The sequence below is a fragment of the Sesamum indicum genome, linkage group LG8 (genome assembly GCF_026168435.1).
Source record: "Sesamum indicum cultivar Baizhima isolate 11 linkage group LG8, ASM2616843v1, whole genome shotgun sequence".
NCBI classification, from domain to species: domain Eukaryota; kingdom Viridiplantae; phylum Streptophyta; class Magnoliopsida; order Lamiales; family Pedaliaceae; genus Sesamum; species Sesamum indicum.
Window position 1 is genome coordinate 7459748 of NC_142664.1, and position 144179 is coordinate 7603926.

The window sequence follows — 144179 nt, forward strand, 5'->3', positions numbered from 1 at the left end:
AGTGTAATAATAACTACAAGTCTGTATAAAAGGGAAACAAACTTTCTTTAATAAAATCTTGCAAAACAGTTAAATTTTGAACTTTCTCAGAATTCGACGAAACTTGATCCAAACGTTGTTCTAGACCCAAGAATTTGAGTGGTAAATTTACTAACCGTAATCATAATTACAAGTTTGTATAAAAGGGAAACGGACTTGCTTCAATAAAACCATGCAAAAGAGTTAAATTTTGAAAGTTCATAGAATTCGACGAAACTTGACGCAAATGTTGGTCTAGGCCCAAGAAATTGTGTTGTAAATTTGCTAAGTGTATAATAACTACAAGTTTGTATAAAAGGGAAACAAACATTACTTTTATAAACCGTGCAAAACAGCTAAATTTTGAACGTTCTCAGAATTCGACGAAACTTGACACAAACCTTGGTTTTGACCCAAGAATTAGTGTGGCAAATTTGCAAAGCGTAATAATAACTACAAGTTTGTATAAAAGGGAAACAAACTTGCTTTAATAAAACCGTGCAAAACTGCTAAATTTTGAACGTTCTCAGAATTCGACGAAATTTAACCCTAAAGTTAGTCTAGACACAAGAATTTGTGTGATAAATTTGCTAAGCATAATATTAACTAAAAGTTTGTATTAAAGGAAAATAAACATGCTTTAATAAAACAGTGCAAAACAGCTAAATTTTGAACGTAGTCAGAATTCGATTAAACATGACCCAAACTTTGGTCTAGACAACAGAATTTGTGTGGTAAATTTGCTAAGCATAATAATAACTACTAGTTTGTATTAAAGGAAAACAAACATGCTTTAATAAAACCGTGCAAAACAGCTAAATTTTGAACATTATCAGAATTCGACGAAACCTGACCCTAACGTTGGTCTAGACACAAGAATTTTGTTGTTAATTTTCTAAGCATAATAATAACTACAAGTCTATCTAAAAGGGAAACAAACTTGCTTTAATAAAACAGTGCAAAACAGCTAGATTTTGAACGTTGTCAGAATTCGATTAAACTTGACCCAAACGTTGGTCTTGACCATAGAATTTGTGTTGCAAATTTGCTAAGCGTAATAATATCTACAAGTTTGTATTAAAGGGAAACAAACTTGGTTTAATAAAACCGTGCAGAACAACTAAATTTTGAACGTTCTCAGAAATCGACGAGACTTGCCCCAAACGTTGGTCTAGACACAAGAATTTGTGTGGTTAATTTTCTAAGCGTAATAATAACTACAAGTCTGTATAAAAGGGAAACAAACTTTCTTTAATAAAATCTTGCAAAACAGTTAAATTTTGAACTTTCTCAGAATTCGACGAAAGTTGATCCAAACGTTGGTCTAGACCCAAGAATTTGAGTGGTAAATTTACTAACCGTAATCATAATTACAAGTTTGTATAAAAGGGAAACGGACTTGCTTCAATAAAACCATGCAAAAAAGTTAAATTTTGAAAGTTCATAGAATTCGACGAAACTTGACGCAAATGTTGGTCTAGGCCCAAGAAATTGTGTTGTAAATTTGCTAAGTGTATAATAACTACAAGTTTGTATAAAAGGGAAACAAACATTGCTTTTATAAACCGTGCAAAACAGCTAAATTTTGAACGTTCTCAGAATACGACGAAACTTGACCCAAACGTTGGTTTTGACCCAAGAATTAGTGTGGCAAATTTGCAAAGCGTAATAGCAACTACAAGTTTGTATAAAAGGGAAACAAACTTGCTTTAATAAAACCGTGCAAAACTGCTAAATTTTGAACGTTCTCAGAATTCGACGAAATTTAACCCCAAAGTTAGTCTAGACACAAGAATTTGTGTGATAAATTTGCTAAGCATAATATTAACTACAAGTTTGTATTAAAGGAAAATAAACTTGCTTTAATAAAACAGTGCAAAACAGCTAAATTTTGAACGTAGTCAGAATTCGATTAAAGATGACCCAAACTTTGGTCTAGACAACAGAATTTGTGTGGTAAATTTGCTAAGCATAATAATAACTACTAGTTTGTATTAAAGGAAAACAAACATGCTTTAATAAAACCGTGCAAAACAGCTAAATTTTGAACATTATCAGAATTCGACGAAACCTGACCCTAACGTTGGTCTAGACACAAGAATTTGTGTTGTTAATTTTCTAAGCGTAATAATAACTACAAGTCTATATAAAAGGGAAACAAACTTGCTTTAATAAAACAGTGCAAAACAGCTAGATTTTGAACGTTGTCTGAATTCGATTAAACTTGACCCAAACGTTGGTCTTGACCATAGAATTTGTGTTGCAAATTTGCTAAGCGTAATAATATCTACAAGTTTGTATTAAAGGGAAACAAACTTGGTTTAATAAAACCGTGCAGAACAGCTAAATTTTGAACGTTCTCAGAAATCGACGAGACTTGCCCCAAACGTTGGTCTAGACACAAGAATTTGTATGGTTAATTTTCTAAGTGTAATAATAACTACAAGTCTGTATAAAAGGGAAACAAACTTTCTTTAATAAAATCTTGCAAAACAGTTAAATTTTGAACTTTCTCAGAATTCGACGAAACTTGATCCAAACGTTGGTCTAGACCCAAGAATTTGAGTGGTAAATTTACTAACCGTAATCATAATTACAAGTTTGTATAAAAGGGAAACGGACTTGCTTCAATAAAACCATGCAAAAGAGTTAAATTTTGAAAGTTCATAGAATTCGACGAAACTTGACGCAAATGTTGGTCTAGGCCCAAGAAATTGTGTTGTAAATTTGCTAAGTGTATAATAACTACAAGTTTGTATAAAAGGGAAACAAACATTACTTTTATAAACCGTGCAAAACAGCTAAATTTTGAACGTTCTCAGAATTCGACGAAACTTGACACAAACCTTGGTTTTGACCCAAGAATTAGTGTGGCAAATTTGCAAAGCGTAATAATAACTACAAGTTTGTATAAAAGGGAAACAAACTTGCTTTAATAAAACCGTGCAAAACTGCTAAATTTTGAACGTTCTCAGAATTCGACGAAATTTAACCCTAAAGTTAGTCTAGACACAAGAATTTGTGTGATAAATTTGCTAAGCATAATATTAACTAAAAGTTTGTATTAAAGGAAAATAAACATGCTTTAATAAAACAGTGCAAAACAGCTAAATTTTGAACGTAGTCAGAATTCGATTAAACATGACCCAAACTTTGGTCTAGACAACAGAATTTGTGTGGTAAATTTGCTAAGCATAATAATAACTACTAGTTTGTATTAAAGGAAAACAAACATGCTTTAATAAAACCGTGCAAAACAGCTAAATTTTGAACATTATCAGAATTCGACGAAACCTGACCCTAACGTTGGTCTAGACACAAGAATTTTGTTGTTAATTTTCTAAGCATAATAATAACTACAAGTCTATCTAAAAGGGAAACAAACTTGCTTTAATAAAACAGTGCAAAACAGCTAGATTTTGAACGTTGTCAGAATTCGATTAAACTTGACCCAAACGTTGGTCTTGACCATAGAATTTGTGTTGCAAATTTGCTAAGCGTAATAATATCTACAAGTTTGTATTAAAGGGAAACAAACTTGGTTTAATAAAACCGTGCAGAACAACTAAATTTTGAACGTTCTCAGAAATCGACGAGACTTGCCCCAAACGTTGGTCTAGACACAAGAATTTGTGTGGTTAATTTTCTAAGCGTAATAATAACTACAAGTCTGTATAAAAGGGAAACAAACTTTCTTTAATAAAATCTTGCAAAACAGCTAAATTTTGAACTTTCTCAGAATTCGACGAAAGTTGATCCAAACGTTGGTCTAGACCCAAGAATTTGAGTGGTAAATTTACTAACCGTAATCATAATTACAAGTTTGTATAAAAGGGAAATGGACTTGCTTCAATAAAACCATGCAAAAAAGTTAAATTTTGAAAGTTCTTAGAATTCGACGAAACTTGACGCAAATGTTGGTCTAGGCCCAAGAATTTGTGTTGTAAATTTGCTAAGTGTATAATAACTACAAGTTTGTATAAAAGGGAAACAAACATTGCTTTTATAAACCGTGCAAAACAGCTAAATTTTGAACGTTCTCAGAATACGACGAAACTTGACCCAAACGTTGGTTTTGACCCAAGAATTAGTGTGGCAAATTTGCAAAGCGTAATAGCAACTACAAGTTTGTATAAAAGGGAAACAAACTTGCTTTAATAAAACCGTGCAAAACTGCTAAATTTTGAACGTTCTCAGAATTCGACGAAATTTAACCCCAAAGTTAGTCTAGACACAAGAATTTGTGTGATAAATTTGCTAAGCATAATATTAACTACAAGTTTGTATTAAAGGAAAATAAACTTGCTTTAATAAAACAGTGCAAAACAGCTAAATTTTGAACGTAGTCAGAATTCGATTAAAGATGACCCAAACTTTGGTCTAGACAACAGAATTTGTGTGGTAAATTTGCTAAGCATAATAATAACTACTAGTTTGTATTAAAGGAAAACAAACATGCTTTAATAAAACCGTGCAAAACAGCTAAATTTTAAACATTATCAGAATTCGACGAAACCTGACCCTAACGTTGGTCTAGACACAAGAATTTGTGTTGTTAATTTTCTAAGCGTAATAATAACTACAAGTCTATATAAAAGGGAAACAAACTTGCTTTAATAAAACAGTGCAAAACAGCTAGATTTTGAACGTTGTCTGAATTCGATTAAACTTGACCCAAACGTTGGTCTTGACCATAGAATAGGTGTTGCAAATTTGCTAAGCGTAATAATATCTACAAGTTTGTATTAAAGGGAAACAAACTTGGTTTAATAAAACCGTGCAGAACAGCTAAATTTTGAACGTTCTCAGAAATCGACGAGACTTGCCCCAAACGTTGGTCTAGACACAAGAATTTGTATGGTTAATTTTCTAAGCGTAATAATAACTACAAGTCTGTATAAAAGGGAAACAAACTTTCTTTAATAAAATCTTGCAAAACAGTTAAATTTTGAACTTTCTCAGAATTCGACGAAACTTGATCCAAACGTTGGTCTAGACCCAAGAATTTGAGTGGTAAATTTACTAACCGTAATCATAATTACAAGTTTGTATAAAAGGGAAACGGACTTGCTTCAATAAAACCATGCAAAAGAGTTAAATTTTGAAAGTTCATAGAATTCGACGAAACTTGACGCAAATGTTGGTCTAGGCCCAAGAATTTGTGTTGTAAATTTGCTAAGTGTATAATAACTACAAGTTTGTATAAAAGGGAAACAAACATTACTTTTATAAACCGTGCAAAACAGCTAAATTTTGAACGTTCTCAGAATTCGACGAAACTTGACACAAACCTTGGTTTTGATCCAAGAATTAGTGTGGCAAATTTGCAAAGCGTAATAATAACTACAAGTTTGTATAAAAGGGAAACAAACTTGCTTTAATAAAACCGTGCAAAACTGCTAAATTTTGAACGTTCTCAGAATTCGACGAAATTTAACCCTAAAGTTAGTCTAGACACAAGAATTTGTGTGATAAATTTGCTAAGCATAATATTAACTACAAGTTTGTATTAAAGGAAAATAAACATGCTTTAATAAAACAGTGCAAAACAGCTAAATTTTGAACGTAGTCAGAATTCGATTAAACATGACCCAAACTTTGGTCTAGACAACAGAATTTGTGTGGTAAATTTGCTAAGCATAATAATAACTACTAGTTTGTATTAAAGGAAAACAAACATGCTTTAATAAAACCGTGCAAAACAGCTAAATTTTGAACATTATCAGAATTCGACGAAACCTGACCCTAACGTTGGTCTAGACACAAGAATTTTGTTGTTAATTTTCTAAGCATAATAATAACTACAAGTCTATATAAAAGGGAAACAAACTTGCTTTAATAAAACAGTGCAAAACAGTTAGATTTTGAACGTTGTCAGAATTCGATTAAACTTGACCCAAACGTTGGTCTTGACCATAGAATTTGTGTTGCAAATTTGCTAAGCGTAATAATATCTACAAGTTTGTATTAAAGGGAAACAAACTTGGTTTAATAAAACCGTGCAGAACAACTAAATTTTGAACGTTCTCAGAAATCGACGAGACTTGCCCCAAACGTTGGTCTAGACACAAGAATTTGTGTGGTTAATTTTCTAAGCGTAATAATAACTACAAGTCTGTATAAAAGGGAAACAAACTTTCTTTAATAAAATCTTGCAAAACAGTTAAATTTTGAACTTTCTCAGAATTCGACGAAAGTTGATCCAAACGTTGGTCTAGACCCAAGAATTTGAGTGGTAAATTTACTAACCGTAATCATAATTACAAGTTTGTATAAAAGGGAAATGGACTTGCTTCAATAAAACCATGCAAAAAAGTTAAATTTTGAAAGTTCTTAGAATTCGACGAAACTTGACGCAAATGTTGGTCTAGGCCCAAGAATTTGTGTTGTAAATTTGCTAAGTGTATAATAACTACAAGTTTGTATAAAAGGGAAACAAACATTGCTTTTATAAACCGTGCAAAACAGCTAAATTTTGAACGTTCTCAGAATACGACGAAACTTGACCCAAACGTTGGTTTTGACCCAAGAATTAGTGTGGCAAATTTGCAAAGCGTAATAGCAACTACAAGTTTGTATAAAAGGGAAACAAACTTGCTTTAATAAAACCGTGCAAAACTGCTAAATTTTGAACGTTCTCAGAATTCGACGAAATTTAACCCCAAAGTTAGTCTAGACACAAGAATTTGTGTGATAAATTTGCTAAGCATAATATTAACTACAAGTTTGTATTAAAGGAAAATAAACTTGCTTTAATAAAACAGTGCAAAACAGCTAAATTTTGAACGTAGTCAGAATTCGATTAAAGATGACCCAAACTTTGGTCTAGACAACAGAATTTGTGTGGTAAATTTGCTAAGCATAATAATAACTACTAGTTTGTATTAAAGGAAAACAAACATGCTTTAATAAAACCGTGCAAAACAGCTAAATTTTGAACTTTATCAGAATTCGACGAAACCTGACCCTAACGTTGGTCTAGACACAAGAATTTGTGTTGTTAATTTTCTAAGCGTAATAATAACTACAAGTCTATATAAAAGGGAAACAAACTTGCTTTAATAAAACAGTGCAAAACAGCTAGATTTTGAACGTTGTCTGAATTCGATTAAACTTGACCCAAACGTTGGTCTTGACCATAGAATTTGTGTTGCAAATTTGCTAAGCGTAATAATATCTACAAGTTTGTATTAAAGGGAAACAAACTTGGTTTAATAAAACCGTGCAGAACAGCTAAATTTTGAACGTTCTCAGAAATCGACGAGACTTGCCCCAAACGTTGGTCTAGACACAAGAATTTGTATGGTTAATTTTCTAAGCGTAATAATAACTACAAGTCTGTATAAAAGGGAAACAAACTTTCTTTAATAAAATCTTGCAAAACAGTTAAATTTTGAACTTTCTCAGAATTCGACGAAACTTGATCCAAACGTTGGTCTAGACCCAAGAATTTGAGTGGTAAATTTACTAACCGTAATCATAATTACAAGTTTGTATAAAAGGAAAACGGACTTGCTTCAATAAAACCATGCAAAAGAGTTAAATTTTGAAAGTTCATAGAATTCGACGAAACTTGACGCAAATGTTGGTCTAGGCCCAAGAATTTGTGTTGTAAATTTGCTAAGTGTATAATAACTACAAGTTTGTATAAAAGGGAAACAAACATTGCTTTTATAAACCGTGCAAAACAGCTAAATTTTGAACGTTCTCAGAATTTGACGAAACTTGACACAAACCTTGGTTTTGACCCAAGAATTAGTGTGGCAAATTTGCAAAGCGTAATAATAACTACAAGTTTGTATAAAAGGGAAACAAACTTGCTTTAATAAAACCGTGCAAAACTGCTAAATTTTGAACGTTCTCAGAATTCGACGAAATTTAACCCTAAAGTTAGTCTAGACACAAGAATTTGTGTGATAAATTTGCTAAGCATAATATTAACTACAAGTTTGTATTAAAGGAAAATAAACATGCTTTAATAAAACAGTGCAAAACAGCTAAATTTTGAACGTAGTCAGAATTCGATTAAACATGACCCAAACTTTGGTCTAGACAACAGAATTTGTGTGGTAAATTTGCTAAGCATAATAATAACTACTAGTTTGTATTAAAGGAAAACAAACATGCTTTAATAAAACCGTGCAAAACAGCTAAATTTTGAACATTATCAGAATTCGACGAAACCTGACCCTAACGTTGGTCTAGACACAAGAATTTTGTTGTTAATTTTCTAAGCATAATAATAACTACAAGTCTATATAAAAGGGAAACAAACTTGCTTTAATAAAACAGTGCAAAACAGTTAGATTTTGAACGTTGTCAGAATTCGATTAAACTTGACCCAAACGTTGGTCTTGACCATAGAATTTGTGTTGCAAATTTGCTAAGCGTAATAATATCTACAAGTTTGTATTAAAGGGAAACAAACTTGGTTTAATAAAACCGTGCAGAACAACTAAATTTTGAACGTTCTCAGAAATCGACGAGACTTGCCCCAAACGTTGGTCTAGACACAAGAATTTGTGTGGTTAATTTTCTAAGCGTAATAATAACTACAAGTCTGTATAAAAGGGAAACAAACTTTCTTTAATAAAATCTTGCAAAACAGCTAAATTTTGAACTTTCTCAGAATTCGACGAAAGTTGATCCAAACGTTGGTCTAGACCCAAGAATTTGAGTGGTAAATTTACTAACCGTAATCATAATTACAAGTTTGTATAAAAGGGAAATGGACTTGCTTCAATAAAACCATGCAAAAAAGTTAAATTTTGAAAGTTCTTAGAATTCGACGAAACTTGACGCAAATGTTGGTCTAGGCCCAAGAATTTGTGTTGTAAATTTGCTAAGTGTATAATAACTACAAGTTTGTATAAAAGGGAAACAAACATTGCTTTTATAAACCGTGCAAAACAGCTAAATTTTGAACGTTCTCAGAATACGACGAAACTTGACCCAAACGTTGGTTTTGACCCAAGAATTAGTGTGGCAAATTTGCAAAGCGTAATAGCAACTACAAGTTTGTATAAAAGGGAAACAAACTTGCTTTAATAAAACCGTGCAAAACTGCTAAATTTTGAACGTTCTCAGAATTCGACGAAATTTAACCCCAAAGTTAGTCTAGACACAAGAATTTGTGTGATAAATTTGCTAAGCATAATATTAACTACAAGTTTGTATTAAAGGAAAATAAACTTGCTTTAATAAAACAGTGCAAAACAGCTAAATTTTGAACGTAGTCAGAATTCGATTAAAGATGACCCAAACTTTGGTCTAGACAACAGAATTTGTGTGGTAAATTTGCTAAGCATAATAATAACTACTAGTTTGTATTAAAGGAAAACAAACATGCTTTAATAAAACCGTGCAAAACAGCTAAATTTTGAACATTATCAGAATTCGACGAAACCTGACCCTAACGTTGGTCTAGACACAAGAATTTGTGTTGTTAATTTTCTAAGCGTAATAATAACTACAAGTCTATATAAAAGGGAAACAAACTTGCTTTAATAAAACAGTACAAAACAGCTAGATTTTGAACGTTGTCTGAATTCGATTAAACTTGACCCAAACGTTGGTCTTGACCATAAAATTTGTGTTGCAAATTTGTTAAGCGTAATAATATCTACAAGTTTGTATTAAAGGGAAACAAACTTGGTTTAATAAAACCGGGCAGAACAGCTAAATTTTGAACGTTGTCAGAAATCGACGAGACTTGCCCCAAACGTTGGTCTAGACACAAGAATTTGTATGGTTAATTTTCTAAGCATAATAATAACTACAAGTCTGTATAAAAGGGAAACAAACTTTCTTTAATAAAATCTTGCAAAACAGCTAAATTTTTAACTTTCTCAGAATTCGACGAAACTTGATCCAAACGTTGGTCTAGACCCAAGAATTTGAGTGGTAAATTTACTAACCGTAATCATAATTACAAGTTTGTATAAAAGGGAAACGGACTTGCTTCAATAAAACCATGCAAAAGAGTTAAATTTTGAAAGTTCATAGAATTCGACGAAACTTGACGCAAATGTTGGTCTAGGCCCAAGAATTTGTGTTGTAAATTTGCTAAGTGTATAATAACTACAAGTTTGTATAAAAGGGAAACAAACATTACTTTTATAAACCGTGCAAAACAGCTAAATTTTGAACGTTCTCAGAATTCGACGAAACTTGACACAAACCTTGGTTTTGACCCAAGAATTAGTGTGGCAAATTTGCAAAGCGTAATAATAACTACAAGTTTGTATAAAAGGGAAACAAACTTGCTTTAATAAAACCGTGCAAAACTGCTAAATTTTGAACGTTCTCAGAATTCGACGAAATTTAACCCTAAAGTTAGTCTAGACACAAGAATTTGTGTGATAAATTTGCTAAGCATAATATTAACTAAAAGTTTGTATTAAAGGAAAATAAACATGCTTTAATAAAACAGTGCAAAACAGCTAAATTTTGAACGTAGTCAGAATTCGATTAAACATGACCCAAACTTTGGTCTAGACAACAGAATTTGTGTGGTAAATTTGCTAAGCATAATAATAACTACTAGTTTGTATTAAAGGAAAACAAACATGCTTTAATAAAACCGTGCAAAACAGCTAAATTTTGAACATTATCAGAATTCGACGAAACCTGACCCTAACGTTGGTCTAGACACAAGAATTTTGTTGTTAATTTTCTAAGCATAATAATAACTACAAGTCTATCTAAAAGGGAAACAAACTTGCTTTAATAAAACAGTGCAAAACAGCTAGATTTTGAACGTTGTCAGAATTCGATTAAACTTGACCCAAACGTTGGTCTTGACCATAGAATTTGTGTTGCAAATTTGCTAAGCGTAATAATATCTACAAGTTTGTATTAAAGGGAAACAAACTTGGTTTAATAAAACCGTGCAGAACAACTAAATTTTGAACGTTCTCAGAAATCGACGAGACTTGCCCCAAACGTTGGTCTAGACACAAGAATTTGTGTGGTTAATTTTCTAAGCGTAATAATAACTACAAGTCTGTATAAAAGGTAAACAAACTTTCTTTAATAAAATCTTGCAAAACAGCTAAATTTTGAACTTTTCTCAGGATTCGACGAAAGTTGATCCAAACGTTGGTCTAGACCCAAGAATTTGAGTGGTAAATTTACTAACCGTAATCATAATTACAAGTTTGTATAAAAGGGAAATGGACTTGCTTCAATAAAACCATGCAAAAAAGTTAAATTTTGAAAGTTCTTAGAATTCGACGAAACTTGACGCAAATGTTGGTGTAGGCTCAAGAATTTGTGTTGTAAATTTGCTAAGTGTATAATAACTACAAGTTTGTATAAAAGGGAAATAAACATTGCTTTTATAAACCGTGCAAAACAGCTAAATTTTGAACGTTCTCAGAATACGACGAAACTTGACCCAAACGTTGGTTTTGACCCAAGAATTAGTGTGGCAAATTTGCAAAGCGTAATAGCAACTACAAGTTTGTATAAAAGGGAAACAAACTTGCTTTAATAAAACCGTGCAAAACTGCTAAATTTTGAACGTTCTCAGAATTCGACGAAATTTAACCCCAAAGTTAGTCTAGACACAAGAATTTGTGTGATAAATTTGCTAAGCATAATATTAACTACAAGTTTGTATTAAAGGAAAATAAACTTGCTTTAATAAAACAGTGCAAAACAGCTAAATTTTGAACGTAGTCAGAATTCGATTAAAGATGACCCAAACTTTGGTCTAGACAACAGAATTTGTGTGGTAAATTTGCTAAGCATAATAATAACTACTAGTTTGTATTAAAGGAAAACAAACATGCTTTAATAAAACCGTGCAAAACAGCTAAATTTTGAACATTATCAGAATTCGACGAAACCTGACCCTAACGTTGGTCTAGACACAAGAATTTGTGTTGTTAATTTTCTAAGCGTAATAATAACTACAAGTTTATATAAAAGGGAAACAAACTTGCTTTAATAAAACAGTGCAAAACAGCTAGATTTTGAACGTTGTCTGAATTCGATTAAACTTGACCCAAAAGTTGGTCTTGACCATAGAATTTGTGTTGCAAATTTGCTAAGCGTAATAATATCTACAAGTTTGTATTAAAGGGAAACAAACTTGGTTTAATAAAACCGTGCAGAACAGCTAAATTTTGAACGTTGTCAGAAATCGACGAGACTTGCCCCAAACGTTGGTCTAGACACAAGAATTTGTATGGTTAATTTTCTAAGCGTAATAATAACTACAAGTCTGTATAAAAGGGAAACAAACTTTCTTTAATAAAATCATGCAAAACAGCTAAATTTTGAACTTTCTCAGAATTCGACGAAAGTTGATCCAAACGTTGGTCTAGACCCAAGAATTTGAGTGGTAAATTTACTAACCGTAATCATAATTACAAGTTTGTATAAAAGGGAAATGGACTTGCTTCAATAAAACCATGCAAAAAAGTTAAATTTTGAAAGTTCTTAGAATTCGACGAAACTTGACGCAAATGTTGGTCTAGGCCCAAGAATTTGTGTTGTAAATTTGCTAAGTGTATAATAACTACAAGTTTGTATAAAAGGGAAACAAACATTGCTTTTATAAACCGTGCAAAACAGCTAAATTTTGAACGTTCTCAGAATACGACGAAACTTGACCCAAACGTTGGTTTTGACCCAAGAATTAGTGTGGCAAATTTGCAAAGCGTAATAGCAACTACAAGTTTGTATAAAAGGGAAACAAACTTGCTTTAATAAAACCGTGCAAAACTGCTAAATTTTGAACGTTCTCAGAATTCGACGAAATTTAACCCCAAAGTTAGTCTAGACACAAGAATTTGTGTGATAAATTTGCTAAGCATAATATTAACTACAAGTTTGTATTAAAGGAAAATAAACTTGCTTTAATAAAACAGTGCAAAACAGCTAAATTTTGAACGTAGTCAGAATTCGATTAAAGATGACCCAAACTTTGGTCTAGACAACAGAATTTGTGTGGTAAATTTGCTAAGCATAATAATAACTACTAGTTTGTATTAAAGGAAAACAAACATGCTTTAATAAAACCGTGCAAAACAGCTAAATTTTGAACATTATCAGAATTCGACGAAACCTGACCCTAACGTTGGTCTAGACACAAGAATTTGTGTTGTTAATTTTCTAAGCGTAATAATAACTACAAGTTTATATAAAAGGGAAACAAACTTGCTTTAATAAAACAGTGCAAAACAGCTAGATTTTGAACGTTGTCTGAATTCGATTAAACTTGACCCAAAAGTTGGTCTTGACCATAGAATTTGTGTTGCAAATTTGCTAAGCGTAATAATATCTACAAGTTTGTATTAAAGGGAAACAAACTTGGTTTAATAAAACCGTGCAGAACAGCTAAATTTTGAACGTTGTCAGAAATCGACGAGACTTGCCCCAAACGTTGGTCTAGACACAAGAATTTGTATGGTTAATTTTCTAAGCGTAATAATAACTACAAGTCTGTATAAAAGGGAAACAAACTTTCTTTAATAAAATCATGCAAAACAGCTAAATTTTGAACTTTCTCAGAATTCGACGAAAGTTGATCCAAACGTTGGTCTAGACCCAAGAATTTGAGTGGTAAATTTACTAACCGTAATCATAATTACAAGTTTGTATAAAAGGGAAATGGACTTGCTTCAATAAAACCATGCAAAAAAGTTAAATTTTGAAAGTTCTTAGAATTCGACGAAACTTGACGCAAATGTTGGTCTAGGCCCAAGAATTTGTGTTGTAAATTTGCTAAGTGTATAATAACTACAAGTTTGTATAAAAGGGAAACAAACATTGCTTTTATAAACCGTGCAAAACAGCTAAATTTTGAACGTTCTCAGAATACGACGAAACTTGACCCAAACGTTGGTTTTGACCCAAGAATTAGTGTGGCAAATTTGCAAAGCGTAATAGCAACTACAAGTTTGTATAAAAGGGAAACAAACTTGCTTTAATAAAACCGTGCAAAACTGCTAAATTTTGAACGTTCTCAGAATTCGACGAAATTTAACCCCAAAGTTAGTCTAGACACAAGAATTTGTGTGATAAATTTGCTAAGCATAATATTAACTACAAGTTTGTATTAAAGGAAAATAAACTTGCTTTAATAAAACAGTGCAAAACAGCTAAATTTTGAACGTAGTCAGAATTCGATTAAAGATGACCCAAACTTTGGTCTAGACAACAGAATTTGTGTGGTAAATTTGCTAAGCATAATAATAACTACTAGTTTGTATTAAAGGAAAACAAACATGCTTTAATAAAACCGTGCAAAACAGCTAAATTTTGAACATTATCAGAATTCGACGAAACCTGACCCTAACGTTGGTCTAGACACAAGAATTTGTGTTGTTAATTTTCTAAGCGTAATAATAACTACAAGTCTATATAAAAGGGAAACAAACTTGCTTTAATAAAACAGTGCAAAACAGCTAGATTTTGAACGTTGTCTGAATTCGATTAAACTTGACCCAAACGTTGGTCTTGACCATAGAATTTGTGTTGCAAATTTGCTAAGCGTAATAATATCTACAAGTTTGTATTAAAGGGAAACAAACTTGGTTTAATAAAACCGTGCAGAACAGCTAAATTTTGAACGTTGTCAGAAATCGACGAGACTTGCCCCAAACGTTGGTCTAGACACAAGAATTTGTATGGTTAATTTTCTAAGCGTAATAATAACTACAAGTCTGTATAAAAGGGAAACAAACTTTCTTTAATAAAATAATGCAAAACAGCTAAATTTTGAACTTTCTCAGAATTCGACGAAAGTTGATCCAAACGTTGGTCTAGACCCAAGAATTTGAGTGGTAAATTTACTAACCGTAATCATAATTACAAGTTTGTATAAAAGGGAAATGGACTTGCTTCAATAAAACCATGCAAAAAAGTTAAATTTTGAAAGTTCTTAGAATTCGACGAAACTTGACGCAAATGTTGGTCTAGGCCCAAGAATTTGTGTTGTAAATTTGCTAAGTGTATAATAACTACAAGTTTGTATAAAAGGGAAACAAACATTGCTTTTATAAACCGTGCAAAACAGCTAAATTTTGAACGTTCTCAGAATACGACGAAACTTGACCCAAACGTTGGTTTTGACCCAAGAATTAGTGTGGCAAATTTGCAAAGCGTAATAGCAACTACAAGTTTGTATAAAAGGGAAACAAACTTGCTTTAATAAAACCGTGCAAAACTGCTAAATTTTGAACGTTCTCAGAATTCGACGAAATTTAACCCCAAAGTTAGTCTAGACACAAGAATTTGTGTGATAAATTTGCTAAGCATAATATTAACTACAAGTTTGTATTAAAGGAAAATAAACTTGCTTTAATAAAACAGTGCAAAACAGCTAAATTTTGAACGTAGTCAGAATTCGATTAAAGATGACCCAAACTTTGGTCTAGACAACAGAATTTGTGTGGTAAATTTGCTAAGCATAATAATAACTACTAGTTTGTATTAAAGGAAAACAAACATGCTTTAATAAAACCGTGCAAAACAGCTAAATTTTGAACATTATCAGAATTCGACGAAACCTGACCCTAACGTTGGTCTAGACACAAGAATTTGTGTTGTTAATTTTCTAAGCGTAATAATAACTACAAGTCTATATAAAAGGGAAACAAACTTGCTTTAATAAAACAGTGCAAAACAGCTAGATTTTGAACGTTGTCTGAATTCGATTAAACTTGACCCAAACGTTGGTCTTGACCATAGAATTTGTGTGGCAAATTTGCTAAGCGTAATAATATCTACAAGTTTGTATTAAAGGGAAACAAACTTGGTTTAATAAAACCGTGCAGAACAGCTAAATTTTGAACGTTGTCAGAAATCGACGAGACTTGCCCCAAACGTTGGTCTAGACACAAGAATTTGTATGGTTAATTTTCTAAGCGTAATAATAACTACAAGTCTGTATAAAAGGGAAACAAACTTTCTTTAATAAAATCTTGCAAAACAGCTAAATTTTGAACTTTCTCAGAATTCGACGAAACTTGATCCAAACGTTGGTCTAGACCCAAGAATTTGAGTGGTAAATTTACTAACCGTAATCATAATTACAAGTTTGTATAAAAGGGAAACGGACTTGCTTCAATAAAACCATGCAAAAGAATTAAATTTTGAAAGTTCATAGAATTCGACGAAACTTGACGCAAATGTTGGTCTAGGCCCAAGAATTTGTGTTGTAAATTTGCTAAGTGTATAATAACTACAAGTTTGTATAAAAGGGAAACAAACATTGCTTTTATAAACCGTGCAAAACAGCTAAATTTTGAACGTTCTCAGAATTCGACGAAACTTGACACAAACCTTGGTTTTGACCCATGAATTAGTGTGGCAAATTTGCAAAGCGTAATAATAACTACAAGTTTGTATAAAAGGGAAACAAACTTGCTTTAATAAAACCGTGCAAAACTGCTAAATTTTGAACGTTCTCAGAATTCGACGAAATTTAACCCTAAAGTTAGTCTAGACACAAGAATTTGTGTGATAAATTTGCTAAGCATAATATTAACTACAAGTTTGTATTAAAGGAAAATAAACATGCTTTAATAAAACAGTGCAAAACAGCTAAATTTTGAACGTAGTCAGAATTCGATTAAACATGACCCAAACTTTGGTCTAGACAACAGAATTTGTGTGGTAAATTTGCTAAGCATAATAATAACTACTAGTTTGTATTAAAGGAAAACAAACATGCTTTAATAAAACCGTGCAAAACAGCTAAATTTTGAACATTATCAGAATTCGACGAAACCTGACCCTAACGTTGGTCTAGACACAAGAATTTTGTTGTTAATTTTCTAAGCATAATAATAACTACAAGTCTATATAAAAGGGAAACAAACTTGCTTTAATAAAACAGTGCAAAACAGCTAGATTTTGAACGTTGTCAGAATTCGATTAAACTTGACCCAAACGTTGGTCTTGACCATAGAATTTGTGTTGCAAATTTGCTAAGCGTAATAATATCTACAAGTTTGTATTAAAGGGAAACAAACTTGGTTTAATAAAACCGTGCAGAACAACTAAATTTTGAACGTTCTCAGAAATCGACGAGACTTGCCCCAAACGTTGGTCTAGACACAAGAATTTGTGTGGTTAATTTTCTAAGCGTAATAATAACTACAAGTCTGTATAAAAGGGAAACAAACTTTCTTTAATAAAATCATGCAAAACAGCTAAATTTTGAACTTTCTCAGAATTCGACGAAAGTTGATCCAAACGTTGGTCTAGACCCAAGAATTTGAGTGGTAAATTTACTAACCGTAATCATAATTACAAGTTTGTATAAAAGGGAAATGGACTTGCTTCAATAAAACCATGCAAAAAAGTTAAATTTTGAAAGTTCTTAGAATTCGACGAAACTTGACGCAAATGTTGGTCTAGGCCCAAGAATTTGTGTTGTAAATTTGCTAAGTGTATAATAACTACAAGTTTGTATAAAAGGGAAACAAACATTGCTTTTATAAACCGTGCAAAACAGCTAAATTTTGAACGTTCTCAGAATACGACGAAACTTGACCCAAACGTTGGTTTTGACCCAAGAATTAGTGTGGCAAATTTGCAAAGCGTAATAGCAACTACAAGTTTGTATAAAAGGAAAACAAACTTGCTTTAATAAAACCGTGCAAAACTGCTAAATTTTGAACGTTCTCAGAATTCGACGAAATTTAAACCCAAAGTTAGTCTAGACACAAGAATTTGTGTGATAAATTTGCTAAGCATAATATTAACTACAAGTTTGTATTAAAGGAAAATAAACTTGCTTTAATAAAACAGTGCAAAACAGCTAAATTTTGAACGTAGTCAGAATTCGATTAAAGATGACCCAAACTTTGGTCTAGACAACAGAATTTGTGTGGTAAATTTGCTAAGCATAATAATAACTACTAGTTTGTATTAAAGGAAAACAAACATGCTTTAATAAAACCGTGCAAAACAGCTAAATTTTGAACATTATCAGAATTCGACGAAACCTGACCCTAACGTTGGTCTAGACACAAGAATTTGTGTTGTTAATTTTCTAAGCGTAATAATAACTACAAGTCTATATAAAAGGGAAACAAACTTGCTTTAATAAAACAGTGCAAAACAGCTAGATTTTGAACGTTGTCTGAATTCGATTAAACTTGACCCAAACGTTGGTCTTGACCATAGAATTTGTGTTGCAAATTTGCTAAGCGTAATAATATCTACAAGTTTGTATTAAAGGGAAACAAACTTGGTTTAATAAAACCGTGCAGAACAGCTAAATTTTGAACGTTGTCAGAAATCGACGAGACTTGCCCCAAACGTTGGTCTAGACACAAGAATTTGTATGGTTAATTTTCTAAGCGTAATAATAACTACAAGTCTGTATAAAAGGGAAACAAACTTTCTTTAATAAAATCATGCAAAACAGCTAAATTTTGAACTTTCTCAGAATTCGACGAAAGTTGATCCAAACGTTGGTCTAGACCCAAGAATTTGAGTGGTAAATTTACTAACCGTAATCATAATTACAAGTTTGTATAAAAGGGAAATGGACTTGCTTCAATAAAACCATGCAAAAAAGTTAAATTTTGAAAGTTCTTAGAATTCGACGAAACTTGACGCAAATGTTGGTCTAGGCCCAAGAATTTGTGTTGTAAATTTGCTAAGTGTATAATAACTACAAGTTTGTATAAAAGGGAAATAAACATTGCTTTTATAAACCGTGCAAAACAGCTAAATTTTGAACGTTCTCAGAATACGACGAAACTTGACCCAAACGTTGGTTTTGACCCAAGAATTAGTGTGGCAAATTTGCAAAGCGTAATAGCAACTACAAGTTTGTATAAAAGGGAAACAAACTTGCTTTAATAAAACCGTGCAAAACTGCTAAATTTTGAACGTTCTCAGAATTCGACGAAATTTAACCCCAAAGTTAGTCTAGACACAAGAATTTGTGTGATAAATTTTCTAAGCATAATATTAACTACAAGTTTGTATTAAAGGAAAATAAACTTGCTTTAATAAAACAGTGCAAAACAGCTAAATTTTGAACGTAGTCAGAATTCGATTAAAGATGACCCAAACTTTGGTCTAGACAACAGAATTTGTGTGGTAAATTTGCTAAGCATAATAATAACTACTAGTTTGTATTAAAGGAAAACAAACATGCTTTAATAAAACCGTGCAAAACAGCTAAATTTTGAACATTATCAGAATTCGACGAAACCTGACCCTAACGTTGGTCTAGACACAAGAATTTGTGTTGTTAATTTTCTAAGCGTAATAATAACTACAAGTCTATATAAAAGGGAAACAAACTTGCTTTAATAAAACAGTGCAAAACAGCTAGATTTTGAACGTTGTCTGAATTCGATTAAACTTGACCCAAACGTTGGTCTTGACCATAGAATTTTTGTTGCAAATTTGCTAAGCGTAATAATATCTACAAGTTTGTATTAAAGGGAAACAAACTTGGTTTAATAAAACCGTGCAGAACAGCTAAATTTTGAACGTTGTCAGAAATCGACGAGACTTGCCCCAAACGTTGGTCTAGACACAAGAATTTGTATGGTTAATTTTCTAAGCGTAATAATAACTACAAGTCTGTATAAAAGGGAAACAAACTTTCTTTAATAAAATCTTGCAAAACAGCTAAATTTTGAACTTTCTCAGAATTCGACGAAACTTGATCCAAACGTTGGTCTAGACCCAAGAATTTGAGTGGTAAATTTACTAACCGTAATCATAATTACAAGTTTGTATAAAAGGGAAACGGACTTGCTTCAATAAAACCATGCAAAAGAATTAAATTTTGAAAGTTCATAGAATTCGACGAAACTTGACGCAAATGTTGGTCTAGGCCCAAGAATTTGTGTTGTAAATTTGCTAAGTGTATAATAACTACAAGTTTGTATAAAAGGGAAACAAACATTGCTTTTATAAACCGTGCAAAACAGCTAAATTTTGAACGTTCTCAGAATTCGACGAAACTTGACACAAACCTTGGTTTTGACCCATGAATTAGTGTGGCAAATTTGCAAAGCGTAATAATAACTACAAGTTTGTATAAAAGGGAAACAAACTTGCTTTAATAAAACCGTGCAAAACTGCTAAATTTTGAACGTTCTCAGAATTCGACGAAATTTAACCCTAAAGTTAGTCTAGACACAAGAATTTGTGTGATAAATTTGCTAAGCATAATATTAACTACAAGTTTGTATTAAAGGAAAATAAACATGCTTTAATAAAACAGTGCAAAACAGCTAAATTTTGAACGTAGTCAGAATTCGATTAAACATGACCCAAACTTTGGTCTAGACAACAGAATTTGTGTGGTAAATTTGCTAAGCATAATAATAACTACTAGTTTGTATTAAAGGAAAACAAACATGCTTTAATAAAACCGTGCAAAACAGCTAAATTTTGAACATTATCAGAATTCGACGAAACCTGACCCTAACGTTGGTCTAGACACAAGAATTTTGTTGTTAATTTTCTAAGCATAATAATAACTACAAGTCTATATAAAAGGGAAACAAACTTGCTTTAATAAAACAGTGCAAAACAGCTAGATTTTGAACGTTGTCAGAATTCGATTAAACTTGACCCAAACGTTGGTCTTGACCATAGAATTTGTGTTGCAAATTTGCTAAGCGTAATAATATCTACAAGTTTGTATTAAAGGGAAACAAACTTGGTTTAATAAAACCGTGCAGAACAACTAAATTTTGAACGTTCTCAGAAATCGACGAGACTTGCCCCAAACGTTGGTCTAGACACAAGAATTTGTGTGGTTAATTTTCTAAGCGTAATAATAACTACAAGTCTGTATAAAAGGGAAACAAACTTTCTTTAATAAAATCATGCAAAACAGCTAAATTTTGAACTTTCTCAGAATTCGACGAAAGTTGATCCAAACGTTGGTCTAGACCCAAGAATTTGAGTGGTAAATTTACTAACCGTAATCATAATTACAAGTTTGTATAAAAGGGAAATGGACTTGCTTCAATAAAACCATGCAAAAAAGTTAAATTTTGAAAGTTCTTAGAATTCGACGAAACTTGACGCAAATGTTGGTCTAGGCCCAAGAATTTGTGTTGTAAATTTGCTAAGTGTATAATAACTACAAGTTTGTATAAAAGGGAAACAAACATTGCTTTTATAAACCGTGCAAAACAGCTAAATTTTGAACGTTCTCAGAATACGACGAAACTTGACCCAAACGTTGGTTTTGACCCAAGAATTAGTGTGGCAAATTTGCAAAGCGTAATAGCAACTACAAGTTTGTATAAAAGGAAAACAAACTTGCTTTAATAAAACCGTGCAAAACTGCTAAATTTTGAACGTTCTCAGAATTCGACGAAATTTAAACCCAAAGTTAGTCTAGACACAAGAATTTGTGTGATAAATTTGCTAAGCATAATATTAACTACAAGTTTGTATTAAAGGAAAATAAACTTGCTTTAATAAAACAGTGCAAAACAGCTAAATTTTGAACGTAGTCAGAATTCGATTAAAGATGACCCAAACTTTGGTCTAGACAACAGAATTTGTGTGGTAAATTTGCTAAGCATAATAATAACTACTAGTTTGTATTAAAGGAAAACAAACATGCTTTAATAAAACCGTGCAAAACAGCTAAATTTTGAACATTATCAGAATTCGACGAAACCTGACCCTAACGTTGGTCTAGACACAAGAATTTGTGTTGTTAATTTTCTAAGCGTAATAATAACTACAAGTCTATATAAAAGGGAAACAAACTTGCTTTAATAAAACAGTGCAAAACAGCTAGATTTTGAACGTTGTCTGAATTCGATTAAACTTGACCCAAACGTTGGTCTTGACCATAGAATTTGTGTTGCAAATTTGCTAAGCGTAATAATATCTACAAGTTTGTATTAAAGGGAAACAAACTTGGTTTAATAAAACCGTGCAGAACAGCTAAATTTTGAACGTTGTCAGAAATCGACGAGACTTGCCCCAAACGTTGGTCTAGACACAAGAATTTGTATGGTTAATTTTCTAAGCGTAATAATAACTACAAGTCTGTATAAAAGGGAAACAAACTTTCTTTAATAAAATCATGCAAAACAGCTAAATTTTGAACTTTCTCAGAATTCGACGAAAGTTGATCCAAACGTTGGTCTAGACCCAAGAATTTGAGTGGTAAATTTACTAACCGTAATCATAATTACAAGTTTGTATAAAAGGGAAATGGACTTGCTTCAATAAAACCATGCAAAAAAGTTAAATTTTGAAAGTTCTTAGAATTCGACGAAACTTGACGCAAATGTTGGTCTAGGCCCAAGAATTTGTGTTGTAAATTTGCTAAGTGTATAATAACTACAAGTTTGTATAAAAGGGAAATAAACATTGCTTTTATAAACCGTGCAAAACAGCTAAATTTTGAACGTTCTCAGAATACGACGAAACTTGACCCAAACGTTGGTTTTGACCCAAGAATTAGTGTGGCAAATTTGCAAAGCGTAATAGCAACTACAAGTTTGTATAAAAGGGAAACAAACTTGCTTTAATAAAACCGTGCAACACTGCTAAATTTTGAACGTTCTCAGAATTCGACGAAATTTAACCCCAAAGTTAGTCTAGACACAAGAATTTGTGTGATAAATTTTCTAAGCATAATATTAACTACAAGTTTGTATTAAAGGAAAATAAACTTGCTTTAATAAAACAGTGCAAAACAGCTAAATTTTGAACGTAGTCAGAATTCGATTAAAGATGACCCAAACTTTGGTCTAGACAACAGAATTTGTGTGGTAAATTTGCTAAGCATAATAATAACTACTAGTTTGTATTAAAGGAAAACAAACATGCTTTAATAAAACCGTGCAAAACAGCTAAATTTTGAACATTATCAGAATTCGACGAAACCTGACCCTAACGTTGGTCTAGACACAAGAATTTGTGTTGTTAATTTTCTAAGCGTAATAATAACTACAAGTCTATATAAAAGGGAAACAAACTTGCTTTAATAAAACAGTGCAAAACAGCTAGATTTTGAACGTTGTCTGAATTCGATTAAACTTGACCCAAACGTTGGTCTTGACCATAGAATTTTTGTTGCAAATTTGCTAAGCGTAATAATATCTACAAGTTTGTATTAAAGGGAAACAAACTTGGTTTAATAAAACCGTGCAGAACAGCTAAATTTTGAACGTTGTCAGAAATCGACGAGACTTGCCCCAAACGTTGGTCTAGACACAAGAATTTGTATGGTTAATTTTCTAAGCGTAATAATAACTACAAGTCTGTATAAAAGGGAAACAAACTTTCTTTAATAAAATCATGCAAAACAGCTAAATTTTGAACTTTCTCAGAATTCGACGAAAGTTGATCCAAACGTTGGTCTAGACCCAAGAATTTGAGTGGTAAATTTACTAACCGTAATCATAATTACAAGTTTGTATAAAAGGGAAATGGACTTGCTTCAATAAAACCATGCAAAAAAGTTAAATTTTGAAAGTTCTTAGAATTCGACGAAACTTGACGCAAATGTTGGTCTAGGCCCAAGAATTTGTGTTGTAAATTTGCTAAGTGTATAATAACTACAAGTTTGTATAAAAGGGAAACAAACATTGCTTTTATAAACCGTGCAAAACAGCTAAATTTTGAACGTTCTCAGAATACGACGAAACTTGACCCAAACGTTGGTTTTGACCCAAGAATTAGTGTGGCAAATTTGCAAAGCGTAATAGCAACTACAAGTTTGTATAAAAGGGAAACAAACTTGCTTTAATAAAACCGTGCAAAACTGCTAAATTTTGAACGTTCTCAGAATTCGACGAAATTTAACCCCAAAGTTAGTCTAGACACAAGAATTTGTGTGATAAATTTGCTAAGCATAATATTAACTACAAGTTTGTATTAAAGGAAAATAAACTTGCTTTAATAAAACAGTGCAAAACAGCTAAATTTTGAACGTAGTCAGAATTCGATTAAAGATGACCCAAACTTTGGTCTAGACAACAGAATTTGTGTGGTAAATTTGCTAAGCATAATAATAACTACTAGTTTGTATTAAAGGAAAACAAACATGCTTTAATAAAACCGTGCAAAACAGCTAAATTTTGAACATTATCAGAATTCGACGAAACCTGACCCTAACGTTGGTCTAGACACAAGAATTTGTGTTGTTAATTTTTTAAGCGTAATAATAACTACAAGTCTATATAAAAGGGAAACAAACTTGCTTTAATAAAATAGTGCAAAACAGCTAGATTTTGAACGTTGTCTGAATTCGATTAAACTTGACCCAAACGTTGGTCTTGACCATAGAATTTGTGTTGCAAATTTGCTAAGCGTAATAATATCTACAAGTTTGTATTAAAGGGAAACAAACTTGGTTTAATAAAACCGTGCAGAACAGCTAAATTTTGAACGTTGTCAGAAATCGACGAGACTTGCCCCAAACGTTGGTCTAGACACAAGAATTTGTATGGTTAATTTTCTAAGCGTAATAATAACTACAAGTCTGTATAAAAGGGAAACAAACTTTCTTTAATAAAATCTTGCAAAACAGCTAAATTTTGAACTTTCTCAGAATTCGACGAAACTTGATCCAAACGTTGGTCTAGACCCAAGAATTTGAGTGGTAAATTTACTAACCGTAATCATAATTACAAGTTTGTATAAAAGGGAAACGGACTTGCTTCAATAAAACCATGCAAAAGAGTTAAATTTTGAAAGTTCATAGAATTCGACGAAACTTGACGCAAATGTTGGTCTAGGCCCAAGAATTTGTGTTGTAAATTTGCTAAGTGTATAATAACTACAAGTTTGTATAAAAGGGAAACAAACATTGCTTTTATAAACCGTGCAAAACAGCTAAATTTTGAACGTTCTCAGAATTCGACGAAACTTGACACAAACCTTGGTTTTGACCCATGAATTAGTGTGGCAAATTTGCAAAGCGTAATAATAACTACAAGTTTGTATAAAAGGGAAACAAACTTGCTTTAATAAAACCGTGCAAAACTGCTAAATTTTGAACGTTCTCAGAATTCGACGAAATTTAACCCTAAAGTTAGTCTAGACACAAGAATTTGTGTGATAAATTTGCTAAGCATAATATTAACTACAAGTTTGTATTAAAGGAAAATAAACATGCTTTCATAAAACAGTGCAAAACAGCTAAATTTTGAACGTAGTCAGAATTCGATTAAACATGACCCAAACTTTGGTCTAGACAACAGAATTTGTGTGGTAAATTTGCTAAGCATAATAATAACTACTAGTTTGTATTAAAGGAAAACAAACATGCTTTAATAAAACCGTGCAAAACAGCTAAATTTTGAACATTATCAGAATTCGACGAAACCTGACCCTAACGTTGGTCTTGACACAAGAATTTTGTTGTTAATTTTCTAAGCATAATAATAACTACAAGTCTATATAAAAGGGAAACAAACTTGCTTTAATAAAACAGTGCAAAACAGCTAGATTTTGAACGTTGTCAGAATTCGATTAAACTTGACCCAAACGTTGGTCTTGACCATAGAATTTGTGTTGCAAATTTGCTAAGCGTAATAATATCTACAAGTTTGTATTAAAGGGAAACAAACTTGGTTTAATAAAACCGTGCAGAACAACTAAATTTTGAACGTTCTCAGAAATCGACGAGACTTGCCCCAAACGTTGGTCTAGACACAAGAATTTGTGTGGTTAATTTTCTAAGCGTAATAATAACTACAAGTCTGTATAAAAGGTAAACAAACTTTCTTTAATAAAATCTTGCAAAACAGCTAAATTTTGAACTTTCTCAGGATTCGACGAAAGTTGATCCAAACGTTGGTCTAGACCCAAGAATTTGAGTGGTAAATTTACTAACCGTAATCATAATTACAAGTTTGTATAAAAGGGAAATGGACTTGCTTCAATAAAACCATGCAAAAAAGTTAAATTTTGAAAGTTCTTAGAATTCGACGAAACTTGACGCAAATGTTGGTCTAGGCCCAAGAATTTGTGTTGTAAATTTGCTAAGTGTATAATAACTACAAGTTTGTATAAAAGGGAAATAAACATTGCTTTTATAAACCGTGCAAAACAGCTAAATTTTGAACGTTCTCAGAATACGACGAAACTTGACCCAAACGTTGGTTTTGACCCAAGAATTAGTGTGGCAAATTTGCAAAGCGTAATAGCAACTACAAGTTTGTATAAAAGGGAAACAAACTTGCTTTAATAAAACCGTGCAAAACTGCTAAATTTTGAACGTTCTCAGAATTCGACGAAATTTAACCCCAAAGTTAGTCTAGACACAAGAATTTGTGTGATAAATTTGCTAAGCATAATATTAACTAAAAGTTTGTATTAAAGGAAAATAAACTTGCTTTAATAAAACAGTGCAAAACAGCTAAATTTTGAACGTAGTCAGAATTCGATTAAAGATGACCCAAACTTTGGTCTAGACAACAGAATTTGTGTGGTAAATTTGCTAAGCATAATAATAACTACTAGTTTGTATTAAAGGAAAACAAACATGCTTTAATAAAACCGTGCAAAACAGCTAAATTTTGAACATTATCAGAATTCGACGAAACCTGACCCTAACGTTGGTCTAGACACAAGAATTTGTGTTGTTAATTTTCTAAGCGTAATAATAACTACAAGTCTATATAAAAGGGAAACAAACTTGCTTTAATAAAACAGTGCAAAACAGCTAGATTTTGAACGTTGTCTGAATTCGATTAAACTTGACCCAAACGTTGGTCTTGACCATAGAATTTTTGTTGCAAATTTGCTAAGCGTAATAATATCTACAAGTTTGTATTAAAGGGAAACAAACTTGGTTTAATAAAACCGTGCAGAACAGCTAAATTTTGAACGTTGTCAGAAATCGACGAGACTTGCCCCAAACGTTGGTCTAGACACAAGAATTTGTATGGTTAATTTTCTAAGCGTAATAATAACTACAAGTCTGTATAAAAGGGAAACAAACTTTCTTTAATAAAATCATGCAAAACAGCTAAATTTTGAACTTTCTCAGAATTCGACGAAAGTTGATCCAAACGTTGGTCTAGACCCAAGAATTTGAGTGGTAAATTTACTAACCGTAATCATAATTACAAGTTTGTATAAAAGGGAAATGGACTTGCTTCAATAAAACCATGCAAAAAAGTTAAATTTTGAAAGTTCTTAGAATTCGACGAAACTTGACGCAAATGTTGGTCTAGGCCCAAGAATTTGTGTTGTAAATTTGCTAAGTGTATAATAACTACAAGTTTGTATAAAAGGGAAACAAACATTGCTTTTATAAACCGTGCAAAACAGCTAAATTTTGAACGTTCTCAGAATACGACGAAACTTGACCCAAACGTTGGTTTTGACCCAAGAATTAGTGTGGCAAATTTGCAAAGCGTAATAGCAACTACAAGTTTGTATAAAAGGGAAACAAACTTGCTTTAATAAAACCGTGCAAAACTGCTAAATTTTGAACGTTCTCAGAATTCGACGAAATTTAACCCCAAAGTTAGTCTAGACACAAGAATTTGTGTGATAAATTTGCTAAGCATAATATTAACTACAAGTTTGTATTAAAGGAAAATAAACTTGCTTTAATAAAACAGTGCAAAACAGCTAAATTTTGAACGTAGTCAGAATTCGATTAAAGATGACCCAAACTTTGGTCTAGACAACAGAATTTGTGTGGTAAATTTGCTAAGCATAATAATAACTACTAGTTTGTATTAAAGGAAAACAAACATGCTTTAATAAAACCGTGCAAAACAGCTAAATTTTGAACATTATCAGAATTCGACGAAACCTGACCCTAACGTTGGTCTAGACACAAGAATTTGTGTTGTTAATTTTCTAAGCGTAATAATAACTACAAGTCTATATAAAAGGGAAACAAACTTGCTTTAATAAAACAGTGCAAAACAGCTAGATTTTGAACGTTGTCTGAATTCGATTAAACTTGACCCAAACGTTGGTCTTGACCATAGAATTTGTGTTGCAAATTTTCTAAGCGTAATAATATCTACAAGTTTGTATTAAAGGGAAACAAACTTGGTTTAATAAAACCGTGCAGAACAGCTAAATTTTGAACGTTGTCAGAAATCGACGAGACTTGCCCCAAACGTTGGTCTAGACACAAGAATTTGTATGGTTAATTTTCTAAGCGTAATAATAACTACAAGTCTGTATAAAAGGGAAACAAACTTTCTTTAATAAAATCTTGCAAAACAGCTAAATTTTGAACTTTCTCAGAATTCGACGAAACTTGATCCAAACGTTGGTCTAGACCCAAGAATTTGAGTGGTAAATTTACTAACCGTAATCATAATTACAAGTTTGTATAAAAGGGAAACGGACTTGCTTCAATAAAACCATGCAAAAGAGTTAAATTTTGAAAGTTCATAGAATTCGACGAAACTTGACGCAAATGTTGGTCTAGGCCCAAGAATTTGTGTTGTAAATTTGCTAAGTGTATAATAACTACAAGTTTGTATAAAAGGGAAACAAACATTGCTTTTATAAACCGTGCAAAACAGCTAAATTTTGAACGTTCTCAGAATTCGACGAAACTTGACACAAACCTTGGTTTTGACCCATGAATTAGTGTGGCAAATTTGCAAAGCGTAATAATAACTACAAGTTTGTATAAAAGGGAAACAAACTTGCTTTAATAAAACCGTGCAAAACTGCTAAATTTTGAACGTTCTCAGAATTCGACGAAATTTAACCCTAAAGTTAGTCTAGACACAAGAATTTGTGTGATAAATTTGCTAAGCATAATATTAACTACAAGTTTGTATTAAAGGAAAATAAACATGCTTTCATAAAATAGTGCAAAACAGCTAAATTTTGAACGTAGTCAGAATTCGATTAAACATGACCCAAACTTTGGTCTAGACAACAGAATTTGTGTGGTAAATTTGCTAAGCATAATAATAACTACTAGTTTGTATTAAAGGAAAACAAACATGCTTTAATAAAACCGTGCAAAACAGCTAAATTTTGAACATTATCAGAATTCGACGAAACCTGACCCTAACGTTGGTCTAGACACAAGAATTTTGTTGTTAATTTTCTAAGCATAATAATAACTACAAGTCTATATAAAAGGGAAACAAACTTGCTTTAATAAAACAGTGCAAAACAGCTAGATTTTGAACGTTGTCAGAATTCGATTAAACTTGACCCAAACGTTGGTCTTGACCATAGAATTTGTGTTGCAAATTTGCTAAGCGTAATAATATCTACAAGTTTGTATTAAAGGGAAACAAACTTGGTTTAATAAAACCGTGCAGAACAACTAAATTTTGAACGTTCTCAGAAATCGACGAGACTTGCCCCAAACGTTGGTCTAGACACAAGAATTTGTGTGGTTAATTTTCTAAGCGTAATAATAACTACAAGTCTGTATAAAAGGTAAACAAACTTTCTTTAATAAAATCTTTCAAAACAGCTAAATTTTGAACTTTCTCAGGATTCGACGAAAGTTGATCCAAACGTTGGTCTAGACCCAAGAATTTGAGTGGTAAATTTACTAACCGTAATCATAATTACAAGTTTGTATAAAAGGGAAATGGACTTGCTTCAATAAAACCATGCAAAAAAGTTAAATTTTGAAAGTTCTTAGAATTCGACGAAACTTGACGCAAATGTTGGTCTAGGCCCAAGAATTTGTGTTGTAAATTTGCTAAGTGTATAATAACTACAAGTTTGTATAAAAGGGAAATAAACATTGCTTTTATAAACCGTGCAAAACAGCTAAATTTTGAACGTTCTCAGAATACGACGAAACTTGACCCAAACGTTGGTTTTGACCCAAGAATTAGTGTGGCAAATTTGCAAAGCGTAATAGCAACTACAAGTTTGTATAAAAGGGAAACAAACTTGCTTTAATAAAACCGTGCAAAACTGCTAAATTTTGAACGTTCTCAGAATTCGACGAAATTTAACCCCAAAGTTAGTCTAGACACAAGAATTTGTGTGATAAATTTGCTAAGCATAATATTAACTACAAGTTTGTATTAAAGGAAAATAAACTTGCTTTAATAAAACAGTGCAAAAACAGCTAAATTTTGAACGTAGTCAGAATTCGATTAAAGATGACCCAAACTTTGGTCTAGACAACAGAATTTGTGTGGTAAATTTGCTAAGCATAATAATAACTACTAGTTTGTATTAAAGGAAAACAAACATGCTTTAATAAAACCGTGCAAAACAGCTAAATTTTGAACATTATCAGAATTCGACGAAACCTGACCCTAACGTTGGTCTAGACACAAGAATTTGTGTTGTTAATTTTCTAAGCGTAATAATAACTACAAGTCTATATAAAAGGGAAACAAACTTGCTTTAATAAAACAGTGCAAAACAGCTAGATTTTGAACGTTGTCTGAATTCGATTAAACTTGACCCAAACGTTGGTCTTGACCATAGAATTTGTGTTGCAAATTTGCTAAGCGTAATAATATCTACAAGTTTGTATTAAAGCGAAACAAACTTGGTTTAATAAAACCGTGCAGAACAGCTAAATTTTGAACGTTGTCAGAAATCGACGAGACTTGCCCCAAACGTTGGTCTAGACACAAGAATTTGTATGGTTAATTTTCTAAGCGTAATAATAACTACAAGTCTGTATAAAAGGGAAACAAACTTTCTTTAATAAAATCATGCAAAACAGCTAAATTTTGAACTTTCTCAGAATTCGACGAAAGTTGATCCAAACGTTGGTCTAGACCCAAGAATTTGAGTGGTAAATTTACTAACCGTAATCATAATTACAAGTTTGTATAAAAGGGAAATGGACTTGCTTCAATAAAACCATGCAAAAAAGTTAAATTTTGAAAGTTCTTAGAATTCGACGAAACTTGACGCAAATGTTGGTCTAGGCCCAAGAATTTGTGTTGTAAATTTGCTAAGTGTATAATAACTACAAGTTTGTATAAAAGGGAAACAAACATTGCTTTTATAAACCGTGCAAAACAGCTAAATTTTGAACGTTCTCAGAATACGACGAAACTTGACCCAAACGTTGGTTTTGACCCAAGAATTAGTGTGGCAAATTTGCAAAGCATAATAGCAACTACAAGTTTGTATAAAAGGGAAACAAACTTGCTTTAATAAAACCGTGCAAAACTGCTAAATTTTGAACGTTCTCAGAATTCGACGAAATTTAACCCTAAAGTTAGTCTAGACACAAGAATTTGTGTGATAAATTTGCTAAGCATAATATTAACTACAAGTTTGTATTAAAGAAAAATAAACATGCTTTAATAAAACAGTGCAAAACAGCTAAATTTTGAACGTAGTCAGAATTCGATTAAACATGACCCAAACTTTGGTCTAGACAACAGAATTTGTGTGGTAAATTTGCTAAGCATAATAATAACTACTAGTTTGTATTAAAGGAAAACAAACTTGCTTTAATAAAACCGTGCAAAACAGCTAAATTTTGAACATTATCAGAATTCGACGAAACTTGACCCTAACGTTGGTCTAGACACAAGAATTTGTGTGGTTAATTTTCTAATCGAAATAATAACTACAAGTTTGTATAAAAGGGAAACAAACTTGCTTTAGAAAAACAGTGCAAAACAGCTAAATTTTGAACGTTGTCAGAATTCAATTAAACTTGACCCAAACGTTGGTCTAGACCATTGAATATGTGTGGTAAATTTGCTAAGCATAATAGTATCTACAAGTTTGTATTAAAGGGAAACAAACTTGGTTTAATAAAACTGTGCAGAACATGACCCAAACGTTGGTCTAGACACGTTAGTAAATTTCAACGTTCTCAAATTCGACGAACCCAAACGTTGGTCTAGACACAAGAATTTGTGTTGTTAATTTTCTAAGCGTAATAATAACTACAAGTTTGTATAAAAGGGAAACGAATTTGCTTCAACAAAACCATGCAAAACCGCTAAATTTTGAACTTTCTCAGAATTCGACGAAACTTGATGCAAACGTTGGTCTAGAAACAAGAATTTGCGTGATAAATTTGCTAAGCATAATAATAACTATAAGTTTTTATTAAAGAAAAACAAACTTTAATAAAACCGTGCAAACCAGCTAAATTTTGAACGTAGTCAGAATTCGATTAAACTTGACCCAAACGTTGGTCTAGACAACAGAATTTGTGTGGTGAATTTGCTAAGCATGATAATAACTACAAGTTTATATTAAAGGGAAACAAACTTGCTTTAATAAAACCGTGCAAAACAGCTAAATTTTGAACGTTCTCAAAATTCGACGAAACCTGACCCTAACGTTGGTCTAGACTCAAGAATTTGTGTTGTTAATTTTCTAAGCGTAATAATAACTACAAGTCTATATAAAAGGGAAACAAAGTTGCTTTAATAAAACAGTGCAAAACAACTAGATTTTGAACGTTGTCAAAATTCGATTAAACTTGACACAAACGTTGGTCTTAACCACAGAATTTGTGTGGCAAATTTGCTAAGCGTAATAATATCTACAAGTTTGTATTAAAGGGAAACAAACTTGGTTTAATAAAACCGTGAAGAATAGATAAATTTTGAACGTTCTCAGAAATCGACGAAACTTGCCCCAAACGTTGGTCTAGACACAAGAATTTGTGTGCATAATTTTCTAACCGTAATAATAACTACAAGTCTGTATAAAAGGGAAACAAACTTTCTTTAATAAAATCTTGTAAAACAGCTAAATTTCGAACGTTCTCAAAATTCGACGAAACTTAATCCAAACGTTGGTCTAGACCCAAGAATTTGAGTGGCAAATTTACTAACCGTAATCATAACTACAAGTTTGTATAAAAGGGAAACGGAGTTGCTTCTATAAAACCATGCAAAAAAGCTAAATTTTTTAAAGTTCTTAGAATTCGACGAAACTTGACGCAAATGTTGGTCTAGGCCCAAGAATTTGTGTTGTAAATTTGCTAAGTGTATAATAACTACATGTTTGTATAAAAGGGAAACAAACATTGCTTTTATAAACCGTGCAAAACAGCTAAATATCGAACGTTCTCAGAATTCGACGAAACTTGACCCAAACGTTGGTTTTGACCCAAGAATTAGTGTGGCAAATTTGCAAAACGTAATAATAACTACAAGTTTGTATAAATGGAAAACAAACTTGTTTTAATAAAACCGTGCAAAACAACTAAATTATGAACGTAGTCAGAATTCGATTAAACATGACCCAAACGTTGGTCTAGACAATAGAATTTGTGTGGTAAATTTGCTAAGCATGATAATAACTACAAGTTTATATTAAAGGGAAACAAACTTGTTTTAATAAAACTGTGCAAAACAGCTAAATTTCGAACGTTCTCAAAATTCGACGAAACTTGACCCTAACGTTGGTCTAGACACAAGAATTTGTGTTGTTAATTTTCTAAGCGTAATAATAACAACAAGTATATATTAAAGAGAAACAAACTTGCTTTAATAAAACAGCGCAAAACAGCTAGATTTTGAACGTTGTCAGAATTCGATTAAACTTGACTCAAACGTTGGTCTTGACCACAGAATTTGTGTGGCAAATTTGCTAAGCGTAATAATATCTTCAAGTTTGTATTAAAGGGAAACAAACTTGGTTTAATAAAACCGTGCAGAACAGCTAAGTTTTGAACGTTCTCAGAAATCGACGAGACTTGCCCCTAACGTTGGTCTAGACACAAGAATTTGTGTGCTTAATTTTCTAAGCGTAATAATAACTACAAGTCTGTATAAAAGGGAAACAAACTTTCTTTAATAAAATCTTGTAAAACAGCTAAATTTCGAACGTTCTCAAAATTCGACGAAACTTAATCCAAACGTTGGTCTAGACCCAAGAATTTGAGTGGCAAATTTACTAACCGTAATCATAACTACAAGTTTGTATAAAAGGGAAACGGAGTTGCTTCTATAAAACCATGCAAAAAAGCTAAATTTTTTAAAGTTCTTAGAATTCGACGAAACTTGACGCAAATGTTGGTCTAGGCCCAAGAATTTGTGTTGTAAATTTGCTAAGTGTATAATAACTACATGTTTGTATAAAAGGGAAACAAACATTGCTTTTATAAACCGTGCAAAACAGCTAAATATCGAACGTTCTCAGAATTCGACGAAACTTGACCCAAACGTTGGTTTTGACCCAAGAATTAGTGTGGCAAATTTGCAAAACGTAATAATAACTACAAGTTTGTATAAATGGAAAACAAACTTGTTTTAATAAAACCGTGCAAAACAACTAAATTATGAACGTAGTCAAAATTCGATTAAACATGACCCAAACGTTGGTCTAGACAACAGAATTTGTGTGGTAAATTTGCTAAGCATGATAATAACTACAAGTTTATATTAAAGGGAAACAAACTTGCTTTAATAAAACTGTGCAAAACAGCTAAATTTTGAACGTTCTCAAAATTCGACGAAACTTGACCCTAACGTTGGTCTAGACACAAGAATTTGTGTTGTTAATTTTCTAAGCGTAATAATAACTACAAGTATATATTAAAGAGAAACAAACTTGCTTTAATAAAACAGCGCAAAACAGCTAGATTTTGAACGTTGTCAGAATTCGATTAAACTTGACTCAAACGTTGGTCTTAACCACAGAATTTGTGTGGCAAATTTGCTAAGCGTAATAATATCTTCAAGTTTGTATTAAAGGGAAACAAACTTGGTTTAATAAAACCGTGCAGAACAGCTAAGTTTTGAACGTTCTCAGAAATCGACGAGACTTGCCCCTAACGTTGGTCTAGACACAAGAATTTGTGTGCTTAATTTTCTAAGCGTAATAATAACTACAAGTCTGTATAAAAGGGAAACAAACTTTCTTTAATAAAATCTTGCAAAATCGCTAAATTTTGAACGTTCTCAGAATTCGACGAAACTTGATCCAAACGTTGGTATAGACCCAAGAATTTGAGTGGTAAATTTACTAACCGTAATCATAATTACAAGTTTGTATAAAAGGGAAACGGACTTGCTTGAATAAAACCATGCAAAAAAGCTAAATTTTGAAAGTTCTTAGAATTCGACGAAACTTGACGCAAATGTTGGTCTAGGCCCAAGAATTTGTGTTGTAAATTTGCTATGTGTATAATAACTACAAGTTTGTATAAAAGGGAAACAAACATTGCTTTTATAAACCGTGCAAAACAGCTTAATTTTGAACGTTCTCAGAATTCGACGAAACTTGACCCAAACGTTGGTTTTAACCCAAGAATTAGTGTGGCAAATATGCAAAGCGTAATAATAACTACAAGTTTGTATAAAAGGGAAACAAACTTGCTTTAATAAAACCGTGCAAAACTGCTAAATTTTGAACGTTCTCAGAATTCGACGAAATTTAACCCCAAAGTTAGTCTAGACACAAGAATTTGTGTGATAAATTTGCTAAGCATAATATTAACTACAAGTTTGTATTAAAGGTAAATAAACTTGCTTTAATAAAACAGTGCAAAACAACTAAATTTTGAACGTAGTCAGAGTTCGATTAAACATGACCAAACTTTGGTCTAGACAACTAAATTTGTGTGGTAAATTTGCTATGCATAATAATAACAACTAGTTTATATTAAAGGGAAACAAACTTGCTTTAATAAAACTGTGCAAAACAGCTAAATTTTGAACGTTCTCAAAATTCGACGAAACTTGACCCTAACGTTGGTCTAGACACAAGAATTTGTGTTGTTAATTTTCTAAGCGTAATAATAACTACAAGTCTATATAAAAGGGAAACAAACTTGTTTTAATAAAATACTGCAAAACAGCTAGATTTTGAACGTTGTCAGAATTCGATTAAACCTGACCCAAACGTTGGTCTTGACCATAGAATTTGTGTTGCAAATTTGCTAAGCGTAATAATATCTACAAGTTTGTATAGAAGGGAAACAAACTTGGTTTAATAAAACCGTGCAGAACAGCTAAATTTTGAACGTTCTCAGAAATCGACGAGACTTGCCCCAAACGTTGGTCTAGACACAAGAATTTGTGTGGTTAATTTTCTAAGTGTAATAATAACTACAAGTCTGTATAAAAGGGAAACAAACTTTCTTTAATAAAATCTTGTAAAACAGCTAAATTTCGAACGTTCTCAAAATTCGACGAAACTTAATCGAAACGTTGGTCTAGACCCAAGAATTTGAGTGGCAAATTTACTAACCGTAATCATAACTACAAGTTTGTATAAAAGGGAAACGGAGTTGCTTCTATAAAACCATGCAAAAAAGCTAAATTTTTTAAAGTTCTTAGAATTCGACGAAACTTGACGCAAATGTTGGTCTAGGCCCAAGAATTTGTGTTGTAAATTTGCTAAGTGTATAATAACTACATGTTTGTATAAAAGGGAAACAAACATTGCTTTTATAAACCGTGCAAAACAGCTAAATATCGAACGTTCTCAGAATTCGACGAAACTTGACCCAAACGTTGGTTTTGACCCAAGAATTAGTGTGGCAAATTTGCAAAACGTAATAATAACTACAAGTTTGTATAAATGGGAAACAAACTTGTTTTAATAAAACCGTGCAAAACAACTAAATTATGAACGTAGTCAGAATTCGATTAAACATGACCCAAACGTTGGTCTAGACAACAGAATTTGTGTGGTAAATTTGCTAAGCATGATAATAACTACAAGTTTATATTAAAGGGAAACAAACTTGCTTTAATAAAACTGTGCAAAACAGCTAAATTTTGAACGTTCTCAAAATTCGACGAAACTTGACCCTAACGTTGGTCTAGACACAAGAATTTGTGTTGTTAATTTTCTAAGCGTAATAATAACTACAAGTATATATTAAAGAGAAACAAACTTGCTTTAATAAAACAGCGCAAAACAGCTAGATTTTGAACGTTGTCAGAATTCGATTAAACTTGACTCAAACGTTGGTCTTGACCACAGAATTTGTGTGGCAAATTTGCTAAGCATAATAATATCTTCAAGTTTGTATTAAAGGGAAACAAACTTGGTTTAATAAAACCGTGCAGAACAGCTAAGTTTTGAACGTTCTCAGAAATCGACGAGACTTGCCCCTAACGTTGGTCTAGACACAAGAATTTGTGTGCTTAATTTTCTAAGCGTAATAATAACTACAAGTCTGTATAAAAGGGAAACAAACTTTCTTTAATAAAATCTTGCAAAATCGCTAAATTTTGAACGTTCTCAGAATTCGACGAAACTTGATCCAAACGTTGGTATAGACCCAAGAATTTGAGTGGTAAATTTACTAACCGTAATCATAATTACAAGTTTGTATAAAAGGGAAACGGACTTGCTTCAATAAAACCATGCAAAAAAGCTAAATTTTGAAAGTTCTTAGAATTCGACGAAACTTGACGCAAATGTTGGTCTAGGCCCAAGAATTTGTGTTGTAAATTTGCTATGTGTATAATAACTACAAGTTTGTATAAAAGGGAAACAAACATTGCTTTTATAAACCGTGCAAAACAGCTTAATTTTGAACGTTCTCAGAATTCGACGAAACTTGACCCAAACGTTGGTTTTAACCCAAGAATTAGTGTGGCAAATATGCAAAGCGTAATAATAACTACAAGTTTGTATAAAAGGGAAACAAACTTGCTTTAATAAAACCGTGCAAAACTGCTAAATTTTGAACGTTCTCAGAATTCGACGAAATTTAACCCCAAAGTTAGTCTAGACACAAGAATTTGTGTGATAAATTTGCTAAGCATAATATTAACTACAAGTTTGTATTAAAGGTAAATAAACTTGCTTTAATAAAACAGTGCAAAACAACTAAATTTTGAACGTAGTCAGAGTTCGATTAAACATGACCAAACTTTGGTCTAGACAACTAAATTTGTGTGGTAAATTTGCTATGCATAATAATAACAACTAGTTTGTATTAAAGGAAAACAAACATGCTTTAATAAAACCGTGCAAAACAGCTAAATTTTGAACATTATCAGAATTCGACGAAACCTGACCCTAACGTTGGTCTAGACACAAGAATTTGTGTTGTTAATTTTCTAAGCGTAATAATAACTACAAGTCTATATAAAAGGGAAACAAACTTGTTTTAATAAAATACTGCAAAACAGCTTGATTTTGAACGTTGTCAGAATTCGATTAAACCTGACCCAAACGTTGGTCTTGACCATAGAATTTGTGTTGCAAATTTGCTAAGCGTAATAATATCTACAAGTTTGTATAGAAGGGAAACAAACTTGGTTTAATAAAACCGTGCAGAACAGCTAAATTTTGAACGTTCTCAGAAATCGACGAGACTTGCCCCAAACGTTGGTCTAGACACAAGAATTTGTGTGGTTAATTTTCTAAGTGTAATAATAACTACAAGTCTGTATAAAAGGGAAACAAACTTTCTTTAATAAAATCTTGTAAAACAGCTAAATTTCGAACGTTCTCAAAATTCGACGAAACTTAATCCAAACGTTGGTCTAGACCCAAGAATTTGAGTGGCAAATTTACTAACCGTAATCATAACTACAAGTTTGTATAAAAGGGAAACGGAGTTGCTTCTATAAAACCATGCAAAAAAGCTAAATTTTTTAAAGTTCTTAGAATTCGACGAAACTTGACGCAAATGTTGGTCTAGGCCCAAGAATTTGTGTTTTAAATTTGCTAAGTGTATAATAACTACATGTTTGTATAAAAGGGAAACAAACATTGCTTTTATAAACCGTGCAAAACAGCTAAATTTCGAACGTTCTCAGAATTCGACGAAACTTGACCCAAACGTTGGTTTTGACCCAAGAATTAGTGTGGCAAATTTGCAAAACGTAATAATAACTACAAGTTTGTATAAATGGGAAACAAACTTGTTTTAATAAAACCGTGCAAAACAACTAAATTATGAACGTAGTCAGAATTCGATTAAACATGACCCAAACGTTGGTCTAGACAACAGAATTTGTGTGGTAAATTTGCTAAGCATGATAATAACTACAAGTTTATATTAAAGGGAAACAAACTTGCTTTAATAAAACTGTGCAAAACAGCTAAATTTTGAACGTTCTCAAAATTCGACGAAACTTGACCCTAACGTTGGTCTAGACACAAGAATTTGTGTTGTTAATTTTCTAAGCGTAATAATAACTACAAGTATATATTAAAGAGAAACAAACTTGCTTTAATAAAACAGCGCAAAACAGCTAGATTTTGAACGTTGTCAGAATTCGATTAAACTTGACTCAAACGTTGGTCTTGACCACAGAATTTGTGTGGCAAATTTGCTAAGCGTAATAATATCTTCAAGTTTGTATTAAAGGGAAACAAACTTGGTTTAATAAAACCGTGCAGAACAGCTAAGTTTTGAACGTTCTCAGAAATCGACGAGACTTGCCCCTAACGTTGGTCTAGACACAAGAATTTGTGTGCTTAATTTTCTAAGCGTAATAATAACTACAAGTCTGTATAAAAGGGAAACGAACTTTCTTTAATAAAATCTTGCAAAATCGCTAAATTTTGAACGTTCTCAGAATTCGACGAAACTTGATCCAAACGTTGGTATAGACCCAAGAATTTGAGTGGTAAATTTACTAACCGTAATCATAATTACAAGTTTGTATAAAAGGGAAACGGACTTGCTTCAATAAAACCATGCAAAAAAGCTAAATTTTGAAAGTTCTTAGAATTCGACGAAACTTGACGCAAATGTTGGTCTAGGCCCAAGAATTTGTGTTGTAAATTTGCTATGTGTATAATAACTACAAGTTTGTATAAAAGGGAAACAAACATTGCTTTTATAAACCGTGCAAAACAGCTTAATTTTGAACGTTCTCAGAATTCGACGAAACTTGACCCAAATGTTGGTTTTAACCCAAGAATTAGTGTGGCAAATATGCAAAGCGTAATAATAACTACAAGTTTGTATAAAAGGGAAACAAACTTGCTTTAATAAAACCGTGCAAAACTGCTAAATTTTGAACGTTCTCAGAATTCGACGAAATTTAACCCCAAAGTTAGTCTAGACACAAGAATTTGTGTGATAAATTTGCTAAGCATAATATTAACTACAAGTTTGTATTAAAGGTAAATAAACTTGCTTTAATAAAACAGTGCAAAACAACTAAATTTTGAACGTAGTCAGAGTTCGATTAAACATGACCAAACTTTGGTCTAGACAACAGAATTTGTGTGGTAAATTTGCTATGCATAATAATAACAACTAGTTTGTATTAAAGGAAAACAAACATGCTTTAATAAAACCGTGCAAAACAGCTAAATTTTGAACATTATCAGAATTCGACGAAACCTGACCCTAACGTTGGTCTAGACACAAGAATTTGTGTTGTTAATTTTCTAAGCGTAATAATAACTACAAGTCTATATAAAAGGGAAACAAACTTGTTTTAATAAAATACTGCAAAACAGCTAGATTTTGAACGTTGTCAGAATTCGATTAAACCTGACCCAAACGTTGGTCTTGACCATAGAATTTGTGTTGCAAATTTGCTAAGCGTAATAATATCTACAAGTTTGTATAGAAGGGAAACAAACTTGGTTTAATAAAACCGTGCAGAACAGCTAAATTTTGAACGTTCTCAGAAATCGACGAGACTTGCCCCAAACGTTGGTCTAGACACAAGAATTTGTGTGGTTAATTTTCTAAGTGTAATAATAACTACAAGTCTGTATAAAAGGGAAACAAACTTTCTTTAATAAAATCTTGTAAAACAGCTAAATTTCGAACGTTCTCAAAATTCGACGAAACTTAATCCAAACGTTGGTCTAGACCCAAGAATTTGAGTGGCAAATTTACTAACCGTAATCATAACTACAAGTTTGTATAAAAGGGAAACGGAGTTGCTTCTATAAAACCATGCAAAAAAGCTAAATTTTTTAAAGTTCTTAGAATTCGACGAAACTTGACGCAAATGTTGGTCTAGGCCCAAGAATTTGTGTTGTAAATTTGCTAAGTGTATAATAACTACATGTTTGTATAAAAGGGAAACAAACATTGCTTTTATAAACCGTGCAAAACAGCTAAATTTCGAACGTTCTCAGAATTCGACGAAACTTGACCCAAACGTTGGTTTTGACCCAAGAATTAGTGTGGCAAATTTGCAAAACGTAATAATAACTACAAGTTTGTATAAATGGGAAACAAACTTGTTTTAATAAAACCGTGCAAAACAACTAAATTATGAACGTAGTCAGAATTCGATTAAACATGACCCAAACGTTGGTCTAGACAACAGAATTTGTGTGGTAAATTTGCTAAGCATGATAATAACTACAAGTTTATATTAAAGGGAAACAAACTTGCTTTAATAAAACTGTGCAAAACAGCTAAATTTTGAACGTTCTCAAAATTCGACGAAACTTGACCCTAACGTTGGTCTAGACACAAGAATTTGTGTTGTTAATTTTCTAAGCGTAATAATAACTACAAGTATATATTAAAGAGAAACAAACTTGCTTTAATAAAACAGCGCAAAACAGCTAGATTTTGAACGTTGTCAGAATTCGATTAAACTTGACTCAAACGTTGGTCTTGACCACAGAATTTGTGTGGCAAATTTGCTAAGCGTAATAATATCTTCAAGTTTGTATTAAAGGGAAACAAACTTGGTTTAATAAAACCGTGCAGAACAGCTAAGTTTTGAACGTTCTCAGAAATCGACGAGACTTGCCCCTAACGTTGGTCTAGACACAAGAATTTGTGTGCTTAATTTTCTAAGTGTAATAATAACTACAAGTCTGTATAAAAGGGAAACAAACTTTCTTTAATAAAATCTTGCAAAATCGCTAAATTTTGAACGTTCTCAGAATTCGACGAAACTTGATCCAAACGTTGGTATAGACCCAAGAATTTGAGTGGTAAATTTACTAACCGTAATCATAATTACAAGTTTGTATAAAAGGGAAACGGACTTGCTTCAATAAAACCATGCAAAAAAGCTAAATTTTGAAAGTTCTTAGAATTCGACGAAACTTGACGCAAATCTTGGTCTAGGCCCAAGAATTTGTGTTGTAAATTTGCTATGTGTATAATAACTACAAGTTTGTATAAAAGGGAAACAAACATTGCTTTTATAAACCGTGCAAAACAGCTTAATTTTGAACGTTCTCAGAATTCGACGAAACTTGACCCAAACGTTGGTTTTAACCCAAGAATTAGTGTGGCAAATATGCAAAGCGTAATAATAACTACAAGTTTGTATAAAAGGGAAACAAACTTGCTTTAATAAAACCGTGCAAAACTGCTAAATTTTGAACGTTCTCAGAATTCGACGAAATTTAACCCCAAAGTTAGTCTAGACACAAGAATTTGTGTGATAAATTTGCTAAGCATAATATTAACTACAAGTTTGTATTAAAGGTAAATAAACTTGCTTTAATAAAACAGTGCAAAACAACTAAATTTTGAACGTAGTCAGAGTTCGATTAAACATGACCAAACTTTGGTCTAGACAACAGAATTTGTGTGGTAAATTTGCTATGCATAATAATAACAACTAGTTTGTATTAAAGGAAAACAAACATGCTTTAATAAAACCGTGCAAAACAGCTAAATTTTGAACATTATCAGAATTCGACGAAACCTGACCCTAACGTTGGTCTAGACACAAGAATTTGTGTTGTTAATTTTCTAAGCGTAATAATAACTACAAGTCTATATAAAAGGGAAACAAACTTGTTTTAATAAAATACTGCAAAACAGCTAGATTTTGAACGTTGTCAGAATTCGATTAAACCTGACCCAAACGTTGGTCTTGACCATAGAATTTGTGTTGCAAATTTGCTAAGCGTAATAATATCTACAAGTTTGTATAGAAGGGAAACAAACTTGGTTTAATAAAACCGTGCAGAACAGCTAAATTTTGAACGTTCTCAGAAATCGACGAGACTTGCCCCAAACGTTGGTCTAGACACAAGAATTTGTGTGGTTAATTTTCTAAGTGTAATAATAACTACAAGTCTGTATAAAAGGGAAACAAACTTTCTTTAATAAAATCTTGCAAAACAGCTAAATTTTGAACTTTCTCAGAATTCGACGAAACTTGATTCAAACGTTGGTCTAGACCCAAGAATTTGAGTGGTAAATTTACTAACTGTAATCATAATTACAAGTTTGTATAAAAGAGAAACGGACTTGCTTCAATAAAACCATGCAAAAAAGTTAAATTTTGAAAGTTCTTAGAATTCGACGAAACTTGACGCAAATGTTGGTCTAGGCCCAAGAATTTGTGTTGTAAATTTGCTAAGTGTATAATAACTACAAGTTTGTATAAAAGGGAAACAAACATTGCTTTTATAAACCGTGCAAAACAGCTAAATTTTGAACGTTCTCAGAATTCGACGAAACTTGACCCAAACGTTGGTTTTGACCCGAGAATTAGTGTGGCAAATTTGCAAAGCGTAATAATAACTACAAGTTTGTATAAAATGGAAACAAACTTGCTTTAATAAAACCGTGCAAAACTGCTAAATTTTGAACGTTTTCAGAATTCGACGAAATTTAACCCTAAAGTTAGTCTAGACACAAGAATTTGTGTGATAAATTTGCTAAGCATAATATTAACTACAAGTTTGTATTAAAGGAAAATAAACTTGCTTTAATAAAACAGTGCAAAACAGCTAAATTTTGAACGTAGTCAGAATTCGATTAAACATGACCCAAACTTTGGTCTAGACAACAGAATTTGTGTGGTAAATTTGCTAAGCATAATAATAACTACTAGTTTGTATTAACGGAAAACAAACTTGTTTTAATAAAACCGTGCAAAACATGACCCTAACGTTGGTCTAGACACGTTAGTAAATTTTAACGTTCTCAAATTCGACGAACCCAAACGTTGGTCTAGACACAAGAATTTGTGTGGTTAATTTTCTAAGCGTAATAATAACTACAAGTTTGTATAAAAGGGAAACGAACTTGCTTCAACAAAACCATGCAAAACCGCTAAATTTTGAACTTTCTTAGAATTCGACGAAAGTTGATGCAAACGTTGGTCTAGAAACAAGAATTTGCGTGATAAATTTGCTAAGCATAATAATAACTATAAGTTTTTATTAAAGAAAAACAAACTTACTTTAATAAAACCGTGCAAACCAGCTAAATTTTGAACGTAGTCAGAATTCGATTAAACTTGACTCAAACGTTGGTCTAGACAACAGAATTTGTGTGGTGAATTTGCTAAGCATGATAATAACTACAAGTTTATATTAAAGGGAAACAAACTTGCTTTAATAAAACCGTGCAAAACAGCTAAATTTTGAACGTTCTCAAAATTCGACGAAACCTGACCCTAACGTTGGTCTAGACACAAGAATTTGTGTTGTTAATTTTCTAAGCGTAATAATAACTACAAGTCTATATAAAAGGGAAACAAAGTTGCTTTAATAAAACAGTGCAAAACAGCTAGATTTTGAACGTTGTCAGAATTCGATAAAACTTGACACACACGTTGGTCTTGACCACAGAATTTGTGTGGCAAATTTGCTAAGCGTAATAATATCTACAAGTTTGTATTAAAGGGAAACAAACTTGGTTTAATAAAACCGTGCAGAACAGATAAATTTTGAACGTTCTCAGAAATCGACGAGACTTGCCCCAAACGTTGGTCTAGACACAAGAATTTGTGTGCTTAATTTTCTAAGCGTAATAACAACTACAAGTCTATATAAAAGGGAAACAAACTTTGTTTAATAAAATCTTGTAAAACAGCTAAATTTCGAACGTTCTCAGAATTCGACGAAACTTGATCCAAACGTTGGTCTAGACCCAAGAAATTTACTAACCGTAATCATAACTACAAGTTTGTATAAAAGGGAAACGGAGTTGCTTCTATAAAACCATGCAAAAAAGCTAAATTTTTTAAAGTTCTTAGAATTCGACGAAACTTGACGCAAATGTTGGTCTAGGCCCAAGAATTTGTGTTGTAAATTTGCTAAGTGTATAATAACTACATGTTTGTATAAAAGGGAAACAAACATTGCTTTTATAAACCGTGCAAAACAGCTAAATATCGAACGTTCTCAGAATTCGACGAAACTTGACCCAAACGTTGGTTTTGACCCAAGAATTAGTGTGGCAAATTTGCAAAACGTAATAATAACTACAAGTTTGTATAAATGGGAAACAAACTTGTTTTAATAAAACCGTGAAAAACAACTAAATTATGAACGTAGTCAGAATTCGATTAAACATGACCCAAACGTTGGTCTAGACAACAGAATTTGTGTGGTAAATTTGCTAAGCATGATAATAACTACAAGTTTATATTAAAGGGAAACAAACTTGCTTTAATAAAACTGTGCAAAACAGCTAAATTTTGAACGTTCTCAAAATTCGACGAAACTTGACCCTAACGTTGGTCTAGACACAAGAATTTGTGTTGTTAATTTTCTAAGCGTAATAATAACTACAAGTATATATTAAAGAGAAACAAACTTGCTTTAATAAAACAGCGCAAAACAGCTAGATTTTGAACGTTGTCAGAATTCGATTAAACTTGACTCAAACGTTGGTCTTGACCACAGAATTTGTGTGGCAAATTTGCTAAGCGTAATAATATCTTCAAGTTTGTATTAAAGGGAAACAAACTTGGTTTAATAAAACCGTGCAGAACAGCTAAGTTTTGAACGTTCTCAGAAATCGACGAGACTTGCCCCTAACGTTGGTCTAGACACAAGAATTTGTGTGCTTAATTTTCTAAGCGTAATAATAACTACAAGTCTGTATAAAAGGGAAACAAACTTTCTTTAATAAAATCTTGTAAAACAGCTAAATTTCGAACGTTCTCAAAATTCGACGAAACTTAATCCAAACGTTGGTCTAGACCCAAGAATTTGAGTGGCAAATTTACTAACCGTAATCATAACTACAAGTTTGTATAAAAGGGAAACGGAGTTGCTTCTATAAAACCATGCAAAAAAGCTAAATTTTTTAAAGTTCTTAGAATTCGACGAAACTTGACGCAAATGTTGGTCTAGGCCCAAGAATTTGTGTAAAAGGGAAACAAACATTGCTTTTATAAACCGTGCAAAACAGCTTAGTTTTGAATGTTCTCAGAATTCGACGAAACTTGACCCAAACGTTGGTTTTGACCCAAGAATTAGTGTGGCAAATTTGCAAAGCGTAATAATAACTACAAGTTTGTATAAAAGGGAAACAAACTTGCTTTAATAAAACCGTGCAAAACTGCTAAATTTTGAACGTTCTCAGAATTCGACGAAATTTAACCCTAAAGTTAGTCTAGACACAAGAATTTGTGTGATAAATTTGCTAAGCATAATATTAACTACAAGTTTGTATTAAAGGAAAATAAACTTGCTTTAATAAAACAGTGCAAAACAGCTAAATTTTGAACGTAGTCAGAATTCGATTAAACATGACCCAAACTTTGGTCTAGACAACAGAATTTGTGTGGTAAATTTGCTAAACATAATACTAAGTACTAGTTTGTATTAAAGGAAAACAAACATGCTTTAATAAAACCGTGCAAAACAGCTAAATTTTGAACATTATCAGAATTCGACGAAACCTGACCCTAACGTTGGTCTAGACACAAGAATTTGTGTTGTTAATTTTCTAAGTGTAATAATAACTACAAGTCTATATAAAAGGGAAACAAACTTGCTTTAATAAAACAGTGCAAAACAGCTAGATTTTGAACGTTGTCAGAATTCGATTAAACTTGACCCAAACGTTGGTCTTGACCATAGAATTTGTGTTGCAAATTTGCTAAGCGTAATAATATCTACAAGTTTGTATTAAAGGGAAACAAACTTGGTTTAAAAAAACCGTGCAGAACAGCTAAATTTTGAACGTTCTCAGAAATCGACGAGACTTGCCCCAAACGTTGGTCTAGACACAAGAATTTGTGTGGTTAATTTTCTAAGCGTAATAATAACTACAAGTCTGTATAAAAGGGAAACAAACATTCTTTAATAAAATCTTGCAAAACAGCTAAATTTTGAACTTTCTCAGAATTCGACGAAACTTGATCCAAACGTTGTTCTAGACCCAAGAATTTGAGTGGTAAATTTACTAACCGTAATCATAATTACAAGTTTGTATAAAAGGGAAACGACCTTCTTCAATAAAACCATGCAGAAAAGTTAAATTTTGAAAGTTCTTAGAATTCGACGAAACTTGACGCAAATGTTGGTCTAGGCCCAAGAATTTGTGTTGTAAATTTGCTAAGTGTATAATAACTACAAGTTTGTATAAAAGGGAAACAAACATTGCTTTTATAAACCGTGCAAAACAGCTAAATTTTGAACTTTCTCAGAATTCGACGAATCCTGACCCAAACGTTGGTTTTGACCCAAGAATTAGTGTGGCAAATTTGCAAAGCGTAATAATAACTACAAGTTTGTATAAAAGGGAAACAAACTTGCTTTAATAAAACCGTGCAAAAATGCTAAATTTTGAACGTTCTCAGAATTCGACGAAATTTAACCCCAAAGTTAGTCTAGACACAAGAATTTGTGTGGTAAATTTGCTAAGCATAATAATAACTACTAGTTTGTATTAAAGGAAAACAAACATGCTTTAATAAAACCGTGCAAAACAGCTAAATTTTGAACATTATCAGAATTCGACGAAACCTGACCCTAACGTTGGTCTAGACACAAGAATTTGTGTTGTTAATTTTCTAAGTGTAATAATAACTACAAGTCTATATAAAAGGGAAACAAACTTGCTTTAATAAAACAGTGCAAAACAGCTAGATTTTGAACGTTGTCAGAATTCGATTAAACTTGACCCAAACGTTGGTCTTGACCATAGAATTTGTGTTGCAAATTTGCTAAGCGTAATAATATCTACAAGTTTGTATTAAAGGGAAACAAACTTGGTTTAAAAAAACCGTGCAGAACAGCTAAATTTTGAACGTTCTCAGAAATCGACGAGACTTGCCCCAAACGTTGGTCTAGACACAAGAATTTGTGTGGTTAATTTTCTAAGCGTAATAATAACTACAAGTCTGTATAAAAGGGAAACAAACATTCTTTAATAAAATCTTGCAAAACAGCTAAATTTTGAACTTTCTCAGAATTCGACGAAACTTGATCCAAACGTTGTTCTAGACCCAAGAATTTGAGTGGTAAATTTACTAACCGTAATCATAATTACAAGTTTGTATAAAAGGGAAACGACTTGCTTCAATAAAACCATGCAGAAAAGTTAAATTTTGAAAGTTCTTAGAATTCGACGAAACTTGACGCAAATGTTGGTCTAGGCCCAAGAATTTGTGTTGTAAATTTTCTAAGTGTATAATAACTACAAGTTTGTATAAAAGGGAAACAAACATTGCTTTTATAAACCGTGCAAAACAGCTAAATTTTGAACTTTCTCAGAATTCGACGAATCCTGACCCAAACGTTGGTTTTGACCCAAGAATTAGTGTGGCAAATTTGCAAAGCGTAATAATAACTACAAGTTTGTATAAAAGGGAAACAAACTTGCTTTAATAAAACCGTGCAAAACTGGTAAATTTTGAACGTTCTCAGAATTCGACGAAATTTAACCCCAAAGTTAGTCTAGACACAAGAATTTGTGTGATAAATTTGCTAAGCATAATATTTACTACAAGTTTGTATTAAAGGAAAATAAACTTGCTTTAATAATACAGTGCAAAACAGCTAAATTTTGAACGTAGTCAGAATTCGATTAAACATGACCCAAACTTTGGTCTAGACAACAGAATTTGTGTGGTAAATTTGCTAAGCATAATAATAACTACTAGTTTGTATTAAAGGAAAACAAACATGCTTTAATAAAACCGTGCAAAACAGCTAAATTTTGAACATTATCAGAATTCGACGAAACCTGACCCTAACGTTGGTCTAGAGACAAGAATTTGTGTTGTTAATTTTCTAAGTGTAATAATAACTACAAGTCTATATAAAAGGGAAACAAACTTGCTTTAATAAAACAGTGCAAAACAGCTAGATTTTGAACGTTGTCAGAATTCGATTAAACTTGACCCAAACGTTGGTCTTGACCATAGAATTTGTGTTGCAAATTTGCTAAGCGTAATAATATCTACAAGTTTGTATTAAAGGGAACAAACTTGGTTTAAAAAAACCGTGCAGAACAGCTAAATTTTGAACGTTCTCAGAAATCGACGAGACTTGCCCCAAACGTTGGTCTAGACACAAGAATTTGTGTGGTTAATTTTCTAAGCGTAATAATAACTACAAGTCTGTATAAAAGGGAAACAAACATTCTTTAATAAAATCTTGCAAAACAGCTAAATTTTGAACTTTCTCAGAATTCGACGAAACTTGATCCAAACGTTGTTCTAGACCCAAGAATTTGAGTGGTAAATTTACTAACCGTAATCATAATTACAAGTTTGTATAAAAGGGAAACGACTTGCTTCAATAAAACCATGCAGAAAAGTTAAATTTTGAAAGTTCTTAGAATTCGACGAAACTTGACGCAAATGTTGGTCTAGGCCCAAGAATTTGTGTTGTAAATTTGCTAAGTGTATAATAACTACAAGTTTGTATAAAAGGGAAACAAACATTGCTTTTATAAACCGTGCAAAACAGCTAAATTTTGAACTTTTTCAGAATTCGACGAATCCTGACCCAAACGTTGGTTTTGACCCAAGAATTAGTGTGGCAAATTTGCAAAGCGTAATAATAACTACAAGTTTGTATAAAAGGGAAACAAACTTGCTTTAATAAAACCGTGCAAAACTGGTAAATTTTGAACGTTCTCAGAATTCGACGAAATTTAACCCCAAAGTTAGTCTAGACACAAGAATTTGTGTGATAAATTTGCTAAGCATAATATTTACTACAAGTTTGTATTAAAGGAAAATAAACTTGCTTTAATAATACAGTGCAAAACAGCTAAATTTTGAACGTAGTCAGAATTCGATAAACATGACCCAAACTTTGGTCTAGACAACAGAATTTGTGTGGTAAATTTGCTAAGCATAATAATAACTACTAGTTTGTATTAAAGGAAAACAAACATGCTTTAATAAAACCGTGCAAAACAGCTAAATTTTGAACATTATCAGAATTCGACGAAACCTGACCCTAACGTTGGTCTAGAGACAAGAATTTGTGTTGTTAATTTTCTAAGTGTAATAATAACTACAAGTCTATATAAAAGGGAAACAAACTTGCTTTAATAAAACAGTGCAAAACAGCTAGATTTTGAACGTTGTCAGAATTCGATTAAACTTGACCCAAACGTTGGTCTTGACCATAGAATTTGTGTTGCAAATTTGCTAAGCGTAATAATATCTACAAGTTTGTATTAAAGGGAAACAAACTTGGTTTAAAAAAACCGTGCAGAACAGCTAAATTTTGAACGTTCTCAGAAATCGACGACACTTGCCCCAAACGTTGGTCTAGACACAAGAATTTGTGTGGTTAATTTTCTAAGCGTAATAATAACTACAAGTCTGTATAAAAGGGAAACAAACATTCTTTAATAAAATCTTGCAAAACAGCTAAATTTTGAACTTTCTCAGAATTCGACGAAACTTGATCCAAACGTTGTTCTAGACCCAAGAATTTGAGTGGTAAATTTACTAACCGTAATCATAATTACAAGTTTGTATAAAAGGGAAACGACTTGCTTCAATAAAACCATGCAGAAAAGTTAAATTTTGAAAGTTCTTAGAATTCGATGAAACTTGACGCAAATGTTGGTCTAGGCCCAAGAATTTGTGTTGTAAATTTGCTAAGTGTATAATAACTACAAGTTTGTATAAAAGGGAAACAAACATTGCTTTTATAAACCGTGCAAAACAGCTAAATTTTGAACTTTCTCAGAATTCGACGAATCCTGACCCAAACGTTGGTTTTGACCCAAGAATTAGTGTGGCAAATTTGCAAAGCGTAATAATAACTACAAGTTTGTATAAAAGGGAAACAAACTTGCTTTAATAAAACCGTGCAAAACTGGTAAATTTTGAACGTTCTCAGAATTCGACGAAATTTAACCCCAAAGTTAGTCTAGACACAAGAATTTGTGTGATAAATTTGCTAAGCATAATATTTACTACAAGTTTGTATTAAAGGAAAATAAACTTGCTTTAATAATACAGTGCAAAACAGCTAAATTTTGAACGTAGTCAGAATTCGATTAAACATGACCCAAACTTTGGTCTAGACAACAGAATTTGTGTGGTAAATTTGCTAAGCATAATAATAACTACTAGTTTGTATTAAAGGAAAACAAACATGCTTTAATAAACCGTGCAAAACAGCTAAATTTTGAACATTATCAGAATTCGACGAAACCTGACCCTAACGTTGGTCTAGACACAAGAATTTGTGTTGTTAATATTCTAAGCGTAATAATAACTACAAGTCTATATAAAAGGGAAACAAACTTGCTTTAATAAAACAGTGCAAAACAACTAGATTTTGAACGTTGTCAGAATTCGATTAAACTTGACACAAACGTTGGTCTTAACCACAGAATTGGTGTGGCAAATTTGCTAAGCGTAATAATATCTACAAGTTTGTATTAAAGGGAAACAAACTTGGTTTAATAAAACCGTGAAGAACAGATAAATTTTGAACGTTCTCAGAAATTCGACGAAACTTGACGCAAATGTTGGTCTAGGCCCAAGAATTTGTGTTGTAAATTTGCTAAGTGTATAATAACTACATGTTTGTATAAAAGGGAAACAAACATTGCTTTTATAAACCGTGCAAAACAGCTAAATTTCGAACGTTCTCAAAATTCGACGAAACTTGACCCAAACGTTGGTTTTGACCCAAGAATTAGTGTGGCAAATTTGCAAAACGTAATAATAACTACAAGTTTGTATAAATGGGAAACAAACTTGTTTTAATAAAACCGTGCAAAACAACTAAATTATGAACGTAGTCAGAATTCGATTAAACATGACCCAAACGTTGGTCTAGACAACAGAATTTGTGTGGTAAATTTGCTAAGCATGATAATAACTACAAGTTTATATTAAAGGGAAACAAACTTGCTTTAATAAAACTGTGCAAAACAGCTAAATTTTGAACGTTTTCTCAAAATTCGACGAAACTTGACCCTAACGTTGGTCTAGACACAAGAATTTGTGTTGTTAATTTTCTAAGCGTAATAATAACTACAAGTATATATAAAAGAGAAACAAACTTGCTTTAATAAAACAGCGCAAAACAGCTAGATTTTGAACGTTGTCAGAGTTCGATTAAACTTGACTCAAACGTTGGTCTTGACCACAGAATTTGTGTTGCAAATTTGCTAAGCGTAATAATATCTTCAAGTTTGTATTAAAGGGAAACAAACTTGGTTTAATAAACCGTGCAGAACAGCTAAGTTTTGAACGTTCTCAGAAATCGACGAGACTTGCCCCTAACGTTGGTCTAGACACAAGAATTTGAGTGGTAAATTTACTAACCGTAATCATAATTACAAGTTTGTATAAAAGGGAAACGGACTTGCTTCAATAAAACCATGCAAAAAAGCTAAATTTTGAAAGTTCTTAGAATTCGACGAAACTTGACGCAAATGTTGGTCTAGGCCCAAGAATTTGTGTTGTAAATTTGCTATGTGTATAATAACTACAAGTTTGTATAAAAGGGAAACAAACATTGCTTTTATAAACCGTGCAAAACAGCTTAATTTTGAACGTTGTCAGAATTCGACGAAACTTGACCCAAACGTTGGTTTTAACCCAAGAATTAGTGTGGCAAATATGCAAAGCGTAATAATAACTACAAGTTTGTATAAAAGGGAAACAAACTTGCTTTAATAAAACCGTGCAAAACTGCTAAATTTTGAACGTTCTCAGAATTCGACGAAATTTAACCCCAAAGTTAGTCTAGACACAAGAATTTGTGTGATAAATTTGCTAAGCATAATATTAACTACAAGTTTGTATTAAAGGTAAATAAACTTGCTTTAATAAAACAGTGCAAAACAACTAAATTTTGAACGTAGTCAGAGTTCGATTAAACATGACCAAACTTTGGTCTAGACAACAGAATTTGTGTGGTAAATTTGCTATGCATAATAATAACAACTAGTTTGTATTAAAGGAAAACAAACATGCTTTAATAAAACCGTGCAAAACAGCTAAATTTTGAACATTATCAGAATTCGACGAAACCTGACCCTAACGTTGGTCTAGACACAAGAATTTGTGTTGTTAATTTTCTAAGCGTAATAATAACTACAAGTCTATATAAAAGGGAAACAAACTTATTTTAATAAAATAGTGCAAAACAGCTAGATTTTGAACGTTGTCAGAATTCGATTAAACCTGACCCAAACGTTGGTCTTGACCATAGAATTTGTGTTGCAAATTTGCTAAGCGTAATAATATCTACAAGTTTGTATAGAAGGGAAACAAACTTGGTTTAATAAAACCGTGCAGAACAGCTAAATTTTGAACATTCTCAGAAATCGACGAGACTTGCCCCAAACGTTGGTCTAGACACAAGAATTTGTGTGGTTAATTTTCTAAGTGTAATAATAACTACAAGTCTGTATAAAAGGGAAACAAACTTTCTTTAATAAAATCTTGCAAAACAGCTAAATTTTGAACTTTCTCAGAATTCGACGAAACTTGATCCAAACGTTGGTCTAGACCCAAGAATTTGAGTGGTAAATTTACTAACTGTAATCATAATTACAAGTTTGTATAAAAGAGAAACGGACTTGCTTCAATAAAACCATGCAAAAAAGTTAAATTTTGAATGTTCTTAGAATTCGACGAAACTTGACGCAAATGTTGGTCTAGGCCCAAGAATTTGTGTTGTAAATTTGCTAAGTGTATAATAACTACAAGTTTGAATAAAAGGGAAACAAACATTGCTTTTATAAACCGTGCAAAACAGCTAAATTTTGAACGTTCTCAGAATTCGACGAAACTTGACCCAAACGTTGGTTTTGACCCAAGAATTAGTGTGGCAAATTTGCAAAGCGTAATAATAACTACAAGTTTGTATTAAAGCGAAACAAACTTGCTTTAATAAAACCGTGCAAAATTGGTAAATTTTGAACGTTTTCAGAATTCGACGAAATTTAACCCTAAAGTTAGTCTAGACACAAGAATTTGTGTGATAAATTTGCTAAGCATAATATTAACTACAAGTTTGTATTAAAGGAAAATAAACTTGCTTTAATAAAACAGTGCAAAACAGCTAAATTTTGAACGTAGTCAGAATTCGATTAAACATGACCCAAACTTTGGTCTAGACAACAGAATTTGTGTGGTAAATTTGCTAAGCATAATAATAACTACTAGTTTGTATTAACGGAAAACAAACTTGTTCTAATAAAACCGTGCAAAACATGACCCTAACGTTGGTCTAGACACGTTAGTAAATTTTAACGTTCTCAAATTCGACGAACCCAAACGTTGGTCTAGACACAAGAATTTGTGTGGTTAATTTTCTAAGCGTAATAATAACTACAAGTTTATATAAAAGGGAAACGAACTTGCTTCAACAAAACCATGCAAAACCGCTAAATTTTGAACTTTATCAGAATTCGACGAAAGTTGATGCAAACGTTGGTCTAGAAACAAGAATTTACGTGATAAATTTGCTAAGCATAATAATAACTATAAGTTTTTATTAAAGAAAAATAAACTTACTTTAATAAAACCGTGCAAACCAGCTAAATTTTGAACGTAGTCAGAATTCGATTAAACTTGACCCAAACGTTGGTCTAGACAACAGAATTTGTGTGGTGAATTTGCTAAGCATGATAATAACTACAAGTTTATATTAAAGGGAAACAAACTTGCTTTAATAAAACCGTGCAAAACAGCTAAATTTTGAACGTTCTCAAAATTCGACGAAACCTGACCCTAACGTTTGTCTAGACACAAGAATTTGTGTTGTTAATTTTCTAAGCGTAAAAATAACTACAAGTCTATATAAAAGGGAAACAAAGTTGCTTTAATAAAACAGTGCAAAACAGCTAGATTTTGAACGTTGTCAGAATTCGATAAAACTTGACACAAACGTTGGTCTTGACCACAGAATTTGTGTGGCAAATTTGCTAAACGTAATAATATCTACAAGTTTGTATTAAAGGGAAACAAACTTGGTTTAATAAAACCGTGCAGAACAGATAAATTTTGAACGTTCTCAGAAATCGACGAGACTTGCCCCAAACGTTGGTCTAGACACAAGAATTTGTGTGCTTAATTTTCTAAGCGTAATAACAACTACAAGTCTATATAAAAGGGAAACAAACTTTCTTTAATAAAATCTTGTAAAACAGCTAAATTTCGAACGTTCTCAGAATTCGACGAAACTTGATCCAAACGTTGGTCTAGACCCAAGAAATTTACTAACCGTAATCATAACTACAAGTTTGTATAAAAGGGAAACGGAGTTGCTTCTATAAAACCATGCAAAAAAGCTAAATTTTGAAAGTTCTTAGAATTCGACGAAACTTGACGCAAATGTTGGTCTAGGCCCAAGAATTTGTGTTGTAAATTTGCTAAGTTAATAATAATTACATGTTTGTATAAAAGGGAAACAAACATTGCTTTTATAAACCGTGCAAAACAGCTAAATTTCGAATGTTCTCAGAATTCGACGAAACTTGACCCAAATGTTGGTTTTGACCCAAGAATTAGTGTGGCAAATTTGCAAAGCGTAATAATAACTACAAGTTTGTATAAAAGGGAAACAAACTTGTTTTAATAAAACCGTGCAAAACAACTAAATTATGAACGTAGTCAGAATTCGATTAAACTTGACCCAAACGTTGGTCTAGACAACAGAATTTGTGTGGTAAATTTGCTAAGCATGATAATAACTACAAGTTTATATTAAAGGGAAACAAACTTGCTTTAATAAAACTGTGCAAAACAGCTAAATTTTGAACGTTCTCAAAATTCGACGAAACTTGACCCTAACGTTGGTCTAGACACAAGAATTTGTGTTGTTAATTTTCTAAGCGTAATAATAACTACAAGTCTATATAAAAGAGAAACAAACTTGTTCTAATAAAATAACGCAAAACAACTAGATTTTGAACGTTGTCAGAATTCGATTAAACTTGACTCAAACGTTGGTCTTGACCACAGAATTTGTGTGGCAAATTTGCTAAGCGTAATAATATCTACAAGTTTGTATTAAAGGGAAACAAACTTGGTTTAATAAAACCGTGCAGAACAGCTAAGTTTTGAACGTTCTCAGAAATCGACGAGACTTGCCCCTAACGTTGGTCTAGACACAAGAATTTGCTTTCTTAATTTTCTAAGCGTAATAATAACTACAAGTCTGTATAAAAGGTAAACAAACTTTCTTTAATAAAATCTTCCAAAACCGCTAAATTTTGAACGTTCTCAGAATTCAATGAAACTTGATCCAAACGTTGGTATAGACCCAAGAATTTGAGTGGTAAATTTACTAACCATAATCATAATTACAAGTTTGTATAAAAGGGAAACGGACTTGCTTCAATAAAACAATGCAAAAAAGCTAAATTTTGAAAGTTCTTAGAATTCGACGAAACTTGACGCAAATGTTGGTCTAGGCCCAAGAATTTGTGTAAAAGGGAAACAAACATTGCTTTTATAAACCGTGCAAAACAGCTTAGTTTTGAACGTTCTCAGAATTCGACGAAACTTGACCCAAACGTTGGTTTTGACCCAAGAATTAGTGTGGCAAATTTGCAAAGCGTAATAATAACTACATGTTTGTATAAAAGGGAAACAAACTTGCTTTAATAAAACCGTGCAAAACTGCTAAATTTTGAACGTTCTCAGAATTCGACGAAATTTAACCCTAAAGTTAGTCTAGACACAAGAATTTGTGTGATAAATTTGCTAAGCATAATATTAACTACAAGTTTGTATTAAAGGAAAATAAACTTGCTTTAATAAAACAGTGCAAAACAGCTAAATTTTGAACGTAGTCAGAATTCGATTAAACATGACCCAAACTTTGGTCTAGACAACAGAATTTGTGTGGTAAATTTGCTAAACATAATAATAAGTACTAGTTTGTATTAAAGGAAAACAAACATGCTTTAATAAAACCGTGCAAAACAGCTAAATTTTGAACATTATCAGAATTCGACGAAACCTGACCCTAACGTTGGTCTACACACAAGAATTTGTGTTGTTAATTTTCTAAGTCTAATAATAACTACAAGTCTATATAAAAGGGAAACAAACTTGCTTTAATAAAACAGTGCAAAACAGCTAGATTTTGAACGTTGTCAGAATTCGATTAAACTTGACCCAAACGTTGGTCTTGACCATAGAGTTTGTGTTGCAAATTTGCTAAGCGTAATAATATCTACAAGTTTGTATTAAAGGGAAACAAACTTGGTTTAAAAAAACCGTGCAGAACAGCTAAATTTTGAACGTTTTCAGAAATCGACGAGACTTGCCCCAAACGTTGGTCTAGACACAAGAATTTGTGTGGTTAATTTTCTAAGCGTAATAATAACTACAAGTCTGTATAAAAGGGAAACAAACTTTCTTTAATAAAATCTTGCAAAACAGCTAAATTTTGAACTTTCTCAGAATTCGACGAAACTTGACCAAACGTTGTTCTAGACCCAAGAATTTGAGTGGTAAATTTACTAACCGTAATCATAATTACAAGTTTGTATAAAAGGGAAACGACTTGCTTCAATAAAACCATGCAGAAAAGTTAAATTTTGAAAGTTCTTAGAATTCGACGAAACTTGACGCAAATTTTGGTCTAGGCCCAAGAATTTGTGTTGTAAATTTGCTAAGTGTATAATAACTACAAGTTTGTATAAAAGGGAAACAAACATTGCTTGTATAAACCGTGCAAAACAGCTAAATTTTGAACTTTCTCAGAATTCGACGAAACCTGACCCAAACGTTGGTTTTGACCCAAGAATTAGTGTGGCAAATTTGCAAAGCGTAATAATAACTACAAGTTTGTATAAAAGGGAAACAAACTTGCTTTAATAAAACCGTGCAAAACTGGTAAATTTTGAACGTTCTCAGAATTCGACGAAATTTAACCCCAAAGTTAGTCTAGACACAAGAATTTGTGTGATAAATTTGCTAAGCATAATATTTACTACAAGTTTGTATTAAAGGAAAATAAACTTGCTTTAATAATACAGTGCAAAACAGCTAAATTTTGAACGTAGTCAGAATTCGATTAAACATGACCCAAACTTTGGTCTAGACAGCAGAATTTGTGTGGTAAATTTGCTAAGCATAATAATAACTACTAGTTTGTATTAAAGGAAAACAAACATGCTTTAATAAAACCGTGCAAAACAGCTAAATTTTGAACATTATCAGAATTCGACGAAACCTGACCCTAACGTTGGTCTAGACACAAGAATTTGTGTTGTTAATATTCTAAGCGTAATAATAACTACAAGTCTATATAAAAGGGAAACAAACTTGCTTTAATAAAACAGTGCAAAACAACTAGATTTTGAACGTTGTCAGAATTAGATTAAACTAGACCCAAACGTTGGTCTTGACCATAGAATTTGTGTTGCAAATTTGCTAAGCGTAATAATATCTACAAGTTTGTATTAAAGGGAAACAAACTTGGTTTAATAAAACCGTGCAGAACAGCTAAATTTTGAACGTTCTCAGAAATCGACGAGACTTGCCCCAAACGTTGGTCTAGACACAAGAATTTGTGTGGTTAATTTTCAAAACGTAATAATAACTACAAGTCTGTATAAAAGGGAAACAAACTTTCTTTAATAAAATCTTGCAAAACAGCTAAATTTTGAACTTTCTCAGAATTCGACGAAACTTGATCCAAACGTTGGTCTAGACCCAAGAATTTGAATGGCAAATTTACTAACCGTAATCATAATTACAAGTTTGTATAAAAGGGAAACGGACTTGCTTCAATAAAACCATGCAAAAAAGTTAAATTTTGAAAGTTCTTAGAATTCGACGAAACTTGACGCAAATGTTGGTCTAGGCCCAAGAATTTGTGTTGTAAATTTGCTAAGTGTATAATAACTACAAGTTTGTATAAAAGGGAAACAAACATTGCTTTTATAAACCGTGCAAAACAGCTAAATTTTGAACGTTCTCAGAATTCGACGAAACTTGACCCAAACGTTGGTTTTGACCCAAGAATTAGTGTGGCAAATTTGCAAAGCGTAATAATAACTACAAGTTTGTATAAAAGGGAAACAAACTTGCTTTAATAAAACCGTGCAAAACTGCTAAATTTTGAACGTTCTCAGAATTCGACGAAATTTAACCCTAAAGTTAGTCTAGACACAAGAATTTGTGATAAATTTGCTAAGCATAATAATAACTACAAGTTTGTATTAAAGGAAAATAAACTTGCTTTAATAAAACAGTGCAAAACAGCTAAATTTTGAACGTAGTCAGAATTCGATTAAACATGACCCAAACTTTGGTCTAGACAGCAGAATTTGTGTGGTATATTTGCTAAGCATAATAATAACTACTAGTTTGTATTAAAGGAAAACAAACTTGCTTTAATAAAATCGTGCAAAACAGCTAAATTTTGAACATTATCAAAATTCGACGAAATTTGACCCTAACGTTGGTCTAGACACAAGAATTTGTGTGGTTAATTTTCTAATCGAAATAATAACTACAAGTTTGTATAAAAGGGAAACAAACTTGCTTTAAAAAAACAGTGCAAAACAGCTAAATTTTGAACGTTGTCAGAATTCAATTAAACTTGACCCAAACGATGGTCTAGACCATTGAATTTGTGTGGTAAATTTGCTAAGCATAATAGTATCTACAAGTTTGTATTAAAGGGAAACAAACTTGGTTTAATAAAACCGTGCAGAACATGACCCAAACGTTGGTCTAGACACGTTAGTAAATTTTAACGTTCTCAAATTCGACGAACCCAAACGTTGGTCTAGACACAAGAATTTGTGTGGACAATTTTCTAAGCGTAATAATAACTACAAGTTTTTATAAAAGGGAAACGAACTTGCATCAACAAAACCATGCAAAACCGCTAAATTTTGAACTTTCTCAGAATTCGACGAAAGTTGATGCAAACGTTGGTCTAGAAACAAGAATTTGCGTGACAAATTTGCTAAGCATAATAATAACTATAAGTTTTTATTAAAGAAAAACAAACTTACTTTAATAAAACCGTGCAATCCAGCTAAATTTTGAACGTAGTCAGAATTCGATTAAACTTGACCCAAACGTTGGTCTAGACAATAGAATTTGTGTGGTGAATTTGCTAAGCATGATAATAACTATAAGTTTATATTAAAGGGAAACAAACTTGCTTTAATAAAACCGTGCAAAACAGCTAAATTTTGAACCTTCTCAAAATTCGACGAAACCTGACCCTAACGTTGGTCTAGACACAAGAATTTGTGTTGTTAATTTTCTAAGCGTAATAATAACTACAAGTCTATATAAAAGGGAAACAAAGTTGCTTTAATAAAACAGTGCAAAACAACTAGATTTTGAACGTTGTCAGAATTCGATTAAACTTGACACAAACGTTGGTCTTGACCACAGAATTTGTGTGGCAAATTTGCTAAGCGTAAAAATATCTACAAGTTTGTATTAAAGGGAAACAAACTTGGTTTAATAAAACCGTGCAGAACAGTTAAATTTTGAACGTTCTTAGAAATCGACGAGACTTGCCCCAAACGTTGGTCTAGACACAAGAATTTGTGTGGTTAATTTTCTAAGCGTAATAATAACTACAAGTCTGTATAAAAGGGAAACAAACTTTCTTTAATAAAATCTTGTAAAACAGCTAAATTTCGAACGTTCTCAGAATTCGACGAAACTTGATCCAAACGTTGGTCTAGACCCAAGAATTTGAGTGGCAAATTTACTAACCGTAATCATAACTACAAGTTTGTATAAGAGGGAAACGGAGTTGCTTCTATAAAACCATGCAAAAAAGCTAAATTCTTAGAATTCGACAAAACTTGACGCAAATGTTGGTCTAGGCCCAAGAATTTGTGTTGTAAATTTGCTAAGTGTATAATAACTACATGTTTGTATAAAAGGGAAACAAACATTGCTTTTATAAACCATGCAAAATAGCTAAATTTCGAACGTTCTCAGAATTCGACGAAACTTGACCCAAATGTTGGTTTTGAACCAAGAATTAGTGTGGCAAATTTGCAAAGCGTAATAATAACTACAAGTTTGTATAAAAGGGAAACAAACTTGTTTTAATAAAACCCTGCAAAACAACTAAATTATGAACGTAGTCAGAATTCGATTAAACTTGACCCAAACGTTGGTCTAGACAACAGAATTTGTGTGGTAAATTTGCTAAGCATGATAATAACTACAAGTTTATATTAAAGGGAAACAAACTTGATTTAATAAAACAGTGCAAAACAGCTAAATTTTGAACGTTCTCAAAATTTGACGAAACTTGACCCTAACGTTGGTCTAGACACAAGAATTTGTGTTGTTAATTTTCTAAGCGTAATAATAACTACAAATCTATATAAAAGAGAAACAAACTTGCTTTAATAAAACAGCGCAAAACAGCTAGATTTTGAACGTTGTCAGAATTCGATTAAACTTGACTCAAACGTTGGTCTTGACCACAGAATTTGTGTGGCAAATTTGCTAGGCGTAATAATATGTACAAGTTTGTATTAAAGGGAAACAAACTTGGTTTAAGAAAACCGTGCAGAACAGCTAAGTTTTGAACGTTCTCAGAAATCGACGAGACTTGCCCCAAACGTTGGTCTAGACACAAGAATTTGTGTGCTTAATTTTCTAAGCGTAATAATAACTACAAGTCTGTATAAAAGGGAAACAAACTTTCTTTAATAAAATCTTGCTAAACCGCTAAATTTTGAACGTTCTCAGAATTCGACAAAACTTGATCCAAACGTTGGTATAGACCCAAGAATTTGAGTGGTAAATTTACTAACCGTAATCATAATTACAAGTTTGTATAAAAGGGAAACGGACTTGCTTCAATAAAACCATGCAAAAAAGCTAAATTTTGAAAGTTCTTAGAATTCGACGAAACTTGACGCAAATGTTGGTCTAGGCCCAAGAATTTGTGTTGTAAATTTGCTAAGTGTATAACAATTACAAGTTTTTATAAAACGGAAACAAACATTGCTTTTATAAACCGTGCAAAACAGCTTAATTTTGAACGTTCTCAGAATTCGACGAAACTTGATCCAAACGTTGGTTTTGACCCAAGAATTAGTGTGGCAAATTTGCAAAGCGTAATAATAACTACAAGTTTGTATAAAAGGGAAACAAACTTGCTTTAATAAAACCGTGCAAAACTGCTAAATTTTGAACGTTCTCAGAATTCGACGAAATTTAACCCTAAAGTTAGTCTAGACACAAGAATTTGTATGATAAATTTGCTAAGCATAATATTAACTACAAGTTTGTATTAAAGGAAAATAAACTTGCTTTAATAAAACAGTGCAAAACAGCTAAATTTTGAACGTAGTCAGAATTCGATTAAACATGACCCAAACTTTGGTCTAGACAACAGAATTTGTATGGTATATTTGCTAAGCATAATAATAACTACTAGTTTGTATTAAATGAAAACAAACTTGCTTTAATAAAACCGTGCAAAACAGCTAAATTTTGAACATTATCAGAATTCGACGAAACTTGACCCTAACGTTTGTCTAGACACAAGAATTTGTGTGGTTAATTTTCTAATCGAAATAATAACTACAAGTTTGTGTAAAAGGGAAACAAACTTGCTTTAAAAAAACAGTGCAAAACAGCTAAATTTTGAACGTTGTCAGAATTCAATTAAACTTGACCCAAACGTTGGTCTAGACCATTGAATTTGTGTGGTAAATTTGCTAAGCATAATAGTATCTACATGTTTGTATTAAAGGAAAACAAACTTGGTTTAATAAAACCGTGCAGAACATGACCCAAACGTTGGTCTAGACACGTTAGTAAATTTGAACGTTCTCAAATTCGACGAACCCAAACGTTGGTCTAGACACAAGAATTTGTGTGGTTAATTTTCTAAGCGTAATAATAACTACAAGTTTGTATAAAAGGGAAACGAACTTGCTTCAACAAAACCATGCAAAACCGCTAAATTTTGAACTTTCTCAGAATTCGACGAAACTTGATGCAAACGTTGGTCTAGAAACAAGAATTTGCGTGATAAATTTGCTAAGCATAATAGTAACTATAAGTTTTTATTAAAGAAAAACAAACTTACTTTAATAAAACCGTGCAAACCAGCTAAATTTTGAACATAGTCAGAATTCGATTAAACTTGACCCAAACGTTGGTCTAGACAACAGAGTTTGTGTGGTAAATTTGCTAAGCATGATAATAACTACAAGTTTATATTAAAGGGAAACAAACTTGCTTTAATAAAACTGTGCAAACAGCTAAATTTTCAACGTTCTCAAAATTCGACGAAACTTGACCCTAACGTTGGTCTAGACACAAGAATTTGTGTTGTTAATTTTCTGAGCATAATAATAACTACAAGTCTATATAAAAGGAAACAAACTTGTTTTAATAAAATAGTGCAAAACAGCTAGATTTTGAACGTTGTCAGAATTCGATTAAACTTGACACAAACGTTGGTCTTGACCATAGAATTTGTGTGGCAAATTTGCTAAGCGTAATAATATCTACAAGTTTGTATTAAAGGGAAACAAACTTGGTTTAATAAAACAGTGCAGAACTGCTAAATTTGGAACGTTCTCAGAAATCGACGAGACTTGCCCCAAACGTTGGTCTAGACACAAGAATTTGTGTGGTTAATTTTATAAGAGTAATAATAACTACAAGTCTGTATAAAAGGGAAACAAACTTTCTTTAATAAAATCTTGCAAAACAGCTAAATTTCGAACGTTCTCAGAATTCGACGAAACTTGATCCAAACGTTGGTCTAGACCCAAGAATTTGAGTGGCAAATTAACTAACCGTAATCATAACTACAAGTTTGTATAAAAGGGAAACGGACTTGCTTCAATAAAACCATGCAAAAAGGCTAAATTTTGAAAGTTCTTAGAATTAGACGAAACTTGACGCAAATGTTGGTCTAGGCCCAAGAATTTGTGTTGTAAATTTGCTAAGTGTATAATAACTACATGTTTGTATAAAAGGGAAACAAACATTGCTTTTATAAACCGTGCAAAACAGCTAAATTTCGAACGTTCTCAGAATTCGACGAAACTTGACCCAAACGTTGGTTTTGACCCAAGAATTAGTGTGGCAAATTTGCAAAGCGTAATAATAACTACAACTTTGTATAAAAGGGAAACAAACTTGTTTTAATAAAACCGTGCAAAACAACTAAATTTTCAACATAGTCAAAATTCGATTAAACTTGACCCAAACGTTGGTCTAGACAACAGAGTTTGTGTGGTAAATTTGTTAAGCATGATAATAACTACAAGTTTATATTAAAGGGAAACAAACTTGCTTTAATAAAACTGTGCAAAACAGCTAAATTTTGAACGTTCTCAAAATTCGACGAAACTTGACCCTAACGTTGGTCTAGACACAAGAATTTGTGTTGTTAATTTTCTAAGCGTAATAATAACTACAAGTCTATATAAAAGGGAAACAAACTTGCTTTAATAAAACAGCGCAAAACAGCTAGATTTGGAACGTTGTCAGAATTCGATTAAACTTGACTCAAACGTTGGTCTTGACCACAGAATTTGCGTGTTGCTAAGCGTAATAATATCTACAAGTTTGTATTAAAGGGAAACAAACTTGGTTTAATAAAACCGTGCAGAACAGCTAAGTTTTGAACGTTCTCAAAAATCGACGAGACTTGCCCCAAACGTTGGTCTAGACACAAGAATTTGTGTGGTTAATTTTCTAAGCGTAATAATAACTACAAGTTTGTATAAAAGGGAAACGAACTTGCTTCAACAAAACCATGCAAAACCGCTAAATTTTGAACTTTCTCAGAATTCGACGAAACTTGATGCAAACGTTGGTCTAGAAACAAGAATTTGCGTGATAAATTTGCTAAGCATAATAATAACTATAAGTTTTTATTAAAGAAAAACAAACTTGCTTTAATAAAACCGTGCAAACCAGCTAAATTTTGAACGTAGTCAGAATTCGATTAAACTTGACCAAAACGTTGGTCTAGACAACAGAATTTGTGTGGTAAATTTGCTAAACATAATAATAAGTACTAGTTTGTATTAAAGGAAAACAAACATGCTTTAATAAAACCGTGCAAAACAGCTAAATTTTGAACATTATCAGAATTCGACGAAACCTGACCCTAACGTTGGTCTACACACAAGAATTTGTGTTGTTAATTTTCTAAGTCTAATAATAACTACAAGTCTATATAAAAGGGAAACAAACTTGCTTTAATAAAACAGTGCAAAACAGCTAGATTTTGAACGTTGTCAGAATTCGATTAAACTTGACCCAAACGTTGGTCTTGACCATAGAGTTTGTGTTGCAAATTTGCTAAGCGTAATAATATCTACAAGTTTGTATTAAAGGGAAACAAACTTGGTTTAAAAAAACCGTGCAGAACAGCTAAATTTTGAACGTTTTCAGAAATCGACGAGACTTGCCCCAAACGTTGGTCTAGACACAAGAATTTGTGTGGTTAATTTTCTAAGCGTAATAATAACTACAAGTCTGTATAAAAGGGAAACAAACTTTCTTTAATAAAATCTTGCAAAACAGCTAAATTTTGAACTTTCTCAGAATTCGACGAAACTTGACCAAACGTTGTTCTAGACCCAAGAATTTGAGTGGTAAATTTACTAACCGTAATCATAATTACAAGTTTGTATAAAAGGGAAACGACTTGCTTCAATAAAACCATGCAGAAAAGTTAAATTTTGAAAGTTCTTAGAATTCGACGAAACTTGACGCAAATTTTGGTCTAGGCCCAAGAATTTGTGTTGTAAATTTGCTAAGTGTATAATAACTACAAGTTTGTATAAAAGGGAAACAAACATTGCTTTTATAAACCGTGCAAAACAGCTAAATTTTGAACTTTCTCAGAATTCGACGAAACCTGACCCAAACGTTGGTTTTGACCCAAGAATTAGTGTGGCAAATTTGCAAAGCGTAATAATAACTACAAGTTTGTATAAAAGGGAAACAAACTTGCTTTAATAAAACCGTGCAAAACTGGTAAATTTTGAACGTTCTCAGAATTCGACGAAATTTAACCCCAAAGTTAGTCTAGACACAAGAATTTGTGTGATAAATTTGCTAAGCATAATATTTACTACAAGTTTGTATTAAAGGAAAATAAACTTGCTTTAATAATACAGTGCAAAACAGCTAAATTTTGAACGTAGTCAGAATTCGATTAAACATGACCCAAACTTTGGTCTAGACAGCAGAATTTGTGTGGTAAATTTGCTAAGCATAATAATAACTACTAGTTTGTATTAAAGGAAAACAAACATGCTTTAATAAAACCGTGCAAAACAGCTAAATTTTGAACATTATCAGAATTCGACGAAACCTGACCCTAACGTTGGTCTAGACACAAGAATTTGTGTTGTTAATATTCTAAGCGTAATAATAACTACAAGTCTATATAAAAGGGAAACAAACTTGCTTTAATAAAACAGTGCAAAACAACTAGATTTTGAACGTTGTCAGAATTAGATTAAACTAGACCCAAACGTTGGTCTTGACCATAGAATTTGTGTTGCAAATTTGCTAAGCGTAATAATATCTACAAGTTTGTATTAAAGGGAAACAAACTTGGTTTAATAAAACCGTGCAGAACAGCTAAATTTTGAACGTTCTCAGAAATCGACGAGACTTGCCCCAAACGTTGGTCTAGACACAAGAATTTGTGTGGTTAATTTTCAAAACGTAATAATAACTACAAGTCTGTATAAAAGGGAAACAAACTTTCTTTAATAAAATCTTGCAAAACAGCTAAATTTTGAACTTTCTCAGAATTCGACGAAACTTGATCCAAACGTTGGTCTAGACCCAAGAATTTGAATGGCAAATTTACTAACCGTAATCATAATTACAAGTTTGTATAAAAGGGAAACGGACTTGCTTCAATAAAACCATGCAAAAAAGTTAAATTTTGAAAGTTCTTAGAATTCGACGAAACTTGACGCAAATGTTGGTCTAGGCCCAAGAATTTGTGTTGTAAATTTGCTAAGTGTATAATAACTACAAGTTTGTATAAAAGGGAAACAAACATTGCTTTTATAAACCGTGCAAAACAGCTAAATTTTGAACGTTCTCAGAATTCGACGAAACTTGACCCAAACGTTGGTTTTGACCCAAGAATTAGTGTGGCAAATTTGCAAAGCGTAATAATAACTACAAGTTTGTATAAAAGGGAAACAAACTTGCTTTAATAAAACCGTGCAAAACTGCTAAATTTTGAACGTTCTCAGAATTCGACGAAATTTAACCCTAAAGTTAGTCTAGACACAAGAATTTGTGATAAATTTGCTAAGCATAATAATAACTACAAGTTTGTATTAAAGGAAAATAAACTTGCTTTAATAAAACAGTGCAAAACAGCTAAATTTTGAACGTAGTCAGAATTCGATTAAACATGACCCAAACTTTGGTCTAGACAGCAGAATTTGTGTGGTATATTTGCTAAGCATAATAATAACTACTAGTTTGTATTAAAGGAAAACAAACTTGCTTTAATAAAATCGTGCAAAACAGCTAAATTTTGAACATTATCAAAATTCGACGAAATTTGACCCTAACGTTGGTCTAGACACAAGAATTTGTGTGGTTAATTTTCTAATCGAAATAATAACTACAAGTTTGTATAAAAGGGAAACAAACTTGCTTTAAAAAAACAGTGCAAAACAGCTAAATTTTGAACGTTGTCAGAATTCAATTAAACTTGACCCAAACGATGGTCTAGACCATTGAATTTGTGTGGTAAATTTGCTAAGCATAATAGTATCTACAAGTTTGTATTAAAGGGAAACAAACTTGGTTTAATAAAACCGTGCAGAACATGACCTAAACGTTGGTCTAGACACGTTAGTAAATTTTAACGTTCTCAAATTCGACGAACCCAAACGTTGGTCTAGACACAAGAATTTGTGTGGACAATTTTCTAAGCGTAATAATAACTACAAGTTTTTATAAAAGGGAAACGAACTTGCATCAACAAAACCATGCAAAACCGCTAAATTTTGAACTTTCTCAGAATTCGACGAAAGTTGATGCAAACGTTGGTCTAGAAACAAGAATTTGCGTGACAAATTTGCTAAGCATAATAATAACTATAAGTTTTTATTAAAGAAAAACAAACTTACTTTAATAAAACCGTGCAATCCAGCTAAATTTTGAACGTAGTCAGAATTCGATTAAACTTGACCCAAACGTTGGTCTAGACAATAGAATTTGTGTGGTGAATTTGCTAAGCATGATAATAACTATAAGTTTATATTAAAGGGAAACAAACTTGCTTTAATAAAACCGTGCAAAACAGCTAAATTTTGAACCTTCTCAAAATTCGACGAAACCTGACCCTAACGTTGGTCTAGACACAAGAATTTGTGTTGTTAATTTTCTAAGCGTAATAATAACTACAAGTCTATATAAAAGGGAAACAAAGTTGCTTTAATAAAACAGTGCAAAACAACTAGATTTTGAACGTTGTCAGAATTCGATTAAACTTGACACAAACGTTGGTCTTGACCACAGAATTTGTGTGGCAAATTTGCTAAGCGTAAAAATATCTACAAGTTTGTATTAAAGGGAAACAAACTTGGTTTAATAAAACCGTGCAGAACAGTTAAATTTTGAACGTTCTTAGAAATCGACGAGACTTGCCCCAAACGTTGGTCTAGACACAAGAATTTGTGTGGTTAATTTTCTAAGCGTAATAATAACTACAAGTCTGTATAAAAGGGAAACAAACTTTCTTTAATAAAATCTTGTAAAACAGCTAAATTTCGAACGTTCTCAGAATTCGACGAAACTTGATCCAAACGTTGGTCTAGACCCAAGAATTTGAGTGGCAAATTTACTAACCGTAATCATAACTACAAGTTTGTATAAGAGGGAAACGGAGTTGCTTCTATAAAACCATGCAAAAAAGCTAAATTCTTAGAATTCGACAAAACTTGACGCAAATGTTGGTCTAGGCCCAAGAATTTGTGTTGTAAATTTGCTAAGTGTATAATAACTACATGTTTGTATAAAAGGGAAACAAACATTGCTTTTATAAACCATGCAAAATAGCTAAATTTCGAACGTTCTCAGAATTCGACGAAACTTGACCCAAATGTTGGTTTTGAACCAAGAATTAGTGTGGCAAATTTGCAAAGCGTAATAATAACTACAAGTTTGTATAAAAGGGAAACAAACTTGTTTTAATAAAACCCTGCAAAACAACTAAATTATGAACGTAGTCAGAATTCGATTAAACTTGACCCAAACGTTGGTCTAGACAACAGAATTTGTGTGGTAAATTTGCTAAGCATGATAATAACTACAAGTTTATATTAAAGGGAAACAAACTTGATTTAATAAAACAGTGCAAAACAGCTAAATTTTGAACGTTCTCAAAATTTGACGAAACTTGACCCTAACGTTGGTCTAGACACAAGAATTTGTGTTGTTAATTTTCTAAGCGTAATAATAACTACAAATCTATATAAAAGAGAAACAAACTTGCTTTAATAAAACAGCGCAAAACAGCTAGATTTTGAACGTTGTCAGAATTCGATTAAACTTGACTCAAACGTTGGTCTTGACCACAGAATTTGTGTGGCAAATTTGCTAGGCGTAATAATATGTACAAGTTTGTATTAAAGGGAAACAAACTTGGTTTAAGAAAACCGTGCAGAACAGCTAAGTTTTGAACGTTCTCAGAAATCGACGAGACTTGCCCCAAACGTTGGTCTAGACACAAGAATTTGTGTGCTTAATTTTCTAAGCGTAATAATAACTACAAGTCTGTATAAAAGGGAAACAAACTTTCTTTAATAAAATCTTGCTAAACCGCTAAATTTTGAACGTTCTCAGAATTCGACAAAACTTGATCCAAACGTTGGTATAGACCCAAGAATTTGAGTGGTAAATTTACTAACCGTAATCATAATTACAAGTTTGTATAAAAGGGAAACGGACTTGCTTCAATAAAACCATGCAAAAAAGCTAAATTTTGAAAGTTCTTAGAATTCGACGAAACTTGACGCAAATGTTGGTCTAGGCCCAAGAATTTGTGTTGTAAATTTGCTAAGTGTATAACAATTACAAGTTTTTATAAAACGGAAACAAACATTGCTTTTATAAACCGTGCAAAACAGCTTAATTTTGAACGTTCTCAGAATTCGACGAAACTTGATCCAAACGTTGGTTTTGACCCAAGAATTAGTGTGGCAAATTTGCAAAGCGTAATAATAACTACAAGTTTGTATAAAAGGGAAACAAACTTGCTTTAATAAAACCGTGCAAAACTGCTAAATTTTGAACGTTCTCAGAATTCGACGAAATTTAACCCTAAAGTTAGTCTAGACACAAGAATTTGTATGATAAATTTGCTAAGCATAATATTAACTACAAGTTTGTATTAAAGGAAAATAAACTTGCTTTAATAAAACAGTGCAAAACAGCTAAATTTTGAACGTAGTCAGAATTCGATTAAACATGACCCAAACTTTGGTCTAGACAACAGAATTTGTATGGTATATTTGCTAAGCATAATAATAACTACTAGTTTGTATTAAATGAAAACAAACTTGCTTTAATAAAACCGTGCAAAACAGCTAAATTTTGAACATTATCAGAATTCGACGAAACTTGACCCTAACGTTTGTCTAGACACAAGAATTTGTGTGGTTAATTTTCTAATCGAAATAATAACTACAAGTTTGTGTAAAAGGGAAACAAACTTGCTTTAAAAAAACAGTGCAAAACAGCTAAATTTTGAACGTTGTCAGAATTCAATTAAACTTGACCCAAACGTTGGTCTAGACCATTGAATTTGTGTGGTAAATTTGCTAAGCATAATAGTATCTACATGTTTGTATTAAAGGAAAACAAACTTGGTTTAATAAAACCGTGCAGAACATGACCCAAACGTTGGTCTAGACACGTTAGTAAATTTGAACGTTCTCAAATTCGACGAACCCAAACGTTGGTCTAGACACAAGAATTTGTGTGGTTAATTTTCTAAGCGTAATAATAACTACAAGTTTGTATAAAAGGGAAACGAACTTGCTTCAACAAAACCATGCAAAACCGCTAAATTTTGAACTTTCTCAGAATTCGACGAAACTTGATGCAAACGTTGGTCTAGAAACAAGAATTTGCGTGATAAATTTGCTAAGCATAATAGTAACTATAAGTTTTTATTAAAGAAAAACAAACTTACTTTAATAAAACCGTGCAAACCAGCTAAATTTTGAACATAGTCAGAATTCGATTAAACTTGACCCAAACGTTGGTCTAGACAACAGAGTTTGTGTGGTAAATTTGCTAAGCATGATAATAACTACAAGTTTATATTAAAGGGAAACAAACTTGCTTTAATAAAACTGTGCAAACAGCTAAATTTTCAACGTTCTCAAAATTCGACGAAACTTGACCCTAACGTTGGTCTAGACACAAGAATTTGTGTTGTTAATTTTCTGAGCATAATAATAACTACAAGTCTATATAAAAGGAAACAAACTTGTTTTAATAAAATAGTGCAAAACAGCTAGATTTTGAACGTTGTCAGAATTCGATTAAACTTGACACAAACGTTGGTCTTGACCATAGAATTTGTGTGGCAAATTTGCTAAGCGTAATAATATCTACAAGTTTGTATTAAAGGGAAACAAACTTGGTTTAATAAAACAGTGCAGAACTGCTAAATTTGGAACGTTCTCAGAAATCGACGAGACTTGCCCCAAACGTTGGTCTAGACACAAGAATTTGTGTGGTTAATTTTATAAGAGTAATAATAACTACAAGTCTGTATAAAAGGGAAACAAACTTTCTTTAATAAAATCTTGCAAAACAGCTAAATTTCGAACGTTCTCAGAATTCGACGAAACTTGATCCAAACGTTGGTCTAGACCCAAGAATTTGAGTGGCAAATTAACTAACCGTAATCATAACTACAAGTTTGTATAAAAGGGAAACGGACTTGCTTCAATAAAACCATGCAAAAAGGCTAAATTTTGAAAGTTCTTAGAATTAGACGAAACTTGACGCAAATGTTGGTCTAGGCCCAAGAATTTGTGTTGTAAATTTGCTAAGTGTATAATAACTACATGTTTGTATAAAAGGGAAACAAACATTGCTTTTATAAACCGTGCAAAACAGCTAAATTTCGAACGTTCTCAGAATTCGACGAAACTTGACCCAAACGTTGGTTTTGACCCAAGAATTAGTGTGGCAAATTTGCAAAGCGTAATAATAACTACAACTTTGTATAAAAGGGAAACAAACTTGTTTTAATAAAACCGTGCAAAACAACTAAATTTTCAACATAGTCAAAATTCGATTAAACTTGACCCAAACGTTGGTCTAGACAACAGAGTTTGTGTGGTAAATTTGTTAAGCATGATAATAACTACAAGTTTATATTAAAGGGAAACAAACTTGCTTTAATAAAACTGTGCAAAACAGCTAAATTTTGAACGTTCTCAAAATTCGACGAAACTTGACCCTAACGTTGGTCTAGACACAAGAATTTGTGTTGTTAATTTTCTAAGCGTAATAATAACTACAAGTCTATATAAAAGGGAAACAAACTTGCTTTAATAAAACAGCGCAAAACAGCTAGATTTGGAACGTTGTCAGAATTCGATTAAACTTGACTCAAACGTTGGTCTTGACCACAGAATTTGCGTGTTGCTAAGCGTAATAATATCTACAAGTTTGTATTAAAGGGAAACAAACTTGGTTTAATAAAACCGTGCAGAACAGCTAAGTTTTGAACGTTCTCAAAAATCGACGAGACTTGCCCCAAACGTTGGTCTAGACACAAGAATTTGTGTGGTTAATTTTCTAAGCGTAATAATAACTACAAGTTTGTATAAAAGGGAAACGAACTTGCTTCAACAAAACCATGCAAAACCGCTAAATTTTGAACTTTCTCAGAATTCGACGAAACTTGATGCAAACGTTGGTCTAGAAACAAGAATTTGCGTGATAAATTTGCTAAGCATAATAATAACTATAAGTTTTTATTAAAGAAAAACAAACTTGCTTTAATAAAACCGTGCAAACCAGCTAAATTTTGAACGTAGTCAGAATTCGATTAAACTTGACCCAAACGTTGGTCTAGACAACAGAATTTGTGTGGTAAATTTGCTAAGAATGATAATAACTACAAGTTTATATTAAAGGGAAACAAACTTGCTTTAATAAAACCGTGCAAAACAGCTAAAATTTGAACGTTCTCAAAATTCGACGAAACCTGACCCTAACGTTGGTCTAGACACAAGAATTTGTGTTGTTAATTTTCTAAGCGTAATAATAACTACAAGTCTATATAAAAGGGAAACAAACTTGTTTTAATAAAACAGTGCAAAACAGCTACATTTTGAACGTTGTCAGAATTCGATTAAACTTGACACAAACGTTGGTCTTGACCACAGAATTTGTGTGGCAAATTTGCTAAGCGTAATAATATCTACAAGTTTGTATTAAAAGGAAACAAACTTGGTTTAATAAAACCGTGCAGAACAGCTAAATTTTGAACGTTCTCAGGAATCGACGAGACTTGCCCCAAACGTTGGTCTAGACACAAGAATTTGTGTGGTTAATTTTCTAAGCGTAATAATAACTACAAGTCTGTATAAAAGGGAAACAAACTTTTTTTAATAAAATCTTGCAAAACAGCTAAATTTCGAACGTTCTCAGAATTCGACGAAACTTGATCCAAACGTTGGTCTAGACCCAAGAATTTGAGTGGCAAATTTACTAACCGTAATCATAACTACAAGTTTGTATAAAAGGAAAACGGAGTTGCTTCAATAAAACCATGCAAAAAAGCTAAATTTTGAAAGTTCTTAGAATTCGACGAAACTTGACGCAAATGTTGGTCTAGGCCCAAGAATTTGTGTTGTAAATTTGCTAAGTGTATAATAACTACATGTTTGTATAAAAGGGAAACACACATTGCTTTTATGAACCGTGCAAAACAGCTAAATTTCGAACGTTCTCAAAATTCGACGAAACTTGACCCAAACGTTGGTTTTGACCCAACAATTAGTGTGGAAAATTCGCAAAGCGTAATAATAACTACAAGTTTGTATAAAAAGGAAACAAACTTGTTTTAATAAAACCGTGCAAAACAACTAAATTTTGAACGTAGTCAGAATTCGATTAAACTTGACCCAAACGTTGGTCTAGACAACAGAATATGTGTGGTAAATTTGCTAAGCATGATAATAACTACAAATTTATATTAAAGGGAAACAAACTTGCTTTAATAATAATGTGCAAAACAGCTAAATTTTGAAGGTTCTCAAAATTCGACGAAACTTGACCCTAACGTTGGTCTAGACACAAGAATTTGTGTTGTTAATTTTCTAAGCGTAATAATAACTACAAGTCTATATAAATGGGAAACAAACTTGCTTTAATAAAACAGTGCAAAACAACTAGATTTTGAACGTTGTCAGAATTCGATTAAACTTGACCCAAACGTTGGTCTTGACCATAGAATTTGTGTGGCAAATTTGCTAAGCGTAATAATATCTACAAGTTTGTATTAAAGGGAAACAAACTTGGTTTAATAAAACCGTGCAGAACAGCTAAATTTTGAACGTTCTCAGAAATCGACGAGACTTGCCCCAAACGTTGGTCTAGACACAAGAATTTGTGTGGTTAATTTTCTAAGTGTAATAATAACTACAAGTCTGTATAAAAGGGAAACAAACTTTCTTTAATAAAATCTTGCAAAACAGCTAAATTTCGAACGTTCTCAGAATTCGACGAAACTTGATCCAAACGTTGGTCTAGACCCAAGAATTTGAGTGGCAAATTTACTAACCGTAATCATAACTACAAGTTTGTATAAAAGGGAAATAGAGTTGCTTCAATAAAACCATGCAAAAAAACTAAATTTTGAAAGTTCTTAGAATTCGACGAAACTTGACGCAAATGTTGGTCTAGGCGCAAGAATTTGTGTTGTAAATTTGCTAAGTGTATAATAACTACATGTTTGTATAAAAGGGAAACAAACATTGCTTTTATAAACCGTGCAAAACAGCTAAATTTCGAACGTTCTCAAAATTCGACGAAACTTGACCCAAACGTTGGTTTTGACCCAACAATTAGTGTGGAAAATTCGCAAAGCGTAATAATAACTACAAGTTTGTATAAAAGGGAAACAAACTTGTTTTAATAAAACCGTGCAAAACAATTAAATTTTGAACGTAGTCAGAATTCGATTAAACTTGACCCAAACGTTGGTCTAGACAACAGAATATGTGTGGTAAATTTGCTAAGCATGATAATAACTACAAGTTTATATTAAAGGGAAACAAACTTGCTTTAATAAAACTGTGCAAAACAGCTAAATTTTGAACGGTCTCAAAATTCGACGAAACTTGACCCTAACGTTGGTCTAGACACAAGAATTTGTGTTGTTAATTTTCTAAGCGTAATAATAACTACAAGTCTATATAAATGGGAAACAAACTTGCTTTAATAAAACAGTGCAAAACAACTAGATTTTGAACGTTGTTAGAATTCGATTAAACTTGACTCAAACGGTGGTCTTGACCACAGAATTTGTGCGGCAAATTTGCTAAGCGTAATAATATCTACAAGTTTGTATTAAAGGGAAACAAACTTGGTTTAATAAAACCGTGCAGAACAGCTAAATTTTGAACGTTCTCAGGAATCGACGAGACTTGCCCCAAACGTTGGTCTAGACACAAGAATTTGTGTGGTTAATTTTCTAAGCGTAATAATAACTACAAGTCTGTATAAAAGGGAAACAAACTTTCTTTAATAAAATCTTGCAAAACAGCTAAATTTCGAACGTTCTCAGAATTCGACGAAACTTGATCCAAACGTTGGTCTAGACCCAAGAATTTGAGTGGCAAATTTACTAACCGTAATCATAACTACAAGTTTGTATAAAAGGGAAATGGAGTTGTTTCAATAAAACCATGCAAAAAAGCTAAATTTTGAAAGTTCTTAGAATTCGACGAAACTTGGCGCAAATGTTGGTCTAGGCCCAAGAATTTGTGTTGTAAATTTGCTAAGTGTATAATAACTACATATTTGTATAAAAGGGAAACAAACATTGCTTTTATAAACCGTGCAAAACAGCTAAATTTCGAACGTTCTCAAAATTCGACGAAACTTGACCCAAACGTTGGTTTTGACCCAACAATTAGTGTGGAAAATTCGCAAAGCCTAATAATAACTACAAGTTTGTATAAAAGGGAAACAAAATTGTTTGAATAAAACCGTGCAAAACAACTAAATTTTGAACGTAGTCAGAATTCGATTAAACTTGACCCAAACGTTGGTCTAGACAACAGAATATGTGTGGTAAATTTGCTAAGCATGATAATAACTACAAGTTTATATTAAAGGGAAACAAACTTGCTTAAATAAAACTGTGCAAAACAGCTAAATTTTGAACGTTCTCAAAATTCGACGAAACTTGACCCTAACATTGGTCTAGACACAAGAATTTGTGTTGTTAATTTTCTATGCGTAATAATAACTACAAGTCTATATAAATGGGAAACAAACTTGCTTTAATAAAACAGTGCAAAACAACTAGAATTTGAACGTTGTCAGAATTCGATTAAACTTGACTCAAACGGTGGTCTTGACCACAGAATTTGTGTGGCAAATTTGCTAAGCGTAATAATATCTACAAGTTTGTATTAAAGGGAAACAAACTTGGTTTAATAAAACCGTGCAGAACTGCTAAATTTTGAACGTTCTCAGGAATCGACGAGACTTGCCGCAAATGTTGGTCTAGACACAAGAATTTGTGTGGTTAATTTTTTAAGCGTAATAATAACTACAAGTCTGTATAAAAGGGAAACAAACTTTTTTTAATAAAATCTTGCAAAACCGCTAAATTTCGAACGTTCTCAAAATTCGACGAAACTTGATCCAAACGTTGGTCTAGACCCAAGAATTTGAGTGGCAAATTTACTAACCGTAATCATAACTACAAGTTTGTATAAAAGGGAAACGGACTTGCTTCAATAAAACCAAGCAAAAAAGCTAAATTTTGAAAGTTCTTAGAATTCGACGTAACTTGACGCAAATGTTGGTCTAGGCCCAAGAATTTGTGTTTTAAATTTGCTAAGTGTATAATAACTACAAGTTTGTATAAAAGCGAAACAAACATTGCTTTTATAAACCGTGCAAAACAGCTAAATTTTGAACGTTCTCAGAATTCACCGAAACTTGACCCAAACGTTGGTTTTGACCCAAGAATTAGTGTGGCAAATTTGCAAAGCGTAATAATAACTACAAGTTTGTATAAAAGGGAAACAAACTTGCTTTAATAAATGTGCAAAACTGCTAAATTTTGAACGTTCTCAGAATTCGACGAAATTTAACCCCAAAGTTAGTCTAGACACAAGAATTTGTGTGATAAATTTTCTAAGCATAATATTAACTATAAGTTTGTATTAAAGGAAAAGAAACTTGCTTTAATAAAACCGTGCAAAACAGCTAAATTTTGAACGTAGTTAGAATTCGATTAAACATGACCCAAACTTTGGTCTAGACAACAGAATTTGGGTGGTAAATTTGCTAAGCATAATAATAACTACTAGTTTGTATTAAAGGGAAACAAACTTGCTTTAAAAAAACAGTGCAAAACAACTAAATTTTGAACGTTGTCAGAATACAATTAAATTTGACCCAAACGTTGGTCTAGACCATTGAATTTGTGTGGTAAATTTGCTAAGCATAATAGTATCTACAAGTTTGTATTAAAGGAAAACAAACTTGGTTTAATAAAACCGTGCAGAACATGACCCAAACGTTGGTCTAGACACGTTAGTAAATTTGAACGTTCTCAAATTCGATGAAACTTGACCCAAACGTTGGTCTAGACACAAGAATTTGCGTGGTTAATTTTCTAAGCGTAATAATAACTACAAGTTTGTATAAAAGGGAAACGAACTTGCTTCAACAAAACCATGCAAAACCGCTAAATTTTGAACTTTCTCAGAATTCGACGAAACTTGATGCAAACATTGGTCTAGAAACAAGAATTTATGTGATAAATTTGCTAAGCATAATAATAACTACAAGTTTTTATTAAAGAAAAACAAACTTGCTTTAATAAAACCGTGCAAACCAGCTAAATTTTGAACGTAGTCAGAATTCGATTAAACTTGACCAAAACGTTGGTCTAGACAACAGAATTTGTGTGGTAAATTTGCTAAGCATGATAGTAACTACAAGTTTATATTAAAGGGAAACAAACTTGCTTTAATAAAACTGTGCAAAACAGCTAAATTTTGAACGTTCTCAAAATTCGAGTAAACTTGACCCTAACGTTGGTCTAGACACAAGAATTTGTGTTGTTAATTTTCTAAGCGTAATAATAACTACAAATCTATATAAAAGGGAAACAAACTTGCTTTAATAAAACAGTGCAAAATAGCTAGATTTTGAACGTTGTCAGAATTCGATTAAACTTGACCCAAACGTTGGTCTTGACCATAGAATTTGTATGGCAAATTTACTAAGCGTAATAATATGTACAAGTTTGTATTAAAGGGAAACAAACTTGGTTTAATAAAACCGTGCAGAACAGCTAAATTTTGAACGTTCTCAGAAATCGACGAGACTTGCCCCAAACGTTGGTCTAGACACAAGAATTTGTGTGGTTAATTTTCTAAGTGTAATAATAACTACAAGTCTGTATAAAAGGGAAACAAACTTTCTTTAATAAAATCTTGCAAAACAGCTAAATTTCGAACGTTCTCAGAATTCGACGAAACTTGATCCAAACGTTGGTCTAGACCCAAGAATTTGAGTGGCAAATTTACTAACCGTAATCATAACTACAAGTTTGTATAAAAGGGAAATAGAGTTGCTTCAATAAAACCATGCAAAAAAACTAAATTTTGAAAGTTCTTAGAATTCGACGAAACTTGACGCAAATGTTGGTCTAGGCGCAAGAATTTGTGTTGTAAATTTGCTAAGTGTATAATAACTACATGTTTGTATAAAAGGGAAACAAACATTGCTTTTATAAACCGTGCAAAACAGCTAAATTTCGAACGTTCTCAAAATTCGACGAAACTTGACCCAAACGTTGGTTTTGACCCAACAATTAGTGTGGAAAATTCGCAAAGCGTAATAATAACTACAAGTTTGTATAAAAGGGAAACAAACTTGTTTTAATAAAACCGTGCAAAACAATTAAATTTTGAACGTAGTCAGAATTCGATTAAACTTGACCCAAACGTTGGTCTAGACAACAGAATATGTGTGGTAAATTTGCTAAGCATGATAATAACTACAAGTTTATATTAAAGGGAAACAAACTTGCTTTAATAAAACTGTGCAAAACAGCTAAATTTTGAACGGTCTCAAAATTCGACGAAACTTGACCCTAACGTTGGTCTAGACACAAGAATTTGTGTTGTTAATTTTCTAAGCGTAATAATAACTACAAGTCTATATAAATGGGAAACAAACTTGCTTTAATAAAACAGTGCAAAACAACTAGATTTTGAACGTTGTTAGAATTCGATTAAACTTGACTCAAACGGTGGTCTTGACCACAGAATTTGTGTGGCAAATTTGCTAAGCGTAATAATATCTACAAGTTTGTATTAAAGGGAAACAAACTTGGTTTAATAAAACCGTGCAGAACAGCTAAATTTTGAACGTTCTCAGGAATCGACGAGACTTGCCCCAAACGTTGGTCTAGACACAAGAATTTGTGTGGTTAATTTTCTAAGCGTAATAATAACTACAAGTCTGTATAAAAGGGAAACAAACTTTCTTTAACAAAATCTTGCAAAACAGCTAAATTTCGAACGTTCTCAGAATTCGACGAAACTTGATCCAACGTTGGTCTAGACCCAAGAATTTGAGTGGCAAATTTACTAACCGTAATCATAACTACAAGTTTGTATAAAAGGGAAATGGAGTTGTTTCAATAAAACCATGCAAAAAAGCTAAATTTTGAAAGTTCTTAGAATTCGACGAAACTTGGCGCAAATGTTGGTCTAGGCCCAAGAATTTGTGTTGTAAATTTGCTAAGTGTATAATAACTACATATTTGTATAAAAGGGAAACAAACATTGCTTTTATAAACCGTGCAAAACAGCTAAATTTCGAACGTTCTCAAAATTCGACGAAACTTGACCCAAACGTTGGTTTTGACCCAACAATTAGTGTGGAAAATTCGCAAAGCCTAATAATAACTACAAGTTTGTATAAAAGGGAAACAAAATTGTTTGAATAAAACCGAGCAAAACAACTAAATTTTGAACGTAGTCAGAATTCGATTAAACTTGACCCAAACGTTGGTCTAGACAACAGAATATGTGTGGTAAATTTGCTAAGCATGATAATAACTACAAGTTTATATTAAAGGGAAACAAACTTGCTTAAATAAAACTGTGCAAAACAGCTAAATTTTGAACGTTCTCAAAATTCGACGAAACTTGACCCTAACATTGGTCTAGACACAAGAATTTGTGTTGTTAATTTTCTATGCGTAATAATAACTACAAGTCTATATAAATGGGAAACAAACTTGCTTTAATAAAACAGTGCAAAACAACTAGAATTTGAACGTTGTCAGAATTCGATTAAACTTGACTCAAACGGTGGTCTTGACCACAGAATTTGTGTGGCAAATTTGCTAAGCGTAATAATATCTACAAGTTTGTATTAAAGGGAAACAAACTTGGTTTAATAAAACCGTGCAGAACTGCTAAATTTTGAACGTTCTCAGGAATCGACGAGACTTGCCGCAAATGTTGGTCTAGACACAAGAATTTGTGTGGTTAATTTTTTAAGCGTAATAATAACTACAAGTCTGTATAAAAGGGAAACAAACTTTTTTTAATAAAATCTTGCAAAACCGCTAAATTTCGAACGTTCTCAAAATTCGACGAAACTTGATCCAAACGTTGGTCTAGACCCAAGAATTTGAGTGGCAAATTTACTAACCGTAATCATAACTACAAGTTTGTATAAAAGGGAAACGGACTTGCTTCAATAAAACCAAGCAAAAAAGCTAAATTTTGAAAGTTCTTAGAATTCGACGTAACTTGACGCAAATGTTGGTCTAGGCCCAAGAATTTGTGTTTTAAATTTGCTAAGTGTATAATAACTACAAGTTTGTATAAAAGCGAAACAAACATTGCTTTTATAAACCGTGCAAAACAGCTAAATTTTGAACGTTCTCAGAATTCACCGAAACTTGACCCAAACGTTGGTTTTGACCCAAGAATTAGTGTGGCAAATTTGCAAAGCGTAATAATAACTACAAGTTTGTATAAAAGGGAAACAAACTTGCTTTAATAAATGTGCAAAACTGCTAAATTTTGAACGTTCTCAGAATTCGACGAAATTTAACCCCAAAGTTAGTCTAGACACAAGAATTTGTGTGATAAATTTTCTAAGCATAATATTAACTATAAGTTTGTATTAAAGGAAAAGAAACTTGCTTTAATAAAACCGTGCAAAACAGCTAAATTTTGAACGTAGTTAGAATTCGATTAAACATGACCCAAACTTTGGTCTAGACAACAGAATTTGGGTGGTAAATTTGCTAAGCATAATAATAACTACTAGTTTGTATTAAAGGGAAACAAACTTGCTTTAAAAAAACAGTGCAAAACAACTAAATTTTGAACGTTGTCAGAATACAATTAAATTTGACCCAAACGTTGGTCTAGACCATTGAATTTGTGTGGTAAATTTGCTAAGCATAATAGTATCTACAAGTTTGTATTAAAGGGAAACAAACTTGGTTTAATAAAACCGTGCAGAACATGACCCAAACGTTGGTCTAGACACGTTAGTAAATTTGAACGTTCTCAAATTCGATGAAACTTGACCCAAACGTTGGTCTAGACACAAGAATTTGCGTGGTTAATTTTCTAAGCGTAATAATAACTACAAGTTTGTATAAAAGGGAAACGAACTTGCTTCAACAAAACCATGCAAAACCGCTAAATTTTGAACTTTCTCAGAATTCGACGAAACTTGATGCAAACATTGGTCTAGAAACAAGAATTTATGTGATAAATTTGCTAAGCATAATAATAACTACAAGTTTTTATTAAAGAAAAACAAACTTGCTTTAATAAAACCGTGCAAACCAGCTAAATTTTGAACGTAGTCAGAATTCGATTAAACTTGACCAAAACGTTGGTCTAGACAACAGAATTTGTGTGGTAAATTTGCTAAGCATGATAGTAACTACAAGTTTATATTAAAGGGAAACAAACTTGCTTTAATAAAACTGTGCAAAACAGCTAAATTTTGAACGTTCTCAAAATTCGAGTAAACTTGACCCTAACGTTGGTCTAGACACAAGAATTTGTGTTGTTAATTTTCTAAGCGTAATAATAACTACAAATCTATATAAAAGGGAAACAAACTTGCTTTAATAAAACAGTGCAAAATAGCTAGATTTTGAACGTTGTCAGAATTCGATTAAACTTGACCCAAACGTTGGTCTTGACCATAGAATTTGTATGGCAAATTTACTAAGCGTAATAATATGTACAAGTTTGTATTAAAGGGAAACAAACTTGGTTTAATAAAACCGTGCAGAACAGCTAAATTTTGAACGTTCTCAGAAATCGACGAGACTTGCCCCAAACGTTGGTCTAGACACAAGAATTTGTGTGGTTAATTTTCTAAGTGTAATAATAACTACAAGTCTGTATAAAAGGGAAACAAACTTTCTTTAATAAAATCTTGCAAAACAGCTAAATTTCGAACGTTCTCAGAATTCGACGAAACTTGATCCAAACGTTGGTCTAGACCCAAGAATTTGAGTGGCAAATTTACTAACCGTAATCATAACTACAAGTTTGTATAAAAGGGAAACGGACTTGCTTCAATAAAACCAAGCAAAAACGCTAAATTTTGAAAGTTCTTAGAATTCGACGAAACTTGACGCAAATGTTGGTCTAGGCCAAAGAATTTGTGTTGTAAATTTGCTAAGTGTATAATAACTACAATTTTGTATAAAAGGAAATCAAACATTGATTTTATAAACCGTGCAAAACAACTAAATTTTGAACTTTCTCAGAATTCGACGAAACTTGACCCAAACGTTGGTTTTGACCCAAGAATTAGTGTGGCAAATTTGCAAAGCGTAATAATAACTACAAGTTTGTATAAAAGGGAAACAAACTTGCTTTAATAAAACCGTGCAAAACTGCTAAATTTTGAACGTTCTCTGAATTCGACGAAATTTAACCCAAAAGTTAGTCTAGACACAAGAATTTGTGTGATAAATTTGCTAAGCATAATATTAACTACAAGTTTGTATTAAAGAAAAATAAGCTTGTTTTAATAAAACCGTGCAAAACAGCTAAATTTTGAACGTAGTCAGAATTCGATTAAACATGACCCAAACTTTGGTCTAGACAATAGAATTTGTGTGGTAAATTTGCTAAGCATAATAATAACTACTAGTTTGTATTAAAGGAAAACAAACTTGCTTTAATAAAACCGTGCAAAACAGCTAAATTTTGAACGTTCTCAGAATTCGACGAAACTTGACCCTAACGTTGGTCTAGACACAAGAATTTGTGTGGTTGATTTTCTAATCGTAATAATAACTACAATTTCGTATAAAAGGGAAACAAACTTGCTTTAATAAAACAGTGCAAAACAGCTAAATCTTGAACGTTGTCAGAATTCGATTAAGCTTGACCCAAACGTTGGTCTCGGCCACAGAATTTGTGTGGTAAATTTGCAAAGCATAATAGTATATACAAGTTTGTATTAAAGGGAAACAAACTTGGTTTAATAAAACCGTACAGAACAGCTAAATTTTGAACGTTCTCAGAATTCGACGAAACTTGTCGCAAACGTTGGTCTAGAAACAAGAATTTGTGTGATAAATTTGCTAAGCATAATAATAACTATAAGTTTGTATTAAAGGAAAACAAACTTGCTTTAATAAAATCGTGCAAAACAACTAAATTTTGAACGTAGTCAGAATTCGATTAAACATGACCCAAACGTTGGTATAGACAACAGAATTTGTGTGGTAAATTTGTTAAACATAATAATAACAACAAGTTTATATTAAAGGGAAACAAGCTTGCTTTAATAAAACCGTGCAAAACAACTAAATTTTGAACGTTCTCAAAATTCGACGAAACTTGACCCTAACGTTGGTCTAGACACAAGAATTTGTGTGGTTAATTTTCTAATCGCAATAATAACTACAAGTTTGTATAAAAGGGAAACAAACTTGCTTTAAAAAAACAGTGCAAAACAACTAAATTTTGAACGTTGTCAGAATACAATTAAATTTGACCCAAACGTTGGTCTAGAACATTGAATTTGTGTGGTAAATTTGCTAAGCATAATAGTATCTACAAGTTTGTATTAAAGGGAAACAAACTTGGTTTAATAAAACCGTGCAGAACATGACCCAAACGTTGGTCTAGACACGTTAGTAAATTTGAACGTTCTCAAATTCGATGAAACTTGACCCAAACGTTGGTCTAGTCACAAGAATTTGCGTGGTTAATTTTCTAAGCGTAATAATAACTACAAGTTTGTATAAAAGGGAAACGAACTTGCTTCAACAAAACCATGCAAAACCGCTAAATTTTGAACTTTCTCAGAATTCGACGAAACTTGATGCAAACATTGGTCTAGAAACAAGAATTTATGTGATAAATTTGCTAAGCATAATAATAACTACAAGTTTTTATTAAAGAAAAACAAACTTGCTTTAATAAAACCGTGCAAACCAGCTAAATTTTGAACGTAGTCAGAATTCGATTAAACTTGACCCAAACGTTGGTCTAGACAACAGAATTTGTGTGGTAAATTTGCTAAGCATGATAGTAACTACAAGTTTATATTAAAGGGAAACAAACTTGCTTTAATAAAACTGTGCAAAACAGCTAAATTTTGAACGTTCTCAAAATTCGAGTAAACTTGACCCTAACGTTGGTCTAGACACAAGAATTTGTGTTGTTAATTTTCTAAGCGTAATAATAACTACAAATCTATATAAAAGGGAAACAAACTTGCTTTAATAAAACAGTGCAAAATAGCTAGATTTTGAACGTTGTAAGAATTCGATTAAACTTGACCCAAACGTTGGTCTTGACCATAGAATTTGTATGACAAATTTACTAAGCGTAATAATATGTACAAGTTTGTATTAAAGGGAAACAAACTTGGTTTAATAAAACCGTGCAGAACAGCTAAATTTTGAACGTTCTCAGAAATCGACGAGACTTGCCCCAAACGTTGGTCTAGACACAAGAATTTGTGTGGTTAATTTTCTAAGTGTAATAATAACTACAAGTCTGTATAAAAGGGAAACAAACTTTCTTTAATAAAATCTTGCAAAACAGCTAAATTTCGAACGTTCTCAGAATTCGACGAAACTTGATCCAAACGTTGGTCTAGACCCAAGAATTTGAGTGGCAAATTTACTAACCGTAATCATAACTACAAGTTTGTATAAAAGGGAAACGGACTTGCTTCAATAAAACCAAGCAAAAACGCTAAATTTTGAAAGTTCTTAGAATTCGACGAAACTTGACGCAAATGTTGGTCTAGGCCCAAGAATTTGTGTTGTAAATTTGCTAAGTGTATAATAACTACAATTTTGTATAAAAGGAAAACAAACATTGCTTTTATCAACCGTGCAAAACAACTAAATTTTGAACTTTCTCAGAATTCGACGAAACTTGACCCAAACGTTGGTTTTGACCCAAGAATTAGTGTGGCAAATTTGCAAAGCGTAATAATAACTACAAGTTTGTATAAAAGGGAAACAAACTTGCTTTAATAAAACCGTGCAAAACTGCTAAATTTTGAACGTTCTCTGAATTCGACGAAATTTAACCCAAAAGTTAGTCTAGACACAAGAATTTGTGTGATAAATTTGCTAAGCATAATATTAACTACAAGTTTGTATTAAAGAAAAATAAGCTTGTTTTAATAAAACCGTGCAAAACAGCTAAATTTTGAACGTAGTCAGAATTCGATTAAACATGACCCAAACTTTGGTCTAGACAATAGAATTTGTGTGGTAAATTTGGTAAGCATAACAATAACTACTAGTTTGTATTAAAGGAAAACAAACTTGCTTTAATAAAACCGTGCAAAACAGCTAAATTTTGAACGTTCTCAGAATTCGACGAAACTTGACCCTAACGTTGGTCTAGACACAAGAATTTGTGTGGTTGATTTTCTAATCGTAATAATAACTACAAGTTTGTATAAAAGGGAAACAAACTTGCTTTAATAAAACAGTGCAAAACAGCTAAATCTTGAACGTTGTCAGAATTCGATTAAGCTTGACCCAAACGTTGGTCTCGGCCACAGAATTTGTGTGGTAAATTTGCAAAGCATAATAGTATATACAAGTTTGTATTAAAGGGAAACAAACTTGGTTTAATAAAACCGTACAGAACAGCTAAATTTTGAACGTTCTCAGAATTCGACGAAACTTGTCGCAAACGTTGGTCTAGAAACAAGAATTTGTGTGATAAATTTGCTAAGCATAATAATAACTATAAGTTTGTATTAAAGGAAAACAAACTTGCTTTAATAAAACCGTGCAAAACAACTAAATTTTGAACGTAGTCAGAATTCGATTAAACATGACCCAAACGTTGGTATAGACAACAGAATTTGTGTGGTAAATTTGTTAAACATAATAATAACAACAAGTTTATATTAAAGGGAAACAAGCTTGCTTTAATAAAACCGTGCAAAACAACTAAATTTTGAACGTTCTCAAAATTCGACGAAACTTGACCCTAACGTTGGTCTAGACACAAGAATTTGTGTTGTTAATTTTCTAAGCGTAATAATAACTACAAGTCTGTATAAAAGGAAAACAACCTTACTTTAATAAAAACACCTTGCAAAACAGCTAAATTTTGAACGTTCTCAGAATTCGCTAAACGTTGACGCAACTTGACGCAAACGTTGGTGTAGGCCCAAGCATTTGTGTGGTAAATTTGCTAAGTGTATAATAACTACAAGTTTGTATAAAAGTGAAGCAAACAATGCTTTTATAAAATCGTGCAAAACAGCTAAATTTCGAATGTTCTCTGAATTGGACAAAACATGACGCAAACGTTGGTCTAGGGCCAAGAATTTGTGTGGTAAATTTGCTAAGTGTATAATAACTACAAGTTTGTATAAAAGGTAAACAAACATTGCTTTTATAAAATCGTGCAAAACAGCTAAATTTTGAATGTTCTCAGAATTGGACGAAACTTGACCAAAACGTTGGTCTTGACCTAAGAATTTGTGTTTCAAATTTGTTAAGCGTAATAATAACTACAAGTTTGTATAAAAGGGAAAAAAACTTGATTTAATAAACTCGTGCAAATAACGCTAAATTTTGAACGTTCTCAGAATTCGACGAAATTTAACCCAAACGTTAGTCTAGACACATGAATTTGTGTGATAAATTTGCTAAGCATAATATTAACTACAAGTTTGTATTAAAGGAAAATAATCTTGCTTTAATAAAACCGTGCAAACCAGCTAAATTTTGAACGTAGTCAGAATTCGATTAAACTTGACCCAAACTTTGGTCTAGACAACAGAATTTGTGTGGTAAATTTGCTAAGCATAATAATAACTACTAGTTTGTATTAAAGGAAAACAAACTTGTTTTTAATAAATCCGTGCGGAACACCTAAATTTTGAATGTTATCAGAATTCGATGAAACATGACCCAAACGTTGGTCTAGACACAAGAATTTGTGTGGTTAATTTTCTAAGCGTAATAATAACTACAAGTCTGTATAAAAGGAAAACAACCTTGCTTTAATAAAAACACCTTGCAAAACAGCTAAATTTTGAACGTTCTCAAAATTCGACGAAACTTGATGCAAATGTTCGTTTAGACCCAAGAATTTGAGTGGTAAATTTGCTAAGCGTAATAATAACTACAAATTTGTATAAAAGGGAAACGAACATGCTTCAATAAAACCATGCAAAACAACTAAATTTTGAACGTTCTAAGAATTCGACGAAACTTGACGCAAACGTTGGCCTAGGCCCAAGAATTTGTGTGGTAAATTTGCTAAGTGTATAATAACTACAAGTTTGTATAAAAGGGAAACAAACATTGGTTTTATAAAATCGTGCAAAACAGCTAAATTTTAAATATTCTTAGAATTCGACAAAACTTGACGCAAACGTTGGTCTAGGCCCAAGAATTTGTGTGGTAAATTTGCTATGGGTATAATAACTACAAGTTTGTATAAAAGGGAAACAAACATTGCTTATATAAAATCGTGCAAAACAGCTAAATTTTGAATGTTCTCAGAATTCGACGAAACTTGACCCAAACATTGGTCTTGACCTAAGAATTTGTGTTTCAAATTTGTTAAGCGTAATAATACCAAAAAGTTTATATAAAAGGGAAAAAAACTTGCTTTAATAAAACCGTGCAAAACCGCTAAATTTTGAACGTTCTCAGAATTCGACGAAATTTAACCCAAACGTTAGTCTAGACACATGAATTTGTGTGATAAATTTGCTAAGCATAATATTAACTACAAGTTTGTATTAAAGGAAAATAATCTTGCTTTAATAAAACCGTGCAAACCAGCTAAATTTTGAACGTAGTCAGAATTCGATTAAACTTGACCCAAACTTTGGTCTAGACAACAGAATTTGTGTGGTAAATTTGCTAAGCATAATAATAACTACTAGTTTGTATTAAAGGAAAACAAACTTGTTTTTAATAAATCCGTGCGGAACACCTAAATTTTGAATGTTATCAGAATTCGATGAAACATGACCCAAACGTTGGTCTAGACACAAGAATTTGTGTGGTTAATTTTCTAAACGTAATAATAACTACAAGTCTGTATAAACGGAAAACAACCTTGCTTTAATAAAAACACCTTGCAAAACGGCTAAATTTTGAACGTTCTCAAAATTCGACGAAACTTGATGCAAATGTTCGTTTAGACCCAAGAATTTGAGTGGTAAATTTGCTAAGCGTAATAATAACTACAAATTTGTATAAAAGGGAAACGAACATGCTTCAATAAAACCATGCAAAACAACTAAATTTTGAACGTTCTAAGAATTCGACGAAACTTGACGCAAACGTTGGCCTAGGCCCAAGAATTTGTGTGGTAAATTTGCTAAGTGTATAATAACTACAAGTTTGTATAAAAGGGAAACAAACATTGGTTTTATAAAATCGTGCAAAACAGTTAAATTTTAAATATTCTTAGAATTCGACGAAACTTGACGCAAACGTTGGTCTAGGCCCAAGAATTTGTGTGGTAAATTTTCTATGGGTATAATAACTACAAGTTTGTATAAAAGGGAAACAAACATTGCTTATATAAAATCGTGCAAAACAGCTAAATTTTGAATGTTCTCAGAATTCGACGAAACTTGACCCAAACATTGGTCTTGACCTAAGAATTTGTGTTTCAAATTTGTTAAGCGTAATAATACCAAAAAGTTTATATAAAAGGGAAAAAAACTTGCTTTAATAAAACCGTGCAAAACCGCTAAATTTTGAACGTTCTCAGAATTCGACGAAATTTAACCCAAACGTTAGTCTAGACACATGAATTTGTGTGATAAATTTGCTAAGCATAATATTAACTACAAGTTTGTATTAAAGGAAAATAATCTTGCTTTAATAAAACCGTGCAAACCAGCTAAATTTTGAACGTAGTCAGAATTCGATTAAACTTGACCCAAACTTTGGTCTAGACAACAGAATTTGTGTGGTAAATTTGCTAAGCATAATAATAACTACTAGTTTGTATTAAAGGAAAACAAACTTGTTTTTAATAAATCCGTGCGGAACACCTAAATTTTGAATGTTATCAGAATTCGATGAAACATGACCCAAACGTTGGTCTAGACACAAGAATTTGTGTGGTTAATTTTCTAAACGTAATAATAACTACAAGTCTGTATAAACGGAAAACAACCTTGCTTTAATAAAAACACCTTGCAAAACGGCTAAATTTTGAACGTTCTCAAAATTCGACGAAACTTGATGCAAATGTTCGTTTAGACCCAAGAATTTGAGTGGTAAATTTGCTAAGCGTAATAATAACTACAAATTTGTATAAAAGGGAAACGAACATGCTTCAATAAAACCATGCAAAACAACTAAATTTTGAACGTTCTAAGAATTCGACGAAACTTGACGCAAACGTTGGCCTAGGCCCAAGAATTTGTGTGGTAAATTTGCTAAGTGTATAATAACTACAAGTTTGTATAAAAGGGAAACAAACATTGGTTTTATAAAATCGTGCAAAACAGTTAAATTTTAAATATTCTTAGAATTCGACGAAACTTGACGCAAACGTTGGTCTAGGCCCAAGAATTTGTGTGGTAAATTTTCTATGGGTATAATAACTACAAGTTTGTATAAAAGGGAAACAAACATTGCTTATATAAAATCGTGCAAAACAGCTAAATTTTGAATGTTCTCAGAATTCGACGAAACTTGACCCAAACATTGGTCTTGACCTAAGAATTTGTGTTTCAAATTTGTTAAGCGTAATAATACCAAAAAGTTTATATAAAAGGGAAAAAAACTTGCTTTAATAAAACCGTGCAAAACCGCTAAATTTTGAACGTTCTCAGAATTCGACGAAATTTAACCCAAACGTTAGTCTAGACACATGAATTTGTGTGATAAATTTGCTAAGCATAATATTAACTACAAGTTTGTATTAAAGGAAAATAATCTTGCTTTAATAAAACCGTGCAAACCAGCTAAATTTTGAACATAGTCAGAATTCGATTAAACTTGACCCAAACTTTGGTCTAGACAACAGAATTTGTGTGGTAAATTTGCTAAGCATAATAATAACTACTAGTTTGTATTAAAGGAAAACAAACTTGTTTTTAATAAATCCGTGCGGAACACCTAAATTTTGAATGTTATCAGAATTCGATGAAACATGACCCAAACGTTGGTCTAGACACAAGAATTTGTGTGGTTAATTTTCTAAGCGTAATAATAACTACAAGTCTGTATAAACGGAAAACAACCTTGCTTTAATAAAAACACCTTGCAAAACGGCTAAATTTTGAACGTTCTCAAAATTCGACGAAACTTGATGCAAATGTTCGTTTAGACCCAAGAATTTGAGTGGTAAATTTGCTAAGCGTAATAATAACTACAAATTTGTATAAAAGGGAAACGAACATGCTTCAATAAAACCATGCAAAACAACTAAATTTTGAACGTTCTAAGAATTCGACGAAACTTGACGCAAACGTTGGCCTAGGCCCAAGAATTTGTGTGGTAAATTTGCTAAGTGTATAATAACTACAAGTTTGTATAAAAGGGAAACAAACATTGGTTTTATAAAATCGTGCAAAACAGCTAAATTTTAAATATTCTTAGAATTCGACAAAACTTGACGCAAACGTTGGTCTAGGCCCAAGAATTTGTGTGGTAAATTTGCTATGGGTATAATAACTACAAGTTTGTATAAAAGGGAAACAAACATTGCTTATATAAAATCGTGCAAAACAGCTAAATTTTGAATGTTCTCAGAATTCGACGAAACTTGACCCAAACATTGGTCTTGACCTAAGAATTTGTGTTTCAAATTTGTTAAGCGTAATAATACCAAAAAGTTTATATAAAAGGGAAAAAAACTTGCTTTAATAAAACCGTGCAAAACCGCTAAATTTTGAACGTTCTCAGAATTCGACGAAATTTAACCCAAACGTTAGTCTAGACACATGAATTTGTGTGATAAATTTGCTAAGCATAATATTAACTACAAGTTTGTATTAAAGGAAAATAATCTTGCTTTAATAAAACCGTGCAAACCAGCTAAATTTTGAACATAGTCAGAATTCGATTAAACTTGACCCAAACTTTGGTCTAGACAACAGAATTTGTGTGGTAAATTTGCTAAGCATAATAATAACTACTAGTTTGTATTAAAGGAAAACAAACTTGTTTTTAATAAATCCGTGCGGAACACCTAAATTTTGAATGTTATCAGAATTCGATGAAACATGACCCAAACGTTGGTCTAGACACAAGAATTTGTGTGGTTAATTTTCTAAGCGTAATAATAACTACAAGTCTGTATAAACGGAAAACAACCTTGCTTTAATAAAAACACCTTGCAAAACAGCTAAATTTTGAACGTTCTCAAAATTCGACGAAACTTGATGCAAATGTTCGTTTAGACCCAAGAATTTGAGTGGTAAATTTGCTAAGCGTAATAATAACTACAAATTTGTATAAAAGGGAAACGAACATGCTTCAATAAAACCATGCAAAACAACTAAATTTTGAACGTTCTAAGAATTCGACGAAACTTGACACAAACGTTGGCCTAGGCCCAAGAATTTGTGTGGTAAATTTGCTAAGTGTATAATAACTACAAGTTTGTATAAAAGGGAAACAAACATTGGTTTTATAAAATCGTGCAAAACAGTTAAATTTTAAATATTCTTAGAATTCGACGAAACTTGACGCAAACGTTGGTCTAGGCCCAAGAATTTGTGTGGTAAATTTGCTAAGGGTATAATAACTACAAGTTTGTATAAAAGGGAAACAAACATTGCTTATATAAAATCGTGCAAAACAGCTAAATTTTGAATGTTCTCAGAATTCGACGAAACTTGACCCAAACATTGGTCTTGACCTAAGAATTTGTGTTTCAAATTTGTTAAGCGTAATAATACCAAATAGTTTATATAAAAGGGAAAAAAACTTGCTTTAATAAAACCGTGCAAAACCGCTAAATTTTGAACGTTCTCAGAATTCGACGAAATTTAACCCAAACGTTAGTCTAGACACATGAATTTGTGTGATAAATTTGCTAAGCATAATATTAACTACAAGTTTGTATTAAAGGAAAATAATCTTGCTTTAATAAAACCGTGCAAACCAGCTAAATTTTGAACGTAGTCAGAATTCGATTAAACTTGACCCAAACTTTGGTCTAGACAACAGAATTTGTGTGGTAAATTTGCTAAGCATAATAATAACTACTAGTTTGTATTAAAGGAAAACAAACTTGTTTTTAATAAATCCGTGCGGAACACCTAAATTTTGAATGTTATCAGAATTCGATGAAACATGACCCAAACGTTGGTCTAGACACAAGAATTTGTGTGGTTAATTTTCTAAGCGTAATAATAACTACAAGTCTGTATAAACGGAAAACAACCTTGCTTTAATAAAAACACCTTGCAAAACAGCTAAATTTTGAACGTTCTCAAAATTCGACGAAACTTGATGCAAATGTTCGTCTAGACCCAAGAATTTGAGTGGTAAATTTGCTAAGCGTAATAATAACTACAAATTTGTATAAAAGGGAAACGAACATGCTTCAATAAAACCATGCAAAACAACTAAATTTTGAACGTTCTAAGAATTCGACGAAACTTGACGCAAACGTTGGCCTAGGCCCAAGAATTTGTGTGGTAAATTTGCTAAGTGTATAATAACTACAAGTTTGTATAAAAGGGAAACAAACATTGGTTTTATAAAATCGTGCAAAACAGCTAAATTTTAAATATTCTTAGAATTCGACAAAACTTGACGCAAACGTTGGTCTAGGCCCAAGAATTTGTGTGGTAAATTTGCTATGGGTATAATAACTACAAGTTTGTATAAAAGGGAAACAAACATTGCTTATATAAAATCGTGCAAAACAGCTAAATTTTGAATGTTCTCAGAATTCGACGAAACTTGACCCAAACATTGGTCTTGACCTAAGAATTTGTGTTTCAAATTTGTTAAGCGTAATAATACCAAAAAGTTTATATAAAAGGGAAAAAAACTTGCTTTAATAAAACCGTGCAAAACCGCTAAATTTTGAACGTTCTCAGAATTCGACGAAATTTAACCCAAACGTTAGTCTAGACACATGAATTTGTGTGATAAATTTGCTAAGCATAATATTAACTACAAGTTTGTATTAAAGGAAAATAATCTTGCTTTAATAAAACCGTGCAAACCAGCTAAATTTTGAACGTAGTCAGAATTCGATTAAACTTGACCCAAACTTTGGTCTAGACAACAGAATTTGTGTGGTAAATTTGCTAAGCATAATAATAACTACTAGTTTGTATTAAAGGAAAACAAACTTGTTTTTAATAAATCCGTGCGGAACACCTAAATTTTGAATGTTATCAGAATTCGATGAAACATGACCCAAACGTTGGTCTAGACACAAGAATTTGTGTGGTTAATTTTCTAAACGTAATAATAACTACAAGTCTGTATAAACGGAAAACAACCTTGCTTTAATAAAAACACCTTGCAAAACGGCTAAATTTTGAACGTTCTCAAAATTCGACGAAACTTGATGCAAATGTTCGTTTAGACCCAAGAATTTGAGTGGTAAATTTGCTAAGCGTAATAATAACTACAAATTTGTATAAAAGGGAAACGAACATGCTTCAATAAAACCATGCAAAACAACTAAATTTTGAACGTTCTAAGAATTCGACGAAACTTGACGCAAACGTTGGCCTAGGCCCAAGAATTTGTGTGGTAAATTTGCTAAGTGTATAATAACTACAAGTTTGTATAAAAGGGAAACAAACATTGGTTTTATAAAATCGTGCAAAACAGTTAAATTTTAAATATTCTTAGAATTCGACGAAACTTGACGCAAACGTTGGTCTAGGCCCAAGAATTTGTGTGGTAAATTTTCTATGGGTATAATAACTACAAGTTTGTATAAAAGGGAAACAAACATTGCTTATATAAAATCGTGCAAAACAGCTAAATTTTGAATGTTCTCAGAATTCGACGAAACTTGACCCAAACATTGGTCTTGACCTAAGAATTTGTGTTTCAAATTTGTTAAGCGTAATAATACCAAAAAGTTTATATAAAAGGGAAAAAAACTTGCTTTAATAAAACCGTGCAAAACCGCTAAATTTTGAACGTTCTCAGAATTCGACGAAATTTAACCCAAACGTTAGTCTAGACACATGAATTTGTGTGATAAATTTGCTAAGCATAATATTAACTACAAGTTTGTATTAAAGGAAAATAATCTTGCTTTAATAAAACCGTGCAAACCAGCTAAATTTTGAACATAGTCAGAATTCGATTAAACTTGACCCAAACTTTGGTCTAGACAACAGAATTTGTGTGGTAAATTTGCTAAGCATAATAATAACTACTAGTTTGTATTAAAGGAAAACAAACTTGTTTTTAATAAATCCGTGCGGAACACCTAAATTTTGAATGTTATCAGAATTCGATGAAACATGACCCAAACGTTGGTCTAGACACAAGAATTTGTGTGGTTAATTTTCTAAGCGTAATAATAACTACAAGTCTGTATAAACGGAAAACAACCTTGCTTTAATAAAAACACCTTGCAAAACGGCTAAATTTTGAACGTTCTCAAAATTCGACGAAACTTGATGCAAATGTTCGTTTAGACCCAAGAATTTGAGTGGTAAATTTGCTAAGCGTAATAATAACTACAAATTTGTATAAAAGGGAAACGAACATGCTTCAATAAAACCATGCAAAACAACTAAATTTTGAACGTTCTAAGAATTCGACGAAACTTGACGCAAACGTTCGCCTAGGCCCAAGAATTTGTGTGGTAAATTTGCTAAGTGTATAATAACTACAAGTTTGTATAAAAGGGAAACAAACATTGGTTTTATAAAATCGTGCAAAACAGCTAAATTTTAAATATTCTTAGAATTCGACAAAACTTGACGCAAACGTTGGTCTAGGCCCAAGAATTTGTGTGGTAAATTTGCTATGGGTATAATAACTACAAGTTTGTATAAAAGGGAAACAAACATTGCTTATATAAAATCGTGCAAAACAGCTAAATTTTGAATGTTCTCAGAATTCGACGAAACTTGACCCAAACATTGGTCTTGACCTAAGAATTTGTGTTTCAAATTTGTTAAGCGTAATAATACCAAAAAGTTTATATAAAAGGGAAAAAAACTTGCTTTAATAAAACCGTGCAAAACCGCTAAATTTTGAACGTTCTCAGAATTCGACGAAATTTAACCCAAACGTTAGTCTAGACACATGAATTTGTGTGATAAATTTGCTAAGCATAATATTAACTACAAGTTTGTATTAAAGGAAAATAATCTTGCTTTAATAAAACCGTGCAAACCAGCTAAATTTTGAACATAGTCAGAATTCGATTAAACTTGACCCAAACTTTGGTCTAGACAACAGAATTTGTGTGGTAAATTTGCTAAGCATAATAATAACTACTAGTTTGTATTAAAGGAAAACAAACTTGTTTTTAATAAATCCGTGCGGAACACCTAAATTTTGAATGTTATCAGAATTCGATGAAACATGACCCAAACGTTGGTCTAGACACAAGAATTTGTGTGGTTAATTTTCTAAGCGTAATAATAACTACAAGTCTGTATAAACGGAAAACAACCTTGCTTTAATAAAAACACCTTGCAAAACAGCTAAATTTTGAACGTTCTCAAAATTCGACGAAACTTGATGCAAATGTTCGTTTAGACCCAAGAATTTGAGTGGTAAATTTGCTAAGCGTAATAATAACTACAAATTTGTATAAAAGGGAAACGAACATGCTTCAATAAAACCATGCAAAACAACTAAATTTTGAACGTTCTAAGAATTCGACGAAACTTGACACAAACGTTGGCCTAGGCCCAAGAATTTGTGTGGTAAATTTGCTAAGTGTATAATAACTACAAGTTTGTATAAAAGGGAAACAAACATTGGTTTTATAAAATCGTGCAAAACAGTTAAATTTTAAATATTCTTAGAATTCGACGAAACTTGACGCAAACGTTGGTCTAGGCCCAAGAATTTGTGTGGTAAATTTGCTAAGGGTATAATAACTACAAGTTTGTATAAAAGGGAAACAAACATTGCTTATATAAAATCGTGCAAAACAGCTAAATTTTGAATGTTCTCAGAATTCGACGAAACTTGACCCAAACATTGGTCTTGACCTAAGAATTTGTGTTTCAAATTTGTTAAGCGTAATAATACCAAATAGTTTATATAAAAGGGAAAAAAACTTGCTTTAATAAAACCGTGCAAAACCGCTAAATTTTGAACGTTCTCAGAATTCGACGAAATTTAACCCAAACGTTAGTCTAGACACATGAATTTGTGTGATAAATTTGCTAAGCATAATATTAACTACAAGTTTGTATTAAAGGAAAATAATCTTGCTTTAATAAAACCGTGCAAACCAGCTAAATTTTGAACGTAGTCAGAATTCGATTAAACTTGACCCAAACTTTGGTCTAGACAACAGAATTTGTGTGGTAAATTTGCTAAGCATAATAATAACTACTAGTTTGTATTAAAGGAAAACAAACTTGTTTTTAATAAATCCGTGCGGAACACCTAAATTTTGAATGTTATCAGAATTCGATGAAACATGACCCAAACGTTGGTCTAGACACAAGAATTTGTGTGGTTAATTTTCTAAGCGTAATAATAACTACAAGTCTGTATAAACGGAAAACAACCTTGCTTTAATAAAAACACCTTGCAAAACAGCTAAATTTTGAACGTTCTCAAAATTCGACGAAACTTGATGCAAATGTTCGTCTAGACCCAAGAATTTGAGTGGTAAATTTGCTAAGCGTAATAATAACTACAAATTTGTATAAAAGGGAAACGAACATGCTTCAATAAAACCATGCAAAACAACTAAATTTTGAACGTTCTAAGAATTCGACGAAACTTGACACAAACGTTGGCCTAGGCCCAAGAATTTGTGTGGTAAATTTGCTAAGTGTATAATAACTACAAGTTTGTATAAAAGGGAAACAAACATTGGTTTTATAAAATCGTGCAAAACAGTTAAATTTTAAATATTCTTAGAATTCGACGAAACTTGACGCAAACGTTGGTCTAGGCCCAAGAATTTGTGTGGTAAATTTTCTATGGGTATCATAACTACAAGTTTGTATAAAAGGGAAACAAACATTGCTTATATAAAATCGTGCAAAACAGCTAAATTTTGAATGTTCTCAGAATTCGACGAAACTTGACCCAAACATTGGTCTTGACCTAAGAATTTGTGTTTCAAATTTGTTAAGCGTAATAATACCAAAAAGTTTATATAAAAGGGAAAAAAACTTGCTTTAATAAAACCGTGCAAAACCGCTAAATTTTGAACGTTCTCAGAATTCGACGAAATTTAACCCAAACGTTAGTCTAGACACATGAATTTGTGTGATAAATTTGCTAAGCATAATATTAACTACAAGTTTGTATTAAAGGAAAATAATCTTGCTTTAATAAAACCGTGCAAACCAGCTAAATTTTGAACGTAGTCAGAATTCGATTAAACTTGACCCAAACTTTGGTCTAGACAACAGAATTTGTGTGGTAAATTTGCTAAGCATAATAATAACTACTAGTTTGTGTTAAAGGAAAACAAACTTGTTTTTAATAAATCCGTGCGGAACACCTAAATTTTTAACGTTATCAGAATTCGACGAAACATGACCCAAACGTTGGTCTAGACACAAGAATTTGTGTGGTTAATTTTCTAAGCGTAATAATAACTACAAGTCTGTATAAAAGGAAAACAACCTTGCTTTAATAAAAACACCTTGCAAAACAGCTAAATTTTGAACGTTCTCAAAATTCGACGAAACTTGATGCAAATGTTCGTCTAGACCCAAGAATTTGAGTGGTAAATTTGCTAAACGTAATAATAACTACAAATTTGTATAAAAGGGAAACGAACATGCTTCAATAAAACCATGCAAAACAACTAAATTTTGAACGTTCTAAAAATTCGACGAAACTTGACGCAAACGTTGGCCTAGGCCCAAGAATTTGTGTGGTAAATTTGCTAAGTGTATAATAACTACAAGTTTGTATAAAAGGGAAACAAACATTGGTTTTATAAAATCGTGCAAAACAGCTAAATTTTAAATATTCTTAGAATTCGACGAAACTTGACGCAAACGTTGGTCTAGGCCCAAGAATTTGTGTGGTAAATTTGCTATGGGTATAATAACTACAAGTTTGTATAAAAGGGAAACAAACATTGCTTATATAAAATCGTGCAAAACAGCTAAATTTTGAATGTTCTCAGAATTCGACGAAACTTGACCCAAACATTGGTCTTGACCTAAGAATTTGTGTTTCAAATTTGTTAAGCGTAATAATACCAAAAAGTTTATATAAAAGGAAAAAAAACTTGTTTTAATAAAACCGTGCAAAACCGCTAAATTTTGAACGTTCTCAGAATTCGACGAAATTTAACCCAAACGTTAGTCTAGACACATGAATTTGTGTGATAAATTTGCTAAGCATAATATTAACTACAAGTTTGTATTAAAGGAAAATAATCTTGCTTTAATAAAACCGTGCAAACCAGCTAAATTTTGAACGTAGTCAGAATTCGATTAAACTTGACCCAAACTTTGGTCTAGACAACAGAATTTGTGTGGTAAATTTGCTAAGCATAATAATAACTACTAGTTTGTATTAAAGGAAAACAAACTTGTTTTTAATAAATCCGTGCGGAACACCTAAATTTTTAACGTTATCAGAATTCGACGAAACATGACCCAAACGTTGGTCTAGACACAAGAATTTGTGTGGTTAATTTTCTAAGCGTAATAATAACTACAAGTCTGTATAAAAGGAAAACAACCTTGCTTTAATAAAAACACCTTGCAAAACAGCTAAATTTTGAACGTTCTCAAAATTCGACGAAACTTGATGCAAATGTTCGTCTAGACCCAAGAATTTGAGTGGTAAATTTGCTAAGCGTAATAATAACTACAAATTTGTATAAAAGGGAAACGAACATGCTTCAATAAAACCATGCAAAACAACTAAATTGTGAACGTTCTAAGAATTCGACGAAACTTGAAGCAAACGTTGGTCTAGGCCCAAGAATTTGTGTGGTAAATTTGCTAAGTGTATAATAACTACAAGTTTGTATAAAAGGGAAACAAACATTGGTTTTATAAAATCGTGCAAAACAGCTAAATTTTAAATATTCTTAGAATTCGACGAAACTTGACGCAAACGTTGGTCTAGGCCCAAGAATTTGTGTGGTAAATTTGCTATGGGTATAATAACTACAAGTTTGTATAAAAGGGAAACAAACATTGCTTATATAAAATCGTGCAAAACAGCTAAATTTTGAATGTTCTCAGAATTCGACGAAACTTGACCCAAACATTGGTCTTGACCTAAGAATTTGTGTTTCAAATTTGTTAAGCGTAATAATACCAAAAAGTTTATATAAAAGGGAAAAAAACTTGCTTTAATAAAACCGTGCAAAATCGCTAAATTTTGAACGTTCTCAGAATTCGACGAAATTTATCCCAAACGTTAGTCTAGACACATGAATTTGTGTGATAAATTTGCTAAGCATAATATTAACTATAAGTTTGTATTAAAGGAAAATAATCTTGCTTTAATAAAACCGTGCAAACCAGCTAAATTTTGAACGTAGTCAGAATTCGATTAAACTTGACCCAAACTTTGGTCTAGACAACAGAATTTGTGTGGTAAATTTGCTAAGCATAATAATAACTACTAGGTTGTATTAAAGGAAAACAAACTTGTTTTTAATAAATCCGTGCGGAACACCTAAATTTTGAATGTTATCAGAATTCGACGAAACATGACCCAAATGTTGGTCTAGACACAAGAATTTGTGTGGTTAATTTTCTAAGCGTAATAATAACTACAAGTCTGTATAAAAGGAAAACAACCTTGCTTTAATAAAAACACTTTGCAAAACAGCTAAATTTTGAACGTTCTCAAAATTCGACGAAACTTGATGCAAATGTTCGTCTAGACCCAAGAATTTGAGTGGTAAATTTGCTAAGCGTAATAATAAGTACAAATTTGTATAAAAGGGAAACGAACATGCTTCAATAAAACCATGCAAAACAACTAAATTGTGAACGTTCTAAGAATTCGACGAAACTTGACGCAAACGTTGGCCTAGGCCCAAGAATTTGTGTGGTAAATTTGCTAAGTGTATAATAACTACAAGTTTGTATAAAAGGGAAACAAACATTGGTTTTATAAAATCGTGCAAAACAGCTAAATTTTAAATATTCTTAGAATTCGACGAAACTTGACGCAAACGTTGGTCTAGGCCCAAGAATTTGTGTGGTAAATTTGCTATGGGTATAATAACTACAAGTTTGTATAAAAGGGAAACAAACATTGCTTATATAAAATCGTGCAAAACAGCTAAATTTTGAATGTTCTCAGAATTCGACGAAACTTGACCCAAACATTGGTCTTGACCTAAGAATTTGTGTTTCAAATTTGTTAAGCGTAATAATACCAAAAAGTTTATATAAAAGGGAAAAAAACTTGCTTTAATAAAACCGTGCAAAATCGCTAAATTTTGAACGTTCTCAGAATTCGACGAAATTTATCCCAAACGTTAGTCTAGACACATGAATTTGTGTGATAAATTTGCTAAGCATAATATTAACTATAAGTTTGTATTAAAGGAAAATAATCTTGCTTTAATAAAACCGTGCAAACCAGCTAAATTTTGAACGTAGTCAGAATTCGATTAAACTTGACCCAAACTTTGGTCTAGACAACAGAATTTGTGTGGTAAATTTGCTAAGCATAATAATAACTACTAGGTTGTATTAAAGGAAAACAAACTTGTTTTTAATAAATCCGTGCGGAACACCTAAATTTTGAATGTTATCAGAATTCGATGAAACATGACCCAAATGTTGGTCTAGACACAAGAATTTGTGTGGTTAATTTTCTAAGCGTAATAATAACTACAAGTCTGTATAAAAGGAAAACAACCTTGCTTTAATAAAAACACCTTGCAAAACAGCTAAATTTTGAACGTTCTCAAAATTCGACGAAACTTGATGCAAATGTTCGTTTAGACCCAAGAATTTGAGTGGTAAATTTGCTAAGCGTAATAATAACTACAAATTTGTATAAAAGGGAAACGAACATGCTTCAATAAAACCATGCAAAACAACTAAATTGTGAACGTTCTAAGAATTCGACGAAACTTGACGCAAACGTTGGTCTAGGCCCAAGAATTTGTGTGGTAAATTTGCTAAGTGTATAATAACTACAAGTTTGTATAAAAGGGAAACAAACATTGGTTTTATAAAATCGTGCAAAACAGCTAAATTTTAAATATTCTTAGAATTCGACGAAACTTGACGCAAACGTTGGTCTAGGCCCAAGAATTTGTGTGGTAAATTTGCTATGGGTATAATAACTACAAGTTTGTAAAAAAGGGAAACAAACATTGCTTATATAAAATCGTGCAAAACAGCTAAATTTTGAATGTTCTCAGAATTCGACGAAACTTGACCCAAACATTGGTCTTGACCTAAGAATTTGTGTTTCAAATTTGTTAAGCGTAATAATACCAAAAAGTTTATATAAAAGGGAAAAAAACTTGCTTTAATAAAACCGTGCAAAACCACTAAATTTTGAACGTTCTCAGAATTCGACACAATTTAACCCAAACGTTAGTCTAGACACATGAATTTGTGTGATAAATTTGCTAAGCATAATATTAACTACAAGTTTGTATTAAAGGAAAATAATCTTGCTTTAATAAAACCGTGCAAACCAGCTAAATTTTGAACGTAGTCAGAATTCGATTAAACTTGACCCAAACTTTGGTCTAGACAACAGAATTTGTGTGGTAAATTTTCTAAGCATAATAATAACTACTAGTTTGTATTAAAGGAAAACAAACTTGTTTTTAATAAATCCGTGCGGAACACCTAAATTTTGAATGTTATCAGAATTCGATGAAACATGACCCAAACGTTGGTCTAGACACAAGAATTTGTGTGGTTAATTTTCTAAGCGTAATAATAACTACAAGTCTGTATAAAAGGAAAACAACCATGCTTTAATAAAAACACCTTGCAAAACAGCTAAATTTTGAACGTTCTCAAAATTCGACGAAACTTGATGCAAATGTTCGTTTAGACCCAAGAATTTGAGTGGTAAATTTGCTAAGCGTAATAATAACTACAAATTTGTATAAAAGGGAAACGAACATGCTTCAATAAAACCATGCAAAACAACTAAATTGTGAACGTTCTAAAAATTCGACGAAACTTGACGCAAACGTTGGCCTAGGCCCAAGAATTTGTGTGGTAAATTTGCTAAGTGTATAATAACTACAAGTTTGTATAAAAGGGAAACTAACATTGGTTTTATAAAATCGTGCAAAACAGCTAAATTTTAAATATTCTTAGAATTCGACGAAACTTGACGCAAACGTTGGTCTAGGCCCAAGAATTTGTGTGGTAAATTTGCTATGGGTATAATAACTACAAGTTTGTATAAAAGGGAAACAAACATTGCTTATATAAAATCGTGCAAAACAGCTAAATTTTGAATGTTCTCAGAATTCGACGAAACTTGACCCAAACATTGGTCTTGACCTAAGAATTTGTGTTTCAAATTTGTTAAGCGTAATAATACCAAAAAGTTTATATAAAAGGGAAAAAAACTTGCTTTAATAAAACCGTGCAAAACCGCTAAATTTTGAACGTTCTCAGAATTCGACGAAATTTAACCCAAACGTTAGTCTAGACACATGAATTTGTGTGATAAATTTGCTAAGCATAATATTAACTACAAGTTTGTATTAAAGGAAAATAATCTTGCTTTAATAAAACCGTGCAAACCAGCTAAATTTTGAACGTAGTCAGAATTCGATTAAACTTGACCCAAACTTTGGTCTAGACAACAGAATTTGTGTGGTAAATTTGCTAAGCATAATAATAACTACTAGTTTGTATTAAAGGAAAACAAACTTGTTTTTAATAAATCCGTGCGGAACACCTAAATTTTTAACGTTATCAGAATTCGACGAAACATGACCCAAACGTTGGTCTAGACACAAGAATTTGTATGGTTAATTTTCTAAGCGTAATAATAACTACAAGTCTGTATAAAAGGAAAACAACCTTGCTTTAATAAAAACACCTTGCAAAACAGCTAAATTTTGAACGTTCTCAAAATTCGACGAAACTTGATGCAAATGTTCGTCTAGACCCAAGAATTTGAGTGGTAAATTTGCTAAGCGTAATAATAACTACAAATTTGTATAAAAGGGAAACGAACATGCTTCAATAAAACCATGCAAAACAACTAAATTTTGAACGTTCTAAGAATTCGACGAAACTTGACGCAAACGTTGGCCTAGGCCCAAGAATTTGTGTGGTAAATTTGCTAAGTGTATAATAACTACAAGTTTGTATAAAAGGGAAACAAACATTGGTTTTATAAAATCGTGCAAAACAGCTAAATTTTAAATATTCTTAGAATTCGACGAAACTTGACGCAAACGTTGGTCTAGGCCCAAGAATTTGTGTGGTAAATTTGCTATGGGTATAATAACTACAAGTTTGTATAAAAGGGAAACAAACATTGCTTATATAAAATCGTGCAAAACAGCTAAATTTTGAATGTTCTCAGAATTCGACGAAACTTGACCCAAACATTGGTCTTGACCTAAGAATTTGTGTTTCAAATTTGTTAAGCGTAATAATACCAAAAAGTTTATATAAAAGGGAAAAAAACTTGCTTTAATAAAACCGTGCAAAATCGCTAAATTTTGAACGTCCTCAGAATTCGACGAAATTTATCCCAAACGTTAGTCTAGACACATGAATTTGTGTGATAAATTTGCTAAGCATAATATTAACTATAAGTTTGTATTAAAGGAAAATAATCTTGCTTTAATAAAACCGTGCAAACCAGCTAAATTTTGAACGTAGTCAGAATTCGATTAAACTTGACCCAAACTTTGGTCTAGACAACAGAATTTGTGTGGTAAATTTGCTAAGCATAATAATAACTACTAGGTTGTATTAAAGGAAAACAAACTTGTTTTTAATAAATCCGTGCGGAACACCTAAATTTTGAATGTTATCAGAATTCGATGAAACATGACCCAAACGTTGGTCTAGACACAAGAATTTGTGTGGTTAATTTTCTAAGCGTAATAATAACTACAAGTCTGTATAAAAGGAAAACAACCTTGCTTTAATAAAAACACCTTGCAAAACAGCTAAATTTTGAACGTTCTCAAAATTCGACGAAACTTGATGCAAATGTTCGTTTAGACCCAAGAATTTGAGTGGTAAATTTGCTAAGCGTAATAATAACTACAAATTTGTATAAAAGGGAAACGAACATGCTTCAATAAAACCATGCAAAACAACTAAATTGTGAACGTTCTAAGAATTCGACGAAACTTGACGCAAACGTTGGTCTAGGCCCAAGAATTTGTGTGGTAAATTTGCTAAGTGTATAATAACTACAAGTTTGTATAAAAGGGAAACAAACATTGGTTTTATAAAATCGTGCAAAACAGCTAAATTTTAAATATTCTTAGAATTCGACGAAACTTGACGCAAACGTTGGTCTAGGCCCAAGAATTTGTGTGGTAAATTTGCTATGGGTATAATAACTACAAGTTTGTATAAAAGGGAAACAAACATTGCTTATATAAAATCGTGCAAAACAGCTAAATTTTGAATGTTCTCAGAATTCGACGAAACTTGACCCAAACATTGGTCTTGACCTAAGAATTTGTGTTTCAAATTTGTTAAGCGTAATAATACCAAAAAGTTTATATAAAAGGGAAAAAAACTTGCTTTAATAAAACCGTGCAAAATCGCTAAATTTTGAACGTTCTCAGAATTCGACGAAATTTATCCCAAACGTTAGTCTAGACACATGAATTTGTGTGATAAATTTGCTAAGCATAATATTAACTATAAGTTTGTATTAAAGGAAAATAATCTTGCTTTAATAAAACCGTGCAAACCAGCTAAATTTTGAACGTAGTCAGAATTCGATTAAACTTGACCCAAACTTTGGTCTAGACAACAGAATTTGTGTGGTAAATTTGCTAAGCATAATAATAACTACTAGGTTGTATTAAAGGAAAACAAACTTGTTTTTAATAAATCCGTGCGGAACACCTAAATTTTGAATGTTATCAGAATTCGATGAAACATGACCCAAACGTTGGTCTAGACACAAGAATTTGTGTGGTTAATTTTCTAAGCGTAATAATAACTACAAGTCTGTATAAAAGGAAAACAACCTTGCTTTAATAAAAACACCTTGCAAAACAGCTAAATTTTGAACGTTCTCAAAATTCGACGAAACTTGATGCAAATGTTCGTTTAGACCCAAGAATTTGAGTGGTAAATTTGCTAAGCGTAATAATAACTACAAATTTGTATAAAAGGGAAACGAACATGCTTCAATAAAACCATGCAAAACAACTAAATTGTGAACGTTCTAAGAATTCGACGAAACTTGACGCAAACGTTGGTCTAGGCCCAAGAATTTGTGTGGTAAATTTGCTAAGTGTATAATAACTACAAGTTTGTATAAAAGGGAAACAAACATTGGTTTTATAAAATCGTGCAAAACAGCTAAATTTTAAATATTCTTAGAATTCGACGAAACTTGACGCAAACGTTGGTCTAGGCCCAAGAATTTGTGTGGTAAATTTGCTATGGGTATAATAACTACAAGTTTGTATAAAAGGGAAACAAACATTGCTTATATAAAATCGTGCAAAACAGCTAAATTTTGAATGTTCTCAGAATTCGACGAAACTTGACCCAAACATTGGTCTTGACCTAAGAATTTGTGTTTCAAATTTGTTAAGCGTAATAATACCAAAAAGTTTATATAAAAGGGAAAAAAACTTGCTTTAATAAAACCGTGCAAAATCGCTAAATTTTGAACGTTCTCAGAATTCGACGAAATTTATCCCAAACGTTAGTCTAGACACATGAATTTGTGTGATAAATTTGCTAAGCATAATATTAACTATAAGTTTGTATTAAAGGAAAATAATCTTGCTTTAATAAAACCGTGCAAACCAGCTAAATTTTGAACGTAGTCAGAATTCGATTAAACTTGACCCAAACTTTGGTCTAGACAACAGAATTTGTGTGGTAAATTTGCTAAGCATAATAATAACTACTAGGTTGTATTAAAGGAAAACAAACTTGTTTTTAATAAATCCGTGCGGAACACCTAAATTTTGAATGTTATCAGAATTCGATGAAACATGACCCAAACGTTGGTCTAGACACAAGAATTTGTGTGGTTAATTTTCTAAGCGTAATAATAACTACAAGTCTGTATAAAAGGAAAACAACCTTGCTTTAATAAAAACACCTTGCAAAACAGCTAAATTTTGAACGTTCTCAAAATTCGACGAAACTTGATGCAAATGTTCGTTTAGACCCAAGAATTTGAGTGGTAAATTTGCTAAGCGTAATAATAACTACAAATTTGTATAAAAGGGAAACGAACATGCTTCAATAAAACCATGCAAAACAACTAAATTGTGAACGTTCTAAGAATTCGACGAAACTTGACGCAAACGTTGGTCTAGGCCCAAGAATTTGTGTGGTAAATTTGCTAAGTGTATAATAACTACAAGTTTGTATAAAAGGGAAACAAACATTGGTTTTATAAAATCGTGCAAAACAGCTAAATTTTAAATATTCTTAGAATTCGACGAAACTTGACGCAAACGTTGGTCTAGGCCCAAGAATTTGTGTGGTAAATTTGCTATGGGTATAATAACTACAAGTTTGTAAAAAAGGGAAACAAACATTGCTTATATAAAATCGTGCAAAACAGCTAAATTTTGAATGTTCTCAGAATTCGACGAAACTTGACCCAAACATTGGTCTTGACCTAAGAATTTGTGTTTCAAATTTGTTAAGCGTAATAATACCAAAAAGTTTATATAAAAGGGAAAAAAACTTGCTTTAATAAAACCGTGCAAAACCGCTAAATTTTGAACGTTCTCAGAATTCGACACAATTTAACCCAAACGTTAGTCTAGACACATGAATTTGTGTGATAAATTTGCTAAGCATAATATTAACTACAAGTTTGTATTAAAGGAAAATAATCTTGCTTTAATAAAACCGTGCAAACCAGCTAAATTTTGAACGTAGTCAGAATTCGATTAAACTTGACCCAAACTTTGGTCTAGACAACAGAATTTGTGTGGTAAATTTTCTAAGCATAATAATAACTACTAGTTTGTATTAAAGGAAAACAAACTTGTTTTTAATAAATCCGTGCGGAACACCTAAATTTTGAATGTTATCAGAATTCGATGAAACATGACCCAAACGTTGGTCTAGACACAAGAATTTGTGTGGTTAATTTTCTAAGCGTAATAATAACTACAAGTCTGTATAAAAGGAAAACAACCTTGCTTTAATAAAAACACCTTGCAAAACAGCTAAATTTTGAACGTTCTCAAAATTCGACGAAACTTGATGCAAATGTTCGTTTAGACCCAAGAATTTGAGTGGTAAATTTGCTAAGCGTAATAATAACTACAAATTTGTATAAAAGGGAAACGAACATGCTTCAATAAAACCATGCAAAACAACTAAATTGTGAACGTTCTAAGAATTCGACGAAACTTGACGCAAACGTTGGTCTAGGCCCAAGAATTTGTGTGGTAAATTTGCTAAGTGTATAATAACTACAAGTTTGTATAAAAGGGAAACAAACATTGGTTTTATAAAATCGTGCAAAACAGCTAAATTTTAAATATTCTTAGAATTCGACGAAACTTGACGCAAACGTTGGTCTAGGCCCAAGAATTTGTGTGGTAAATTTGCTATGGGTATAATAACTACAAGTTTGTATAAAAGGGAAACAAACATTGCTTATATAAAATCGTGCAAAACAGCTAAATTTTGAATGTTCTCAGAATTCGACGAAACTTGACCCAAACATTGGTCTTGACCTAAGAATTTGTGTTTCAAATTTGTTAAGCGTAATAATACCAAAAAGTTTATATAAAAGGGAAAAAAACTTGCTTTAATAAAACCGTGCAAAATCGCTAAATTTTGAACGTTCTCAGAATTCGACGAAATTTATCCCAAACGTTAGTCTAGACACATGAATTTGTGTGATAAATTTGCTAAGCATAATATTAACTATAAGTTTGTATTAAAGGAAAATAATCTTGCTTTAATAAAACCGTGCAAACCAGCTAAATTTTGAACGTAGTCAGAATTCGATTAAACTTGACCCAAACTTTGGTCTAGACAACAGAATTTGTGTGGTAAATTTGCTAAGCATAATAATAACTACTAGGTTGTATTAAAGGAAAACAAACTTGTTTTTAATAAATCCGTGCGGAACACCTAAATTTTGAATGTTATCAGAATTCGATGAAACATGACCCAAACGTTGGTCTAGACACAAGAATTTGTGTGGTTAATTTTCTAAGCGTAATAATAACTACAAGTCTGTATAAAAGGAAAACAACCTTGCTTTAATAAAAACACCTTGCAAAACAGCTAAATTTTGAACGTTCTCAAAATTCGACGAAACTTGATGCAAATGTTCGTTTAGACCCAAGAATTTGAGTGGTAAATTTGCTAAGCGTAATAATAACTACAAATTTGTATAAAAGGGAAACGAACATGCTTCAATAAAACCATGCAAAACAACTAAATTGTGAACGTTCTAAGAATTCGACGAAACTTGACGCAAACGTTGGTCTAGGCCCAAGAATTTGTGTGGTAAATTTGCTAAGTGTATAATAACTACAAGTTTGTATAAAAGGGAAACAAACATTGGTTTTATAAAATCGTGCAAAACAGCTAAATTTTAAATATTCTTAGAATTCGACGAAACTTGACGCAAACGTTGGTCTAGGCCCAAGAATTTGTGTGGTAAATTTGCTATGGGTATAATAACTACAAGTTTGTATAAAAGGGAAACAAACATTGCTTATATAAAATCGTGCAAAACAGCTAAATTTTGAATGTTCTCAGAATTCGACGAAACTTGACCCAAACATTGGTCTTGACCTAAGAATTTGTGTTTCAAATTTGTTAAGCGTAATAATACCAAAAAGTTTATATAAAAGGGAAAAAAACTTGCTTTAATAAAACCGTGCAAAATCGCTAAATTTTGAACGTTCTCAGAATTCGACGAAATTTATCCCAAACGTTAGTCTAGACACATGAATTTGTGTGATAAATTTGCTAAGCATAATATTAACTACAAGTTTGTATTAAAGGAAAATAATCTTGCTTTAATAAAACCGTGCAAACCAGCTAAATTTTGAACGTAGTCAGAATTCGATTAAACTTGACCCAAACTTTGGTCTAGACAACAGAATTTGTGTGGTAAATTTGCTAAGCATAATAATAACTACTAGTTTGTATTAAAGGAAAACAAACTTGTTTTTAATAAATCCGTGCGGAACACCTAAATTTTTAACGTTATCAGAATTCGACGAAACATGACCCAAACTTTGGTCTAGACACAAGAATTTGTGTGGTTAATTTTCTAAGCGTAATAATAACTACAAGTCTGTATAAAAGGAAAACAACCTTGCTTTAATAAAAACACCTTGCAAAACAGCTAAATTTTGAACATTCTCAAAATTCGACGAAACTTGATGCAAATGTTCGTTTAGACCCAAGAATTTGAGTGGTAAATTTGCTAAGCGTAATAATAACTACAAATTTGTATAAAAGGGAAACGAACATGCTTCAATAAAACCATGCAAAACAACTAAATTTTGAACGTTCTTAGAATTCGACGAAACTTGACGCAAACGTTGGTCTAGGCCCAAGAATTTGTGAGGTAAATTTGCTATGGGTATAATAACTACAAGTTTGTATAAAAGGGAAACAAACATTGCTTATATAAAATCGTGCAAAACAGCTAAATTTTGAATGTTCTCAGAATTCGACGAAACTTGACCCAAACATTGGTCTTGACCTAAGAATTTGTGTTTCAAATTTGTTAAGCGTAATAATACCAAAAAGTTTATATAAAAGGGAAAAAAACTTGCTTTAATAAAACCGTGCAAAATCGCTAAATTTTGAACGTTCTCAGAATTCGACGAAATTTATCCCAAACGTTAGTCTAGACACATGAATTTGTGTGATAAATTTGCTAAGCATAATATTAACTACAAGTTTGTATTAAAGGAAAATAATCTTGCTTTAATAAAACCGTGCAAACCAGCTAAATTTTGAACGTAGTCAGAATTCGATTAAACTTGACCCAAACTTTGGTCTAGACAACAGAATTTGTGTGGTAAATTTGCTAAGCATAATAATAACTACTAGGTTGTATTAAAGGAAAACAAACTTGTTTTTAATAAATCCGTGCGGAACACCTAAATTTTGAATGTTATCAGAATTCGATGAAACATGACCCAAACGTTGGTCTAGACACAAGAATTTGTGTGGTTAATTTTCTAAGCGTAATAATAACTACAAGTCTGTATAAAAGGAAAACAACCTTGCTTTAATAAAAACACCTTGCAAAACAGCTAAATTTTGAACGTTCTCAAAATTCGACGAAACTTGATGCAAATGTTCGTTTAGACCCAAGAATTTGAGTGGTAAATTTGCTAAGCGTAATAATAACTACAAATTTGTATAAAAGGGAAACGAACATGCTTCAATAAAACCATGCAAAACAACTAAATTGTGAACGTTCTAAGAATTCGACGAAACTTGACGCAAACGTTGGTCTAGGCCCAAGAATTTGTGTGGTAAATTTGCTAAGTGTATAATAACTACAAGTTTGTATAAAAGGGAAACAAACATTGGTTTTATAAAATCGTGCAAAACAGCTAAATTTTAAATATTCTTAGAATTCGACGAAACTTGACGCAAACGTTGGTCTAGGCCCAAGAATTTGTGTGGTAAATTTGCTATGGGTATAATAACTACAAGTTTGTATAAAAGGGAAACAAACATTGCTTATATAAAATCGTGCAAAACAGCTAAATTTTGAATGTTCTCAGAATTCGACGAAACTTGACCCAAACATTGGTCTTGACCTAAGAATTTGTGTTTCAAATTTGTTAAGCGTAATAATACCAAAAAGTTTATATAAAAGGGAAAAAAACTTGCTTTAATAAAACCGTGCAAAACCGCTAAATTTTGAACGTTCTCAGAATTCGACGAAATTTAACCCAAACGTTAGTCTAGACACATGAATTTGTGTGATAAATTTGCTAAGCATAATATTAACTACAAGTTTGTATTAAAGGAAAATAATCTTGCTTTAATAAAACCGTGCAAACCAGCTAAATTTTGAACGTAGTCAGAATTCGATTAAACTTGACCCAAACTTTGGTCTAGACAACAGAATTTGTGTGGTAAATTTGCTAAGCATAATAATAACTACTAGTTTGTATTAAAGGAAAACAAACTTGTTTTTAATAAATCCGTGCGGAACACCTAAATTTTTAACGTTATCAGAATTCGACGAAACATGACCCAAACGTTGGTCTAGACACAAGAATTTGTGTGGTTAATTTTCTAAGCGTAATAATAACTACAAGTCTGTATAAAAGGAAAACAACCTTGCTTTAATAAAAACACCTTGCAAAACAGCTAAATTTTGAACGTTCTCAAAATTCGACGAAACTTGATGCAAATGTTCGTCTAGACCCAAGAATTTGAGTGGTAAATTTGCTAAGCGTAATAATAACTACAAATTTGTATAAAAGGGAAACGAACATGCTTCAATAAAACCATGCAAAACAACTAAATTTTGAACGTTCTAAGAATTCGACGAAACTTGACGCAAACGTTGGCCTAGGCCCAAGAATTTGTGTGGTAAATTTGCTAAGTGTATAATAACTACAAGTTTGTATAAAAGGGAAACAAACATTGGTTTTATAAAATCGTGCAAAACAGCTAAATTTTAAATATTCTTAGAATTCGACGAAACTTGACGCAAACGTTGGTCTAGGCCCAAGAATTTGTGTGGTAAATTTGCTATGGGTATAATAACTACAAGTTTGTATAAAAGGGAAACAAACATTGCTTATATAAAATCGTGGAAAACAGCTAAATTTTGAATGTTCTCAGAATTCGACGAAACTTGACCCAAACATTGGTCTTGACCTAAGAATTTGTGTTTCAAATTTGTTAAGCGTAATAATACCAAAAAGTTTATATAAAAGGGAAAAAAACTTGTTTTAATAAAACCGTGCAAAATCGCTAAATTTTGAACGTTCTCAGAATTCGACGAAATTTATCCCAAACGTTAGTCTAGACACATGAATTTGTGTGATAAATTTGCTAAGCATAATATTAACTATAAGTTTGTATTAAAGGAAAATAATCTTGCTTTAATAAAACCGTGCAAACCAGCTAAATTTTGAACGTAGTCAGAATTCGATTAAACTTGACCCAAACTTTGGTCTAGACAACAGAATTTTTGTGGTAAATTTGCTAAGCATAATAATAACTACTAGTTTGTATTAAAGGAAAACAAACTTGTTTTTAATAAATCCGTGCGGAACACCTAAATTTTTAACGTTATCAGAATTCGACGAAACATGACCCAAACTTTGGTCTAGACACAAGAATTTGTGTGGTTAATTTTCTAAGCGTAATAATAACTACAAGTCTGTATAAAAGGAAAACAACCTTGCTTTAATAAAAACACCTTGCAAAACAGCTAAATTTTGAACGTTCTCAAAATTCAACGAAACTTGATGCAAATGTTCGTCTAGACCCAAGAATTTGAGTGGTAAATTTGCTAAGCGTAATAATAACTACAAATTTGTATAAAAGGGAAACGAACATGCTTCAATAAAACCATGCAAAACAACTAAATTTTGAACGTTCTAAGAATTCGACGAAACTTGACGCAAACGTTGGCCTAGGCCCAAGAATTTGTGTGGTAAATTTGCTAAGTGTATAATAACTACAAGTTTGTATAAAAGGGAAACAAACATTGGTTTTATAAAATCGTGCAAAACAGCTAAATTTTAAATATTCTTAGAATTCGACGAAACTTGACGCAAACGTTGGTCTAGGCCCAAGAATTTGTGTGGTAAATTTGCTATGGGTATAATAACTACAAGTTTGTATAAAAGGGAAACAAACATTGCTTATATAAAATCGTGGAAAACAGCTAAATTTTGAATGTTCTCAGAATTCGACGAAACTTGACCCAAACATTGGTCTTGACCTAAGAATTTGTGTTTCAAATTTGTTAAGCGTAATAATACCAAAAAGTTTATATAAAAGGGAAAAAAACTTGTTTTAATAAAACCGTGCAAAATCGCTAAATTTTGAACGTTCTCAGAATTCGACGAAATTTATCCCAAACGTTAGTCTAGACACATGAATTTGTGTGATAAATTTGCTAAGCATAATATTAACTATAAGTTTGTATTAAAGGAAAATAATCTTGCTTTAATAAAACCGTGCAAACCAGCTAAATTTTGAACGTAGTCAGAATTCGATTAAACTTGACCCAAACTTTGGTCTAGACAACAGAATTTTTGTGGTAAATTTGCTAAGCATAATAATAACTACTAGTTTGTATTAAAGGAAAACAAACTTGTTTTTAATAAATCCGTGCGGAACACCTAAATTTTTAACGTTATCAGAATTCGACGAAACATGACCCAAACTTTGGTCTAGACACAAGAATTTGTGTGGTTAATTTTCTAAGCGTAATAATAACTACAAGTCTGTATAAAAGGAAAACAACCTTGCTTTAATAAAAACACCTTGCAAAACAGCTAAATTTTGAACATTCTCAAAATTCGACGAAACTTGATGCAAATGTTCGTTTAGACCCAAGAATTTGAGTGGTAAATTTGCTAAGCGTAATAATAACTACAAATTTGTATAAAAGGGAAACGAACATGCTTCAATAAAACCATGCAAAACAACTAAATTTTGAACGTTCTAAGAATTCGACGAAACTTGACGCAAACGTTGGCCTAGGCCCAAGAATTTGTGTGGTAAATTTGCTAAGTGTATAATAACTACAAGTTTGTATAAAAGGGAAACAAACATTGGTTTTATAAAATCGTGCAAAACAGCTAAATTTTAAATATTCTTAGAATTCGACGAAACTTGACGCAAACGTTGGTCTAGGCCCAAGAATTTGTGTGGTAAATTTGCTATGGGTATAATAACTACAAGTTTGTATAAAAGGGAAACAAACATTGCTTATATAAAATCGTGCAAAACAGCTAAATTTTGAATGTTCTCAGAATTCGACGAAACTTGACCCAAACATTGGTCTTGACCTAAGAATTTGTGTTTCAAATTTGTTAAGCGTAATAATACCAAAAAGTTTATATAAAAGGGAAAAAAACTTGCTTTAATAAAACCGTGCAAAATCGCTAAATTTTGAACGTTCTCAGAATTCGACGAAATTTATCCCAAACGTTAGTCTAGACACATGAATTTGTGTGATAAATTTGCTAAGCATAATATTAACTATAAGTTTGTATTAAAGGAAAATAATCTTGCTTTAATAAAACCGTGCAAACCAGCTAAATTTTGAACGTAGTCAGAATTCGATTAAACTTGACCCAAACTTTGGTCTAGACAACAGAATTTGTGTGGTAAATTTGCTAAGCATAATAATAACTACTAGGTTGTATTAAAGGAAAACAAACTTGTTTTTAATAAATCCGTGCGGAACACCTAAATTTTGAATGTTATCAGAATTCGATGAAACATGACCCAAACGTTGGTCTAGACACAAGAATTTGTGTGGTTAATTTTCTAAGCGTAATAATAACTACAAGTCTGTATAAAAGGAAAACAACCTTGCTTTAATAAAAACACCTTGCAAAACAGCTAAATTTTGAACGTTCTCAAAATTCGACGAAACTTGATGCAAATGTTCGTTTAGACCCAAGAATTTGAGTGGTAAATTTGCTAAGCGTAATAATAACTACAAATTTGTATAAAAGGGAAACGAACATGCTTCAATAAAACCATGCAAAACAACTAAATTGTGAACGTTCTAAGAATTCGACGAAACTTGACGCAAACGTTGGTCTAGGCCCAAGAATTTGTGTGGTAAATTTGCTAAGTGTATAATAACTACAAGTTTGTATAAAAGGGAAACAAACATTGGTTTTATAAAATCGTGCAAAACAGCTAAATTTTAAATATTCTTAGAATTCGACGAAACTTGACGCAAACGTTGGTCTAGGCCCAAGAATTTGTGTGGTAAATTTGCTATGGGTATAATAACTACAAGTTTGTATAAAAGGTAAAACAAACATTGCTTATATAAAATCGTGCAAAACAGCTAAATTTTGAATGTTCTCAGAATTCGACGAAACTTGACCCAAACATTGGTCTTGACCTAAGAATTTGTGTTTCAAATTTGTTAAGCGTAATAATACCAAAAAGTTTATATAAAAGGGAAAAAAACTTGCTTTAATAAAACCGTGCAAAATCGCTAAATTTTGAACGTTCTCAGAATTCGACGAAATTTATCCCAAACGTTAGTCTAGACACATGAATTTGTGTGATAAATTTGCTAAGCATAATATTAACTACAAGTTTGTATTAAAGGAAAATAATCTTGCTTTAATAAAACCGTGCAAACCAGCTAAATTTTGAACGTAGTCAGAATTCGATTAAACTTGACCCAAACTTTGGTCTAGACAACAGAATTTGTGTGGTAAATTTGCTAAGCATAATAATAACTACTAGTTTGTATTAAAGGAAAACAAACTTGTTTTTAATAAATCCGTGCGGAACACCTAAATTTTTAACGTTATCAGAATTCGACGAAACATGACCCAAACTTTGGTCTAGACACAAGAATTTGTGTGGTTAATTTTCTAAGCGTAATAATAACTACAAGTCTGTATAAAAGGAAAACAACCTTGCTTTAATAAAAACACCTTGCAAAACAGCTAAATTTTGAACATTCTCAAAATTCGACGAAACTTGATGCAAATGTTCGTTTAGACCCAAGAATTTGAGTGGTAAATTTGCTAAGCGTAATAATAACTACAAATTTGTATAAAAGGGAAACGAACATGCTTCAATAAAACCATGCAAAACAACTAAATTTTGAACGTTCTTAGAATTCGACGAAACTTGACGCAAACGTTGGTCTAGGCCCAAGAATTTGTGAGGTAAATTTGCTATGGGTATAATAACTACAAGTTTGTATAAAAGGGAAACAAACATTGCTTATATAAAATCGTGCAAAACAGCTAAATTTTGAATGTTCTCAGAATTCGACGAAACTTGACCCAAACATTGGTCATGACCTAAGAATTTGTGTTTCAAATTTGTTAAGCGTAATAATACCAAAAAGTTTATATAAAAGGGAAAAAAACTTGCTTTAATAAAACCGTGCAAAATCGCTAAATTTTGAACGTTCTCAGAATTCGACGAAATTTATCCCAAACGTTAGTCTAGACACATGAATTTGTGTGATAAATTTGCTAAGCATAATATTAACTACAAGTTTGTATTAAAGGAAAATAATCTTGCTTTAATAAAACCGTGCAAACCAGCTAAATTTTGAACGTAGTCAGAATTCGATTAAACTTGACCCAAACTTTGGTCTAGACAACAGAATTTGTGTGGTAAATTTGCTAAGCATAATAATAACTACTAGTTTGTATTAAAGGAAAACAAACTTGTTTTTAATAAATCCGTGCGGAACACCTAAATTTTGAATGTTATCAGAATTCGATGAAACATGACCCAAACGTTGGTCTAGACACAAGAATTTGTGTGGTTAATTTTCTAAGCGTAATAATAACTACAAGTCTGTATAAAAGGAAAACAACCTTGCTTTAATAAAAACACCTTGCAAAACAGCTAAATTTTGAACGTTCTCAAAATTCGACGAAACTTGATGCAAATGTTCGTCTAGACCCAAGAATTTGAGTGGTAAATTTGCTAAGCGTAATAATAACTACAAATTTGTATAAAAGGGAATCGAACATGCTTCAATAAAACCATGCAAAACAACTAAATTTTGAACGTTCTAAGAATTCGACGAAACTTGACGCAAACGTTGGCCTAGGCCCAAGAATTTGTGTGGTAAATTTGCTAAGTGTATAATAACTACAAGTTTGTATAAAAGGGAAACAAACATTGGTTTTGTAAAATCGTGCAAAACAGCTAAATTTTAAATATTCTTAGAATTCGACGAAACTTGACGCAAACGTTGGTCTAGGCCCAAGAATTTGTATTAATGGAAAACAAACTTGCTTTAATAAAATCGTGCAAAACAACTAAATTTTGAACGTTCTCAAAATTCAATGAAACTTGACCCTAACGTTGGTCTAGACACAAGAATTTGTGTGGTTAATTTTCTAATCGAAATAATAACTACATGTTCGTATAAAAGCGAAACACACTTGCTTTAATAAAACCGTGAGAATCAGCTAAATTTTGAACGTTCTCAGAATTCGACGAAACTTGATCCAAACGTTGGTCTTGACTCAAGAATTAGTGTGGCAAATTTGCAAAGCGTAATAATTACTACAAGTTTGTATAAAAGGGAAACAAACTTGCTTTAATAAAACCGTGCAAAACTGCTAAATTTTGAACGTTCTCAGAATTCGACGAAATTTAACCCAAAAGTTAGTCTAGACACAAGAATTTGTGTGATAAATTTGCTAAGCATAATATTAACTACAAGTTTGTATTAAAGGAAAATAAACTAGTTTTAATAAAACCGTGTAAAACAGCTAAATTTTGAACGTAGTCAGAATTCGATTAAACATGACCCAAACTTTGGTCTAGACAACAGAATTTGTGTGGTAAATTTGGTAAGCATAATAATAACTACTAGTTTGTATTAAAGGAAAACAAACTTGCTTTCATAAAACCGTGCAGAACAGCTAAATTTTGAACGTTCTCAGAATTCGACGAAACTTGACCCTAACGTTGGTCTAGACACAAGAATTTGTGTGGTTAATTTTCTAATCGTAATAATAAATACAAGTTCGTATAAAAGGGAAACAAACTTGCTTTAATAAAACAGTGCAAAACAGCTAAATCTTGAAAGTTGTCAGAATTCGATTAAGCTTGACCCAAACGTTGGTCTCGACCACAGAATTTGTATGGTAAATTTACAAAGCATAATAGTATCTACAAGTTTGTATTAATGGGGAACAAATTTGGTTTAATAAACCGTGCAGAACAGCTAAATTTTGAACGTTCTCAGAATTCGACGAAACATGACGCAAACGTTGGTCTAGAAACAAGAATTTGTGTGATAAATTTGCTATGCATAATAATAACTATAAGTTTGTATTAAAGGAAAACAAACTTGCTTTTATAAAACCGTGCAAAACAACTTAATTTTAACGTAGTCAGAATTCGATTAAACATGACCCAAACGTTGGTATAGACAACAGAATTTTTGTGGTAAATTTGTTAAACATAATAATAACAACAAGTTTATATTAAAGGGAAACAAGCTTGCTTTAATAAAACCGTGCAAAACAACTAAATTTTGAACGTTCTCAAAATTCGACGAAACTTGACCCTAACGTTGGTCTAGACACAAGAATTTGTGTTGTTAATTTTCTAACCGTAATAATAACTACAAGTCTGTATAAAAGGAAAACGACCTTACTTTAATAAAAACACCTTGCAAAACAGCTAAATTTTGAACGTTCTCAGAATTCGACGAAACTTGACGCAAACGTTGGTGTAAGCATTTGTGTGGTAAATTTGCTAAGTGTATAATAACTACAAGTTTGTATAAAAGGGAAACAAACAATGCTTTTATAAAATCGTGCAAAACAGCTAAATTTCGAATGTTCTCTGAATTGGACGAAACTTGACGCAAACGTTGGTCTAGGCCCAAGAATTTGCGTGGTAAATTTGCTAAGTGTATAATAACTACAAGTTTGTATAAAAGGGAAACAAACATTGCTTTTATAAAATCGTGCAAAACAGCTAAATTTTGAATGTTTTCAGAATTCGATGAAACTTGACCCAAACGTTGGTCTTGACCTAAGAATTTGTGTTTCAAATTTGTTAAGCGTAATAATAACTACAAGTTTGTATAAAAGGGAAAAGAACTTGATTTAATAAAATCGTGCAAAAAACGCTAAATTTTGAACGTTCTCAGAATTCGACGAAATTTAACCCAAACGTTAGTCTAGACACATGAATTTGTGTGATAAATTTGCTAGGCATAATATTAACTACAAGTTTGTATTAAAGGAAAATAAACTTGCTTTAATAAAACCGTGCAAAACAGCTAAATTTTGAACGTAGTCAGAATTCGATTAAACTTGACCCAAACGTTGGTCTAGACAAAAGAATTTGTGTGGTAAATCTGCTAAGCATAATAATAACTACTAGTTTGTATTAAAGGAAAACAAACTTGTTTTAATAAAACCACGCAGAACAGCTAAATTTTGAACGTTCTCAGAATTCGACGAAACATGACCCAAATGTTGGTCTAGACACAAGAATTTGTATGGTTAATTTTCTAATCGTAATAAAAACTACAAGCTCGTATCAAAGGAAAACAAACTTACTTTAATAAAACAGTGCAAAACAGCTAAATTTTGAACGTTGTCAGAATTAGATTAAAATTGACCCAAACGTTGGTCTTGACCACAGAATTTGTGTGGTAAATTTGCAAAGCATAATAATATCTACAAGTTTGTATTAAAGGTAAACAAACTTGGTTTAATAAAACCGTACAGAACAGCTAAATTTTGAACGTTCTCAGAATTCGACGAAACTTGTCGCAAACGTTGGTCTAGAAACAAGAATTTGTGTGATAAATTTGCTAAGCATAATAATAACTATAAGTTTGTATTAAAGGAAAACAAACTTGCTTTAATAAAACCGTGCAAAACAACTAAATTTTGAACGTAGTCAGAATTCGATTAAACATGACCCAAACGTTGGTATAGACAACAGAATTTGTGTGGTAAATTTGCGAAGCATAATAATAACAACAAGTTTATATTAAAGGGAAACAAACTTGCTTTAATAAAATCGTGTAAAACAGCTAAATTTTAAACGTTATCAAAATTTGACGAAACTTGACCCTAACGTTGGTGTAGACACAAGAATTTGTGTTGTTAATTTTCTAAGCGTAATAATAACTACAAGTCTATATAAAAGCGAAACAAACTTGTTTTAATAAAACCGTGAGAATCAGCTAAATTTTGAACGTCCTCAGAATTCAACTAAACTTGACCCCAACGTTGGTCTTGACCCAAGAATTTGTGTGGCAAATTTGCTAAGCGTAATAATAACTACAAGTTTGTAGAAAAGGAAAACAAACTTGCTTTAATAAAATCCTGCAAAACTGCTAAATTTTGAACGTTCTCAAAATTCGACGAAATTTAACCCAAAAGTTAGTCTAGACACAAGAATTTGTGTGATAAATTTGCTAAGCTTAATATTAACTACAAGTTTGTATTAAAGGAAAATAAACTTGCTTTAATAAAACCGTGCAAAACCGCTAAATTTTGAACGTAGTCAGAATTCGATTAAACTTGGCCCAAACTTTGGTCTAGACAACAGAATTTGTGTGGTAAATTTACTAAGCATAATAATAACTACTAGTTTGTATTAAAGGGAAACAAACTTGGTATAATAAAACCGTACAGAACAGCTAAATTTTGAACGTTCTCAGAATTCGCAAAACTTGTCGCAAACGTTGGTCTAGAAACAAGAATTTGTGTGATAAATTTGCTAAGCATAATAATAACTGTAAGTTTGTATTAAAGAATAACAAACTTGCTTTAATAAAACTGTGCAAAACAGCTAAATTTTGAATGTTCTCAGAATTCGACGAAACTTGACCCAAACATTGGTCTTGACCTAAGAATTTGTGTTTCAAATTTGTTAAGCGTAATAATACCAAAAAGTTTATATAAAAGGGAAAAAAACTTGCTTTAATAAAACCGTGCAAAATCGCTAAATTTTGAACGTTCTCAGAATTCGACGAAATTTATCCCAAACGTTAGTCTAGACACATGAATTTGTGTGATAAATTTGCTAAGCATAATATTAACTACAAGTTTGTATTAAAGGAAAATAATCTTGCTTTAATAAAACCGTGCAAACCAGCTAAATTTTGAACGTAGTCAGAATTCGATTAAACTTGACCAAAACTTTGGTCTAGACAACAGAATTTGTGTGGTAAATTTGCTAAGCATAATAATAACTACTAGGTTGTATTAAAGGAATACAAACTTGTTTTTAATAAATCCGTGCGGAACACCTAAATTTTGAATGTTATCAGAATTCGATGAAACATGACCCAAACGTTGGTCTAGACACAAGAATTTGTGTGGTTAATTTTCTAAGCGCAATAATAACTACAAGTCTGTATAAAAGGAAAACAACCTTGCTTTAATAAAAACACCTTGCAAAACAGCTAAATTTTGAACGTTCTCAAAATTCGACGAAACTTGATGCAAATGTTCGTCTAGACCCAAGAATTTGAGTGGTAAATTTGCTAAGCGTAATAATAACTACAAATTTGTATAAAAGGGAAACGAACATGCTTCAATAAAAACCATGCAAAACAACTAAATTTTGAACGTTCTTAGAATTCGACGAAACTTGACGCAAACGTTGGTCTAGGCCCAAGAATTTGTGTGGTAAATTTGCTATGGGTATAATAACTACAAGTTTGTATAAAAGGGAAACAAACATTGCTTATATAAAATCGTGCAAAACAGCTAAATTTTGAATGTTCTCAGAATTCGACGAAACTTGACCCAAACATTGGTCTTGACCTAAGAATTTGTGTTTCAAATTTGTTAAGCGTAATAATAACTAAAAGTTTGTATAAAAGGGAAAAAAACTTGCTTTAATAAAACCGTGCAAAACCGCTAAATTTTGAACGTTCTCAGAATTCGACGAAATTTAACCCAAACGTTAGTCTAGACACATGAATTTGTGTGATAAATTTGCTAAGCATAATATTAACTACAAGTTTGTATTAAAGGAAAATAAACTTGCTTTAATAAAACCGTGCAAAACAGCTAAATTTTGAACGTAGTCAGAATTCGATTAAACTTGACCCAAAAGTTGGTCTAGACAACAAAATTTGTGTGGTAAATTTGCTAAGCATAATCATAACTACAAGTTTGTATTAATGGAAAACAAACTTGCTTTAATAAAATCGTGCAAAACAACTAAATTTTGAACGTTCTCAAAATTCAATGAAACTTGACCCTAACGTTGGTCTAGACACAAGAATTTGTGTGGTTAACTTTCTAATCGAAATAATAACTACATGTTCGTATAAAAGCGAAACACACTTGCTTTAATAAAACCGTGAGAATCAGCTAAATTTTGAACGTTCTCAGAATTTGACGAAACTTGATCCAAACGTTGGTCTTGACTCAAGAATTAGTGTGGCAAATTTGCAAAGCGTAATAATAACTACAAGTTTGTATAAAAGGGAAACAAACTTGCTTTAATAAAACCGTGCAAAACTGCTAAATTTTGAACGTTCTCAGAATTCGACGAAATTTAACCCAAAAGTTAGTCTAGACACAAGAATTTGTGTGATAAATTTGCTAAGCATAATATTAACTACAAGTTTGTATTAAAGGAAAATAAACTTGTTTTAATAAAACCGTGTAAAACAGCTAAATTTTGAACGTAGTCAGAATTCGATTAAACATGACCCAAACTTTGGTCTAGACAACAGAATTTGTGTGGTAAATTTGGTAAGCATAATAATAACTACTAGTTTGTATTAAAGGAAAACAAACTTGCTTTCATAAAACCGTGCAAAACAGCTAAATTTTGAACGTTCTCAGAATTCGACGAAACTTGACCCTAACGTTGGTCTAGACACAAGAATTTGTGTGGTTAATTTTCTAATCGTAATAATAAATACAAGTTCGTATAAAAGGGAAACAAACTTGCTTTAATAAAACAGTGCAAAACAGCTAAATCTTGAAAGTTGTCAGAATTCGATTAAGCTTGACCCAAACGTTGATCTCGACCACAGAATTTGTGTGGTAAATTTACAAAGCATAATAGTATCTACAAGTTTGTATTAAAGGGAAACAAATTTGGTTTAATAAACCGTGCAGAATAGCTAAATTTTGAACGTTCTCAGAATTCGACGAAACATGACGCAAACGTTGGTCTAGAAACAAGAATTTGTGTGATAAATTTGCTATGCATAATAATAACTATAAGTTTGTATTAAAGGAAAACAAACTTGCTTTAATAAAACCGTGCAAAACAACTTAATTTTGAACGTAGTCAGAATTCGATTAAACATGACCCAAACGTTGGTATAGACAACAGAATTTTTGTGGTAAATTTGTTAAACATAATAATAACAACAAGTTTATATTAAAGGGAAACAAGCTTTCTTTAATAAAACCGTGCAAAACAACTAAATTTTGAACGTTCTCAAAATTCGACGAAACTTGACCCTAACGTTGGTCTAGACACAAGAATTGGTGTTGTTAATTTTCTAACCGTAATAATAACTACAAGTCTGTATAAAAGGAAAACGACCTTACTTTAATAAAAACACCTTGCAAAACAGCTAAATTTTGAACGTTCTCAGAATTCGACGAAACTTGACGCAAACGTTGGTCTAGGCCCAAGAATTTGTGTGGTAAATTTGCTAAGTGTATAATAACTACAAGTTTGTATAAAAGGGAAACAAACATTGCTTTTATAAAATCGTGCAAAACAACTAAATTTTGAATGTTTTCAGAATTCGATGAAACTTGACCCAAACGTTGGTCTTGACCTAAGAATTTGTGTTTCAAATTTGTTAAGCGTAATAATAACTACAAGTTTGTATAAAAGGGAAAAGAACTTGATTTAATAAAATCGTGCAAAAAACGCTAAATTTTGAACGTTTTCAGAATTCGACGAAATTTAACCCAAACGTTAGTCTAGACACATGAATTTGTGTGATAAATTTGCTAAGCATAATATGAACTACAAGTTTGTGTTAAAGGAAAATAAACTTGCTTTAATAAAACCGTGCAAAACAGCTAAATTTTGAACGTAGTCAGAATTCGATTAAACTTGACCCAAACGTTGGTATAGACAAAAGAATTTGTATGGTAAATCTGCTAAGCATAATAATAACTACTAGTTTGTATTAAAGGAAAACAAACTTGTTTTAATAAAACCATGCAGAACAGCTAAATTTTGAACGTTCTCAGAATTCGACGAAACATGACCCAAATGTTGGTCTAGACACAAGAATTTGTATGGTTAATTTTCTAATCGTAATAAAAACTACAAGCTCGTATAAAAGGAAAACAAACTTGCTTTAATAAAACAGTGCAAAACAGCTAAATTTTGAACGTTGTCAGAATTAGATTAAACTTGACCCAAACGTTGGTCTTGACCACAGAATTTGTGTGGTAAATTTGCAAAGCATAATAATATCTTCAAGTTTGTATTAAAGGGAAACAAACTTGGTTTAATAAAACCGTACAAAACAGCTAAACTTTGAACGTTCTCAGAATTCGACGAAACTTGTCGCAAACGTTGGTCTAGAAACAAGAATTTGTATGATAAATTTGCTAAGCATAATAATAACTATAAGTTTGTATTAAAGGAAAACAAACTTGCTTTAATAAAACCGTGCAAAACAACTAAATTTTGAACGTAGTCAGAATTCGATTAAACATGACCCAAACGTTGGTATAGACAACAGAATTTGTGTGGTAAATTTGCGAAGCATAATAATAACAACAAGTTTATATTAAAGGGAAACAAACTTGCTTTAATAAAATCGTGTAAAACAGCTAAATTTTAAACATTATCAAAATTTGACGAAACTTGACCCTAACGTTGGTGTAGACACAAGAATTTGTGTTGTTAATTTTCTAAGCGTAATAATAACTACAAGTCTATATAAAAGCGAAACAAACTTGTTTTAATAAAACCGTGAGAATCAGCTAAATTTTAAACGTCCTCAGAATTCGACTAAACTTGACCCCAACGTTGGTCTTGACCCAAGAATTTGTGTGGCAAATTTGCTAAGCGTAATAATAACTACAAGTTTGTATAAAAGGAAAACAAACTTGCTTTAATAAAATCGTGCAAAACTGCTAAATTTTGAACGTTCTCAAAATTCGACGAAATTTAACCCAAAAGTTAGTCTAGACATAAGAATTTTTTTGATAAATTTGCTAAGCTTAATATTAACTACAAGTTTGTATTAAAGGAAAATAAACTTGCTTTAATAAAACCGTGCAAAACAGCTAAATTTTGAACGTAGTCAGAATTCGATTAAACTTGGCCCAAACTTTGGTCTAGACAACAGAATTTGTGTGGTAAATTTACTAAGCATAATAATAACTACGAGTTTGTATTAAAGGGAAACAAACTTGGTATAATAAAACCGTACAGAACAGCTAAATTTTGAACGTTCTCAGAATTCGCAAAACTTGTCGCAAACATTGGTCTAGAAACAAGAATTTGTTTGATAAATTTGCTAAGCATAATAATAACTATAAGTTTGTATTAAAGGAAAACAAACTTGCTTTAATAAAACCGTGCAAAACAACTAAATTTTGAACGTAGTCAGAATTCGATTAAACATGACCCAAACGTTGGTATAGACAACAGAATTTGTGTGGTAAATTTGCGAAGCATAATAATAACAACAAGTTTATATTAAAGGGAAACAAACTTGCTTTAATAAAACCGTGTAAAACAGCTAAATTTTAAACGTTATTAAAATTTGACGAAACTTGACCCTAACGTTGGTGTAGACACAAGAATTTGTGTTGTTAATTTTCTAAGCGTAATAATAACTACAAGTCTATATAAAAGCGAAACAAACTTGTTTTAATAAAACCGTGAGAATCAGCTAAATTTTGAACGTACTCAGAATTCGACTAAACTTGACCCTAACGTTGGTCTTGACCCAAGAATTTGTGTGGCAAATTTGCTAACCGTAATAATAACTACAAGTTTGTATATAAGGAAAACAAACTTGCTTTAATAAAATCGTGCAAAACTGCTAAATTTTGAATGTTCTCAAAATTCGACGAAATTTAACCCAAAAGTTAGTCTAGACACAAGAATTTGTGTGATTAATTTTCTAAGCATAATATTAACTACAAGTTTGTATTAAAGGAAAATAAACTTGCTTTAATAAAACCGTGCAAAACAGCTAAATTTAGAACGTAGTCAGAATTCGATTAAACTTGGCCCAAACTTTGGTCTAGACAACAGAATTTGTGTGGTAAATTTACTAAGCATAATAATAACTACTAGTTTGTATTAAAGGAAAACAAACTTGTTTTAATAAAACCGTGCAGAACAACTAAATTTTGAACGTTATCAGAATTCGACGAAACATGACCCAAACGTTGGTCTAGACACAAGAATTTGTGTGGTTAATTTTCTAAGCGTAATAATAAGTACAAGTTTGTATAAAAGGGAAACGAACATGCTTCAATAAAACCATGCAAAACAGCTAAATTTTGAATATTCTCAGATTTCAATGAAACTTGACGCAAACGTTGGTGTAGGCCCAAGCATTTGTGTGGTAAATTTGCTAAGTGTATAATAACTACAAGTTTGTATAAAAGGGAAACAAACAATGCTTTTATAAAATCGTGCAAAACAGCTAAATTTCGAATGTTCTCAGAATTGGACGAAACTTGACGCAAACGTTGGTCTAGGCCCAAGAATTTGGGTGGAAATTTGCTAAGTGTATAATAACTACAAGTTTGTTTAAAATGGAAACAAGCATTGCTTTTATAAAATCGTGCAAAACAGCTAAATTTTGAATGTTCTCAGAATTCGACGAAACTTGACCCAAACGTTGGTCTTGACCTAAGAATTTGTGTTTCAAATTTGTTAAGCGTAATAATAACTACAAGTTTGTATAAAAGTGAAAAAAACTTGCTTCAACTAAATTTTGAACGTTCTCAGAATTCGACGAAATTTAACCCAAACGTTAGTCTAGACACATGAATTTGTGTGATAAATTTGCTAAGCATAATATTAACTACAAGTTTGTATTAAAGGAAAATAAACTTGCTTTAATAAAACCGTGCAAAACAGCTAAATTTTGAACGTAGTCAGAATTCGATTAAACTTGACCCAAACTTTGGTCTAGACAACAGAATTTGTGTGGTAAATTTACTAAGCATAATAATACCTACTAGTTTGTATTAATGGAAAACAAACTTGTTTTTAATAAATCGATGCGGAACACCTAAATTTTGAACGTTATCAGAATTCGACGAAACATGACCCAAACGTTGGTCTAGACACAAGAATTTGTGTGGTTAATTTTCTAAGCGTAATAATAACTACAAATTTGTATAAAAGGGAAACGAACATGCTTCAATAAAACCGTGCAAAACCGCTGAATTTTGAACGTTCTCAGAATTCGACGAAATTTAACCCAAACGTTAGTCTAGACACAAGAATTTGTGTGATAAATTTGCTAAGCATAATATTAACTACAAGTTTGTATTAAAGGAAAATAAACTTGCTTTAATAAAACCGTGCAAAACAGCTAAATTTTGAACGTAGTCAGAATTCGATTAAACTTGACCCAAACGTTGGTCTAGACAACAGAATTTGTGTGGTAAATTTGCTAAACACAATAATAACTTCAAGTTTGTATTTAAGGAAAACAAACTTGCTTTAATAAAACCATGAAAAACAATTAAATTTTGAACGTTTTCAAAAATCGACGAAACTTGACCCTAACGTTGGTCTAGACACAAGAATTGTATGGTTAATTTTCTAATCGAAATAATAACTACAAGTTTGTATTAAAGGGAGACAAACTTGCTTTAATAAAACAGTGCAAAACAACTAAATTTTGAAGGTTGTAAGAATTCGATTAAATTTGACCCAAATGTTGGTCTAGACCACAGAATTTGTGTGGTAAATTCGCTAAGCATAATAATATTTACAAGTTTGTATTAAAGGGAAACAAACTTTGTTTAATAAAACCGTGCAGAACAACTAAATTTTGAACGTTCTCAGAATTCGACAAAACTTGACCCAAACGTTGGTCTAGACACAAGAATTTGTTTGGTTAATTTTCTAAGCGTAATAATAACTACAAGTCTGTATAAAAGGAAACAAACTTGCTTTAATAAAACCTTGCAAAATAGCTAAATTTTGAACGTTATCAGAATTCGACGAAACGTGATCCAAATTTTGGTCTAAACCAAAGAATTTTTGTGGTAAATTTGTTAAGCGTAATAATAACTACAAGTTGGTATAAAATGGAAACGAACTTGCTTCAACAAAACCATGCAAAACAGCTAAATTTTGAACGTTGTCAGTATTCGACGAAACTTGACGCAAACGTTGGTCTAGGCCCAAGAAATTGTGTCGTAAATTTGCTAAGTGTATAATAACTACAAGTTTGTATAAAAGGGAAACAAGCATTGCTTTTATAAAACCGTGCAAAATAGCTAAATTTTGAACGTTCTCAGAATTCGACGAAATTTGACCCAAACGTTCATCTTGACCCAAGAATTTGTGTGGCAAATTTGCTAAGCATAATAATAACTACAAGTTTGTATAAAAGGGAAACAAACTTGCTTTAATAAAACCGTGCAAATCAGCTCAATTTTGAACGTCCTCAGAATTCGACGAAACTTGATCCAAACGTTGGTCTAGACCCAAAAATTTGTGTGGTAAATTTGCTAAGCGTAATAATAACTACAAGTTTGTATAAAAGGGAAACGAACTTGATTCAATAAAATCATAGAAAACAACTAAATTTTGAACGTTTTTAGATGTCGACGAAACTTGACCCAGACGATGGTCTAGGCCCAAGAATTTGAGTGGTAAATTTGATAAGCGTATAACAACTACAAGTTTGTATAAAAGGAAAAAAAACATTGCTTTAATAAAACTATGCAAAACAGCTAAATTTTGAACGTTCCTAGAATTCGAACGTTTGACACAAACGTTTGAACGTTCCCAGAATTCGAGGAAACTTGACACAAACGTTGGTCTTGACCCAAGAATTTGTGTGGTAAAATTGCCAAGCGTTTTAAAAACTATAAGTTTGTATAAAAGGAAACAAACTTGCTTTAATAAAACAGTGCAAAACAGCTAAATTTTGAACGTTCTCAAAATTCGACGAAAGTTGACCCAAATGTTTGTCTAGACCATAGAATTCCTGTGGTAAATTTACTAAGCGTTAATAATAACTACTAGTTTGTATAAAAGGGAAACAAACTTGCTTTAATAAAACCTTGCAAAATAGCTAATTTTGAACATTCTCCGAATTCGACAAAACTTAACTCAAACGTTAGACTAGACACAAGAATTTGTGTGATAAATTTGCTAAGCATAATAATTAGTACAAGTTTGTATTAAAGGGAAACAAACTTGCTTTAGTAAAACCGTGCAAAACACCAAAATTTAAACGTAGTCAGAATTTGATTAAACTTTACCCCAAACGTTGGTCTAGACCACTGAATTTGTGTGGTACATTTCCTAAGCATAATAATACTTACAAGTTTGTATTAAAGGAACACAAACTTGCTTTAATAAACCGTGCAAAACTTCTAAATTTTAAACGTTGTCAGAATTCGACGAAACATGACCCTAACGTTGATCTAGGCCCAAGAATTTGAGTAGTAAATTTGGTAAGCATATAATAACTACAAGTTTGTATATAAGGGAAACAAACATTGCTTTAATAAAACTGTGCAAAACAACTAAACTTTGAACGTTCTCATAATTCGACGAAACTTGACCCAAATGTCGGCCTTCACCCAAGAATTTGTGTGATAGATTTGCTAAGCATAAGAATAACAACAAGTTTGTATAAAAGGGAAACAAACTTGCTTTAATAAAACCGTGCAAAACCGCTAAATTTTGAATATTATCAGAATTCGACGAAACTAAACCTAAACGTTCGTCTAGATATAAGAATTTGTGTGGTAAATTTGCTAAGCATAATAATAACTACAAGTTTGTATTAAAGGAAAACAAATATGCTTTAATAAAACCGTGCAAAACAGCTAAATTTTGAACGTAGTCAGAATTCGATTAAACTTGACCCAAACGTTGGTCTAGACAACAGAATTTGTGTGGTAAATTTGCTAAGCATAATAATAACTACAAGTTTGTATTAAAGGAAAACAAACATGCTTTAATAAAACAGTGCAAAACAGCTAAATTTTGAACGTTCTCAAAATTCGACGAAACTTGACCCAAATGTTGGTCTAGACACAAGAATTTGTGTGATAAATTTGCTAAGCATAATATTAACTACAACTTTGTATAAAAGGGAAACAAACTTGCTTTAATAAAACAATGCAAAACAGTTAAATTTTGAACGTTGTCAGAATTCGATTAAACTAGACCCAAACGTTGGTCTAGACCATAGAATTTGTGTGGTAAATTTGCTAAGCATAATAAAAACTACAAGTTTGTATTAAAGGAAAACAAACATGCTTTAATAAAACAGTGCAAAACAGCTAAATTTTGAACGTTCTCAAAATTCGACGAAACATGACCCAAATGTTGGTCTAGACACAAGATTTTGTGTTGTTAATTTTCTAAGCGTAATAATAACTACAAGTCTGTATAAAGGGAAAACAAACTTGCTTTAATAAAACCTTGCAAAACAGCTAAATTTTGAACGTTCTCAGAATTCGACGAAACATGATCCAAACGTTGGTCTATACCAAAGAATTTGTATGGTAAATTTGCTAAGTGTAATAATAACTACATGTTTGTATAAAAGCGAAACGAACTTGCTTCAATAAAACCATGCAAAACAGCAAAATATGTAATGTTCTGAGAATTCGACGAAACTTGACGCAAACGTTGGTCTAGGCGCAATAATTTGTGTGGTAGATTTGCTAAGTTTATAATAACTACAAGTTTGTATAAAAGGGAAACAAACATTGCTTTTATAAATCCGTGCAAAACAGCTAAATTTTGAACGTTCTCAAAATTCGACGAAACTTGACCCTAACGTTGGTGTAGACACAAGAATTTGTGTTGTTAATTTTCTAAGCGTAATAATAACTACATGTTCGTATATAAGCGAAACACACTTGCTTTAATAAAATCGTGAGAATCAGCGAAATTTTGAACGTCCTCAGAATTCGACGAAACTTGATCCAAACGTTGGTCTTGACCCAAGAATTTGTGAGGCAAATTTACTAAACTTAATAATAACTACAAGTTTGTATAAAAGGGAAACAAACTTGCTATAATATAACCGTGCAAAACTGCTGAATTTTGAACGTTTTCAGAATTCGACGAAATTTAACCCAAACGTTAGTCTAGACACAAGAATTTGTGTGATAAATTTGCTAAGCATAATATTAACTACAAGTTTGTATTAAAGGAAAATAAACTTGCTTTAATAAAACCGTGCAAAACATCTAAATTTTGAACGTAGTCAGAATTCGATTAAACTTGACCCTAACGTTGGTCTAGACACAAGAATTTGTATGGTTAATTTTCTAATCGAAATAATAACTACAAGTTTGTATTAAAGGGAGACAAACTTGCTTTAATAAAACAGTGCAAAACAACTAAATTTTGAAGGTTGTAAGAATTCGATTAAACTTGACCCAAATGTTGGTCTAAACCATAGAATTTGTGTGGTAAATTCGCTAAGCATAGTAATATCTACAAGTTTGTATTAAAGGGAAACAAACTTTGTTTAATAAAACCGTGCAGAACAACTAAATTTTGAACGTTCTCAGAATTCGACAAAACTTGACCCAAACATTGGTGTCGACACAAGAATTTGTTTGGTTAATTTTCTAAGCGTAATAATAACTACAAGTCTGTATAAAAGGGAAACAAACTTGCTTTAATAAAACCTTGCAAAATAGCTAAATTTTCAACGTTATCAGAATTAGACGAACCGTGATCCAAATTTTGGTCTAGACCAAAGAATTTGTGTGGTAAATTTGCTAAGCGTAATAATAACTACAAGTTTGTATAAAAGGGAAACGAACTTGATTCAACAAAACCATGCAAAACAGCTAAATTGTGAACGTTCTCATAATTCGACGAAACTTGACGCAAACGTTGGTCTAGGCCCAAGAAATTGTGTGGTAAATTTGCTAAGTGTATAATAACTACAAGTTTGTATAAAAGGGAAACAAGCATTGCTTTTATAAAACCGTGCAAAACAGCTAAATTTTGAACGTTCTCAGCATTCGACGAAATTTGACCCAAACGTTCATCTTGACCTAAGAATTTGTGTGGCAAATTTGCTAAGCATAATAATAACTACAAGTTTGTATAAAAGCGAAACAAACTTGCTTTAATAAAATCGTGCAAAACTGCTAAATTTTGAACGTTCTCAGAATTCGATGAAATTTAACCCAAACGTTAGTCTAGACACAAGAATTTGTGTGATAAATTTTCTAGGAATAATAATAACTACAAGTTTGTATTAAAGGAAAACAAACTTGCTTTAATAAAACCGTGCAAAACAGCTAAATTTTGAACGTAGTCAGAATTCGATTAAACTTGACGCAAACGTTGGTCCAGACAATAGAATTTGGGTGGTAAATTTGCTAAACATAATAATAACTACAAGTTTATATTAAAGGAAAACAAACTTGCTTTACTAAAACCGTGCAAAACAGCTAAATTTTGAACTTAGTCAGAATTCGATTAAATGTGACCCAAATGTTGGTCTAGACAATAGAATTTGGGTGGTAAATTTGCTAAACATAATAATGACTACAAGTTTATATTAAAGGAAAACAAACTTGTTTTAATAGAACTGTGCGAAACAGCTAAATTTTGAACGTTCTCAAATTCGACGAAACTTGACCCTAACGTTGGTCTAGTGACATGAATTGGTGTTGTTAATTTTCTAAGTGTAATAATAACTACTAGTCAATATAAAAGCGAAACAAACTTGCTTTAATAAAACCGTGCAAATCAGCTCAATTTTGAACGTCCTCAGAATTCGACGAAACTTGACCCAAACGTTGGTCTAGACCCAAAAATTTGTGTGGTAAAAATAACTACAAGTTTGTATAAAAGGGAAACGAACGTGATTCAATAAAATCATAGAAAACAACTAAATTTTGAACGTTTTTAGATGTCGACGAAACTTGACCCAGACGATGGTCTAGGCCCTAGAATTTGAGTGGTAAATTTGATAAGCGTATAACAACTACAAGTTTGTATAAAAGAAAAAAAAACATTGCTTTAATAAAACTATGCAAAACAGCTAAATTTTTAACGATCCTAGAATTCGACGAAAGTTGACACAAACGTTGGTCTTGAACCAAGAATTTGTATGGTAAAATTGCTAAGCATAATAATAACTATAAGTTTGTATAAAAGGGAAAGAAACTTGCTTAAATAAAACATTGGGAAACAGCTAAATTTTGAACGTTCTCAAAATTCGACGAAAGTTGACCCAAATGTTTGTCTAGACCATAGAATTTCTGTGGTAAATTTGCTAAACGTAATAATAACTACGAGTTTGTATAAAAGGGAAACAAACTTGCTTTAATAAAACCTTGCAAAACAGCTAATTTTGAACATTCTCCGAATTCGACAAAACTTAACCCAAACGTTAGACTAGACACAAGAATTTGTGTGATAGATTTGCTATGCATAATAATAACTACAAATTTGTATTAAAGAAAAACAAACTTGCATTAATAAAACCGTGCAAAACAACGAAATTTAAACGTAGTCAGAATTCGATTAAACTTTACCCAAACGTTGGTCTAGACCACTGAATTTGTGTGGTACAATTCCTATGCATAATAATACTTACAAGTTTGTATTAAAGATACACAAACATGCTTTAATAAACCGTGCAAAACTTCTAAATTTTGAACGTTGTCAAAATTCGACGAAACTTGACCCTAACGTTGATCTAGGCCCAAGAATTTGAGTAGTAAATTTGCTAAGCAATATAATAACTACAAGTTTGTATATAAGGGAAACAAACATTGCTTTAATAAAACTGTGCAAAACAGCTAAACTTTGAATGTTCTCATAATTCGACGAAACTTGACCCAAACGATTGTCTTGACCCAAAAATTTGTGTAATAAATTTGTTAAGCATAATAATAACTACAAGTTTGTATTAAAGGAAAACAAACTTGATTTAATAAAACCGTGCAAAACAGCTAAATTTTGAACATTATCAGAATTCGATTAAACTTAACCCAAACGTTCGTCTAGATACAAGAATTTGTGTGATAAATTTGCTAAGCATAATAATAATTACAAGTTTATATTAAAGGAAAACAAACTTGCTTTAATAAAACCGTGCAAAACAGCTAAATTTTGAACTTAGTCAGAATTCGATTAAACGTGACCCAAACGTTGGTCTAGACAATAGAATTTGGGTGGTAAATTTGCTAAACGTAATAATGACTACAAGTTTATATTAAAGGAAAACAAACTTGTTTTAATAGAACTGTGCGAAACAGCTAAATTTTGAACGTTCTCAAATTTGTCGAAACTTGACCCTAACGTTGGTTTAGTGACAAGAATTTGTGTTGTTAATTTTCTAAGTGTAATAATAACTACTAGTCAATATAAAAGCAAAACAAACTTGCTTCAATAAAACTGTGCAAATCAGCTCAATTTTGAACGTCCTCAGAATTCGACGAAACTTGACCCAAACGTTGGTCTAGACCCAAAAATTTGTGTGGTAAATATGCTAAGCGTAAAATAACTACAAGTTTGTATAAAAAGGAAACGAACTTGATTCAATAAAATCATAAAAAACGACTAAATTTTGAACGTTTTTAGATGTCGACGAAACTTGACCCAGACGATGGTCTAGGCCCTAGAATTCGAGTGGTAAATTTGATAAGCGTATAACAACTACAAGTTTGTATAAAAGAAAAAAAAACATTGCTTTAATAAAACTATGCAAAACAGCTAAATTTTGAACGTTCCTAGAATTCGACGAAACTTGACACAAACGTTGGTCTTGAATCAAAAATTTGTGTGGTAAAATTGCTAAGCGTAATAATAACTATAAGTTTGTATAAAAGGGAAAGAAACTTGCTTAAATAAAACAGTGGGAAACAGCTAAATTTTGAACGTTCTCAAAATTCGACGAAAGTTGACCCAAATATTTGTCTAGACCATAGAATTTCTGTGGTAAATTTGCTAAACGTAATAATAACTACGAGTTTGTATAAAAGGGAAACAAACTTGCTTTAATAAAACCTTGCAAAACAGCTAATTTTGAACATTCTCCGAATTCGACAAAACTTAACCCAAACGTTAGACTAGACACAAGAATTTGTGTGATAGATTTGCTATGCATAATAATAACTACAAATTTGTATTAAAGAAAAACAAACTTACATTAATAAAACCGTGCAAAACAACGAAATTTAAACGTAGTCAGAATTCGATTAAACTTTACCCAAACGTTGGTCTAGACCACTGAATTTGTGTGGTACATTTCATATGCATAATAATACTTACAAGTTTGTATTAAAGATACACAAACATGCTTTAATAAACCGTGCAAAACTTCTAAATTTTGAACGTTGTCAAAATTCGACGAAACTTGACCCTAACGTTGATCTAGGCCCAAGAATTTGAGAAGTAAATTTGCTAAGCAATATAATAACTACAAGTTTGTACATAAGGGAAACAAACATTGCTTTAATAAAACTGTGCAAAACAGCTAAACTTTGAATGTTCTCATAATTCGACGAAACTTGACCCAAACGATTGTCTTGACCCAAAAATTTGTGTAATAAATTTGCTAAGCATAATAATAACTACAAGTTTGTATTAAAGGAAAACAAACTTGATTTAATAAAACCGTGCAAAACAGCTAAATTTTGAACATTATCAGAATTCGATTAAACTTAACCCAAACGTTCGTCTAGATACAAGAATTTGTGTGATAAATTTGCTAAGCATAATAATAACTACAAGTTTATATTAAAGGAAAACAAACTTGCTTTAATAAAATCGTGCAAAACAGCTAAATTTTGAACTTAGTCAGAATTCGATTAAACGTGACCCAAACGTTGGTCTAGACAATAGAATTTAGGTGGTAAATTTGCTAAACATAATAATGACTACAAGTTTATATTAAAGGAAAACAAACTTGTTTTAATAGAACTGTGCGAAACAGCTAAATTTTGAACGTTCTCAAATTTGACGAAAATTGACCCTAACGTTGGTCTAGACCCAAAAATTTTGTGTGGTAAGTTTGCTAAGTGTAATAATAACTGCAAGTTTATATAAAACGGAAACGAACTTGATTCAATAAAACCGTGCATAACAACTATATTTTGAACGTTCTCAGATGTCAACGAAACTTGACCCAGACGATGGTCTAGGCCCAAGAATTTGAGTGGTAAATTTGATAAGCGTATAACAACTACAAGTTTGTATAAAAGGAAAACAAACATTGCTTTAATAAAACTATGCAAAATAGCTAAATTTTGAACGTTCACAGAATTCGACGAAACTTGACACAAACGTTGGTCTTGACCCAAGAATTTGTGTGGTAAAATTGCTAAGCGTAATAATAACTATAAGTTTGTATAAAAGGGAAACAAACTTGCTTTAATAAAACAGTGCAAAACAGCTAAATTTTGAACGTTCTCAAAATTCGACGAAAGTTGACCAAAATGTTTGTCTAGACCATAGAATTTCTGTGGTAAATTTAATAAGCGTAATAATAACTACTAGTTTGTATAAAAGGGAAACAAACTTGCTTTAATAAAACGTGCAAAATAGCTAATTTTGAACGTTCTCCGAATTCGACAAAACTTAACTCAAACGTTAGACTAAACACAAGAATTTGTGTGATAAATTTGCTAAGCATAATAATTAGTACAAGTTTGTATTAAAGGGAAACAAACTTGCTTTAGTAAAACCGTGCAAAACACCAAAATTTAAACGTAGTCAGAATTCGATAAAACTTTACCCCAAACGTTGGTCTAGACCACTGAATTTGTGTGGTACATTTCCTAAGCATAATAATACTTACAAGTTTGTATTAAAGGAACACAAACTTGCTTTAATAAACCGTGCAAAACTTCTAAATTTTCAACGTTGTCAGCATTCGACGAAACATGACCCTAACGTTGATCTAGGCCCAAGAATTTGAGTAGTAAATTTGGTAAGCATATAATAACTACAAGTTTGTATATATAAGGGAAACAAACATTGCTTTAATAAAACTGTGCAAAACAGCTAAACTTTGAACGTTCTCATAATTCGACGAAACTTGACCCAAATGTCGGCCTAGACCCAAGAATTTGTGTGATAGATTTGCTAAGCATAATAATAACAAGTTTGTATAAAAGGGAAACAAACTTGCTTTAATAAAACCGTGCAAAATCGCTAAATTTTGAACATTATCAGAATTCGACGAAACTTAACCCAAACGTTCGTCTAGATACAAGAATTTGTGTGATAAATTTGCTAAGCATAATAATAATTACAAGTTTATATTAAAGGAAAACAAACTTGTTTTAATAAAACCGTGCAAAACAGCTAAATTTTGAACTTAGTCAGAATTCGATTAAACGTGACCCAAACGTTGGTCTAGACAATAGAATTTGGGTGGTAAATTTGCTAAACATAATAATGACTACAAGTTTATATTAAAGGAAAACAAACTTGTTTTAATAGAACTGTGCGAAACAGCTAAATTTTGAACGTTCTCAAATTTGTCGAAACTTGACCCTAACGTTGGTTTAGTGACAAGAATTTGTGTTGTTAATTTTCTAAGTGTAATAATAACTACTAGTCAATATAAAAGCAAAACAAACTTGCTTTAATAAAACTGTGCAAATCAGCTCAATTTTGAACGTCCTCAGAATTCGACGAAACTTGACCCAAACGTTGGTCTAGACCCAAAAATTTGTGTGGTAAATATGCTAAGCGTAAAATAACTACAAGTTTGTATAAAAAGGAAACGAACTTGATTCAATAAAATCATAAAAAACGACTAAATTTTGAACGTTTTTAGATGTCGACGAAACTTGACCCAGACGATGGTCTAGGCCCTAGAATTTGAGTGGTAAATTTGATAAGCGTATAACAACTACAAGTTTGTATAAAAGAAAAAAAAACATTGCTTTAATAAAACTATGCAAAACAGCTAAATTTTGAACGTTCCTAGAATTAGACGAAACTTGACACAAACGTTGGTCTTGAACCAAGAATTTGTGTGGTAAAATTGCTAAGCGTAATAATAACTATAAGTTTGTATAAAAGGGAAAGAAACTTGCTTAAATAAAACAGTGGGAAACAGCTAAATTTTGAACGTTCTCAAAATTCGACGAAAGTTGACCCAAATATTTGTCTAGACCATAGAATTTCTGTGGTAAATTTGCTAAACGTAATAATAACTACGAGTTTGTATAAAAGGGAAACAAACTTGCTTTAATAAAACCTTGCAAAACAGCTAATTTTGAACATTTTCCGAATTCGACAAAACTTAACCCAAACGTTAGACTAGACACAAGAATTTGTGTGATAGATTTGCTATGCATAATAATAACTACAAATTTGTATTAAAGAAAAACAAACTTGCATTAATAAAACCGTGCAAAACAACGAAATTTAAACGTTGTCAGAATTCGATTAAACTTTACCCAAACGTTGGTCTAGACCACTGAATTTGTGTGGTACATTTCATATGCATAATAATACTTACAAGTTTGTATTAAAGATACACAAACATGCTTTAATAAACCGTGCAAAACTTCTAAATTTTGAACGTTGTCAAAATTCGATGAAACTTGACCCTAACGTTGATCTAGGCCCAAGAATTTGAGAAGTAAATTTGCTAAGCAATATAATAACTACAAGTTTGTACATAAGGGAAACAAACATTGCTTTAATAAAACTGTGCAAAACAGCTAAACTTTGAATGTTCTCATAATTCGACGAAACTTGACCCAAACGATTGTCTTGACCCAAAAATTTGTGTAATAAATTTGCTAAGCATAATAATAACTACAAGTTTGTATTAAAGGAAAACAAACTTGATTTAATAAAACCGTGCAAAACAGCTAAATTTTGAACATTATCAGAATTCGATTAAACTTAACCCAAACGTTCGTCTAGATACAAGAATTTGTGTGATAAATTTGCTAAGCATAATAATAACTACAAGTTTATATTAAAGGAAAACAAACTTGCTTTAATAAAATCGTGCAAAACAGCTAAATTTTGAACTTAGTCAGAATTCGATTAAACGTGACCCAAACGTTGGTCTAGACAATAGAATTTAGGTGGTAAATTTGCTAAACATAATAATGACTACAAGTTTATATTAAAGGAAAACAAACTTGTTTTAATAGAACTGTGCGAAACAGCTAAATTTTGAACGTTCTCAAATTTGACGAAAATTGACCCTAACGTTGGTCTAGACCCAAAAATTTTGTGTGGTAAGTTTGCTAAGTGTAATAATAACTGCAAGTTTATATAAAACGGAAACGAACTTGATTCAATAAAACCGTGCATAACAACTATATTTTGAACGTTCTCAGATGTCAACGAAACTTGACCCAGACGATGGTCTAGGCCTAAGAATTTGAGTGGTAAATTTGATAAGCGTATAACAACTACAAGTTTGTATAAAAGGAAAACAAACATTGCTTTAATAAAACTATGCAAAATAGCTAAATTTTGAACGTTCACAGAATTCGACGAAACTTGACACAAACGTTGGTCTTGACCCAAGAATTTGTGTGGTAAAATTGCTAAGCGTAATAATAACTATAAGTTTGTATAAAAGGGAAACAAACTTGCTTTAATAAAACAGTGCAAAACAGCTAAATTTTGAACGTTCTCAAAATTCGACGAAAGTTGACCAAAATGTTTGTCTAGACCATAGAATTTCTATGGTAAATTTAATAAGCGTAATAATAACTACTAGTTTGTATAAAAGGGAAACAAACTTGCTTTAATAAACCGTGCAAAATAGCTAATTTTGAACGTTCTCCGAATTCGACAAAACTTAACTCATACGTTAGACTAAACACAAGAATTTGTGTGATAAATTTGCTAAGCATAATAATTAGTACAAGTTTGTATTAAAGGGAAACAAACTTGCTTTAGTAAAACCGTGCAAAACACCAAAATTTAAACGTAGTCAGAATTCGATAAAACTTTACCCCAAACGTTGGTCTAGACCACTGAATTTGTGTGGTACATTTCCTAAGCATAATAATACTTACAAGTTTGTATTAAAGGAACACAAACTTGCTTTAATAAACCGTGCAAAACTTCTAAATTTTCAACGTTGTCAGAATTCGACGAAACATGACCCTAACGTTGATCTAGGCCCAAGAATTTGAGTACTAAATTTGGTAAGCATATAATAACTACAAGTTTGTATATATAAGGGAAACAAACATTGCTTTAATAAAACTGTGCAAAACAGCTAAACTTTGAACGTTCTCATAATTCGACGAAACTTGACCCAAATGTCGGCCTAGACCCAAGAATTTGTGTGATAGATTTGCTAAGCATAATAATAACAAGTTTGTATAAAAGGGAAACAAACTTGCTTTAATAAAACCGTGCAAAATCGCTAAATTTTGAACATTATCAGAATTCGACGAAACTTAACCCAAACGTTCGTCTAGATACAAGAATTTGTGTGATAAATTTGCTAAGCATAGTAATAACTACAAGTTTGTATTAAAGGAAAACAAATATGCTTTAATAAAACCGTGCAAAACAGCTAAATTTTGAACGTAGTCAGAATTCGGTTAAACTTGACCCAAACGTTGGTCTAGACAACAGAATTTGTGTGGTAAATTTGCTAAACATAATAATAACTATAAGTTTGTATTAAAGGAAAACAAACATGCTTTAATAAAACAGTGCAAAACAGTTAAATTTTGAACGTTCTCAAAATTCGACGAAACATGACCCAAATGTTGGTCTAGACACAAGAATTTGTGTTGTTAATTTTCTAAGCGTAATAATAACTATAAGTCTGTATAAAGGGGAAACAAACTTGCTTTAATAAAACCTTGCAAAACAGCTAAATTTTGAACGTTCTCAGAATTCGACGAAACATGATCCAAACGTTGGTCTATACCAAAGAATTTGTATGGTAAATTTGCTAAGTGTAATAATAACTACATATTTGTATAAAAGCGAAACGAACTTGCTTCAATAAAACCATGCAAAACAGCAAAATATGTAACGTTCTGAGAATTCGACGAAACTTGACGCAAACGTTGGTCTAGGCGGAATAATTTGTGTGGTAGATTTGCTAAGTTTATAATAACTACAAGTTTGTATAAAAGGGAAACAAACATTGGTTTTATAAAACCGTGCAAAACAGCTAAATTTTGAACGTTCTCAAAATTCGACGAAACTTGACCCTAACGTTGGTGTAGACACAAGAATTTGTGTTGTTAATTTTCTAAGCATAATAATAACTACATGTTCGTATATAAGCGAAACACACTTGCTTTAATAAAACCGTGAGAATCAGCGAAATTTGGAACGTTCTCAGAATTCGACGAAACTTGATCCAAACGTTGGTCTTGACCCAAGAGTTTGTGTGGCAAGTTTGTATAAAAGGGAAACAAACTTGCTATAATATAACCGTGCAAAACTGCTGAATTTTGAACGTTTTCAGAATTCGACGAAATTTAACCCAAACGTTAGTCTAGACACAAGAATTTGTGTGATAAATTTGCTAAGCATAATATTAACTACAAGTTTGTATTAAAGGAAAATAAACTTGCTTTAATAAAACCGTGCAAAACAGCTAAATTTTGAACGTAGTCAGAATTCGATTAAACTTGACCCAAACGTTGGTCTAGACAACAGAATTTGTGTGGTAAATATGCTAAGCACAATAATAACTACAAGTTTGTATTAAAGGAAAACAAACTTGCTTTAATAAAATCGTGAAAAATAATTAAATTTTGAACGTTTTCAAAAATCAACGAACTTGACCCTAACGTTGGTCTAGACACAAGAATTTGTATGGTTAATTTTCTAATCGAAATAATAACTACAAGTTTGTATTAAAGGGAGACAAACTTGCTTTAATAAAACAGTGCAAAACAACTAAATTTTGAAGGTTGTAAAAATTCGATTAAAGATGACCCAAATGTTGGTCTAAACCACAGAATTTGTGTGGTAAATTCGCTAAGCATAATAATATCTACATGTTTGTATTAAAGGGAAACAAACTTTGTTTAATAAAACCGTGCAGAACAACTAAATTCGACAGAATTCGACGAAACTTGACGCAAACGTTCTCAGAATTCGACGAAACTTGACGCAAACGTTGGTGCTGGCCCAAGCATTTGTGTGGTAAATTTGCTAAGTGTATAATAACTACAAGTTTGTATAAAAGGAAAACAAACAATGCTTTTATAAAATCGTGCAAAACAGCTAAATTTCGAATGTTCTCAGAATTGGACGAAACTTGACGCAAACGTTGGTCTAGGCCCAAGAATTTGGGTGGTAAATTTGCTAAGTGTATAATAACTACAAGTTTGTATAAAAGGGAAACAAACATTGCTTTTATAAAATCGTGCAAAACAGCTAAATTTTGAATGTTCTCAGAATTCGACGAAACTTGACCCAAACGTTGGTCTTGACCTAAGAATTTGTGTTTCAAATTTGTTAAGCGTAATAATAACTACAAGTTTGTATAAAAGGGAAAAAAACTTGCTTTAATAAAACCGTGCAAAACCGCTAAATTTTGAACGTTCTCAGAATTTGACGAAATTTAACCCAAACGTTAGTCTAGACACATGAATTTGTGTGATAAATTTGCTAAGCATAATGTTAACTACAAGTTTGTATTAAAAGAAAATAAACTTGCTTTAATAAAACCGTGCAAAACAGTTAAATTTTGAACGTAGTCAGAATTCGATTAAACTTGACCCAAACGTTGGTTTAGACAACAGAATTTGTGTGGTAAATTTGTTAAGCCTAATAATAACTACAAGTTTATATTAAAGGGAAACACACTTGCTTTAATAAAACCGTGCAAGCTAAATTTTGAATGTTCTCAAAATTCGACGAAACTTGACCATAACGTTGGTCTCGACACAAGAATTTGTGTTGTTAATTTTCTAAGCGTAATAATGACTACAAGTCTATATAAAAGCGAAACAAACTTGCTTTAATAAAACCGTGATAATCAGCTAAATTTTGAACGTCCTCAGAATTCGACGAAACTTGACCCAAACGTTGGTCTTGACCCAAGAATTTGTGTGGCCAATTTGCTAAACGTAATAATAACTACAAGTTTGTATAAAAGGAAAACAAACTTTCTTTAATAAAATCGTGCAAAACTGCTAAATTTTGAACGTTCTCAGAATTCGGCGAAATTTAACCCAAAAGTTAGTCTAGACACAAGAATTTGTGTGATAAATTTGCTAAGCATAATATTAACTACAAGTTTGTATTAAAGGAAAATAAACTTGATTTAATAAAACCGTGCAAAACAGCTAAATTTTGAACGTAGCCAGAATTCGATTAAACTTGACCCAAACGTTGGTCTAGACAACAGAATTTGTGTGGTAAATTTACTAAGCATAA